At 42.6% G+C, this 118,559-nt stretch overlaps 3 protein-coding genes across 5 annotated transcripts; 2 read left to right on the forward strand and 1 right to left on the reverse strand.

Annotated features, from left to right (window-relative positions):
* Positions 1 to 2,262: 2,262 nt before the first annotated feature.
* On the reverse strand, positions 2,263 to 29,210 carry ANP32B (acidic nuclear phosphoprotein 32 family member B). Its single transcript, XM_079789984.1, has 7 exons — positions 28,933 to 29,210; positions 16,540 to 16,689; positions 13,108 to 13,230; positions 7,823 to 8,012; positions 5,949 to 6,073; positions 3,917 to 3,986; positions 2,263 to 2,720 (listed from the first exon to the last, which is right to left on the reverse strand). The coding sequence occupies exons 1-7, from the start codon at positions 28,984 to 28,986 to the stop codon at positions 2,653 to 2,655; spliced, it is 780 nt and encodes a 259-aa protein (XP_079646110.1). The 5' UTR covers positions 28,987 to 29,210; the 3' UTR covers positions 2,263 to 2,652.
* Positions 29,211 to 29,516: 306 nt separating this feature from the next.
* On the forward strand, positions 29,517 to 76,016 carry HEMGN (hemogen). Its single transcript, XM_079789983.1, has 6 exons — positions 29,517 to 29,735; positions 30,767 to 30,982; positions 66,228 to 66,350; positions 67,646 to 67,739; positions 72,382 to 73,526; positions 75,161 to 76,016. Exons 3-6 carry the CDS (start codon positions 66,275 to 66,277, stop codon positions 75,265 to 75,267), a joined length of 1,422 nt encoding a protein of 473 aa, XP_079646109.1. The 5' UTR covers positions 29,517 to 29,735; positions 30,767 to 30,982; positions 66,228 to 66,274; the 3' UTR covers positions 75,268 to 76,016.
* Positions 76,017 to 77,910: 1,894 nt separating this feature from the next.
* Positions 77,911 to 117,676, forward strand: TRMO (tRNA methyltransferase O). Of its 3 annotated transcripts, none has more exons than XM_079790559.1 (9): positions 77,911 to 78,635; positions 80,423 to 80,597; positions 82,793 to 82,950; positions 85,668 to 86,330; positions 90,083 to 90,338; positions 99,982 to 100,071; positions 113,612 to 113,708; positions 114,993 to 115,083; positions 115,712 to 117,676. In XM_079790559.1, the coding sequence occupies exons 1-9, from the start codon at positions 78,500 to 78,502 to the stop codon at positions 116,032 to 116,034; spliced, it is 1,989 nt and encodes a 662-aa protein (XP_079646685.1). In that variant the 5' UTR covers positions 77,911 to 78,499; the 3' UTR covers positions 116,035 to 117,676. The 3 variants fall into 3 exon arrangements, with proteins under 3 accessions (XP_079646685.1, XP_079646687.1, XP_079646686.1); XM_079790561.1 differs by having other exon boundaries at positions 77,912 to 78,635; positions 115,726 to 117,676; XM_079790560.1 differs by lacking the exon at positions 99,982 to 100,071 and having other exon boundaries at positions 77,912 to 78,635.
* The last annotated feature ends 883 nt before the right edge of the window (positions 117,677 to 118,559 follow it).

Here is a 118,559-nt window from a genome sequence, read left to right on the forward strand (position 1 = left end):
TGAAAGAGATGCCTCTACTTACCACAAAGGACCAAGTCAGGACTAGCCCATCCCAGCTCCTAACCTGCTCAGATATTTTATGACTCAAATATTTGCTGCAAAAGCTGGAGGCAAACTGGCTCAATGAAGGTCTCCTTCAGATGGGAGACAACTCCAGAAATACGGTCTGGTCTGTGAACTCATTACCAAAAAGCTTGCTTCTTCTTAAGAATTTAAAAATTGTCTTTAATCAAGAACAGCTGCGCCTCAAGGACCTCCCAGAGGCCAGAATGTCACAGGCTTCTGGGAAACCTAAATTTAAAAACTTGGTAAAATGAAAATTTGGCTTGATAATTCCCTAGACACACTTACTGGCCATATGTAGTAGGCCAAGTTGACATTCTACAAAGTGAATGCGTAAGAGTCCAGCTGGTGTGGCTCAGTCCAGTGGTTGAGACGTGACCTATGAACCAGGAAGTCAAAGTTCAATTCCTGGTTGGGGCACATGCCCTGGTTGTGGGCTCTATTCCCATTAGGGGGCATGCAGGAGGCAGCCAATTGATTCTCTCTCATCATTGATGTTTCCCTCTCCCTCTCTGAAATAAAATCCTATTTAAAACAAAACTAAGTGAATGCATAAAAAGGTTTGACCTTCTCTAGGATAAGGTCCCAAATTACTACTCCAGCCTCACCTGCCATTCCTCTTTTCATTCTCATTCTCCTGTCCAATTTGCATATACTCAGTAATCCCTACCTCTGCTCATCATGCTCCTCCCTCTTTTCTCTATTCCTATTTCTGAATTCTACGCGTATTTACATTTACAGCTCAAGTATTTTCCTTCCTAGGAAACTTCTGCAATCCTAGTTGGAAGCCACCTTTCCAGCCTCTGAATTATCCTAACACTTAGTGGACTCTTGTTCTGTCCTAGCAAATATCATCCTCATGTTCCTCTTCTCTGCTCTGAGCACCTAACCCAACACCCCTCCTTCTTGCCCAACCCTGGCATATCCTAGGTTCTTGGTAGATACTGAAAAGTTTTATAAACTTGAAAAAGCAGGGAAAATAATCATCCAAAGTTACGTTTTCTATGTGACATCTGCAAAACCTAAGGACACTTAGGCTACAGAAGAAAATGCTTTTTAATGAATTGAAGGTTTGCCAAATGGCAGATAAGGCCTATGGATGAGTAAAATAAAGTATCTGCTAAGCCAGAAATCAACCCAATTTTCTTCAATTTCCTTTGCAAAATGCAAACTCTAAAGACTAGTGACTTCAATTTTAAAATAGGTATTTTGGGGGTTCCAATGATACTATGTAACTTTTTCTCGATATAAATTCCAATCTTTAATACTACTTTTACACATAAAATCCCTACTCATTCTAATAGCTTATAGCTAAAACAATCCTCAAATATTCCACTTGCTATTAAATACAGACTGCAGAATACCTTACCCCTCCCCCAAATCCCTGTAAGATCTGGAAGAATAGAGAACACTTCCATCTTCTGGAAAAGCTGAGCTGACCTCAGGCAGTGCCTACCTCCTGCTCTTCCACAGGCTTTTCACATGTCATTCCTCCTTAGCACGCCTGCCTTGATAGCACACCCTCTATTCACCTGTCAGTCAAACCCTCCATTTCAGCCTTGGGGTAAAGCCCGTTGTTCCTTCAGACCTTCCTGCCGGTGAGAGCCACCGACCATCAGTGCGGCAGGACTTCAGAAGCCACTTGGTCACACCCCTCAGATTTATAGACTGGGAGGTGATCCAGGGATCAACACAGTCACCCAGGAAATCAGCAGCAGAGTCAGAACTAGAATTCAGATCTCCTGGGACTCAGGGGAAGGTCTTTTCCTTTATACTATCCTCTTTTCCTTAATTCAACTATTATGTGAGCCTAACATTATTTTGACTTGCTTTCAAGGGCTCCTGAGCACTGCACTTCAAACATTATTTTTGAAGTCTCCTTCATTTACTTCCAGTCAGCAGAAATGAGGATTAGACTTAAATGCAAAAAGATCCTACACACTTGTGCATGTCCCTCCAATAAACACTAATATAAAAATGCCAAAGAAACCAGTTCTTTAGTGTGTTTTAAACATGAACTTACAGTTAAAGTCTAATTTAAAAATGTAAGCATACAACTAGGCTTTACCAAAGAGGAACGTGTTTATTTCACTGAAATTCTTAAAAATATTTTTTGGCAGTTGTCACATAAAATGTCCTAATGTAAAAAAAAAAAAAAAAAAAAAGTCATTAAAAAGAACAGAAAGGCATGAAAAAACAGACCCAAAATGTTAAGATTTTATTTACAAAGCTTCTTTGTTGTACAGAAAGTAAAAATGCTGTTACAGTCTTGGTGTAACCGGTAGCCACAGCTGGTTGACTCACCAATCACAGCTATCCACGCTACAGCAAGAGTCTTACATGAAAACCTAACAACGCTTACAATTTTGTTGGGGTGCAGTCCCCAAGCTTGGTGGTGAATTTCCAAAAGGGACTAAATGGAGGAAGGCGGAATGTCACAGGAACTATTCTTTGGCTCTTTGGGTGGGTGGGTGTCCTGGGGTTTGTATCACAGCTACCTTTTTTTTTTAAACAGCTACCAAATCCATATGATGAGCAGTCCAACCAATACTGAACAGTTCTTTTTTTTTTTGCAGGTTATTTGGGTTCTTAATCATCTTCTCCTTCATCATCTGTTTCTCTCTTCCTCTTTTCACCTTTCCCGCTTTCTTCCTCCTCTGTACAATAACAAAAATTCACTTTGAGACAATTGGAAAGACATTTTGCCTAAGTTATTGCTAACAAAGGTAAAAACAATTTTTTGATGGTTGAGAGATGACAAAAAAAGATGCCAGCTTAATCTGATAGGTAGGTTGTTAATTAAGAGGTATTAATTTTTAGAAGCATAAATAGTGACCACAGAACCAAGAAGGCAAAATGCACAGCAGCATCTCAAATCACAACAAAGTTAAGCCAGTTTTCTCAATTTTAAGTTGCAGTCTCCCAAATGTTTCTTACACTTGTTGGTCCAATGAGAGATTTGCTTATCAGGGACTTTGGAGTTAGTTAGCCTGTTTCCTTGTTTACAAAATGGGGACAATGGTACTAACTTGGAGGGTTACTCTGATGATTAACGGAGATAACAGAGTATTTAGCCTTGAACATGGCAAGATTCAAATTGTAGCAAGTTGATATTAACTAAAAAGAGATTTCTAGATGCCTCAGGTTTTTGAGACAGAGACCTAAATATCATCGTTTTCTCAACTAGTAAAAATTCATGGCTATTTCAATCAATGAAATTAGCTAAATCTGTGTCAAAGCTCCTGGAAGGCAGAAACCAGGTCCTAAGGATTGCTCTTCTATCATTGTAAATTTCATCCAGTGCCTGGCACAGAGAACAGATGCTGAAAAATAATTTTAAACCAATGGAAAGCACAGCAAACCACCTGGTATTCTGAAACCTATATATGCATGAGAATCTGTGCTTTCAATGAGTAGTTAACAAATGGATATTTCACTGGTTTTGGTTAAGGTGGAGAGGAGTAACACTAATAAAATTGGAAAGGTGATATGTATATATTCTGCAAAAATTATGGCCCAATTACTAAGATTTTTTTAAATGAAAGAATTCAAAACACAGAAATCTTATGCCTGGCAATCATCTGAATGATGGTTCTAAAAACATGTTCAAGTGTGGGGCCTGAAAACTGGGCCTCCTTCCTCAGAGACATTCTTAATTGCCTGCTCCATAGAGCAGGTGAGCTGCACCAGTGTCCACACTCTGACGGGCTACAGAAGTGCCTGTGAAGACCACCAGGGCAAAGGGCATTGTTTTTCTTCTCAGTAGTTGTGGCAAATTCTAAGTTAATGGGACAGCCATCCCCTACCCCAGATTTTTAGCTGAGGAGGACCAAAATGCATGCATTACACCCACCTTCATCCTCATCCTCATCCTCGTCATCTTCATCTTCATCAACTTCTCCATCATGTCCAAATTCTTCTTCCTAAAGAATAGTAATGGCAATTATCATTATTAGATTAATTCTGCCAAGTTAAAAAGTATAAAAACTATAAATTTCCCAATAAATATAACAACCCATTAAGGAGAAAATTTTAGGTTATTTTTATCTACTTTGATGTACTGAGATATGCTGGTTTCTCTTAATAAGCTTAATTTAAATTTTTCTTTAAAAATTGCCCAACTGTTGTGGCTCAACCCATGAACCAAGAGGTCACTGGTTTGATTTCTGGTCAGGGCATATGCCCAGGTTTCAGGCTTGATCCCCGTAGGCAGAAGGCAGCTGATCGGTGATGTTTATCTCTCTACCCTTCTCCCTTCCTCTCTCTCTAAAAATCAGTAAAAACATACTTAAAAAAAAGTTGCTTTTCAGAAGTAAGCATTTCATTTGCCAGACATGCTTAATTAGTATACAACTTTTAAATGAATAATTCAAGAAATTATTTAAAAATCTTGAATTTAAAGCAGTTTTGGACAAAGATTTCTACATTACCATCTACCTAATAAAAGAGTAACATGCTAATTTACTGTACCTTCGCAACACCCACCAGCCAATCAGGAGTGAGTATGCAAATTAACCCAACAAAGCCGGCAGGTTGATTTGCATATGCAGGCGCCTAGCAGCCAGGAGCGGGGCAGGACACCATGGTGACAACGAAGGCGTTCTGAACCACTCTAGCTGCTCCGCCTCTGAGCAGCGTGGGAAGGTAGAAAGGCGGCTTGGCCAGAGCTAAGGCGGTGCTGGCAGCCAGGGAAACGAAGGCCCATTCTTGCACTAATCTTCGTGCATCAGGCTTCTAGTTGTTATATAAAATGTTTCCTTCAGGGCCCTAACCGGTTTGGCTCAGTAGACAGAGCATCAGCCTGTGGACTGAAGGGTCCCAGGTTCGATTCTGGTCAAGGGCATGTACGGTAGTTGCGGGCACATCCCCAGTAGTTGTGCAGGAGGCGGCTGATCGATGTTTCTCTCTCATCAATGTTTCTAACTCTCTATCCCTCTCCCTTCCTCTCTGTAAAAAATCAATAAAATATATTTAAGAAAATGTTTCCTTCAGGAACTTAACTTCATTAAACACCTATGAGATTATACAAATGCTCAGACTTATTTCTGTACAAAAAAAGAACATGTTTTTGGTGATGTCTAACTTTCCTGGCCTGTTGTTTTCACAAACCTCCTTGAGGGTCAAAGTTAAGTCACTCCTTTCTCCTGTCCTTCTATGGCATTCAATATTGTATTATGTAGGTGTTCCATTAAATTCGACTACCTGCTCTTGCAGGGTAGGACCACATTTTAAAAAAAATGTTTTTATTACTTTGGAGAGAGGGAAATATTGATGTGGGAGAGAAACATCGATCAGCTGCCTCCTTCACACCCCCAGTACTGGAGACTGAACCCGCAACCCGGGCAGGTGCCCTGACTAGGAATCGAACTGGTGTCTTTTTGGTACATGGGACGATGCTCAACCAGGTGAGCCACACATGCCAGGGCAGGACCACATCCCTATTTAACTTTGCATCCCTAGCTCTTTTAACACAGGAGGCATATATTTGCTGAATTAGGCTGAACATACAAAAACAAGTCAAGACTCGGTGAACATACCCTTCCTTTCAATACAACAAAGGAACAGACATACCTTCAGTTCTCAATGTTTCCAGTTTTTTCACCCTACTGAATGAATACTCAACTCACTGCTTCCTCCCAAAGTTAAAGGGTTAAAACTTACCTTGCAGAGCCAAGAACTGTGTCCAGTTAGCATTCAATTTAGTATTTATTAAAAGAGGGTGGCTTTATGAGAGCTAAATTAATCAGACTGATATTAGTCTATTCACACGTATATTATTTTCTTCAGAAGGCCTTTTTCTTTCTCTTCCTTTCCTTTCTTCTTAAAAAGGAATCTATACTTCTAATAAATTTAAGTAGGAAGCAGGGAAGCAGAGTTGCACTGACCTCCCCACTGACTTCATCTTCATCCTCTTCTCCTTCTACATCTTCGTCTTCATCTTCATCCTCTTCATCATCAAATTCTTCTTCCTCACCATCCTCCTCCTCCTCGTCCTCCTCATCTTCTCCTTCTGAAAACAGTCCAAAAGGAATTCATCAAATACCCTTGATGTCCCATGGGGGTACATCTGCTAGGTGTTGAGAAATTATGGGTTAGTCCACAGGACAAATGCTGGACTATAGCAACATCAGGGAAAACCACGAACCAGTCACCCTGCTTGCTCCCAAGCTCTGGTAGCTCAGTCCTTTCGTCCAACAGAATCCCATCACATCTGGAGGCCAGGACTCCTGGGAGGCTAGGTGTACACTATAACACTTATGATATAGTGTCTGGCATTTGATTCCAAGTAAGGAAGGGGGAAGAGAGTAGGGATGTGTATGTATAAAACATGATCAGTTATGAACCAGTAACTATTAAAGCTCAGTCATGGGAACATGAATGTTTTACTATTATTTCTACCTTTGTCTATGTCTAAAATTTTCCACAGTAAAAAGTTACAAAAGCCCTAACCGGTTTGGCTCAGTGAATAGAGCGTCGGCCTGCAGACTGAAGGGTCCCAGGTTCGATTCGGTCAAGGGCATGTACCTTGGTTGAGGGTACATCCCCAGTAGGGGGTGTGCAGGAGGCAGCTGATCGATGTTTCTCACTATCCCTCTCCCTTCCTCTCAAATAAATAAATTTTAAAAAATAAATAAATAAATAAATAAAATGAACCTCAATAGACAACAGGAGCACAAAAGATTTTTAGGGATAACTGAAAACCTGTGGTGAGGGGAACAAGTGACATAAATATTTGGAACAAGGTCAGATGTCCTATTTTGTGACATCTTACGAGCATCGCGGTCATGAGTTTGACACGCTTGTCTTACATCCCATCCTACCTCTTTTTGTCTTATCTCAAACCTCTTGCAAAATCAAACTGTAAAGATGTTTCCAGAGCACAGCACCAATAATGGCACCAAGTTGCCTGATGTTTTTCCTCCTTTGCTTTTCTTGACCATTTCTGTCTTTTGTATTTTATTTTAAAGAAAAGAGATATTTAAAAATAACCATGAGTCTAAAAAACCTTGATCAAATGTCAATGATAAAAACTATCTTCTATGTCCATGTTATAGCCAGAGATTATTTCCCTTATTAATGAAAAATGGAACCTAACATATAGTACTTTTAAATCATCATCTTCTTCGACCCTAATAATATATTATAGGCAGGAAACCTATTTTATTTATATTTGGGTATAACGAACATGTACCAAGTAGCTATTAAGTATTGGGTCCTTTGAATAAAGAAAAAAGCCCCGACCCAAGAAAATAATCATAGCATAGTTGGAAGGGACAAGAATAGCAGAGGCAGGTGCTATGGAAGAGGTAGCAAGGGGATGTTCTAGCATGTTCACAAATCTAATCTCTCAAGGGTATCAGGAAAGTCTTCCTGGAAGTGTTGACAAAGACGAGTTTTGTAAGGATAAGTAAGCAGTAACCAAGACAGGGGAACAGCTAGGAGGAAGACAGGAGACATGAAATGATGGTCTCTTTAGTAAACGGTAAATCACAAGTACTTCAATGGGATGGAGCAGTCTATGATCTCTAGGCTTGAAATTCAAGACATTAGCTAACAAACCATTTTATTTGGAATCATTTAAAGGCTTCAATGTCCTAAGCACTTATTAAAATTAAACAGAAGTTGTAACTCCAAATTTAATGGAATGCCTACATGCATGCATATAATAAATTATTTTTCTCAACAGCAAGAACATTCAGCAGCTTTATCAGGACCCCTGAAGGCAGAAATTAGATTCACGGATATAATGTCCAATCACCTTCATCATCCTCTTCTTCATCCACACCGTCCACCTCGGCATCTGAGTCAGAAGCTTCTCGATCCTCTCGGTCATAGCCATCCAGGTAGGTCAGCTGGGGCAAGAGCTTGAAGACACTCTCTCGGTAGTCATTCAGGTTAGTAACCTCACAGTTGAACAGATCCAGGCTTTTCAGACATTCCAACTTTTTCTGAAGGATTAAAAAACACACTTCCTAAACCAAAGGAACCTAAGCAACAAAACCCATCTCCTAAGAGGTAAAAATTCTAGGCTCATATTTAATTAGCTACTACCCACTCAACCTTGTACATAGGAAAACATTTCAACTCCTTTGGCAATGTTTATATTAGAGGCCACTAGATTTATACCTAGTCCTTTCCTTCTACATCTACCCTTCTCAAAGAACTGTCTTATTCTGGCAGCATTAGTCTTAAGATATATGAGTTTGAAAGTTATTAAAACTGGATCTTCTTACAGTACAAGACAAATCAGAGCATTTGATAAATTTGGTTCAAAACTAAGTTCAAATATTTGAGTAAGCAAATGCCCACTAAGAACTTGCTGGGTATCAAGCAGTCTTCAAAGCTCTGGGGCAGTAGTACAGAAGAAAACTCATCCAACCCATCAACTCAATCTCAAGGTGCTTGAGTTTTCTACTTGGGAACCCAGATGTGAAATACTAGAGAACACAATATAAAAAAGCACAGAGTTTAGTGTTGCAGACATTTTCTGGAAAGACAGGAATCAATACAGGCTAGGGAAAATTAGTTTAAACTTCAGAAACAAGAAACATTACACTCTTTTCTTCTTTTTGAGTTTTTGGGGAAATGATTGACACTGTTACCCGACTTTTCCATGTAAATTCTTTTGGTGTTATCATACCTTGAAACTTTGTTGAATACCTCATTTATCTGGAACTTTTAATTTCACTTATCTAAAACAGTTAAGGTGTAAAAACTTGGCCCAAGAAAAGTTTTCTAAGCAATCAAAGTGGATAGGAAAACTTCTGGGTATTTTACTCAGATCTTCATCTGTTATGACATCAATGTATTAGTACTTCAACCCCACATCTATTAAGTTTTGATTAAGGGTTAAGAGGTTGGGAGGACAGAGATATTACAGGCAAGTTAGGAGACAGCACCAGGAGTGACAGCAAACCCTCTTTGGGAAAAGAGAGGGTGCAAGCTTATAAAAAGCAAACACAAAACATGAAGCCTCGTGCCTTTTAGAATAGGGGCAATAAGCCCGGAGGGCATACGCTATATCGCTTCATAAATAACTTTTAATGGTTCTGAATCAAGAGAAAAGGCTTGAAAGAATAAGAAAAAAATATATGTATATATTTGGTTAATCCTCTCCTGAGGATATTTTTCCATTGATTTTTAAGAGAGTGGAAGGGAGGGTGAGAGACAGAAGTTGCAAAAAAATAAATGTTGATGTTTAAAGTCTTTGATGCTTTATTTGGGAAAGCTATTTCAACATTCACAAGGACCTAGAAAGAAATGCAGATTAAACAAAACCTTGTCTTCAGGACTTGAGGTATCTGTGTAATTCTAGAAAGTTACAAAATGATTAGAAAAATCTTTGCTCTAAAGCAGGGCTTGGCAAGATTGTCTGCTGGCCCATTCCAACCCACGGCCTGTTTTTGTAAAACAAGTTTTATTCAAACAGAGCCACACTCATTTGTTTATACATAATGTATGGTTTCTTTTGTGCTACAATGGGGACGCTGAGTAATTGTGACAGAGACTGTATGGCTGCACAAAGCCTAAATGATCTATTATTGGGCCCTTTAGCAAAAAGTGTTGCTGACCGCTGCCCTTACAGAAACTTCATCTTCCGGGTCAAAGATGAGGTTCCTACACTTACTTTACTTTCACTGAGCAGCCCTGGGGAACATAGAGCCAGACAGGGAACACAGAGTAGGGTTACAGCAACAGGAAACTGTACTCCTCAAAACACCAATGTATGATGATCCAAGGGTTTGTGAATCAAATAATGTGCTTATGTAAGTCAGTCCCCTGAGGTCTTAAGAAAACTGTCCCCAGCCCTTCTTAGAGCTGCTTTTATGTCATGCAGCTTTCAGATTAGGTTCCCCACTGGGCAGGCCCTGACCTCCAGAAGCCCAGGTATGAATTCTTGCCAAGGGAAAAAAAAAACGCTGAAATGCCACACCAGACAACTAGATAGCATACTGGGAACTCTTTTTTTCTTCACAAAACAGTTGACTCTATACCAGCTAGGATACAACAAGTAAATTTAGGCAGCTTTCCCAAAGAGGCTCAGTCTAAAAATTCATCAAAGGAATGAGCCACGTACTCCTCAAACATGTTCCCTAGGAAAAGATACACAAAAATGCATACAACCCCTGATCTTTAATGCTCTACAGTGCCCAAGGCTTTTCTCTAGTTTTATCAACTATCCCAGCTCTCTGTTTCTGAAACTATGAATCTGTGATATTTTTGGCTACTTCTTGAGAAAGGACCCATTATAATTCGGACATGCCAAACAGTATGCTAGAAACTAAATGAAAGAAAATAAACAACAAAATCACAAATAACCATAGTATCCTAGAAATGTTTCAAGTAGTAAAATTACACTTTAAGATCCCAAATACACTAAGACAGATTATTCAGGATCCCAATGTAATGTTTAAGTACTGCTAAAAAAGAAAAAATCACAAATTTTTATCATAGCATAAATTTGGCCTAAAACTAAAAGGCTAGCCATAATAAACATTAAACATTTTATTAACAATAATTTTGCTTGCCTTCTTAGAATTTAGAAGGGCTTTTGGGGATGGTTTGGATGGCCCAGGTCTCTTAAAAAAGGTGTCCAAGGAAGTTTGAAATGATGCCTTCTTTGTCTCTCGATTAATGTCCCTGTAGCAAGCAGAGGCATTCACAATCATTGCATTGACTGTAAGAACTGGGCTCAATGTAGACGGTGTTCAAAATGTTATGTGGTTAATGAGGATGAGGATGGTGTTTTTCCCCACTGAAGAATACTATCAGAAGTAAAAACTGATCAACATTTCCCCCTTTCACCTTCTGCCTCAGTTATATTTTATTCTAAGTTCTAACTTCAGGAGACCCACCTAGCACCCCTAGGAATCTGAGAAGCAAGTTCAGAGAAGGGCAGGAGCCCAGGCTTTTCCACAAAGTCCTGGGTGTGCAGCACTGCAGCTCTCACTGGCCAGCCAAGTGTGTGACTCTGGACAAGGGATTCAGCCTCTCCCAAGCCTCAGCTTCCTCTTGTGTAAAATGAGGGCCATGCTATTTCTATCCACTCTGTAGAAATGTTCTTTGAGGATTACTAATGAGATAACATACATAAAGCATCCACTATAGTGTATGGTACGTAGCAGATCCTCTAAAAATGATAAAACAATGATTATTTCTCATTCTTTACTGTCCCAGGGAACTGAGACTTTCAGAGCCACCAAAGGGCCCTCATACGTATCTGACCAGGTCAGGAACATCCAAGCAAACAGCTCCCACACACAATGTTTGCTTCTGCTCTGCCTCTGTATGCTAGGGCACTGACAAAGGCTTCTGATGAAACATTTAAGAGGACCCAGGTTGTTATGAGAATTAGGCAATAGCCAATAATCTAGCATGGAAAGATACTACCTGGCATTCTATTCCAGAAAAAAAAGGGGTTCCTATGTTCACAGTGACCCTGGATTGATAGGCCTGTCATTAACACAAACAATAAAGATTTAATGTAGGTGTCTGCCTGGGAGACCATTAGCAGCACTTAATTTCGTGCTCCTGTTAAATAGCTCAAGTCAACTTGGATATGAAACAAAACTGTAGGTAAAAAGAGAACAGGTCCCAAGAACAGTGCAAAGACGGTGGACTTGGATCTGAATCCCTAGTCTGCAAATTATCATGTGACTATTAACTAAGTTTTCTAAACTTGGTTTTCTCTACAGTCATTCTCTTTTGTGGCTTATGAGGCTACAGTGGGCCAAAGTTAATGTCCTTGAATTCAGCAAAACTCAATAAATGCTTGTTTAAACATTGGAAATGTGGATTGGTTTGGAGAAAAAGCTTAGAACCAGTTAAAATGAGGGAACTTAAGTGTCCAGGTGTACCTATCTACAGCAGAAAAGAGGGGCAAAATATATGGAGCAAAGATAGGAAATAGGCTCCCAACATTTATGAAAAATATGAGTTACACATAGTTCACTTAATGAAACATACACATAAAGTGACTCAGTAGAAGATGCTTAAATCTACATTGGAGCAGCACCTCTATTAATTAGTAGGGAAAGACCCTATAATTCTGACAGGAAACCCTCTTTATTGAGAGAAGTCATAATTTAACCTTATCTTCCCTTGAAATATTAATAGAACATCCTGTACAACTAATATGAAATCCAAATATTATAAATATACTGTGACATCAGAAAAGATGGATAGCAGAGGATGGCTTATCCTCTTGGGTTCTGTTCTTCTGCATCCTGAAAGACAACACCTACCTACTGTGTAACCCTCTCCCAATTAATGTTTGGAAGTTAATGGAAACACTGACTTTATGTACACCAAGTTAGCCTCATTAAAATGGAATTCTCCCTGTAGGCCAAATTTATAGAATGTCACGTTTGGGTAAAATAGTCATTCATCAATCTTGAATTCATAGAAATTTCTAGGTGCCAGCCAGAAGAGGAGCCTGGGGGTTCCCCCACACCCTGCACGAAGCCCTGCTCTGAAAGTTCTTTTACGGCCACAACTTCCACATGGGCTGGACCCCATTGGCACAGCTTTCCAACTAGCAAAGCAAAGTAGGTGCATTGTCTTATTTTATTTCCAGAACTCCTAAGTGAGGAAACTGAGGCCCAGAGAAAAGAAGCGATTTGCCCAAGGTCACACATTAAGTCTGTAACTCATGACACTTAAACTTAACTTTCCATAGCTTATCTGAAGAGGATTTGGGGGTTCCCATGAAAAACTTTGGGCAACAGTGATCCAGCTAGCGCCCAAGATCATGAATTAGGAGATCTAAAACTTATTGGAACTGTCCTTGGACTTCTGTTCCATCTGAAATTCAGATATGCCACCCAATATAAACAGCTTTTTCTAGCCAGTCTGAGGGAAAAAATAAATGTTTAATTTCATAAACACATGAAATTTTAAAAGAAAAAAGAAAAGAATTCCCCTTTGAAGAAAGCCACCATAGTATCAGGTAATCAATTATTTCCAATAATTTCCCTTACTATAAAGAAATATGAAAATGAAAATGACCAGTAAGTCTCGGTTTCCAAATTCTTAATTACTTACCAAAGGTTCCAAGGTACTGATATCTTTCAGTTTATTTCCACTTAAATTTAGATGTGTGAGATTTGGAAGTTTTTCTGCCAACATGTCCAGACATCCAGAGATTCTATTGTCACTGAGCTCAAGCTGTGAGAGAAAATGCACACAGGACAAACACAAATATACAGAGAAACACTTATCATTAAGGTATTCTAAAGAGCAAATACAGTTCTTAAATACTTACCAAGACCAAACAATCTCTGTTTTTATCAGTGCATGTACATTTTGTTTGATTAAACCCAAATAAGTAGTTTATGGATCCCAGCAACATTTTGGGGGAGGAGAGACAGGATATAAGAAGTGTTGTGTTAATTATAACAGTTTGTTCAAGAACTGGTCCCTAACAGCAGTGAATACATTTTCTAACCTAAAAAGTGGGTCAAAGCAAATTAGAATTCTTTAAGAAGTTGTAATATGCTATACTTGCCAGGAAGGGTAACTGGTCCGTGCATTTTAAGCAGTTTACTTGTGTGTGCCAAGCAAAGCTTGCTGTGCCCACTTGGAACCTAATCTGGTCCAGTACAGCGCTGACACATTGTGGAGTTCTACATCTGGAAGCCACCAGGGAATTTGCTCTGAAGGCTATAGAAGTAGTACAAGCCCCAAAACACACCCTTAAAGAAGTTCCATGACCTCTGGAAAGGGAGTGGGGCAACAGCTTCAGGGCTGATACAACCAACTCCCTGGAGGCCACTTCTTGCATAAACCTGGCCTTTACAAGAACCTACTCTAATTTCTTAGCTGCAGGTCAAGTAACACAGCAAACGGTGTGCCAATAAAGGAAATGAGCCTTCAGCAAGAAATAATAGAGTGAAAGATATTGGAGCATGGAAAAATTAGATGGTCAAGAGCATCTAACTCAAATTCTTCATTTTGCAGATGAGAAAACTTAGACCATATAGCTGGTATCAATCCTTTTTAAATGCCAACAACGGTAATTATGTCAACCCTTACTTAGTACTTAAGTGTCAGGTACTATTGAAAGTACTAGAAATGCTACATGATCACTTGATCTCACAATAAACCGATGGGGTAGGTAGAATTATTACCCCCACTGACAGACGAAGAAAATGAACTACAAAGAGACAGTGAAATATGCCAAAGAGCTCACAGCTGTTACAGTGGTAAACCTATGATTTGAAGCTGGGCAGGCTAGTTTCAGAAGAACCCATGCCCTCTGCAATATGCTGCGTACCTTGAAGAGCATGAAAACATCATGTAATTTCATCTACAGCATGCAATGAAATAATAATGAGCAGAATAGAGGAACTTTTTAATTTAAATAGTTGTTGAAAGAATGAGTTTAAAAAACAATTCAAGCCCAACTAGTGTGGCTCAGTGGTTGAGCATCAACCTATGAACCAGGAGGTCACAGTTCGATTCCCGGTCAGGGCATATGCCCAGGTTTTGGGCTCAATCCCCAGTGAGGGGCATGCAGGAGGCAGCCGATCGAGGATTCTCTCTTATCATGTTTCTATGTCTCTCTCCCTCTCCCTTCTTCTCCAAAACCAATGAAAGTGTGTGTGTGTGTGTGTGTGTGTGTGTGTGTATGGTCTGGTGCTTAGGTGTATATTTCAGGAGAATGCAACATTTCAGAAAAAAATTTTCCTTCCAATGGGATATTCCAGTCTAATATCTAATCATCTAGATTTAAAAATATAAGTCTATAATCAACAAAGCCCCAAGTGTTACCTTTATTGAGATATTAGTAAATAAAAATAAAAAGAGAACACTTATTTTTGTTGGTCAGAATATCAACACATATGTAATACATCCTTTCAACATGAATATCTTAGGGAGCAGAAATAACAAGGCAATCCCACCAGAGGACTTAATGGCTTATTTTGAAATAAAAGCAATGTGTAAATTTAGGAAACCTGTGACATTTATACACCAAATTTCTTTCAGATCCTGTTTCGTGTTATAAAACAAGCCATTCTAGGGTAGGAAGAAAACAAAGTCCACATCAACTGTAAGAACATCTACCTGCCTTTAATAGATGTCTCCATTCCTCCCTCACTAATTAACAAATTAAAATAAGACTTCAAAAAAAGGATTTGATAAAGCCTATATATAGATGGTCACTGATACATTTACTTTCTAAGTCTGACAGTATACTGATCATAATAATTCAAGAAAATGTATCAGGATGCTAGGAAAACAGAACACAAAACACATACTACTAGGATCTGCTAGCATCAAGTTTTTGTAGACAGATAAAAGCAGGGCACCCTGAAACCCATGAGGAGTACCTGAGCATTTATTACCTAAATAAAGCAAATAAGTAAAAAGCATTTCTTGTTTTAATTCATGTACTTAAGCAAAACACAATTCCCTCTCAGGACTCAAAAGCAAACTACAGGAACAGCCTACCTGCCCCTTTGTTTAACTTTGATTACAAATTTCTTTCTATGTGTATCTTTGTTTAGACAAAGTTTCAACATAAATTCCCTAATAAAGTGAATGCCTAAACATAATCACATACCTTTCTGTATGAAAAGAAAAAGAAAAAGAAAAGAAAAGGTACCGTGTTAGGAAATAGGAGATATGGATTCTAGTTTTGGCTCTAGCATGAACCACTTTTGTGGGAGGCTTTAGGCAAATTACTATATCTTTCTAAATTTACTGATGTGTCTGTAAAATAAGGGGCTAGGCTGGAAGATCGAAGTTTCTTCCAGTTTTGACATTGTGGAGCTATGTGATAGATAAATATGCAAGGACACAAGAAAACATTTCTCATGTTTTTTTAAAGTAGGGGGTGGAGTTGGAGGGCAATATTGATTTGTAATTAGACCAATGAAGAGCTAACAACAGTCCATTAGCTAGGATACAGAAATAGAGAAGCTTTGTTACAATGGATTCTTGCAGTAAGTCACAGCACATTTTAAAATTCTAGTCATTAAAATTATGTAATGGGTTTGAATTATCAAATACTATAAATCTGAAAAGTCTTTACTACTTAAACTCATCCTTAATCAACAAACATAAAACAGGAGTGATAGGCACCTGTGTTTCCTAAACCAGAGCATACTAAGAACAAAATGTATCTAAGATTAGAACAACAAATTTATAACTAATAAATTACTCACAAAATAATTATTCTTCATAACTAATATTTATTTAGCATCCAACATGTATTATTTCCAAACACCACAATAATTCTGTAAGGTCAGGTGGTATCACCAGTTTACAGGTGAGGAAATTGAGCCTTACAAGGATTAAGTAACCTGCAGATCACCCATCAAGGAAAAGATAGAACTGGAATTCAATCCCAGATATGCCTAGTTCCAAAGGCTATGTGCTTTCTGCTACATTAAATGCTTCCTTCCAGGTAAAACCATGTATTTTTCCCTTCCCAATATGGTTCCTTTTTACTGTTAAAGAAAAAGCACTCACCTTTTTCAATTTTGGTAGTTTGGGGAGATTTGAAACTGAAATCAAGCTTACATTTATTAAACTGAGGAACTCTAAGTTCACAAATTCAGCTGTTAAGCCCTCAATTTTTCCATCATCTGATTTGCAATTGTCCAGGACAAGTTCTCGAACCTGTAGATGACAAAGGAAAAAAGGAAAAGACAAGCTTTCAGAAACATACAGAAAAAAACTTCTACCATAAATACCCAGCAAAAACACCCACTTTTAGGGGCAGCCTTTAGATCACAGTTATAAATAAATGAAAAATGATTAAGCCTTTAGTAACAATATACTAATAGATACCAAGGGTGGAGTGTTACACCACGCATAAAGATGTGAACTCTTTATTTTCCAGACAGAAACTAGTTCATAAGATATATAAGTGAAGAAACTGTATCTCCCCTATTTCTTTCCCCAAGTCTGTTCCCTTAGGGTTAGCTTTAACGACAAATGCAGAGTGAAGATACCCTTCACCCTCTTTTAGGCTGAGTCTATCTCAAGGCCCAAGAGACTGGCACACAGAAAATAGGGAAGTCTTACTTTTCCTATAAAGATCACTAAGAAATGTTGGCAGTACTCTACGCATTTCCACATGTGGTATTATTAATCTTTACTGAGATTATCTTGACACTTGGAATGGGTCAAGATGCAAAAGGCCTTAATTCAAAATAAAGATCAATTTGGGTTATATGTGAGAATGACAGGCAAGAGACTTGATAGACATTAAATTAGGTTCCTTTTTCAGACATAAAATCTCCTTCTTTGGAGATCCTGAAATTCAGAACTCAAATTCATCTAAGGGTATCACATCTGAAGATTTTGAATACTGATTTAATAACAGTCTACAGTGTGAATACTATAATAATCCTTATTGCCATTCTTGCTCTGTGGTTGACTCTGAAACTTGCAATTTTTAACACGTTCTGATCAATTTACAGTGATGCAAATTAGTTTTAACTGCCAAAGGCATTCTTGCAGTGAATCTACCAAGTTTAATAACATTAATCAAGCATGTATATGAAGGGAGATGCTGATAGCTCTAAAATGAGGATAGGAGCCAGTGACATCTTTATCCTCCCGTACAGAACCCAAGGATCCTACTCTATTAATTGCTATCATTTATCGAGACTGTACTTGTTATTCCTGGCACCACCACATCCTCCCCCCATTTACAGAGAAGGAAACAGATTTATAGAGTCTGTGATACCCACACCACCACCACTTCTCACTTGCTTCTTCATTATTTCTCACTGCCCTATTTCCTCCTCAAAAGCCCTGGTTTCAGTCAGGATGCATGCAGTGCTATTATACCGTTTTCCTTCCTTCTACTTTTCTCTAGACATCTCTGCCATTCTTCCTTCTTCTGATGAAAATCAGCACATGTGAAAATCTAAGAGGTCAACTGAGGAGAGCTGGGCTATGGATACAGATGCCTGGCTCTGCCACTTATAACCTGTGTGACCTTGGGCAAGCCACTTAACCTCTCTGTGCCTCAGTTTCCTCATCTGTGAAGTGGAAAAAGATATTACCCACCTCATGGAGCTGTTGTAGAGCAGTGCTTGGGACATAGGAAATGCTGAGAAAGTAACCTCTCAGGAAAGGAACTAGGGGAATGCTGTCTACTTTATTCATTATCTAGATGAAGTTTTCTTTTTTTTACTAGCAGGTATTCCTTTTGTATTAAATACACACACAACTCCCTAGCCAGTTGCTCAGGGGTTAGAGCGCAGACCGAAGGATCACGGATTTGATTCTTGGTCAAGGGCAGGTACTTGGTTGCAGGCTTAATGGGCCCTGATTGGGGCATGTGCAGGAGGCAACCTGTTGATGTTTCTCTCTCACATCAATGTTTCTCTCTCTGTTATCTCCCTCTCTCTCCCTTCCATTCTCACTAGAAAAAAAAAAAATCAATGGAAAAAATATTCTTGGGTGAGGATTAACAAAAAGCAACAACAAAAAACCCCCAAAATATAAAAAAAGGTTGTTATTGCCACCCACCTAAGTAGCATACTACAACGCTACTAAAATGAGCCCATTTGGTTTAGGGGATTTTCTATGACTGTATCTGACAGAGAATCCAAATGATCATTTCATTATACAGAATGAAATGACCCCAATATGCCAAAAGCCAAGTGAGGAGGATTTAGCCATATTCAATCTTAAGCCATTTTGCCTCCCAGTTTACTGGGTGAAGTCACCTTTTATTTTTTTTAAATATATTTTATTGATTTTTTACAGAGAGGAAGGGAGAGGGATAGAGAATCAGCTGCCTCCTGCACACCCACTACTGGGGATGTGCCCACAACCAAGGTACATGCCCTTGACTGGAATCGAACCTAGGACCCTTCATCCCGCAGGCCAATGCTCTATCCACTGAGCCGAACTGGTTAGGGTGAAATCACCTTTTAGACAATTTCTCTCAACCAATGAAATTCCACTTTAACTAGACTTATAAAAAACTACCATAAAGCGCCCTAGCCGCTTTGGCTTGGTGGATAGGGTGTCGGCCTGCGGACTGAAGGGTCCCGGGTTCAATTCTGGTCAAGGGCACATGCCTGGGTTGCGGGCTCAATCCCCAGTGTGTGTGTGTGTGTGTGTGTGTGTGTGTGTGTGTGTGTGTGTGTGTGTGTAGGCAGCCGATTGATGATTCTCTCTCATCATTGATGTTTCTAACTCTCTTTTTCTCTCTCCTCCTCTCTGAAATCAATAAAAATACATTTTTTAAAAAACTACCATAAAGCATTTAAATGTGAGTGTACAGGTTTGCTGAACCAAATTGCAGAACAGAAATCAAAAAGAGGAACCTGGGAGGGGAAAAATGTTAAAGTGGTTCTTTTTATTAAAAATTGTTTTTTCTTTATTTTTTTTATTAAAAATTGTTTTTTCTTGATTTTTTTAGAGAGGAAGGGGGAGAGAGAAACATACATTTGTTGATCATTTATTTATGCATTCATTGGTTATGCATTCTTGTTATGTGCCCTGATGAGGATCAAACCCACAAACTCTGGTGGGTCTGGATGATGTTCTATCCAACAAAGCTCCCCATCCTAGTCTGTTAAAGTGAGTTCTAATTTGCAGGCTTAGCTATTGAGTATAGAAGATGATGGAGCAGAGGTTCTGGTTTAGAGAAATGGGAACCATGTAGCTTGATGGAAATAAGAAAGGAACAGTTTGTTGAGGGAGGTGTGTAAGGAATAACAAAAGGGATACCAAGTTTGTTTCCTATGGGATGCCCAGATGAAAGGATCCCTAGGGAACTGGACATGTGGTATAGAGTTCAGGGGAAGTCTGGGTTGTAAATTCCATATTTGTGAGTCACCAGAACAGACAGTAGTGGGGGGCTGGAACTCCTAGGAAGAGGACTGAGGATGGAACCCTGAGGAGACGGAATCTTGCAAAGGAGACTTGAGAAAAATCAGGGAATACCCAAAAATGAAACATTAGGTTGAAACACCCAGAAAGGCTTATGAAAGAAAGCACAAGAAGTGATTGAAAAAATTAGAAAACTTAAATGCCCTTAACAAGGAAATAATTTCCACGATACACTGTGGTATGAAAAATGTACAGAATGTCTTATTTATGTAATATATCACACATTCACTTTCTTTTTAAAAAAAAATATATTTTATTGATTTTTACAGAGAGGAAGGGAGAGGGATAGAGAATTAGAAACATCAATGAGAGAGAATCATTGATCAGCTGCCTCTTGCACACTCCCTATTGGGAATGTGCCCGCAACCAAGGTACATGCCCTTGACCGGAATCGAACCTGGGACCCTTCAGTCCGCAGGTTCTAACCTTCAGTCCACTTGGTCCTAACCGGTTTGGCTCAGTGGATGGAGCGTCGGCCTGCGGACTGAAGGGTCCCAGGTTCGATTCCGGTCAAGGTAGGACATCCCCTGAGGGCTCTCCCCTCCCCCAAGTGCACAAATTTTCATGCACCAGGCCTCTAGTATATACTTAAAACCTCACAGAAATAATCTCTCAGAGAAAGTGGCTGGGAGACTTTTCTCTAAAACCTTATTTTGTACTTCATTGATGAGAATGTTAACCTATTTAAAAAAAAATAAAGGTAAAAAAGTCACTGCTAGTCTTTTAAAGTACCACACAGGGGTTTGTGTAAAGATTGTAGGGGACTGAGCAGATGATGAAATGAGAGAAAACTTGTATCTAAGCATAATCAAATTTCTGACCATAAACATACATTAATGGAAAGCATATTAATGTTCATTACTATTGATATTTTGGTTTTTTTTTTGTCTTTGTGTATTTTAAATATAGGCAAGATAAAACCATGACTTAGTATACTTTAAAATAACAACTCTGCTCTGGCTAGGTAGTTCAATTGGTTAGAGTGTCATCTCAAAATGCCAAGGTTGTAGGTTCAATCCCTGGTCAGGACACATACAAGGATCAACCAATGAGTGCATAAATAAATGGAACAACAAATCAATGTTTCTCTCTAAAATCAATTAAAAAAACAACTACAACTCTGAATATCTGTTAATAGCTAAATAAATTAAAGTGTATTGATGTACCATAAACTACAATCCTTTTTGTAGAACACAGTTCCAATCTTCCCTATTATAAAAAATGCCATAATATCTTATGTAAAATCTCTTCTGTAATTAGGATTGTTTCCTTAAAAGCTATTGCGATGCAAAAGAATATAAACATTTCACTCTATCATTGAGTTATGAATTCTTTATTTAAAACTCTTCTTTTTAATGCTTTTTTTGTGACCTTTCTTGATACATGAAAATTCTAGGTATATACATTTATACTTTTCTTGAGGATATTGTTTTTACCCTGTGGGGGGTGTTTCTCTCTTTTCCGCATCCAGCACGGAAAAGGAAACAGGTCAGGTTCCTGAGTGGAGGAGCTGGGGATTAAGAAATAATAGAAAGAAAGAGACAAGAGGCAGAAACAGAAATAAGCTGGGAGCTGGGTGGGATGCTGTCACTCTGATGGAGGGACAGTCACGCCACAGCTGACACAGTGCATTTATTTATATTCCAAAATACAAAGGGGTTTCCCCGAAAAAACTTAGGATCAAAGGAGCTTGGGAGGGCCCAGGTCCTATTCATTCCCTCTTTCCCGGTGCTAGACTGGATTTACATCTCAAAGCCCGCTCCTGACACCTGGACAAAGGTAAATCAGAACTGATAACACCCGCCCCCCCCCTTCTTGGGCGGGGGTGGGGAGGGGGTGTACCCGGGATACAACTCTGCCAGTGCCTCGGGCTCAGCTGACAATTTAAAGAAAGTCCATGTGCCTTCCCAGGGGGCCCTCTACATTACCCTAGTAAGGAAAAAATAAACACCCTAAAAGAGACATTTACCAAAAAAAAGACAAGCCATAAAATACAAATCATCAATATGGTAGACACTAAAAAATAAAATGTTCAATTACAAGAAATAACATAAATACATTTTAAAAATGAGATATATCCTTCTACTCTTGTTGGAGGCAGGGCAGCTCTTCTTGTGCAGAAGACAGCTAGGATAGGCACCAATATAGGTGAATTTATAAGTGGGAGAGCAAGAAGTTCAGGGAATGTACACTGAGACCTTTAATTTTCTCCATGAGTAGAAGGCAACAGAATTTACTGGGGTGAGTAGGGCAGAGGGTTGTATGGCTCAGTAGAAAGAGCATGTCTCTTCACTTTTCTAGGAAGGATAAGGATGTAAAGAAATGTGCTACCCTCCCAGAACCGGGCTCCAGAGGCACAGTAAGAAGACAGAGCAGAGTGAGAATTACTGCAGAAAGCAGAGACCATAGGAGGGGTCCCACTCAGTGCCGAGCCAAAATATGACAGGTCTGGAAAGCCTTCCATCAAGCAGTCTTTTAGCCTGTTTAAAATTCTAAATAAAACTTTGGTGAAGCCCTACCCAGTTTGACTCAGTGGATGGAGCATCGGCCTGTGGACCGAAGGGTTCCGGGTTCTATTCCGGTCAAGGGCACATGCCTGGGTTGCAGGCTGTCCAACATGTAGGAGGCAGCCAATCAATGATTCCCTCATCATTGTTTCTATCTCTCTCTTCCTCTCTCAAATAAATAAAAATATATTTTTTTAAAAAACACCTTTGGTGAAAAGGTATCTTCTCTCTGGCACTGTGTCAGGAGCATTTGAAATAACTAAGCCTCATCTCAAAATACCAAGGTTGTAGGTTCAATCCCTGGTCAGGACACATACAAGGATCAACCAATGAGTTGTGAAGTGTGAAGTATGAAGTGTGAAGGGATCCAGATTACCTTGCAAGGGAGAGCACAACTGTCCAAGAGTTTGCATGGGGCCCAGGTGGTATGACTCAGGGGTTGAGCACTGACCTATGAACGAGCAGGTCACAGTTCAATTCCCGGTTAGGGCACATGCCTAGGCTGTGGGCTCAATACCCGGTGGGGGGCATGCAGGCAGCCAATCAATGATTCTTCTCATCATTGATGTTTCTCTCTCTCCCCCTCTCGCTTCCTCTCTGAAATCAATAAAAAAATATATTTTTTAAAGAGTGTACATGGGGCAATGTGTGTGTTTGTGGGGCGAGGGGGGAGTGATTGATAGGCATTGCCTCCCAATCTAGATCTAGAATACAGGGGAGGTTCTAATCAAGGAGAAATGACCCTAGTTGTCCCTTCTTATGCCCCAAATCTTCCATGGCTACTACCTAAGAAGGGAAGGTTGGGCAGACACTTGCACATTTGTGTATACAACTTAGAGGAGCTCTTTGGTCCAAAATAGTTAGTAGGCCTTCGGCTCAAAAATAGATGTTTTAACTTTTGGGGTCAAATTCACGCTTCTTCATACCTCATTTTCCAATTAAATATGAATTTAAGGTATAATCACTTGAGGACTAAAACAAAAAATTCATTATTTTCTGTTTAAACTTTTGGGTTTTTGTTTGTTTTTCTGTAGCTATCAGCAAAACACTGCTGTTTTCATTGAAAAATTTGAGCTATACTATATAGCCTAGTTATGGGGACTGGAGCTGGGAGCCACAAAAAACATTAAGCAATTTCCCTTCCACCCTCTCCAATTTGCTCTCATTTTCCACTCCTCTTGCTACACTAAAAAAAAAAAGAGAGATAAGTTTTACCTAACTGATTGGGGTACCTTCCCCAATTACAAGTTATCCTTGTCACAAGGGGGGGGGGGGGGTGGAACTATGGAGAAATTAAAGATCATTTTTAAGTTACCAATTACTTTAATTAGAAAATACAGCCCTAGCCGGTTTGGCTCAGTGGATAGAGTGTTGGCCCATGGACTAAAGGATCCCGGGTTAGATTCCCACAGTTCCCAGTCCTGGTCGGGATGCATGTGGGAGGCAACTAATTTATTTCTCTCTCATATTGATGTTTCTCTTTCTCCACACCCCCCCCCCCTGCCTTCCACTCTCTCTAAAAATAAATGGAAAAAATATTCTCAGGTGAGGATTAGAAAAAAATATTATATAATTATTGTACTAAGTGAAATAATCCAAAAAGGTAGAAAAAGTAACTCCTGCTACTCTTGCTAATTTCCATTCTTCTGAGTTAACCACTGTTCAAACCTTCTACCCTACTGTTATTTTAAAAGAATGTTTTCAAATTAACAATAGAACAGATTTATATTAGTGGTTCTCAAGTATGTTTGGGTGGCAGAAGTAATGGCATGAAGTAAACATCCATAGCCTACTGGTGGGTAAAGGGAACCATTCTAAAAAGCAATCTGGGCCCTAGCCAGTTTGGCTCAGTGGATAGAGCGGTGGCTTACAGACCAAAGGGTCCTGGGTTTGATTGCGGTCAAAGGCATGTACCTTGGTTGCAAGCTCCTTCCTGGCCTGTGCCCTGGTTGGGGTTCATGCAGGAGGCAACCAACGGATGTGTTTCTCTCACATAGATGTTTCTCTCTGTCTTTCCCTCTCCCACTCTCCTTAGAAATCAATGGAAAAATATCCTCGGGTGAGGATTAAATAAAAAAAAAATTAAAAAGCAATTTGGTAGAAGATATTCACTTTATGAGATGCTCATTTCAATACCATTTAAATGGCAAAAAAAAAAACAAAAACTTCTGACCATCCCATGGGGATGATTAAATTACAACCAATGCAGACATTAACAGTAAGGCTATAATAAAATAATTACATAGAAAGATAAAGATGTTTGCTGCATTTTATTTATATAACTAAATAAATGCTACACATCAGAATGTCTAAATTGTAGAATGGGTATGTATGAGATTTCTATTTTTAAATTTTTGCTTCTCAGTATCTACTTTTTTAGCTTATTTATATCAATTTTTTCTTCAATGAATATGTATTACTTATACAAGGAAAAAACCCAGTTAGCTGCTATGCACCGAAGGAGAATATCCCATTGAGCTCAAAATTACATCAAGAGAGACAAAACAATAGATGCCAAAAGTTGGGGAAAATGTGAGGAAAACCTAAATTTTTTTCCAGTAAATTGGGACTAATGAAAGACTATTCTTATTTATGGCCTATGAAATATCTCAGTCTAGCAAACAACCCAGCATGTTCCACAGGGGCATGGACTGTAACCACAGGAACTGGTTGGCTTTCTAATTTTGAAGGAAAAACTCAAGCAGAGCTATTATCAGGTTACCTGTCCCTAGATGCAGAGTTAATAAGGTGTTTGTACCAGCAATGTATGTGTTGTATATGGTATGTTTTAGGGCTGTACAATTTGTTCTCAGTGAAGTACAATACAAATATTTTACATAAAACATTTCCTATCCTTGCTTATACTTTTAAATGATTATCACCATTCTTTCTTAACCATTTTTTTCCACTATGAGAACACACCTCTGATATAAAGAGCTGTTCTGGACTTAGAAAACACTGAGTTACACATATATTTTTAGTCCTCTCCCCCTCAGAGAAATTAATGTATCTGTGTTTATAAAGAACAAGGCTATACTAATAGATGAACTGAACCTATTATCTTGACCTAAGCCTTTGGCCAAAGAACACAAGGTAAAGTGTTACCAGGGTCTTCTGCAAACCCCCAAATAAAATAAGAACAAAGAAGGCATATACCCTAACATTTATGATCAAACTTCCACTTACCCTCCTCAAACACTTAGCTCTCACTAGATGATATTAAGGTCAACCACGGAATAGAGTCTTAGAGGCATTTAAGAGCTTTCTGTTCATACATTAAATGGAGAAAGAATTCTTCCTCCTTCCCCAAATGACAAAAGTCTTCAGAATCCTGAAGGCCAAACCTACTTTCTAAGAGCAGGTCCCACACAAACCTAAGGAACCATGTGACTAGTTAAGTTTGGTTTTAAAGGAGTCATCTTGGAACTTCTCATTTGCCTTAATACTTAATAATGCTTTTGTGCAAAAACATTTTTTTGACTCCTCTTAAAAATATTTCCCTTCAAACTGCAGCATTTTTTTTTTCCTGGTAAAGCCTTCTGTTTAAGGTCAAAGCTTTCCTCTCCTAAGAACCTAACTCCTACTGGTCTCAGTCTCCCAATCAGAGTCCCTTGGGGGAACCTTCTTTATCCCCACAATCTTAACCGGCTCCTGTAACACTCAAAACCCCTAACTTGCACCAGTGAACAGGCACCACAGGCGTCTGAGGCCTCAGGGGGAAAGGGGCTGCAGCTCGGTGCCTTGTTCACACTGCTTTTCCAGGGCCTGCATACTGTTGGCACCCAAATATTTGTTTAATAAACCACTGGATTACTGTAGGCTAGTGCTGTCCAACAGAGTAGCTACTAGTCAACTGTGGCTTATGAACACTTGAAATGGGGATCGTGCAACTGTCAAATCTAATTTTAATTAAATAGCCACACGACTCTAGCCTTTGGCAAGAGGGTAAGGCCTGTTGATTACTTAAAAAATTAATACTTGCACATATATGTACACTTTAAAAAAGCAATATATTAGTTACCTCATTTACAAAAAAAAATTCAATACAGTGGGAACACCAGCCCAGTTGTATTTCCCAGAGAGAGCAACACTGCTTTTATTATTTATAAAAGCACTTTATTATTTATCTATTTATTTATCTATCTATCTATTATTTATTTATCTATTATGAGCACTTTATTATTTATCTATTTATCTATCTATCTATCTATCTATCTATTTATTTATCAAGTGCTGTAAGTCCCCCCCACTCTCTTTTTTAACTTTTTGTCGAATTTTCTTGGGTGACATTGGCTATTAAAATTATCTAGGCTTCAGGCGTAGAATTCTATAATACATCGTTTGTGTAATGTATTCTGCGTTCACCCCAAGTCAAGTCTTACTGAATACTGTATTAATAGTACTTTAGCTTAGGCACAAAGAATTCAAATTCTAGATTTGAAAAACCTTTAGATCCACGTGGGTACTTTTCTTTTGGAAATTTTGGCTAAATTTAATTAGCCCACATTCTATTGATTTACAACTACTCAGTAATAACGTAAGCTCCTGAAATTACAACTCAAAATAACACAACTCTTCGAGTTTTACAGGGTGAAGAAGCTTAACCCTTCAACATACTAGCACGTGGCCAACACAAAATGTCTGACTGACGAGCCGACGGGACAGACGTGGTCCAACCTCAACCCGAAAAGCCGGGGGGCTGGTGGTCACGATGCCCATGCCCGCAGATCCAACAGGGACGCTCGGGGTGGCCACGCGGCGGGGCGCCCCTAACGTCACTGACCTGCGGCGACTTCGTGCACGCCAGGACTCACAACCTCGTGCACGCCCGGGAAACCCTGGCTGAATTCCCACAAGTTGGCAACTTGTTACACCCACACCTCTCCGGCTGCACGAAACCGCCCACCGCCAGCCTGGGGCAGGGCTACCCGGGGCAGGGCTACCCGGGGCAGGGATACCCGCGGCCGGGACTCGCCGCTCACCCAGGAGGGGGTCTGGCAGAGGCGCGGCTTCCCCGCGTGGCGCCCGGGAACCGGGGCCCGGCGCCCGGCCGCGGGCAGCCGCTCCAGCTCGCGGGGCGGGCAGGAGAGGGGGGGTGGGGGAGAAAGGGGCGACGCTCAAAGGCCCGCCCGCCGCTCACCCGGCCGCAGCCCGCGACTGCAGGCCTCAGGCGGCCGCGCTCGGGCACTCGCGCGGGCAGAGGCCGCCTAGGCCCGCCCGCACCCCGGCGCCTGGCCCGGGCGGAGCCGGCTCCTGGCATCGCCCTTTTAAGAATGGGGGGGAGGGGGGGAGGCAGGACGGAGCGCTCCCGAGAGGAGAGGAGAGGAGCCGACGGCGGAGCGCGCGGCTCCCGCCAGTGCCAGCCGGGCCCAGCGAGGCGGCAGAAAAGCCGCGAACTCCGCCGGGGGAGCGGCGGCCGGCAGCCACCGCGGGGGGCGGGCAGGCAGGGCCGAGCCCGCAGCCGGCTCTGGCGGCGGAGGGAGACGGGTGCCCGCCAACATGGCGCTGCGTCGGCCTGTGGCGCGCCCCGGCTGGCGCTGGGAGCCGCCGCCCGCCCACACCGAGGGGCCAGCCTCCCGGACCGCGGCCCCGGAATCCGCCGCCGCGGCGAGGGAGAGCGAAGCCGCCGTTATAACGGCTGGCCCGGGCCGAGCGGGGCCCGCCCTGAGAGAGCGGGAGTGGGGAAGGCCCCGAAGGCGAACGGGAAGCGGGAGAAATGGTGGAGAAAGTTTTATTTTTAGGCTTGAAAAATGGCGGGAACCGCGTCCTTTTTTCAAACTTGGCCTCGGGAGGGGCGGCGGTTGCGCCACCTCCGCTGCCCGGGCTCGCCCCTCCCCCGCTCCGCGCGCGCCAGGCCGCGCCCGCCTGAGCCCGGGCACCCGAGGGGGCTTCCCGCCGCCCCCCCTCCTCCTCCCCTCCGCGGCAAAGGCGCCCTCCTCGCCTCCCGGCCCCGGCCCCTGCCCCCCGGGCCGGCGTCAACCGCAAGGCCTGGCTGGGAGAGCCACGTCCACCCCCGCGCTCCAGCCCCTTCCGCAGCCGGCCCGGGGCGCGCGAAGCCCGGCCTGGCCCGCAGCGGGCCCCGCCTGGGATGGCCGCGCGGCTGCTGGGCTGGCCGGGTCCCGCCGGGCCGCGCACCCCGGGAGGCTGCAAACATGGCTCCCAGCGTTACACAACCCCTCCTCCCTCCCGCGCCACCGGCCACACGCACACGCGCTCCTTCGGGAAGGACCCCGGCGGACGAGGAGCTCAAAGTTTGCTTTCCCCCCACCCCACCACCCTCCCCTGACGGCCGCGGGGGCCCGCGGGCGCCAAAGAGTTAATCCCCGCGCGCTTGCTCCCCCCTCCGCGCCCGCCCGCCCGCCTTTCCCGTCCGAGCCCGCGAGCTGCGCCCTTCCCCGCGCCGAGGCCGGAGAACCCGCGGCCGGGGCCCCGCAGGTGGCCACCATTACATGCAAGTCATTGGAGGAGAGGGCGCCCGAAGGGGGGCTCTGCTTACAGCTGCCGGGGTCCGGTTCCTCAGCTCCAGGTGGATCCTCTTCTTCATGTCCATGTTCCCCTCGTCCCCCCTCTTCAAACTTAACTTTCCGCGGCGGAGGCGGAGGGGGGAGAGGCGTCCCGGCCTGCGCGGCTAGGGCCGTCGGAAGGGGTCTGCTGTCGGCAGAGGCCGGCGGTGCGGTGCGGTGCTGGGCGGCGTGCGGCGTGCGGGCAGGCGAGTGGAGCCCCCGGAGCCAAGTTACTCACGGGAGCGGAGAGAAACCATGGAGGGAAAAGGGGGCTGGAGCGCAGCGCTGGTCTCACTACCGCCGCCCCCGGCCGCGGACCGCACTGCGCTTAAACCGGCGACGCGGCGCAGGCGGCTGCTCCGCTCACTCGGCCCCGCGCGGCGCCGCTGGGCTAGGTGGCCGCGGTTGCACCAAGGACGGGGCGGGGAGACGGAGCGGGGCGGGGGCGGGGGAAAGGCGCCACCCGGGGGACCCGAGCGACTTCCTCCCTCCGGTTGCACGTGGGGTGGCTGATGTAAGACCTTCCTCTGGGGGCTTCCCCGCCCACCGCCCAACTGAGACCCCACCCCCCCCGGGCCCACCTCGCTGCGCCCAGACGCGGGTCTCCGACCCGCACTTGGACGTTTGCCCGGAGGGCTCGTGGGGAGAGGAGGCTTTAGAGTCCGGCTTCGGGGGTCCGTAAGGCCAGGTCCGGCCGCGGAGGCTCGGCCATGCCAGCCCGACGCCCGCGAAAGTGGGACACGTGAAGGGAGCGCGGGACATGGGGCTTTCGGGTTCACCTTCTACGCCCCACAGTGTGAGTCCGCAGCCCGAACCCCGCTGTCTCCTTGGCCGGGTGGCCATGGAAGGGCTAAGAGGACCCCCGCCGGGAGCGGAATCGCGGTCACCCCGTGTTGCATCGCGTGGCACCGGGTGGAGTCGGCCTTCGCGGGGACGGGTGCTACTGCGGACGCTTGCCCCAGCCACGGAGGAGCCGAGCGTCCCCCAGTTCAGTAGAATCTCCCTGGGTTTCTAACAGTTAAATGTAGGCTAGCAGGGCAGCAATTAGCATTTCTAATGGGGCCTTGGAGTTTTACAGTGTGTCCGTAGACTTTTATCCCATTATTCCTTAGGGAACCCCTGTGAGGTGTGTGAATTCTTCATGGTCTCGGTTTTGGGTGAAGCTTGGCAGGTAGCCTTTGTAATGGTCCGGTTCAGAGAACTCCCTGAAAGCCAGGGTTAGAGCATTAAGTTTGCTTTGCAGACCTCCTAAAGTAACATACCTATATTCAGCTTCAAATAAGTAAATGCATCATATGTCTAATCAGATACCACCTTATTTCTAATATAGACAAAAGGCTCCAAAGATTGGGAACAACTTGTGAGTAGAGAAAAACAATTCTATGCATCAACCTAAGGTTTTCTTAAAGTTAAGACTTCCCCCTCCCATTCTACCTGTGGCAAACAAAACTACTTATAACAATTTTAAAAAATATGTAATCAATTAAATTTTCAAAGCAAAAGAATGTTTTTAAAAGGCTCTGGGAAAGGCAAAAACTTTCTGGTATGCCGTTTCCCAAGTCTTAAAAATGTTAGTCTTAGCAGACATCTCTGTGATGGGAAAATGGTGAGGATAAGTGCTCTTCAGGATGTCACACGAGGACTAACTATAAGGTTGTGAGAACTACAAGGCCGTGAGATGAAGGCTTTTATGAAAAAAAACTAGCAAATCAGTTCCATGAGCTCGAAAGCAATGATGGATCATCCACTTTTAGGGCTTGATGTGTTCTTTCTCATTTAATTCAAAGACACCTCTGTGAAGTAGATTTTATTTTAATCATTTTACAGATGAGGAACTGAACCTTAAGCTGCATGGCCAACAAGAGGAGGAGCTAGGGTTTAAACCCAGATGGGTCTAACTCTAAAGCCTGCCATCTTTTCTGCGATACAATCATTCTGATTGGAATGAAGTCTGAGCATGGGGGCCTGATTTGGAACATGAGGTCTGGAACATCTGTAGAGCACCTTTAATACCAAAAAGAACATGCAGGTGCCATCTTGCAGGTAAGGGGGAGGTGCTGAAGGAGACTGGGACATGGTAGCTCTGTGCTAGAGAGACTGGTAAACCGGTGGCTCATGGGAGAGGTGGTACTGATCCTTAGGGAAAAACCAGGCAAATCTTGGGACCCTATCCTCTATGACCAACTCATAGGGGTATGAAGGACTCTCCTCACAAGATAAATGTGTGTTTTATAAGGTTAAGCTACAAAGTAATTAATAAACATAACCACAATGTGCAGCAAATAGAAAGAAAGCAAAACAGCCAAAGGAGGAGAGACTACAGACCCCGTACTGTCCCTTCTGACACAGCCGGTGCTGGCATGCACCTCTATGAACAAAGAGCATGTGTTCCAGTGACATGCTTCTTTGTCAGGGGCTTCACTGCCAGAGGCATAAATAACACAGGCAGAGCAGGGTGTGTCTCACTACCCTGCCAACATCTCCCACTGGACTGTCAGTCCACGGGCCTGAAGGGGCTGTTACCGTGCCCTGGTTTTGAATATTGCTGTACTTAACGTCATTCTGAGTATGCATCTGGGTGTGAGGAAGACGTAGAATGTAGACTGTCATTGTATCTAATCCATGGTTATTATCATGTTCATGGATTTATGGATTTGAATAAGGACTGGAAGGAATAAGGAAAATGAAAACAGCTTATTAGTTTATTAGGGAGTCTGAACTATAGAGGAAATATTTTTTTTACTTCCATTGACATGTTTGTCTAATAAGTAATGCAAATGTCAAATAATGCCTGGTTTTGGTCCCTTTTGAGTCTTAAAACTGCCTGTTAATCAGAATGTGTGTGTATTCCAATAATAATTGTCTGAGGGGAACACTCTAATTTGTGACTCCTTGGACCTCTCTCCTCTCCAATGCCTCAGCACCACCAGGTCATTGGTCAAACCATCAGATGACCGAACTTTCCACAAATTTGTTGCTGGGAACAAATTTTCATAAATCTGAAGATGAGAGGAAATAGCCCAGTTCAGGCATTGATCTAACTGGCTGTGAAGTCAGTTTGGCAAAATGGCACCCTTTCTCTTTTGTAAAGACAGTATATGAAGCTGGTGTACAACATAGGAAGAAATCATTACTTTTGAAAAACTAACCGTCCTCTGCTATACACATGTGCATCCATTGCTTAATCTGCCCTCTGACATTCCATAGCATGGTGTGTGTACCTGTTATAGCAGTTAGGCAACACATGGGGTTGTTGAAGGTTCTAAAATTTCAACTGGACTGTGAGCTCATATGGATATTTCTGGATGATATAAATAGGGAGTAGGAAGCCTGGGCCATCTTTAGAACATAGGTGCTCTGCAAATATGTATTATGTTGAAAATAATGTCGCATGTACTCAAGAATACTACCTAGGCAGCTGAGATTGTTGAGACAAAGGGAGAGGGAGAGGCAAATAGATGAAAATTGGGTAAGAGTGAGAACTTAAAAGTCTCCAGATGGTAAACAGAGGAGGGCAGAGTGTCAGGTGTGTAGGCAGCTGCAGGTCCAGTAAAGGGCCTTTGACAAGGGAACCAAATTCCTTTCTGTTCTCTGAGATAGCTGTAGGTGCTAGGCCTTCCTGGGGCAGCAAGGAAGAGCTGTGACTATCAAGAGTCGGGTTTAGTATTTATTAAGCACCATCTTTATGCCAAGTACTGTGCTTGGGACTTTCATGTATATTGCATTTCAGTTAATCCTGGCAACAGCTCACTGGGACAAGACTATAATCCCTTTTATTGTTTAGGAAACAGACTTGGAGAAGCCAAGTGGAACTCACATAGCTAGTAAGAATCTGGATTTTTCTGTCATTAAGGTCTCACTGTAATTCATTCTCATTACTTTGATCCACTAGTCCTCACGACTGCTTCTGAAAAACCTTTTTTGTTTTCTTTGCTTCAAGAAGATTTACATACGCATTGCCGGGATTCAGGGGAGAAAAAAACATACAGAAAATAAAATTTAAAAGTTAAATTCCTACCATTGAGATATACCCACTATTAAGGTATATATCCTTTCAGCTTTTTTTTTCTATGTTATACACAATTTTGAAAACACATTAGGGTCAGATTAAAGATTTTTTTTGAGACTTGTTTTTCCCACCTCTTTACAAAAAACAATGAGTTAATACGATAAATATGAGTATTCATTTTGCTGAATGTTTTTTTCTTTTATTTTTTTTTATAAATATATTTTTATTGATTTCACAGAGGAAGGGAGAGGGGGAGAGAGATAGAAGCATCAGTGATGAGAGAGAACCATTGATCGGCCTCCTGCACGCCCCACACTGGGAACTGAGCCTGCAACCCCAGGCATGTGCCCTGACCGGGAATCCAGCGGTGAACTCCGGGTTCATAGGTCCACGCTCAACCACTGAGCTACCGTGGCCAGGCTATTTTTCCCTTTTAGAGAAGGATCCTAATGAGGCTTGTGAGGATTACACGTGATCGTGTGGGTGAAGCTTCTACCTGGCACAGTGCCTGGCACCCTCCTCTGTGCCCCTGCCTTAGTCACTCCCTTACCCTAAGTAGAGGCCAGAGCTTGCTGGTCTTCTCGGGATGTAGAAGTTCTGCTGTGGCCATCAGTCCTCCACCTCTGCTCTGTGTCCAGGTTTCCTGTAGTTACCCTGCTCCTTTGAGGAAAGGCATCACCCCAAACCGAGATAAGTTTTGATTCTCAAAAGGGGTGAACTAATTTTCTGTTTCATGCAATCCTTGGTTGCTCATCATGAACTGGGAATGTGCTCCTGAGCTCGACTGGAAAATATCTGAGTGGCCCCACAGTGTTGGATATGCATCTCCTCCATAATTAGCCACTATCCCCACCATCTGGACTATCTCCTCCCTCACAGGGATTTCCTTGTCCACACAGAACTATCCAAGAGTCCTGCTCCTGCTGACTGAACTTTCCCATCTGTTCTCAAGCTTGCTTTGCCAGGTCTGGCCAGGCCACAGGCCCCTTGGTGGCCATGCAAGGTAGTCCTCCCTCACTCTGGACTCTGACACTCCCGAGGTAGTTTGTGTGCTCCCTAGTTTGCTAGTCTCATTTTGGTAAAGGCCAAACGTCCCAAATACCCTCACAATCTAGTTATTCCCCCCCCCACACACACACTACTTCTTGAAAAGCAGGGCAGGAGCACATTTGTAGTTGCTAGAAGAAGTGCTGTCCAATTCATGAATCATCTATTAAAGCCAATTAGATCTTTAAAGAAAAGAAACAATAATAATAAAGGAAGGAAGGAAAGCAGGGCAGCCAGGTTTCTTTTTATGTCTATCTATGTATATACTATAGAAAACTTCAAAACTATGCTTAACAAAGAGAAGAAAATAAAAATCTCAATTCAGGGCTAAGCACACACTGATCACGTTTTGGTGTCTATTCCTCCAGTCTTTTCTCTATACACATATGGCACTTTCTCAAGTCTCAGATTGCCAGAAGCATCATCTCATTAATAACAGCTTTTCAGGGAGGCAGCAAGGGGGAAACCCACTACATTAAATATTCATAGTGATTATAAGAGACATCCTTACTTCAGAAATAGTAGATAGTAAAAAAATAAACTATCATAGTACCTAGGAAATACTGTATATATTACATTAAATTTTTAAAAAGCAGGATGGTACTGTAACTTGCTTTTTTCATTTAGTAATATATTACGAACATATTTCCATGCCATTTGAATTGTCCTGTACAATATATATTCTTTGACATGCTCCTACAAAATGAAAATAGCTTTTCTTTTTCTGAATGTAAAGACAATACATATTCATGTAGCAAATTCATGCAATGCAAAAAAAGTATAAAGAAGAAAATAAAAGTCAGCCTAAATCTCATTACCTACTGGCAACCACTGTTAATATTTTTGTGAATATTTTCTCCATGATTGTATATGCATATGTAAATATATATATATGTATATATATATGTGTGTGTGTATGTGTATATATATATATATATATATATATATATATATATATATATATATATAACCCTAATATGCAAATAGACCGAACAGCGGGACAACCGAACAACCGGTCACTATGATGTGTGCTGACCACCAGGGGGCACGTGCAGAACATGGCGCGTGTCGGCTATGGCGGGATGGTAGAGCAGGTGAGCGGGGATGCCAGACCAAGGCGAGGCACTGGTCACTGTCATCCTGGTGAGCCTCTGGTTACTGAAAATTCTTTGCTCTTGTGCACTGTAGTCCCACCCGGTGCTTGCACCTGCTGCCGGCACCAGCCCCACTTGCACCTGCTTACAGTGCGGAGTGATTGGGGTCAGCTCCAGCAGTGGGTGCGAGTGGGTGCGAGTGGGGCCAGCACCATTAGCAGGTTTGAGCACCCACTGCTGGCCCCAATCACCCCTGAGGGCTTCTTCACCTCCCCCTGCTTCTGAGGGTTAAGTGGGGCTGGTGCGGCAGCACAGGAACAGGGCTGTCGGCAGAGAGGGCACCGTGGTGGGAGGGGTCGGGCAGGGGTGCAGAGGATGGGCCAAGACCCACTCCAGTGCCCACCGCAGCCTCGCGGCCCACAGTTCTTTCCAAGGTTCATGAATTTGTGCACTGAGCCCCTAGTATATTCTATAAATGCATAAATGGTGCTTTGTAACGTGCTTTTTTTTTTTTTAGGGAGGACCTTACGTATAAAACCGGAAGACATACTAGACAAATTCAAAAAGAGCTATAAGTTGTAACATGCTTTTATTTTTTACTTCTCAGTAAATCATAGGGTTTCCTCCATGTCAGTGGTCGGCAAACTCATTAGTTGATAGAGCCAAATATCAACAGTACAACGATTGAAATTTCTTTTGAGAGCCAAATTTTTTAAACTTAAACTATATAGGTAGGTACATTGTTATTAACTTTGATTAGGGTACTCCTAAGCTGGCCTTTGCTAAAAACTCAAGGGGCCAAAGAGCCACATGTGGCTCACAAGCCGCAGTTTGCCGACCACTGCTCCAAGTCAATAGATAAAAGTCTATTTCATCATTTTTTTAAATATCTTTTTTTTATTTCATCATTTTTAAAGTCTGTGTCATATTTCACTGTATGGATATAGCATACTTTATTTACCTGGTTTACTACTGATTGACATTTAGGTTTCTTCCAGTTGTTCACCATTATACATAACATCTTTGTGCAATTAGCTCCTTGAAATAAATTCCTAGAAGTATAATTTCTCAATCGAAGCATATATATGTATTTCAGATTTTGATATGCATAGCAAATTTCACTTGAGCTGCTGTACTACTTTTGCACTCCCATGAACAGTGATTAAGACTTCCCTCACCATTGCCTAAACTAGGTATTACCTTTAACATTTTTTTTGTCAATCAGTTTTCAACTAATGACAAGGTTGAAAACCTGTGTGACAAGATAATTCAATGTGAAAAGAACAGTCTTTTTTAAACATATGGACTGGCCTATTATATATTCACATGCAAAAGAAAGAAGTTGAACCCCTACCTCATACCATATACAAAAATTAATTCAAAATGGGTCATAGATACCCTTGCCTGTGTGGCTTGGTTGGAGCGTTGTCCTATACACCAAAAGATGGAGGATTCAATGCCCCATCAGGGCACATACCCAGGTATGGGTTCAGTCTTCAGTTGGGGTGCATATAGTAGGAAACCTGTCGATGTTTCTCTCTCTTCCTCTCTCTAAAATCAATAAAAAATGGATCAAAGACTTAAATATAAGACCTAAAACTGACTTGGAAGAAAACAGGATAAATTTTCATGACCTTGGATTAGATATAACACCAAAAGCATAACATATCAGAGAAAAAAAAGAGATAAATTGGACTTAAGCAAAATTGAAAACGTTTGTGCTTCCAATGACACCATCAAGAAAGTAAAAGACAGCCCTGGCCAGGTAGTTCAGTTGTCTTGTGTGTCATCCCATACACCAAAAGACTGCAGGTTTGATTCCTGGTCAGGGCACATACTTAGGTTGCAAGTTAAATCCCTGGTCCAGGCAGGTACTAGAGAAAACCAATCAATATTTCTCTCTCACATTGATGTTTCTCCCCCTCCCTCACTCTCTAAAATCAATAAAAACATCCTCGGGTGAGGAATATATATATATATATTTTTTTTTAAGTAAAAGACCATGCATGGAATGGGAGAAAATATTTGCAAATCATGTTTTTACTACGGGACTTGTATCCTACCTAATAAAAGAGTAATATGCAAATTGACCCTAACTCCGCTACACCCACAAGCCACACCCACCAGCCAATCAGGAGCAGATATGCAAATAAACACAACCAAGATGGCTACAGCCGCAGAGAGCAAGGTTTCCCAGGCAACAGAGGAAGCCAAGCTTTCCACCTGCACTTGCAGGCCTAAGCCTCCACTCAAGCTACAAAGTTTCAATTATAGAAGGTAAACAAATCCAAACAGAAATGGCGGCAGCCACGGAGCTGGAGAGAGCAGGCCAGGGTTGCCCCCGGCAACAGAGGAAGCAAAGCTTTCCGCACACCCTGGCCGGCCCAGGCCTCTGCTTAAGGCTACAAAGTTTCAATTATAAAAGGTGAATTAACCCCAACAGAAATAGCTGCCAGCCACGGAGCGAGCAGCAGGCTTGGCTCCGCTCCAGGCTACAAAGTTTCAATTGTAGAAGGTAAATAAATTCCAGATACCAGGGCCTCTGCTTGGGTCACCAGGGGGCGTGGCTGGCCTGCACACCACCACAGGCCCCTTGCTCAGGCCGCCCCATGCCCCAAGGGAACTCCCATCCTGATCTGGGACACCCTTCAGGGCAAACCAGCTGGCCCCCACCCCTGCACCACGCCTCTATCCTACCTAATAAAAGAGTAATATGCAGATTGACCATCACTCCAACACACAATATGGCTGCCCCATGTGGTCAAAGATCCTGCCCCCATGTGGACACAAGATGGCCACCACAAGATGGCCAGCGGGGGAGGACAGTTGGGAGGCACCCAGCCTGCAAGGGAGGGCAGTTGAGAGGGACCAGGCCTGCAAGGGAGGGCAGTTGGAGGCGATCAACCCTGCAGGGGAGGGCAGTTAGGGGTGACCAGGCCAGCTGAGGAGGGAAGTTGAGGGCAAACAGGCTGGTAGGGGAGCAGTTAGGCATCAGTCAGGCTGGCAGCGGAGTGCTTAGGGGGTGATCAGGCTGGCAGGCAGAAGCGGTTAGGGGCAATCAGGAAGGCAGGCAGGCGAGCAGTTGGGAGCCAGCAATCCTGGATTGTGAGAGGGATGTCTGACTGCCCGGTGGGATCGGGCCTAAATGGGCAGTTGGACATCCCTCGAGGGGTCCGAGATTGGAGAGGGTACAGGCGGAGCTGAGGGACACCCCCCCCCTGTGCACGAATTTCGTGCACCGGGCCTCTAGTTCAGAATATAAAAGAACTATTGGAACTCAACAATAAAGAGACAACCCAATTAAAAATGGGCAAAGAATTTGAGTAGACATTTCTCCAAAGAGGATATACAAATGATCAATAAGCCCATGACAAGAAGCTAAACATTATCAGGCATTAGGGAAATACAAATCAAACCTCCATGAGATACTACTTCACACCCACTAGGATGGCTATCTTAAAAATGGACAAGTGTTGGTGAGGACGTGGAACCCTTGTGCATTGCTGGTGGGAATGTAAAATGGTGAAGCTGCTGCAGAAAACAGTTTGGCAATTCCTCAAAAAGTTAAGCATAGATCCGGCAATTTCACTCCAAAGTATAAACTCAAGAGAGTGAAAATATTTGTTCATGCAAAATTTGTTTATAGCAGCATTATTTATAATAGCCATAAGTTGGAAACAACTAAAATGTCTATAAACTGGTGAATGGATAAACAAAATGTGGTATATCCATACAATGGAATTTTTTCAACCATAAGAAGGAATGAGGTATTGATACATGCTACAGCATGGATGCACCTTAAAAATATTATGCTAGCCTTAGCCAGTTTGGCTCAGTGGATAGAGTGTCAGCCTGAGGACCAAAGGGTCCTGGGTTCGATTCCGGTCAAGGGCATGTACCTTGTTGCCCTGGCCCGAGCCCTGGTCAGGGTGTGTGCAGGAGGCAACAATCGATGTGTTTCTCTCACATTGATATTTCTGTCTTTCCCTCTCTCTTCCATTCTCTCTCTAAAAATCAATGGAAAAATATCCTCGGGTGAGGATTAAAAAAACATATATCTATATATATAAAACCCTAATATGCAAATAGACTGAATGGTGGAACAACCGAACAACCAGTCGCTATGACGTGCGCTGATCACTAGGGAGTGTGCGCAGAACATGGTGGGCATCAGCCGTGGCGGGATGGTGGAGCAGATGAGCAGGGGCGACAGACCCAGCGGGACACCAGTTGCTGTCATCGGGGCGAGCCTCTGATGGTTACTGAAAATTCTTTGCTCCCATGTGCTGCGGTCCCACCGGGTGCTCACACCTGCTTCCTGCACTGGCCTTGCTTGCACCTGCCGCCAGTGCCGGAGCCACCGCTCTCACCCACTGCAGGTGCCCAGCACTGGCCCCGATCGCTCAGCGCTGTTAGCGGGTGCAAGCAGTGGCTATGGGCCCCGATAGCCCCTCAGGGATTCTTCATCTCCCCCTGCTCCTGAGGGGCAATTGGGGCCAGCAGTCGCTGCTCACACCCAATGCCAGCAATGGCCCTGCTCACACCACAGCTGGCTTGCACCCGCTGCTGGTGCCCGGCACTGGTCCCTATCGCCCAGTGTTGTCAGCGGGTGCAAGCAGCTGCTGCCAGCCTGCCGTCCTGATCGCCCCTGAGGGCTTCTCCACCTCCCCCAGCTCCTAGGGGCGATCAGGGCAGCAGCTAGCAGCTGCCGCTCACACCCACTGACGGTGCCGGTTCCGCTCACACCTGCTGCTGGTACTGGCCCCAATTGCTCCGTGCAGTCAGAAGGTGCGAGCAGGCCGGTGCTGTCAGTGCATGGGAGCGGGGCTGCCAGCAGATGGGATGGGGGTGAGGGGGGACCTCGGCGGGATGTGCCAGGTAGTGGTACAGTGTATGGGCTGAGACCCGCCCCTGTGCCCACCTCAGCCTCGTGGCCCACAGTTCCTTTTAAGGTGCACGAATTTGTGCTCTGGGCCCCTAGTATATACATATAATGCTAGCGCAGTTGGTGTGACTCAGTTGTTTAAGCATCGTCCCATGCACCAAGAGATTGCCAATTTGTTTCCTTGTCAGGGCACATGCCCCGGTTATGGGCTTAATCCCCAGTAGGGGGCATGCAGGAGGCAGCCAATAGATTGATCTAAGTTTTTATGGCTCCCTCTCCCCTCCTCTCTCTGAAATCAATAAAAGCATATTAATAAATATTATGCTAGTCTAGCCGGTTTGGCTCAGTAGATGGAGCATCAGCCCAGAGACTGAAGGGTCCAGATTTGATTCTGGTCAAGGGTACATACCTTGGTTGCAGGTTCCAACCCGCAGGCTGACACTATCCACTGAGCAAAACTGGCTATGGCACCAAATTTGTTTCATTCCAGTTATAATAGTTTCATTTCCAAGGTCTCTTTCTTGTTCTTTTTTATTTTTATTGATCTTAGAGAGGAAAGGAGGGAGGGAGGGAGAGAGAGAGAGAAACATCAATCTGTTGCCTCTCACAGAGCCCCAACCCAGGAAGGAACCCAAAACCTGGGTCTCAAAGATCATATAGTTCAAAGTCTAACAGACTCAAACATGGACTTTGTGCCAAGGAACTCACCTTTTCCTGAAGGGCTTTGTTCCATTTCCATATTGCTCTAATCCAGTGGTCGGCAAACTCATTAGTCAACAGAGCCAAATATCAACAGTACAACGATTGAAACTTCTTTTGAGAACCAAATTTTTAAAACTTAAACTATATAGGTAGGTACATTGTTATTAACTTTGATTAGGGTACTCCTAAGTTGGCCTTTGCTAAGAACTCAAGGGGCCAAAGAGCCGCATGTGGCTCGAGAGCCGAAGTTTGCTGACCACTGCTCTAATCATTAGGAAACTGTTCCTTAGGTTGAGCTGAAATGTTGACTTCATATAACCAGAGTCCTAGCTTTGCTCTCTGGTCTACAAAACACACCTGTATTACCTCTGGCCAAGTTTGAAAACTGCTGAAATGTGGGTATTGGACCATGTCTTGTTGGCTCTTTACAGCATTTAAAAATATCTCAGTTATTTTCCAACATTAAAACACCATGAGACTTTTTACATAAACAGTTTCTGCCTTCTCTTGAAATATCAAAAGATCCAAGTAGTTGCCTCCCCAATATGATTCTTAATCCTTATAAAAAGTTTTGTACCACCCCCATCCTCCCTGACTCAGCCTATGTGCATTGGGAAAGGCTGATTACCACCCCCCCACCCCACCCACACACACACACACATACACACACACACTCTTGGTTCTAGGAAACAGAATCTGTGATGGAGAGTTGCATGCAGAAGTTTATTGAGGAATGCTCTCAGGTCATCCACCTATGGCAACGTGAAGAAGACAGGGTGAGCATGGAAGAAGCTGACCACCACAATAGTTCCTTTTAAGGTGCACGAATTTAATAGTTATAACCAAGGCCTCAGCTGATCCTACAAGAACCTTAAGAATGGGCATGCCCTTCAGAGTTGTCCCAAATTGAAATAAGGGGGCCAGGAATTTGTATTCTCACGTTAGCCAGTCACTGAATTCCTGCTTCACTCTGGGAGGGGGTGTAAACCTTGGGGGAAGTGGTTCCTGAGGCTGAGAGCAAGAATATTCCCAGCAGCTGAGTTCTACTGAATCAAACCAACCTTGAAGCTTAAGTTGCCCTGGACTTTTCGTGTGAGCTTCACTGTTAGGTCAGTTTTTCAGTTGTTGTAGTTACTTGCAAATGAACATACCTTGACACATTCGGCCAACAAGGAGCTGTATTTTCTGGCAATAACCTGCTGAGTAGCAGCTGCCTTCCTTTTATTTATTTATTTATTTTTGAATTCTTTTAAAAAAATTTTATTGTTTAAGGTATTACAAATAGTAGTACATATGTCTCTTTCCCCACCCCACCCCCACTGAACTCCCCCCGGCCTCCCCTACCCGCACTTGCCCTTGTCCCCCTGCCCCCAGTGTCTTGCATCTGTTGGTTTTGCTTATATGCATGCATACAAGTCCTTCGGTTGATTTCTTACCCCCCCCAACCCTCCCCTACCTTCCCACTGTAGTTTGACAGTCTGTTCAATGCTTCTTTGCCTCTATTTTTGTTCAACAGTTTGTAATGTTCTTTATTATACATAAATGAGTGAGATCATGTGATATTTATCTCTCACTGACTGGCTTATTTCACTTAGCATAATGCTCTCCAGATCCACCCATGCTGTTGCAAATGCTAAGAGTTCCTTCTTTTTTACAGCAGCATAGTATTCTATTGTGTAGATGTACCACAGTTATCTAATCCATTCATCTGCTGATGGACATTTAAGCTGTTTCCAAATCTTAGCTATTCTAAATTGTGCTGCTATGAACTGCCTTCCTTTTAGATGGATCACTTGGTTTCCCTTTATTAGTGCTCACTAGGCTTTTAGGAGTGGTAGCAGAGAACTAAATCCTAATCTATATAATAAAGAGGTAATATGCAAATTGACCACCACATCCTCACAAGATGGCTGTCTACAACCAGGCCGGCAGGGGGTTTAGTGAGGGACAACCAAACAACTGGACAAGCAGGCTGCATGGGGCGACTAGGCCGGCAGGGGAGTTAGTGAGGGATGACCAAATGACTGAACAGCAGGCTGTGTGGGGGGGCCGTGAGGGGCGGCCAGGCCAGCAGGGGGGCAGTTGGGGGTGACCTGGCCAGCAGGGGGGGGCAGTTGGGGCGACTAGGCTGGCAGGAGGGGGGCAGTTAGAGGTGACCAGGCCAGCAGAGGGGGGCAGTTGGGGGCGACCAGGCCAGCGGGGGGTGGGCAGTTAGGAGCAACCAGGCTGGCAACAGGGGGCAGTTAGGGGCAACCAGGTCGGCAGGAGGGGCAGTTAGGGGCGATCAGGCCTGCGTGGGGGGGCAATGAGGGGTAACCAGGCAGTCAGGAAGGTGAGCGATTAGGAGCCAGCGGTCCAGGATTGTGAGAGGGATGTCCGACTGCCGGTTTAGGCCCGATCCCTGGGAATGGACCTAAACAGGCAGTTGGACATCCCCCGAGGGGTCCTGGATTGGAGAGAGTGCAGGCTGAGCTGAGGGGACTCCCCACCCCCATGCACGAATTTCGGGTACTGGGCCTCTAGTCTTCTAATAGTAGGAGGTCAGTAGATAATGTCTAAAGTGGAAAAATCAAGAAATAGCATCAGAAGCAGGTTTTTATAAATATGCAGGTAAACATCAGAAGAAATTGCCAAAAGAGTTGGTGGTAGTTGCCTTTGGGGATATTCCTCTAGGTGGGATAGGACAAGAGACCATACCTGGTTTTTGTGGGAAGCCTCAAAGTACCCTTTGACTTGAAGCTTGGTCATACTGCCGTTGAAAATGCATGTTCCAGGGCATCTGTACTGTGCTCTGACTCTCCTAGCACCCAGGTCTCCTGCCTTCTTCTGGCCTTTCTTCTGGGTAGGGGATTCCTAAGGGCTGGTTGAACAGTCATCTTAAGCTACCCTTTCTTTCTTGATTAGCTTCTTTGCTCTTATGCATCTGGGAGACTTCTTTCCCTACTCCTGATCTCTCCCCTTAAGCTCCACTTTCATATCTCTTTCACAGGAGCACGTTAGAGTTCCCCTGCCCTATCTCTAGCTCACATGAGAGATAACCAGCTCTGACACTCTATGAGGTCTAAAAAAGAGATGGAAACATTTAACAAATCATAGGAATGTTAAGGTTATTGTTTTTCCTTTTGCCAGAAGAAACAGGCCTTTATTGACCACCAACCATGTGCCATATTTGATACCAGATGCTATCATATGGTTTTGCTGTCTTAACATCTTCTCCTGGCCTAAAGTTTTTGTTTCCTCAGTTTAAGCATCTATAAAATGTATATAAAGTTGTAAAGCCTTTTTAAAAGTACTTAACACAAAGTTATTAATTAGCACCATATTTGGATTCGTGTGTGTGTGTGTGTGTGTGTGGTATACTGGGCTTTAGGAATAATAAGAAAATACTCCTATCCTTTAGAGTCACCTCTTAGGAGAGACAGACACATGAACAAAAAGTGATATTTAACTGCAGTTACCATGTGCCAAGATCTTATATCAGGAATATGATATAAGGAATGCGACCAAAGTACTGTAAGAGATTGGGTTCCCTGGAAACAGAATCTGTGATGAAGAGTTGCATGTCACCCACCCCCCCACCCCGCATTAAACTAGAATGTTAGCAGAATAAGAAAAATGTTTCATTACTCTAAGAATGTAGCTACTGAAAGACCTGGCAAAGAGAACTTCCAGGAAAATTCCCAAGCAGCTTCAAGTCGGGATGGGAAGAGCCTCTCATACACAATGTGCAACCTTTACTTTTTAATTTTTTTGGTCTTTTTTTATTGTGGTAAAATTAATATAACATAAAATTCACCATTTAAACCATTTTAAAGTATTCAATTCAGTGGCATTTAGTACATTCACAGTGTTGTGCAACCACCACCACTACCTAGTTCTAGAACATGATAACTCCCCCTTCTGGCCTCCCCTTGTCCCTGACAACTGTGAATCTTCTTTCTGTCTCTATAGATTTGCCTGATCTGGACATTTCATGTAAATTAAATCATATAATATATTTCAATACTGTTAAAAAGTCAAATGAGCCCTAGCTGGTTTGGTTCAGTGGATAGAGCATTGACTTGTGGACCAAAGGGTCCCAGGTTCGATTCGGGGTCAAGGGCATGTACCTCGGTTGCAGGCTCCTCCCAGGCCCAGGCGCTGGTCGCTGCACTTGCAGGAGGCAACCAATCGATGTGTTCCTCTCACATTGATATTTCTCTCTGTCTTTCCTTTCTCTCCTACTCTCTCTAAATATCAATAGAAAAATATCCTTGGGTGAGGATAAAAAAAACACACACACACAAAACAAAACAAAACAAAAGCATACCCTCAAAAAAAAAAGTCAAATGACATGAAAAGAATTTTGATTTTTCTGGACCTCTGGAAAGAGTATCGGTATCCCTGAGAGGTCTCCAAACCAGACTCCAAGAACTGCTGGTCTAGGTCACCCAAGGCGTGGGGCGCCAGCCTCCCTTACAATGACGACTTCAGCACAAGGGGATTATCATGTCCCTATGTCCAACATGAGGCCTCCCCATCTCAGTGTCTCATCTCCCAGGAAAACTCTGTCAGCCATTTTCTGCAAAGTTGAGATCAGAATATAGTAATGGCTTCACATTTAGACTGCTCAAAGGAACCAAATAGCCAAATGGCCTCAAATTTTAATTTATTAATGATAAATCTGAATGTGGTTTTTAAAAAAACAACTGTACCACAAACTTATCCTAATATATAAAAACCCAGGGTCATAACATCCAAAACGACTGAAGGCTTGACCAACCGGAAGTCAGCGACCCAGCACTGACTGCCCTGCCACTGCAGGCGCCGCAACCCAGCACTTGACTGCCCGCCACTGCGGGTGCTGTGACCCACCACTGACTACTGAGGGGGCTGCAGATCAGGCCTGAAGGAAGGCCTGGGGAGAGAGAAGCAGGGTCTGATCCGTAGCCTCCATGGCAACTGTTGATTAGCCCTTGCCTCTCTCTTTCTCTCGGGGCCTGGCCAGCAGCCGAGCCGATCTTTCTTTTGGGCTTCTGCTGGGGCTGCTGATCAGCCCCACCTCTCTGATCAGGCCCATTGATAGGCCCGGAGACGCTGACTGGCATAGGAACTGACCAATCAGAACCAAATCTGGGTAGAGTGCAAGGAGCCAATGGCTGCCTAGGAGGCAGAGCTTTTGACGCTGACTGGCATAGAAACCAACCAATCAGAACCAAATCTGGGTGAACTGTGAAGGCAGGACCTAAGGTGGGGGCTGAGGAGGGGTTTTAAGGGCAACAGCTATTTGGTGTAAGGTGTAAGAAAGCAGTTCAATTTTTTAATGACCAGTTTGGCAGTATAGTGCATATGGCTGGCTAACAGTCCAGATATAGGGATTATGTTTTTTTGTCTACAAGAGCATCTCCTCCTGATGAAAAAGTGTCCCCGCTATTTAAGCAATCCTATCCTATATAATCTATACTACTAAAAGAGTAATATGCTAATTAGACCAAGTCAACTGGCCATCTTCTGGACGTCCAACTTCCTTCCAGACAAAGCCATGGTGGTGGGGGCCAAGGCAGAGGCCGTTAAGGGCGATCAGGCTGGCAGGGGAGGGCAGTTGGGGGCAACCAGGCCAGCAGGGGAGGGCAGTTGGGGGCAAGATCAGGCCAACAGGGGAGGGTAGTTAAGGATGAGATCAGGCCAGCAAGGGAGAGCAGTTAATGGTGATCAGGCAGGCAGAGGCAGTTGGGGGTGAGATCAGGCCATCAGGGGAGGGCAGTTAGGGGCGATCAGGCAAGCAGGCAGAGAGGTTAGGGACGATCAGGCAGGCAGAAGGGTTAGGGGCAATCAGGCAGGCAGAAGCAGTTAGGGGCGATCAGGCAGGTGAGTGGTTAGGAGCCAGCGGCCCCAGATTGTGAGAGGGATGACCGACAGCCAGTTTAGGTCCAATCCTGGGGATTATTAGAGAGGGTGTAGGCTGGGTTGAGGAACAACCCCCACCCCCGTGCATGAATTTCGTGCACCGGGCCACTAGTTTCCAATAAAATTCTGGTCACTTCCTGCCACTATCATTACATTTTATAATCATAGTAATTATCTTTTACCTATGATGAGAGACATCATGTACTTTTGAGCATCAAGCAGCAGCAGTGCCATAAATTGCTAGCCCCTTTCTCCTCTAATGATCCCAGCTTATTTTATTCTTCAAGTATTCTTCTCAGAGAAATTAGCACACTTATTATCCAGCATATTCAAATGTTAATGTGCACGCTGTACTGGTGCTGTTATGAAACCCATTTTGCTCAGGAGCTAAAATTATGTTGCCATTCTGCTTGGTGCTAGAGGTTCTGTGCTTGAAACCTGTTTCCCACATGCTAGGAGCCAAGGTTGCTTAATTAGAATGCTGAGCTAGAATGAGAAGAGTCTGACACTTAATATAGAACCTGTAAACTAGCTGGGGTGAGCAAGTATAAAGCCTACACATTTTGAATGAACTATCCATCACTGTGGGGACAATCAATATTTGAGCAGACTGGCTTTGGGGCATGTTTAACATTGTTCCTCCAGGGTCTCTACTAAATTCTCACTCTGTAGCTTAAACCACCCCAAATCAGAGTTCTGGCAGTTGGAAACATTTTCTTCATACTGAGCTGAAATCTGCTCAAATTTTCACTCGTTTGTTTTTGCTCTGCCCTCTGGAGATGTCTGCTCTCTGCTCTGTGACTGCCCTTCAGAGACAGGAAAGGGACTCTGTCCCCACGGTCTGCTCTCCCAAAGCTCAGTTGTCTCAGGTCTTTATAAGACCGGTCCCTTAACCCCTGTGGTCAGTCAGTTTGTCATTGTCTCTCCCCTTTTGAAAGTGAGTTGCTCAGCACCTGAAACCATGATCCAGGTGCAGTCTGATCAATGTGAAAATTAGCAGGTCTCTTTTGGATATGAACGCTCTTGTTGGATACAATTCTATTAGTGCTTTCCAAGAGTATATAACCTTGTTATCCAGCACTGATTCATAATCAGCTACACACCCAAGTCTTCTAAAGCATACATTGGTACTCAGGTAATTGGCCATTTTCACCTAAATATATGTCTTGAGATTTGTCATCATTACATTTCATCATGTTAAATTTGTCCCAATGCTTTGGCCTATTAAGAGCCTCTTTGTATCCTGAACCAATCCTTTCCATATACAAATGTATCAATTTATCAATATTGCTATCTTTATATAAATCAAAGTTTAAAACATCTGGCAGAAAAGGCCTCAGGATGGAGCCCTTTACTGACTACCAGAGACCTCAAATCAAAGTATTCATTCAACAAGTTAAAACCCTCCCTCCCCATCCCCAATACACACACCTCCACCTCAACTGTTCCTCTAACTCAAGTTGTCAGGGAGGGGAAAGGTTAATAAATATTCCAGATTACTAACTGGCTGGTTAAAATGGCCTGGAAAAAAAAAAAACAACAACGAGGAAAGGAAGGAAGTGAATAAGACTTAGTCAAGGGCCAAATGTGGCAGGACAGAATTCTGTGAAGCTACCTTATCCAAGCCCACACACCAGCAGAGGTTGGGAGGTATTAAAGTATGAGTCATTTGGAAGATAGGCCAGAGTTCTGCTGTGATGAGAGAGGAAATCAATAACTAGGAAACAGAAGCAATGTTTGGGAGCTAGCCAATTAGTACATCAAACTCAAGGCAGTAGACAGGACAGACAGGCAAGGGTCACAAGGAGACTGAAGCAAAGAATGAGCATGTGGAACAGAATCTGGGCATGCTCAGTGGGCTCCAGAGCTGTGCTATCCAATATGGTAGCCACTAGCTACAGGTAGCTAATTAAATTTAATAAAAATTAAGTAAAAACATCAGTGCCTCAGTCATATAGCCACATTTCAAGTATTTAATAGCCACACGTGACTAGGGCTACCATATTGAATAGAACAGAACATTTCTATCACTGAAGAAAGCTCTACTGGACAGTTCTGCTCTAGAGCATTCTAGATGTACTTCTAAAAAGGGACAAACCAGGCAGGATATCATTTTAGTGTACTTATTTTTCCTTGCTTTTCTTCAAGGCCCAGCTCAAACACCCAATTCTGGGAATTCGCTCCATGGTGGGTCTGTAATTATACGCTATTGGCAACAGAGCATTCCGAGCTCTGCAGTTCTTAGTGATAATGCTTGGATCTAGAGAGCACTTAGTATGGAGATTCTAGCACAGCTATTTATTAATCATTAACCACAATGTGGTCCTTTTTCTGTCTGGGGAAGGCATCCTCCTTGATACAGCAATTAACTTTGGGGCTAAGATGTAGGGCAGGAGGGAAGGATAGGGGAACACTGGCCCAGCCAGCCACATTGGCTGAATTCATCTTTGTAACTGTAGAAATAAAAGCTTTTGACCTCCTGTCCACATACATTGCATAGGCCATCTTGGCCAGGCAGTCAAGAAGTTGAAGTCAAGGTCTGATTTGCTTGATTTAAGATATCTTGTCATCTTACCTGTGGGCCCTCACTAAATTTTCAGTCTGCCTCTTTCTCTTTTAATTTCCTGTGCCAGAAGCTCTTAGAATTTCTCATAATAAGACCTATCAGTTCTACCTTCTAAATCTCTCTAGTATCTGTCCCAATAGTTAATACTTCAGCTAATTTATCTTCCCTCCTTTCCCACACAGGCCGCACACTGCCACCTAAGTGCTCTAAGAACCTTATCTAACCATGACCTTCTCCTCCCTATAAACCCTTCAGTGGCTGCCATGACATCATAAAGGCCTGCTCCTTGGGCCCCCAACTGCCTTTCTGGTTTCAGATCTTCCCACTCTGATATGTAGCACATGCTCCAGCCTCCCCATTACTCAGAACTGAGGTGCCCATTCCCATCTCTGTGCCTTTGCACTTACAGCTCCCCCTGTCTGAAATGCCACTCCCATCACATGCACACTTTATTTCCCCTGGGGAATTTCTATGCCCATTAAGGTTCCATTTAAAGCTCATCTCCTCTGAGAAGCCTATCCTGAACCCTCAAACAGACTTCAGTGATCCATCAGCTGTGCCCGAACACTGCAGACTTTGGTCATAACACATCCTGTGTATGACACACATGAGTCTGTTTCTCCCACTGAACTGTGAGGTCTCAAGGGCAGGCAGCACATCTGACTCATCTCTTACCCCAGTTGCAAGCACAGTGCCTGACTCATAACAAACACTTGCTAAAGGCCCGTTAGCATGAACAACAATCTTTGCCATTATGAGGTTCTACTGTGACCAAAAATGAAGACTATGAGGATCCTCTGTGTGGTTTGCTGCTACCATGGTCCTTGGGTCCACCCACGCTGACAGAGGCCTATGGACAAGAGGCCCTGCCTGGTATTTGAGAATGTGGGGAAAAGCAAGAGGCCTGCAGCTGTTCCCACTGAAAGCTTCACTGTACACTGGCTGCTCCCCCAGCAGACGCTGTGACCAGCACAAACCTATTCCTTGTGTGTGTGTGTGTGTGTGTGTGTGTGTGTGTGTGTGTGTGTGAGAAAAAACACAGAACTGACCGCCTTGGAGAATGCTCTTGTAGGGACCCATCTGTGGGTAGCTCTATAGAGAGAATTACAAGCAAGAAGGAGAAACCTCTTAGTAGACTGAAGTGGGATGAAACATTGCTATGCTTGTACAGCTGGCGAGTGAATGTAGAAGCTAATAGCGACATTATTTTGTGTTTTAAAAGTATGCCATGGCTATGGTAACCAAGACACTTCTATCTCTATCTTCTTTAGCCTGTTCTCCACCCTGTGGATTAGACATGGCAGAGCTGGGGTTGTTATTTATAGATAAGGAAATAAATATCTGGAGAGGTGAAATGACTTACCCAAGGTCCTATTTTGAGCACAGGCCCATAGAAATGAAGCAACTTTCCCAGGGTCATGTAGTAGTAAGACCTATAACATATGGGGGTTACTTTTTAAATCTCTGTTGGCTTTTCTTCAACAAAGTGTTTAAAATCAGAAACATTTTCCAGCAAATTGAGTCCGTAAGGGGCTTTCAGGTATCTCTTGGGAAATTTGACTAGGTGACATTAAGCTATGAAATTCTATGAAACTTAGTGTTTACTGTGTCCCAGGCTCATGTAACTCCATAAAGTATAATTATCAGCTTGCAAGTAATTTCCAAAACAAATAGCTCTTTGCCCAGCTCAGCATCTGTCTGACACCAAAAAGCCTCCATCCCATTCCTTACTTATCCCATCTCCTAGTCATCAATCTATTCTTTCCACTCCTACTCCCTATAACATGGCAGCTCTATTACTTCGTCAATTGTTCATTTCCTGTCAGAGATAACTAGGATTTAGAGCTAGAGGCATAATTTCTCTATAAGTCTAGAAAGCAGAACTGTCATGTATTTATTGAGATCTTAATTTAATTCCCACTAAAGGGGAATTAAATTGACTAGATTAGTGAAGGTTCACTCTATTTGTCCCTCCTCAGAGAAATGACTAAATCCAGTTGGGTGCCATATTTGTTAGTGGGAAATGGGAATGGAATTTTCCATAGGTCAGGGTAGGCGTGTAATTTTCTAGAAAGGAAAATGTCTACCTTGGTTGGAATGACCAAGTTATTTAAGTTTACTCTGACGAGAGTCTCCCTAGCCTCCTTGCCCATCTGAATTGGGGGAAAACAGGAGCTAATAGGTGCTCTGTGAAAATAGATACCCTACCTATCTTCTGATCCAAGAATCCAGGCTCTGTCCACTAACCACACACTCTTCAGGGTGGTAGTTGTGCTTATTAGTTAATGTTTCCTGAGAAGTGAAGTGCAGTGTCCAATTTTAATGATAAAGTCTGCATAATAATAACATATAGAATCCTATTTGGATATCCTATCAAGAAGTCCAAGGCCCTTCAGATTGAAGAATTATGGGTAGTTCTGGGTGTTGTTGGCAATCGTTGAGGATGGCTAGTCTGTCTGGGTTTGTTTTAGTTTCTCTCTTGATTACCAAGAACATGCTGATTCTTAAGTGTTAGAATAAAATGTGCTTTTGCTGGTGGGGAGGGGTCTTTTACAAAGGGCTAGACCAGGCCTGCCCCCTTCTTTTTTTCCAGTAGAGCATTAGTCTTTGCTACGTGACTCCCACAGAGGTGTCTATCATGGCTGAGCCAGGCAGGCTTCCTTGAAATGAGATGAGAGTACTAACAATAAATGGTGACAATGCAGAACATAAAAAAGCACAAAGGAAGTCTTCATCCTCACATAGAACTTGCCCAGGTTATATGCTGATAAAATCAGATCTGAGCATATCCTGAGCTCCATCTGTTAAAAGTGCTCACAGCCACTTAAGAGAATGCCAGGCAAAAAAGACCTGGCAATACATTTTCTGCCTGCTAAAGTGACTAAATTTCCTTCCCTCCCCAACCTGGCTAAAAATATAACCAGAGTGTCACACACACACACACACACACACACACACACACACACACACACACACACCAAAAAGCCTACCATTTGTTGAACAGATTGTGACAGAATGTCAATTAGCTAAGTGTTTGGTATGCAAACATCCCCAGTGCTAACTTACCCAGAGGAGGACTTGGAGGGGGAACACAATGTCAGAGAAGCTGCCTCCAGGGGTGGGGGAAGTGCTAGAGCCAAAATTCACGACCTCGTTGACAGGTGAGAATGGTGCAGTTGCCATTGACATCCACCTAGTGGCAGCAGTTCTAGCCAGAGGCACCTCTAACTTGATTGGTTCAGGCGATGACTGTATACCTTGTGCCAGGGGCTCAGGCAGGTACTGGGGTGCTGAGGTGCTGAACCCTATGGAAGGTTGCAATTCCTCAGCAGTGGTCTCTTTCAGGCAGGAAATGATCTAGGTTATTCTAACTTTAAATTCCAAGTCAAGGGGATAAAATCTGCTGGAAACAGGGAGTTGAAGTTTCCAAATGGTATTAAAGCATCATTAGGTTTTAGTACAGATTCCATGACAGAGTAGCTAGAACTCCAATGGGTGAAGAAATAGCAAAAATAGGATGGGCCAGTCTTCAACTAGAGACGACACTGAGAGTAGCTGACATGAATAACAGTGGGTCCATCACAGCTAGGTCTTTTGCTTTGTCCCTTCTGAATTATAAACCACCCACATCAAAGGGCAGTTTTGTTTTAGGATAGATTTGGACATGATCTAGAATCCACTGATTCATCATTACATAGGTCTGCATTTCCCAAAATGTGGAATGCATTCTACTTGGGGAAGTGCAGATAATTGTACATAAAAGATCTTATATTTTAACTAGAGGCCCAGTGCACAATTCATGCACTGGTGGGGTCCCTCAGCCTGGCCTATAGGGATCGGGCCAAAACCGGCTCTTTGACATCCCCCGAGGGGTCCCAGATTACGAGAGGACGGTTCTCAGGTGATGCACCCCAGAATCGGAATTGGGCTCCCTCCTCTCTGGTTCCGGGTGCGTCACCTGAGAACCGCAACTGCCAAGGCACTGTAGCTCAGCAGCTCCTGCGTCAAGCGTCTACCCCCTGGTGGTCAGTGTGCATCATAGCTACCAGTCGGAGCATCTGCCCCCTGGTGGTCATTGCGCATCATAGTTACTGGTCAGACAGTCGGACAGTTGCTTAGGCTTTTATATATATAGATAGTTCAGTATTTATTTTAATGTGCCTTAAAAGAAATTGTCTTACCACAAACCTGTCATTTCACAGGTGATATTGTTGGCTTTCCATTTGTGAAGGTAATATAAAATTTCCATTTAAAATACTTTTGGTAGCCCTAACTGGTTTGGCTTAGTGCAGTGGTCAGCAAACTCATTAGTCAACAGAGCCAAATATCAACAGTACAACGATTGAAATTTATTTTGAGAGCCAAATTTTTTAAACTTAAACTATATAGGCAGGTGCATTGTTATTAACTTAATTAGGGTACTCCTAAGCTGGCCTTTGCTAAAAACTCAAGGGGCCAAAGAGCCGCATGTGGCTTGCGAGCCACAGTTTGCCTACCACTAGCTTAGTGGATAGAGCATCGGCCTGCGAACTGAAAGGTCCCAGGTTCCATTCTGGGTTGTGGGCTCGATCCCCAGTGGGGGACTTGTAGGAGGCAGCCAATCCATGATTCTCTCTCATCATGGATGTTTCTATCTCTCTCTCCCTCTTCCTTCCTCTCTGAAATCAATAAAAATATATTTAAAAAAATTAAAAATATTCTTTTGGTAAAAATAAATTTATTTGAAAAAATGTTAAGTAAATAATAATACAGAAGGTATTATTACAAGAATATGGCAAAAATCACAAACATGGGATGCAAATAATTGGAAAGTCTTGGAAATACTTCCTTAAGCTAGGAATGAGGTAGACTGACTTGTAGACAGAAGAGTTTAGAACACCAGATAGGTGAAGGGGAAATGGTAGAACTCTGAGAAGATCTAGATTCCAGCTCCAGCTGGCACTACACTCATGTAAGAGCAGCCTCTCTTTGGATCTCCATTGTTCCATATTGATGAAATAACTCTGATGCCTGTCTAGTTTTATTATTTAGTGGTCCTATTTCACTTACTATTGTTGAGATATGAACAATCATAATAACAAGTCAGTATATTAAGGTCTGCTGTGTGCTGGATGCTTTCCATAGCCATCATTCTTTTGTTGTTGTTGAAAGTATTACATACATCCCCCTTTTACCTCCATTGGTCCCCTCCAGCCTGCCCCCGCCCCCCTCTCCAGGCCCTGACCACCCCATTGTCTGTGTCCATAGGCCATGCATATATGCATACAAGGTCCTTGGTTGATTACCTCCCACCCAGCCACCCTCCCCCGTCTTCCCTCCGAGATTCCGCACTCTTCCATGCTTCCATGTCTCTTGATCCACTTTGTTCATCAGTTTATTTTGTTACTTAGATTCCACATATGAGTGAGATCATGTGATACTTATCTTTCTCTGACTGACTTATTTCACTTACCATGCTGCTGTCTCAAAGGGTAAGAGATTCTATTTTTTACTGCTGCATAGTATTCCATGGTATAAATGTACCACAGCTCATCTACTGATGGGCACTTGGGCTGTTTCCAGAGCTTAGCTACTGTAAATTGTGCTGCTATGAGCATAAGGGTGCATACATTCTTTCTGATTGGTGTTTGATTGGGTCACTGGGTCTAATGGCAGTCCCATATTTATTTTTTTGAGGAAATTCCATAATGGCTGCACCAGTCTGCATTCTCACCAGCAATGTACTAGGGTTCCCTTTTCTCCATATCCTCACCAGCACTTGTCATTTGTTGATCTGTTGATGGTTGCCATTCTGACAGGTGTTAGGTGATAACTCATTGTCATTTTAATTTGCATCTCTCTGATGATCAGTGATTTTGAGCATTTTTTCATACATAGTCATCATTCTTAATTCACATAATAGTCATGAAAGGTAGGTGTTATGCTGTCCATTCTATGTGAGGGAAATGAGGCTGGAATTTTAAGTAACTTGCTCAAGGTCACACAGAACCTGATTTGAATGAACTTAGACTTGACTCCAGAACTTAGATGTGTTTCTTTCTTCTTAGCCTTGCTGTGTCTCAGTAGTTAATTCCTATTCACCCTTCAAAACTGCTCAAGATCATCTATTCCAGAAAGACTTCTTTGACCCCCATCTCTCCATCTTGGTTAGATGTTCCTCCTCTGTGTTCCCTTAATTTTCTCTGTATGCTGTTTGTTTGTTTGTTTTTTTAAATATATTTTATTGATTTTTTTATAGAGAGGTAGGGAGAGGGATAGAGAGTTAGAAACATCGATGAGAGAGAAACATCGATCAGCTGCCTCCTGCACATCCCCTACTGGGGATGTGCCCTCAACCAAGGTACATGCCCTTGACCGAAATTGAACCTGGGACCCTTAAGCCACACGCCGATGCTCTATCCACTGAGCCAAACCGGTTAGGGCTGTGCTGTTTTTTTTTTATATTTGTCTTTGTATCTATAGGACCCTGCATAGTTTGGAACACAGAGTAGGTAGTCAACAAATTGCAGAAAAAGGAAGAGCATGAAGGAGAGGGAAAAAAGGAAGAAAGGAGAGAGAAGGGATTGGAAAGGATAATATATTATTACCTTATTTCGTTAAATATGAAAGAAGTAGAACTAGAGGTAGGAGAGAAAGGTAGTTTGAGCATATGGCCTTCTAGATTGAAACTAACCAGCTTTGCCACTTACTAGTATGTGACTTAGTGTGTAGTTCAATGCCTGTGCTTCAGTTTCCTCATCTATAAAGCAGAGATATCAATAGTAGCCATTGTAAAGAATGTTGTAAAGACTATATGAATTATCTATATATATAAAAAGCCAGCGACCATAACGGCCATAACAACCATAACGACCAGTAGCTATGATGCCCACTGTGGCCAGTGAACCGCCTGATCAGGGGGTGGGGCCGGCCAACCTCGAGGCCCCTCCCCCCCTGCCGGCCTGTGCCTGATCAGACTCTCCCACCCCAATCAAGAGCGGGCTGCCGGCCAAACGCCCCTCCTTTCCCCCTGGCCAGCCACGCCCCAAATCAGCCCACCCCAACACGGCAGGCCCGCAGACCCTTCCCCTGGCCACCCCACCCCTGATCACACACCCCACTCCAATAGGGGGCGAGTCTGGCCAGCCAACCTTCTGCAGCCCCTCCCCCCACCCAGCCCCACCCCAAATTGGCCCCCTACCCCATCAGGGGAAGGGCTGGTGGCTAACCACCCATGGCCCCTCCTCCAGGCCGCTGGCCCCCAATCAGCACCCCTCACCCCAATCGGGGGCGGGGCCCACTGGCCAATTGCCTGCCATCTTCTCCTCCCTACAGACCCAGCCCCGATCCACCCTGATTGGGGCCAGGCCAGCCGGACCCCACCCTGCACAAATTCGTGCACTAAGCCTCTAGTTATATATAAATTGCTTAGAATAGTGCCTGGCATATGGTAAGCAGGTGCTCAATAAATATTGGCCGTTATTATTGTTACTATTACTATTGTTTCTGTGAAATTAATAAAAGAGAAGAAAACTAAACATTGTTATAAAGTGAAAAAATACACAATACTATATATGTGTGTGTGTGTGTATGTGTGTGTGTGTGTGTGTGTGTTCTAGGGGCCCAGTGCACGAATTCGAGCACCTTGAAAGGAATTGTGGGCTGAAAGGCTGTGGTGGGCACAGGGGCGGGTCTTGGCCCATCCTCCACGCCCCCACCCGGCCCCTCCTGCCGTGGCCCCCAGTCCCCTGTCTGCCGGCAGCCCCGCTCCCGGCCCCGGCCCCACTTGCACCTGCTGACAGCGTGGAGCGATTGGGGCCAGTGCCAGCAGCGGGTTTGAGTGGCAGCTGCTGCCCTGATCGCCCCTCAGGAGCATGGGGAGGTGGAGAAGCCCTCAGGGGCAATCAGGCCAGCAGCTGCTGCTCCCACCCGCTAATGGCACCAAGTGATCAGGACCAACGCTGGGTGCCAGCAGCGGGTGCAAGCGGTAGCTCCAGTGCTGGCAGTGGGTGCGAGCAGGGCCGGCACCAGCAGCAGGTGCAAGCACTGGGCAGGACTGCGGTGCACAGGAGCAAAGAGTTTTCAGTAACCACCAGAAGCTTGCCCCAATGACAGCAACCAGCACCCCACCTTGGTCTGGTGTCCTGCTTACCTGTTCCACCATCCTGCCGTGGCTGAAGCACACCATGTTCCACATGCATCCCCTATTGGTCAGTGCACGTCATAGCGACTGGTTGTTTGGTTGTTCGGGTATTCCGCCATTCGGTCTATTTGCATAATAGCCTTTTATTATATAGGATATACATATATACATGTATGTATATATGCTCTTCATTTTCCTAACTCTACTTGTTGACATTCTAAGCAGAGTAATTCTAAGGCAGTTATGAATAAAGAGAATTATAGCCCTTATCTTTCCACTTCTATGGCAGCAGAATGAAGTACTTCACCTCTACTCTCAGAACATTTGAAAATATTGATATTAAAATTATCACACTGTATTATATTCTAAATTCACATTTACTTGTTGTATATCATCCTCAATTAGACTGAGTTCCTTGAAAGAAAGGACTTCTGTTTAATTCTCCTCTGTGTCTCCAATTCTTAGCAAAGGGTATGGCAAGAAATAAATGTTCTATAAAAGTTTGCTGAATAAATATTATAGAAAAGATGTGTATGCGTGAACAATAAAATTTAAGAATGAAGTAATATTTGCCATACAAGAAGCTCAGATCAAGAATGCTCAGAAAACTATAAGGTAGGAAAAGGTAGTAGAACAGATAGTTAAATCTATGAACTTTAAAGTCAGACAGCCTTGGTTTTGAGCCCTAACTCTGGTACTTATGAGCCCATGCGACTTTGGGATGTAATCTAACTTATTTAAGCAATAATTTCCTTATCAGTAAAATAGGGATAATACTAGTTGGAAGAACTAAATGAGATGATGCGTGTAAAATGTCAGGTACCCATTATGTGTTTGTGGAGTGGCTGACATATCATTAGCATCATCATTATCATCATCAAAGGCTTTGTGATGGAGGCACTCACTCTCTGGATGGGCAGACACCAGGGGAGAGCACCAAACAGCCAGGAGGTGTGAGTAAAGAAAAAGTCAAGGCCAAGTAGGGTGGGTAAGTAACACTATTGAATTGGAATATTGGCTATTTTCAGAAAAGTAATGTCAAGAATAGTGGGAAGTTGGCTTTAAATGCCAGCCTGAGAAATTTAGTCTTTTTAAGAACTGTATATTTTTATTGATTTCAGAGAAAGAGAGGGAGAGATAGAAACATCAATGATGAGAGAGAATCATTGATCGTCTGCCTCCTGCATGCCCCACACTTGGGATCAAGCCCACAACTCAGGCATGTGCCCTGACCGGGAATAGAACTGTGATCTCCTGGTTCATAGGTCGACACTCAACCACTGAGCTCACCAGCCAGGCGAGAAATTTATTCTTTATTCTGCCAGTTACACTGAGACTTTACAGGATTCTAAATAGGGTAGTGACCAGTTCAGAGCTAGCTATGGTGGGAATGTTCTGGTTGTTTGTACATGATGGCCTAGGGAGGTGAAGGGAGATGAAAGCAGACACCCCACTTAGGAAGCTTTTCCAGTATTTCCAATAAGAAATTGAGGTCCCCTCTCAGATGACAGTATGGGACAGGAAAGAGGGATGAGCATGTAGGACACTGGGAAGAATGAACTCAAAGAACTATATCCAACTGGATGTGAGAAGTAGAGTGAGGAGGCAGAGTCAAAGACAATTCTGAAGGCTTGGAACTAGGTGACCGGGAGCATGGTGCACCTACTCTAGCACAAATAAAGCACAGAGGAGACTGGCTTTAGGGGAAGCGATATTTGCTTTTTGCTGTGCTAATTTCAAGTTGCAGTGTGATATTCAGATGATGAATGATAATCAGAGAGTCCATTTAAAATGTGATCTTAGAACTAAGATATTTATTTAGAATATATCTGCATAGAGGTGATAGTTAAAGGTGTGCCACAGTTGGATCAATGTCTAAGAAGGGTGAGAGTATAAAAAGAAAAGGATCAAGGCATCCTCCTTGGGAAATACCTCCCACATCTAGAGGAATGAGAAAGAAGCCTGTGAAGAGGGATGAGGAAGGGGGAGAGAGACAAAGAATACACTACCATAGAAGCCAACAGCTGGGAAGGTTTCAGGGAGGGTAGCCGTGGTCAGAGGAGTCAAAGAGAGAGAACTAAGGAGACACCACTGGACTTGGCCTTTAGGAAACCATTGATGACTCATGACAGAACAGTATGTGGAAGAAAAAACTAGAGTACAGATATGAAGGAATGAAGGAGGTGTGGAAAGCCCTGGCCAGGTGGCTTAGTTGGTTAGTTGGTTGGAGTGTCATCCTGTACACCAAAAAGGTTGCAGGTTTGATCCCCAATCGGGGTACGTATGGGAGGCAACTGATCTCTCTCTCTCTCTCTCTCTCTATCTCTATCTCTCTCCCCTTTCTTTCTCCCTTCCTCTCTCTAAAATCAATAAACATATCCTTGGGTGAGGATTTAAAAAAAAGAAGTAGTGTGGAAAAAAAGAGGTAGACTGAGAGTACATTGTCAGTTCAGGAAGTTCAGGAATGAAAGAATAAAGATGTGATGGAGGCTCAAGATGAGAGCAGATTGTTCTTCCCCAGAAAAAATGACCACCACTAATGTTTATCTAGAGAAGCAAATTTGTCTACACATTAAAACACATTAAGAAATAGAAAGTAGCTTCAGTGGAGGAGGCCAGAGGAAGGACTTTGGAACAAACTAGATTGGAAGTCAGGTTACAGCCATTCTGAAGTTTGAGAACATGTTATCTGTATGTGCACAGCAGCATCTGTTTTAGCAGAGACAGCCTCATTTATCATGCATCCACAGACTGAGAGGGAAACCAGAAACCCCTCTTCCCCACTTAGGAAAAACAAAGCTAGATCCACCTTTGAAAAGAATTCAAACATTTTAAAAAACTATTTTAGCAAGGAAGGAATACTAAGAAAAAGAAGTGTACAATCTCTTCCCCTTCTTGTCTTTTCCACCAGATGCACTCAAGAAAAATGCCCAGGTGCATCATTAGAACATGCTAATAATACTATTAACACCATCCAAGTTTATGGCACTTCTATCTGCACAGTGCTTTTATAAAAAAAACCTCTCATGATCTTTTTTATTCTCATAGAATCCCTGTGAGGTATTATTTTTTACAAGGGAAGAAACAGGATCTGAAAGAATTGAGCAATTTTCCCCAAGTTACACAGACCCTCTGGCTCTTTTTAGGACGTTTTCAAATACCATTCACCTGATCTTCACAGTGTAACACTCTAGGTATGACAATCCAAAGTGTCACAGAACTTTGATCTCCCTGGTTTGGGGGCGCTATAATTTGATCAGTATAGCCTAAAACTACATTAGGTCTGGGGCACTTTCATCAGGTCATGTTTGTGACTTAAATAGCGGTACCCAGTGTTCCCTTTTCAACCCCATTGTAAAGAGTCCTAGGACAGAAGTACTTAGCAATGTGCTTCCTTCCCTCCCACATCTTTCCTCCATTTCAACCAGGCCCCTGAGATGCATGAGCAAGGCCTCAATACTCCAGATGGGTCAGGAGGCAGGAAAGCAATCTCCCGCAATATCTAGTTTGGGCGGGTAGGAAGGAGGCCAGACTTGGAGGTTGATGGTTCAGGTTCCAGGCTCAAACTACCAGTCTAGCTCTGTGACCTTAGTCAAATCACTCTATACTCTAAGCACCAGTGTCTTTTCTCCTTTTTAAGAGTTTAAGGTGAACTGAAATAAATAAATAAGTACAGTTTAGGGTGAAAGTGAGTTTATTAGTGAAGCAGTGAGACAAGGAATGGGCTATTCCACAGACAAAGCAGCATGAGCACCAGGCTTGCTCTGAAAAGTGATAATAGCTATTTCCTAAGTCTACTGCAAGGATCCAGTAAAACACTTATGTAAGTAGGTCTCTCTGCTGGGCTTAATTTTCTTCTGTAGCTGTCTTGAAATTCTTAATTTTTGAAGGAGGAACTCTGCATTTTCATTTTGCACTGGCCCCTGTAGCTAGTCCTATCTATACCCTTGACCAACTAAATTAAAACCTCTCGGAGCTCTACTGTCTATAATGAATTGAATTAAATTGTTAGGACAATTCTCAATCCTTCCTCTGCCTATTAGCAAAATTTGACACAGTTGATCACTCCCTCTTCCTTGAAACATTTTCCCACTTGGCTTCCAGGGCACTGCACTTCTCTGGTTTTCCTCTGCCTCACTGGCTGCTCCTTTGCTATTTCTATTAGCACGTCCAAAGAAACTCCTGATCATCTCTTGCAAACATGCTCCTCCTAGTCTTTCTCATCTTTTCATGGTAACTCCATCCTTCCAGTTGCTCAGACCAAAAACCTTTGCCATAGTTTTTTACTGCATCTCTCACTCGATGTCCAATTTGTAAGCTGCTCCAGAATTGACCGCTTCACCACCATCATCACAGTCCAACTCTCTCCCCTGGATTACTCCAAAACCTAACTCACCTCCCTGTTTCTACCTCCTCCCCTATGCCCAGTGGTCTGTTCTCCACACAGTTGCCAGAATAATCTTTTAAAAATATAAGCCAAGTCATATCACTCCTCTGTTAAAAGCCATCCCATCACTATGCATCACAATCAGAGGAGAAATCCCCACAGGAGGTACGAGCCCAGCCACCGCTGTGAACCCACCTCCTACCACACTCTCACCATTGGTCGGTGCCCCTCTGCCTAGAATGCCTTCCCAGATATCAGTCTGGATGGCCCCTCATCTCCTTCAGTTCTACTTAACTGTCCCCCATCAGTCAATCCTTCCCTGAGTACCTGATTTGCAACCACCATCAACTTTCCTCCTCATTCCTCATCCAGTCCTTCCCTGCTCACTTTTCTCCAAAGCATTCACCATCTGATATGTATCATATTTTATTTATTTGCATATTGTTTATCTCTTCCCATTAGACTGGCTCTGTATGGACAGGACTTTGTCTCTCAACTGCTATATAACCAGCACATATGATAGTGCCAGTGAATGATGGTAGAAAGTTCTGGAATAGATGATGTTATTACTATCATTAGGTTACAGTTGCATCAGCCCCTCTGAGTGTATAAGGTACTTTCACAGTCTGTATGCCCAGGAAGCTGGTCCTGCATACAGGAGTGAGGCATTTATGGGGACGACTGTGAGCCAAGCCTCCCACCAGACTCAACTGTGGAGATAGAAAGGCAAGTCTAAGAGTTTGTGGCCTAGGGGGAGGTTTCATAAATTTATGCAAATAACTCGAGAACAAGGAAGCATTTGTTAAAAATATCCAGCCTTTAATGCCTAACATCTCACATTCTGCCAGTGATGCTGGAGTTTTCTACAGAGAGAAGGGACAATGAACCATGGCTTGTAAACTTACTGTGTGGCTATTTCTGTCCCAGGCAAGTTTCTGCTCTGGCCTGCTTATCACACCAGAGACACCTTGCCTGACTTCCAATCTAATTTGCTCCAAAGTCCCTCCTCCACTAGCCTCCTCCACCCAATACAGCCCCCTAATTAACTGTTAAATGGAAACCTCTCCCACTTACAGTCCCTCCACATTCTGCTCCTAGATACTGAGAACATGAGGCAGGGGTGGGATCAACTTTGGAGGGTTGCAATAGAGAATAAAGAATCTAAATATGTCCTTACAATGAAGATGATTATATCTCTCTATGAGCCTGCAGTTCACAGAACTCAGAGACTACATCTGTTCATCTTTGTGGCTTGACAGCCTTGCCCAGTATGTAGGACAGAGTGGGCATTCAGTTATGTTTGCTGGATCGTTGACATGGATGTTGTAAGCTCCAACTCAAGACCATCCTGTTTAAGAAGTACTTCCTCATCTTTTGTAAGGTGCCCCAGAGGTATTCTGTAAGGTTATTTTATTGAGCTGTCATAAGAAACAACCAATAAGAATTAAAACATCTTAAAAAAAGGAACAATATTTAAAATGCAAGTTTAAATTATAAAGTGACATTTTATAATTTTCAAAGTTTCTTTTAATTTGCATTTGATTTCTTTAAATACTTTATCTGAAAATCCAAAATTAATCAAGAGATAGATTACAAAGCATGCCTTCCATTCCCTACAGGATTCCTTTGAATAGGGGCTCTCTGAACTTATCTGAATTTTTAGATAGAGACTTATGAGAAAGAATGAGGAACTGAGAAACTTACAACTAAAACATTAGGATCTGCTAATTAAAAGCCATATTAAGTTTTGGCGGTGGTTACTTGTGTGCGTTATAATTTTCAATACTTTTCAGTGTGTATGTTCATATCACACATACATTTTCATACCCAGGCAAGATCAAGCATAAGAAGATAGCCCATCTTATAATCAGTAAGAGGTGCTGTCAGCAATAAGTGAGGAAATTTGGGACAGGTAAATCCTTCCTTAGTTCTCGTTTCTTTGTATATAAAGTAGGAGGAGGAACTAGATGGTTACATGGGCCCTTCCAGTTCTAATGCATTAAGAGTCTATGGAAGCAGGGGCACCTATTCACATTATAAAGGATCCCTTTCAAATTTTCTGTTTCTGAAATGCCTTTAAACTATGACTTGGTTTCCCAAAATCTGGTTACTATATTTTTATTATTAACTAGAGGCCTGGTGCACAAATTTGTGCATGGGAAGGGGCCGGCAGGGGGAAGGGGACACAGGAGGTTGGCTGGCCGGCCCCACCCCTGATCAGGGGGCAGGGGCCCCGATCGGGGCTGGGGCCAGCGGGGGCGGGGGCAGGAGGTTGGCCGGCCACAGTGTGCATCATAGCGACTGGCCATTCTGGTTGTTCTGGTCGTCTGGTCACTTGGCTTTTATATGTATATAGATAAAAGCAGCCAATGATTAAGCACATTCAACATGTCAGGCACATAAAATGACTTATATTGATTATTTGATTCAGTGGTCCCAATAACCCCATGAGGTAGATGATGAATTGTTCCCATGTGTGAGAGATAAAGTGGCTCCATGACTAAGGTCACTGAATTAGGGAATGTGACAACACTGGAATTGAAACTCTCATCAATTTAATCTATGACTCCATGACACGATATTAACCCCAAGTCTCCCAGACTGGCTGCAGGTATCAGGTGTTCAGTGTTCCTTCCTTAGATGAACAGCTGTGGTTCTCTGTGCTTTTGCCTTCACAAATGGGGTGACCAATTGGAGATGGGGTGATTCCTTCTGCTTCGGCTTTGGTCAGTGCCCCTCTGTCATGGTGATGTTTTCATTAGGAAATGCTTTTTTACTTCCCTGGATGAGTACCATTGGGTTTCACTAGTTAGCTTGAGTCACTTGTGAATGATTGGGTTAGCACAGTGGTCAGCAAACGCATTAGTCAACAGAGCCAAATATCAACAGTACAACGATTGAAATTTCTTTTGAGAGCCAAAATTTTTAAACTTAAACTATATAGGTAGGTACATTGTTATTAACTTAATTAGGGTACTCCTAAGCTGGCCTTTGCTAAAAACTCAAGGGGCCAAAGAGCCGCATGTGGCTCGCGAGCCGCAGTTTGCCGACCACTGGGTTAGCAGAAAAGGGTTCAAATTTGCTTTGAATTCCTATTTTAGGTCTTTTTTTAATTTAAATTCTTTGTTTAAAGTATTACATATGCCTCCTTTCCCCCCCCCACCCCACCCCATTTACCTCTTCCAGCCTGCTCCCAGCCCCCCAGCACATGCCCTCCCCCTCCCCTAATGTCTGTGTCCATTGGTTATGCTTATATGCATGCATACAAGTCCTTTGGTTGATCTCTTACCCACCCTTCCCCTGTCTTTCCTCTGTTTGATGGTCTGTTCGATGCTTCTCTGGATCTATTTTGGTTTATCAGCTTGTGTTGGTCATTGTATTCCACAAATGAGTGAGATCATGTAATATTTATCTTTTTCCAACTGACTTATTTCGCTTAGCATAATGCTCTCCAGTTCCATCCATGCTGTTGCAAATGGTAAGAACTCCTTCTTTTTTACAGTAGCTTAGTATTCCATTGTGTAGATGTACCACTGGTTTTTAATCCATTCATCTGCTGATGGCCACTTAGGCTGTTTCCAAATCTTAGCTATTGTAAATTGTGCTGCTATGAACATAGGGGTGCATATATCCTTTCTGATTGGTGTTTCTGATTTTTTGGGACATATTCCTAGAAGTGGGATTACTGGGTCAAATGGGAGTTCCATTTTTAATTTTTTGAGGAAACTCTATACTAGTACTGTTCTCCACAGTGGCTGCACCAGTCTTCATTCCCACCAGCAGTGCACGAGGGTTCCTTTTTTTCTGCATCCTCACTAGCACTTGTCGTTTGTTGATTTGTTGATGATAGCCATCTGACAGGTGAGAGATGGTACCTCATTGTCATTTTGACTTGCATCTCTCAGATGATTGTGTCTGCTAGTATTTAGGTCCTTTGCCCATTTTTTGATTGGATTGTTTATCCTATTTTAGGTCTATACGCCTATTAATCTAAGTCTATAACAGCACATACAGCAAGACTTTACATTAATTTGCAACAGATTAAGGTTAAAAAAATGCCACATGGGAAAAACAATGTAAGATTAATTTCACAAGTATATGGCACTCTTCATAATTTTCACATTTATTATTTTCACTTTCACAAAAACTGTGTGAGGTGCGCAAGTCAGGAATTATTTTTACCCACTTTGCAAATAAGGAAAGAGAGCTACAGAAAGGGGTGGGTGACTTGTTCTAGGACATGGATCTGGTGAGATCCTAGACTAGTGTTCTACCTATGCCACCCCCTCTGTAAAACAGAACGTGAGACTTGGGTACTTGTTGGCATACAGAACCAAGTGGCTGCTGTATCAAAGGCTGTGCCATGCCAGGCTGGGGCCGTGGGCTCCTGTATAACTAGCAGCTGTGCTAGAGGGTGGGGACAGAGCAGCAGCCATGACCCCTACTCACACCTGTGCACTGTGATAAAGAAAGTAGAAGTAGCCAGCAGCTGTGGTCCAACCAGATAAAACTTTTAGGCGGGAAGTCAAGTGACAAGTGAACTTGTGTGTGTGTTTTAGCTGTTAATTGCTTTTGAAAATTTTTTAAAAGGCACCTTGAGAAAGTCGGACCAAATAGCAGGAAGGTATTGCAGCAAGATGGATTTGGGAAAGAACCAATCTCGTTTGACACTGCATCAGACACCTGATTCTCACCAAGAAAACTACGTTCCAGGTAATGAAAGAGGTTGTAGCTGTTGGAAGAATTGGGACTATGATTATTTTCCTCTTTTTTATGGATCTGGCAGAAAGGGGCATGATTGAGTACATTCATATAACCACAGGTGGGAAGAGGGGTTGTATATCTTCATGAGGTGACTTCTAGTGCTAGGATTCTAATAAGCCAGAGAAACACAAGGAAATAATAAGTAAATTATTAATAAGGAATACATTTAAATGAAAGATAGTGAAAATACCCAATACTGGATGGTTGCGGTTAAACAAGTACACACCCATGTGTATCTATGGTATGTAAATTTGGTATAACTTTTGGGAAGTTTATAGCAATAAGTAGCAGGAACTGTAGTCCTTATTTTTTTGGTTCACTAATTTTACTCATTGGGTCTATCCTAAAGCAGCGTTTCTCAAAATGTCTTGCAGAATTTAGGCCTTGAGACAGTGTTTTTAAATGTTTTCGTGCCTTGGGCCCCTTTGACGTTTTGATGAACTCCTAGATTCCTACACTCTTTTTGGGGGTTTCCTAGTGCAAATTTGCTATAACTCCACAGGTTCTAAGAAAGTCTACATCAATGACCCATTAATGTTTCTCAAACTTGGACAGCACCAGAACCTTTTTTTGATGATACCTTTAATATTCCAAAGAACTTAGAGAAACATCATCCTACGGAAAAAATCCAAAGGAAAAAAGAGAGCTGTATGCATGAGTATGCTTATTATAGTTTTATTTACAACGGCAAAAAAATAATTGGCAACAACCTAAATGTTCAACACAAGTAGAAAGACTGGGTAAATGAGAACACATCAACCTGATTAAGTATCATGCAGTCATTAAAGTTATAATTATGAAGACCAGATCATGGAAAATGACCTGATATAATGTTTGGTTAATAAATGATAAAATTGTGGTATATTCTCATTACAATTCTGTATAACATAGGAGCTAGATGGGTATGAGGAATAAAATGAAAACAGGTTATAATGTTAAAGGTGGAAGAACATGGCTGATTTTTTCTTTTATTTTATACGTATACAATATGTGAAAAATATTTTGAAGAAATTAATAGGTTGGTAGTACAGTTATATACAAAAACTGACCTTTTCATTTTAAAAGGTTTACTGTTTGCTCCTAGGCATTCTTTGGAAGTACGAGGATAAATAAGGTAGAGTCCTTGTCCTCAAAAAGCTAGGAAAGAAGTAGACACCCAGCATAGAGTCTTTTGCCATAGAACTCTTGCTGATAAATATCAGAATTTGTTGCTATCTCCTATAACTTTCATTTTGATCTTACAGAAGTGATTGGAACTTGGAGTTTGCGAAACAGAGAGCAGCTCAGGAAAAGAAAAGCTGAAGCACAAGAAAAGCAAACTTCACAATGGCAATTTGGGTATGGTATCCTTACAAGGGAAAAAGGAACTGATTTTTTTTTTAAAAAAAAAACACACACGTTTTTATTGATTTTTAGATAGAGAGGGAAAGGGAAAGGGAGGTAGAAACATCAATGGAGAAACATCAATCAACTGCCTCCTGCATGTTCCCAACTGGGGATTGAGCTCCAAACCCGGGCATGTGCCCTGACTGGGAATCAGACCAGTGACCTCTTGGTGCATGGGACGATGCTCAATCCACCAGCTGGGCAAGGAGCTGATATTTATCCAGCAAATGCTATGTGCCAAGTACTGCTGAGCACTTTCACACACTATATTTTATCATTCCAACTATCCTGTAAATCAGGAGCTGTTATACCTATTAAAAAAAAAAAAAAAGGAAAGCAAGTGTCCAATGGGTTAAATCTCTTGTCTAAAGTCACACAGCTGATAAAGTGGTAAGAACAGAAATTTATCTCCCGTCTCCTTAAATTAAAACACCAGGCAATCGAATTACGCTGTCCAGAGGCCTGGTGTGCAACCACTCTGGTAATATAAACACAGAAGAATTTTGTTGTTGGGAGCAAGAGATACCACTGAAGAAATCTCTGAGCTTGTTCTCCAAGCTTCCTTAGTAATCCTTATCGAATGACTGTGACTAACTCTCCAGGAAGGAAACCAAAACACTGTAAATGAGTGATGTGACAAGATAGTTTGGGAGTTCTTAAATCTCCCATCTAAGTCACCTGTCTGTCATCCCAGGGAGGGAATACAAGAACATGATTATAAATTAGGCAGCATCAAACTGCATCCATTTAGAATATGATTGAAAAAGGATATTTCTTGCTTGGAGATGGAAAAGAGGAGACCAAGGAGCCAAGGAGCACAGCATCTATCGAAGCCAGGCTTTGGCACTGTTGACACTGTGGGCAGGATACTTCTTAGTGTGAGAGGTTGTCCTGTGCATTGAGGATGTTTAGAAACATCTGGCCAATAGCAATCCTCTTTTCTCCCCAGTTATGACAACCAAAAATGTCAACATGTCAAATGTCTCCTGGGGCAGGTGGAGAGGGAGCAAAATGGCCCCCAGTTGAGAAGCACTGATCTAAGCACTATTCTTAAAAAAGGGTATTTGTCTTCTGCTACAATACTGCACATACCATTGGTAAATAGGAGAATGTTGTCAGTATCATGTGCAAGTTGTGTTGATTCATGATTTTTCCTAGCCAAAGGAGCCAGAATATTGGGAATAGAAGGAAAGGAAAAAGCCTTTATCGTGGCTGCTGTTTAGGCAGGATCCTTTTCAGACTGCATTCAGGGCTGTTCCCCCAAGAGAAGGGTAGCAGGTTGCACTTCCCCCTGTGCTCAACTTAATGACAACCTCCCTGGCTCAAAGTGCCGCCCTTATTTGCATAATCTCAGCACCTGCAAACCTGCATTTACACGATTGTTTTGGGGCATTTTTATTATCCCCTGAGGCAGCCTCCAGTCATGATTACTTACCTGTCTGGACTATCCAAGTTATCTCAAGTACCAATTATTGTTTCTGCTAGTGTTGAAAAAGTTGTATAGGTTTTGAGTCATTTGCCCCAGCTCATTTTTCCCCATAACCACTGTTACTTTTAGTGCATGATTTTTCAGAAAGTGAAGTTTTTCAGGAATATGTTTATTATTTTTTAGCAGAAACATCTATACTTGGGTCCTGTGGCAGATGTTGAAGAGTATCCAGTTAGCTCTCCGAATTCTATATTTGCCCAGCAACCTTCTGATCATTAATTGGCTTCCCAAGTACTTGCTACAGAGAAAGAGTGCATTCATTTATCAGCCCAAATATTCTTTGCTGTGTGACTTTGCACTTCTCACTGTTCATTTAAAAATGGGCCTTTGACTGAAGGGTCCCAGGTTCGATTCCAGTCAAGGGCATGTGCCGGGTTGCAGGCTCGCTCCCCAGTAGGGGGTGTGCAGCAGGCAGATGATCAATGATTCTCTCTCATCATTGATGTTTCTACCTCTCTCTTCCTCTCTGAAATTAATTTTTTTAAAAATGGGCCTTTGGGCCCTACCTGGTTTGGCTTAGTGGATAGAGCGTCGGCCTGCAGCCTGAAGGGTCCCAGGTTCGATTCCGGTCAAGGGCATGTACCTTGGTTTCGGGCACATCCCCAGTAGGTGTGCAGGAGGCAGCTGATTGATGTTTCTCTCTCATCGATGTTTCTAACTCTCTATCCCTCTCCCTTCCTCTCTGTAAAAAATCAATAAAATATATATATTTTAAAAATGGGCCTTTGGGTTTACATATCAGTCTATTTGAGCTGGTTGATGAGCTCTGCCCCTGATAAAAGGAGCTAGTCTTAATATGCTGATAGAATTGGGTTTCTATGCTTGCTGGACTGGGGAGCCAAGGCTGAGGAAGTAACTGAAGTACATGACACCTTCGTGAACCTCTTAGCAGCTGGCTGTTCTTGCTCTGGTGACACATTTCTGTACTGAGTACTGTTCTCACTACAGCATACCACACAGTGAAACCTTAGTAGTTCCAGAGAGAAGCAGCAGGTGTAATGACTAAGAGCCTGGCTATTAAAGCCATGATGATTAGATTAGAAGCCTGGCTCCCCTACTTCCTAGGCATTTGATCTTGGATTATTTACTCCCTCTTTCTGGGCCTCAGTTTTGTCATCGGCAAAATGGAGATAATAGTATCCACTTCAAAAGTTGATGTGAAATCATTATTCCTTATATAAGAACTAGAGATCTGGTGCACGAAATTCGGAGGTCCCTAGGCCTGGCCAGCGATCAGGACCAATTTGGGCCTTCTAGCTGCCAGCCGGGGCCTCCCTTCCCCAGCTGCCAGCTGGGGCCTTCCTTCATTCCACGCTGCCCCCCTGGTGGTCAGCACACGTCATAGCAAGCGATAGAACGCCAGGTCTCCTGGTCGAACTCCTGCGGGAACACTTTGCATATCAGCCTTTTATGTAGATAAGGAAATTACTTAAAACAGTGCCTGGCACATGGGAAGCACTATAAGTTTCCTATAGGAATACAAGAGTGCTACTTTATATTTGGATAATTCATTCATATAAGTTATTATATGCAATTCTTATAACAATCACATGAGGTTGGGGAGATACTATATATTCCATTTAATCTATGAAGAAATCAAGGCATAGAGCAGTTAAGTGACTTGCCCACAATCACATAGTTGATAAATGACAGAATCTTTTGAAAAACTACCAGGAAGAACATGGGACATTTATATTACTCAGATTTCCTCATTTAGACATAACAAATTATTTAGGACTTAATATCTAGGAAAAAGTGTTTCCTGAATAACTTAGATAATTTGACAATAAGGATTTTATAATTTACCTTGTTACCTTGGTTACTTGGAGTTATATTTTAAAATGTTGAGGTTTCATACCACCATTTTTAGATTCCCTTTTCTTCTAATTTTAATATTTTGACTATCCTATTGCATATATACCCTTTTAATATTGACTTTAAACTGGTTTTGGTGAGGCAATCTTTAAATTTTTTTGATTATGAAAATTTTCAAACACACAAAATAGAGTATATATACATTTTTAAGGTGTACAAAGAACTATGAGCATTACAAAGTTATAAAAAGACACTGGTTTAATCACTAAAGAATATCTAGTTTATTTTTTTAAAAGGTTTCTCCAGAAATAACTATGGATTGAGGCAGCCTCTGTTCCTTGCCTTAAGCATGATCCTCCTAATAAATCACAAAGGAGTGTTAAGCAGGGAGAGCATTTCAGCCCTCTGGTTTGTAAGAGAAGGCTCTTTGGAACAGGTAGCATGGGACAGAATTTCAATAGGTTTAGAAAAATGATGAAGTGTTTATTTATAACCTTTTTCTCCTCCCTGAGCCCATCTGTATTAGCCATCTGTATTTGGTTATATTTGCAGTACCCAACAATTTGTCATTGGTTGCAATTTCCATGTACATCCTTTGATCTTTAGATCTTTAATCTAGCTATTACTTCAGAGTAAGCATGACATGGCCACTCATGCCTTTCCACCAGGCTTGTTAACCTCAAGAAATGTTTTTTGCAGCTTGTGATCCAACTTACAGTAAAACTCATTTGACTTTTTTTTTTTTTGCTAATCTTCTGTGTATCATTCCAATTTTAGTATATGTGCTGCTGAAGCGAGCGCTCAAGACGCTGTATTAGATAAGCAAGCCATATACATCATCCACCTGCAGATTGCAGAGACAAGGAGCAGTGCCTGGACTAAGGATGTAGAAACGCAAATGTATGAGTTTACCCAGGACATAGCAGGACCAACTCAAACAGACTAAACCCAAAGAGACTAGTGTATAAACCAGAATGCTAATCTATTCATTTATAGCATAATTATACATCTTCATAACCAATTAAGTATATACTCTCAAACAAACACTACACTTCCTGGTGAGCAAGGCATCAGAGACACAAAGTTCCTGAGGGACATTCATCTCCTGACAATTGAGTACATCTAGCCCTGCTCCTTCATTTGGCAAACAAGGAGGTTGAGGCCCAGAGAGATTAAGTGACTTGTTCAAAGGTTGTGAAACAAGGCAGTGGGATACCTGGACTGTTATTACCAAGCACTTACCTGAATTCTTTAGCCCTGTTGCTGATACTAATTCTGATCTCTCCACAGAGAGAAAAAATACAAGCGGCAGAGAACAGGAAAAGGAAATCAAAGAGGCAAAAAGAACCAGCAAAATACAGAACTAAAGGTAGAGCCTCAGTCACAATTAGAAAAGGAAATGATGGAGAATGCACTGGCACCTACAGATAAAGAAAACGAATCACCTAGGAGTGTAACTGAAGCTCTCCCTTCAGTATCCTCCCCAAAGAGAATTGAACCTGAGAAAAAACTTTCTGCAATAGGTCAAGAAAGCATTATATGTCAGAAAAATTCTTCTGAGTACCAAGAAACAACAGTTCAAAACCACCCTTCTGAAATAGGCCAAGATATGGCTGAACCTGAAGACCTCTCTCCTAAAATGTGCCAAGAAATCGCTGTAATTCAAGACCATTCTTCCAAAATGTGCCATGATATGGCTGAACCTGAAGACCTCTCTCCTAAATTGTGCCAAGAAATCGCTGTAATTCAAGACCATTCTTCCAAAATATGCCATGATATGGCTGAACCTGAAGACCTCTCTCCTAAAATGTGCCAAGAAACATCTGTAGTCAAAGCCCTTCCTTCTAAAACATATCCTGGCATGGAAGGATGCTCTCTTGAAGTATACCCCAAACCAGAAGTGCCTAAAGGTTACACTCTTGAAACATACCAAAAAAGAGCTGAACCCAAGGAAGACAGTACTGAACCAGGTCAAGGAATAGCTGGGACTGAAAGCTTTCCTCCTAAAATACAACAAGAAATAGCTGAGCCTAAAGACCTTTCTACAAAAGCATACCAAGAAACAGTTGAACCTGAACACATTTCTCATAAAGCATATGAAGAAATTTCTGTGCCCAAAGCCCTCTCTTATAAGACAATCCAAGAAACACCTGCTCATGAGGAATGTCCATCTGAAATATACATTTACCAAAAAACACCTGAGCCTGAAGACTGTGCACTTGATATATACCAAGAAAAACAAGGGCCTGAAGACTGTGCACCTGAAATACATCAAGAAACACCTGGGCCTGAAGACCTCTCCACTAAGACATACGAAAGTAAGAATGTGCCTATAGAATGCTTTCCTGAACCAAACCAAGAAGCAGATGGGCCCCATGGCCAGGATCCTAAAGAACACCAGGAAGATGCTAAGGATGTTTCTACTTTTTCTCGAGGTAGGGGTGGTTTATAGGGGACAAGTCAATGACCTGTTTCCATTTATAATTAGAGCACCAAATAGTTATAACTCCCTCAGAGTGGTGATTTACAGCCTTCTTTGACAATCCTTGGTTATCCCCAGTCATCTCAAGGGGTATCATTAATGTCATTGGCTAGTTTTTCATTTAACCAATGTCTGTTGGGCACATTTTCAAAGAATTAAAAGAAAATAATTGAAAATATAAGTGTGTATAGTAGTTACTTGTACATGCTATCCATTTCGGAAAGCTTTAGCCAGTGAAAGAAATGAACCCAATATAGGATAATGTGTGTGCAAAATATTTTAAAGGATAATTAAGTTCAGATTTACAAGAAAACTTGAATAAAGTTTTTCTTGAGCATTAAAATTTCCTGGCAAGCAAAAGGCAAGTAAATGCATGGCGTACAGTACTGAAGAAGATACAAAGGTGTAAAATATGATTCCTGTTACCAAGATTTATCATGTTTACCAAAAACCCTTTCTATTTTATTATTTGTCTGAAAAGCTTTCTCCTAAGTATAGAATTTTGAAAAGAATGTGACATTTCTTCAATTTGACTTGCCTCAGGGACATAACTGAGAATCTCTATTCTCTTTGTACAGTGCTGTAGATTATACTATAAGAAAATGGGCTGCCCTAGCTGGTTTGGCTCAGTGGATAGGGCATCAGCCTGCGGACTGAAGAGTCCCGGATTCGATTCCAGTCAAGGGCACATACTGGTTGCATCTTAATCCCCGGCCCTGGTCAGGGCACATGCAGGAGGCAACCAATTGAAGTGTCTCTCTACATCAATGTTTCTGTCTCTTCCCCTCCTTTCCATTCTCTCTAAAAATCAATGGAAAAATATCCTTGGGTGAGGATTAACAAAAAAGAAAAGAAAAAGAAAATGGGCTGAGACTGTCAGACCATAGTTTTCTCCAAGGAATTGTTTTCTAAAGAAATCCTTTTGATAGTTGATTTACTTTTTCTCCTTAAGAGTGCAACAAAACCATGGGGTTAGTAGGGTTCCAAGTAATGTTTTAAAAATCTTTGCCTACCTGCTAGGTTAAAAAAAACACTAGTTGTTTTAATTGCCACCTTTTTGATGACTAATGCTACTTGACATCTTTTCATAATTATTAGGAATTTGAACTTTTTCTTTTGAGAATTGCCTGTTTGAATCCTTGTTCTGTTTTAAGTTTGGGATACCTATCATTTTTTGGCTGGTTAAAAATCTCTTTAAATAATAGTTATTAAACCTTTCCCTACATATAAGTTGTATATATTTTTCCAGTTGTTGTTTGTGGTTTAACTTTGTTTATAGTGCTTTTTGTCTTGTATATGACAACATTTAAATTTTAATTTTAGTTTTTAGTTGTTCAAATGTGTCAATCTTTTCCTTTATGGTTTCTGGTATGTGTTCTGCTTAGAAAGGCCTTTATAATCCAAAAATTATAGGAACATTCTATATTTCTACAACATTTATGGTATTTTAATATTTAAATCTTTAATTCATCTGTAATTTGTTTTTGTGCAAGGTCTGAGGTAGAGTTTTGTTTTTCTTCAAATGGATAGTCAATTGTCCCAAATCCACTTATTGAACCTCTTTTTATATTTTATTTGATTTTACAGAAATGAAAGAAAAACCCAAAGCACAAGAACCAGAGACACCAGCAATTCCAAACGTTCCTCAAGAGATTCATCCAGAAAATGATGTCTATAGTTATGTTTTGTTTTAACAATGCTCAATCATAACAATTGTGCAACAAAATACACATCTTATTCCACGTGATTTTTCTCAAAATATTGTAGCAATCTCTACAATATTCATTAATATTTTAATAGTGTGTTCTTTTTCCATGTATAGACCATATCTGAAAGAGAGAACTAATGTGTTTTTCAGGCTCTACTACATAGACAATAACCTACAGTGTGTGTGTGCATGTGTGTGTGTGTGTGTATGTATATTGGGGTGAGGATAGTGGTGGGAAAAGACGAAAATGGGAAAGGGGAGGGCTGAATAATTAACTTACCCCTAATAATTATTTTTTATTAATTACTTTTTAATTTACACCTCTGGATATTTTTTCATTGATTTTCAGAGAGAGTGGAAGGGAGGGGGAGAGACAGAGGGAGAGAAACATCAATGTAAGAGGGACATATGGATTGGTTGCCTTCCGCACGCATCCTGACCAGGGCCAGGGATTGAGCCTGCAACTGAAGTATGTGCCTTTGACTGGAATTGAACCTGGGACTCTTCAGTCTATGGGCTGACGCTCTATCTACAGAGCCATACCAGCTAGGGCTTGATTAATTCTTAAGAGCAGAAAAATTAATAAATCTGAGCACTTAAAATTTGGGTGAGTATATACTTTTCTTATAAACTTTGTTCAACTAATAATGTAACAATAGCATCAAAATTTTATTGAGGTTTTAGTTGTTGTTTTTTAAGTTAATTTTATCTTTCTGGGACTCCAAAGATATTTTATAGTGCTGAATGTATTATGTATTTGAATTTGAATTTTCTGTTTTTACTTTTTATATATTGTATTTGTACATTAAATCATTATTACATGCTTAATTGTGTGGAATACATCCTGGTAAGCATTTCGAAAGTTAGAAGACTTATAACACTTTGTCCATCAGGTGTTTAATCTATAGTCTTACGGGGGAATAAAACAGGAAACAAATAATTACTAAAGAAAATAGTAAATGATAGTGCCATTTGAACAGCAGATACAATAAAGGGAATGCTCTCTTTTGTTGAAGTGACCTGAAAAATTACACATGAGTGGAGCCTTGAAAGATGGAGAGGATTTACACTATAGGTGAGGATAACAGATTATTATGGTCCGTGGAGTGAATTACAGAGAGGAGTGAATTCAAGTGTTCAGGATGTTCAGTTAATACAGGGTCCCTGTGGAACAGCAGCCTAGTACCTAAAAATCTTGTATTATTAGAGTGAACAGAATTTTGAATACTTAACTAAGAAGTTTATCCCTTACTTGTTAGGTAATGGGGAACTAAGTAAGACTTTTGAACAATGAAGTGGCAGTTTTAGTATTTTAGGAGTATTTATTTGGTGATAATGGTCAGGATTAACTGAAAATGAGGAGAGGCTGGGGGCAGGAGCAGGAACTATTCTGGGTGGAAAGAAATCTGAAAGTTTGGTTCAGCAAGGGCACAGTTGCCTAAGAAACTTCTATGTAGGTGTAGGCGACAGTAAAGAACAAGACAACCCTAGTCTCTCAAGCATTCATGGTGTAGAACAGTGGTTCTCAACCCTCTTGGTATATAAGAACCACTGGGGAAGATTTCAAAATTACAGATGCCCGGACACCTCCCCGGGGCTTCTATTCACCTGTCTAGGATGACATCCAGACATAGGTATATTTTTTATTTTGCTTTAAATGATTTTTCGAGGAATAATTTTAGAATTACATAAAAGTAAAGATAGTACAGATATTCCTGTATACCTCTCACCCAGTTGACATCTTCTATAACCATGGTCCACATACCAAAACTTAAAAAATTAAGATTGTTACATTACCTTGAAGAGGTAGCAGTCTACTTCATTAGTGTTTCCAAGTCTGCTCTGCAATTCAGTACTTGTCACACTTGGTAATGAATGTATTTTTTTGTGTGTGTGTGAATGTCATTATATATGAGTTTAAGGCAGGGAAGGCAAATAAATACCTCATTTTCTACACTAGACTGTCCACATATTAAGGAAGACTCACTTTCCACAGCACCACCATCTAGTGGCAAACACAGCTATTACCACGCCAGTTTTACAATGTATATATAGCTCAGCAATTCTCCAACTTGTTTCTTCAGCTACACAGAGCTGTTTCCAAGTGGAAACAGAATAATAGCATTCTTTTCCAAATTGTCAAGTGCCTTTCTTTTTAAACCACGTTCTCTTTAAATCCTTGGCTCTTTCTGCTGATTATTTTCTACTAATGACCTATTAGTTCATAACAAATGGACAGTTTAGAAACAGCTTTTTAAAAAATGGTTAAGCTTTTAAGTCTGTGGATTTGTATGCTTTTGAATAATTTATATTGTAGGCAATATGTCTCCATCCTACCACCACACCACGTGAACCAACTGGATAAAGTGCCCAGAAACAGAAAAATGCATACAGAGAAACTTAAAATAGATGACAGATGATGTTACAAGTGAGTAAAAGGATAGGCTATCCTACAGGGATAACTGCTCATCGAATGGGATTTAAAATAAGGATCCTCGTTGTCCCTCAACTTTTCAGAGCTGCCCAGAAACAACGACCCTAATCCCTTCAATGTAAAAGGCATGTTGACTCTCCATTTCATTCTCATTTCAGTTTCCTTGAGGTAGGGAGCACAACAGTCCCAATTCTTAACCACTAATCCGGTATGGGGTTTCCCATCCATTTTATTCGAAACAAGGTTTAGTTGGATTCCTTTCTGGTAAATCACTCCTATTACGGAAAAACGGGAGCATACATACAAGTATAAATGTATGGGTATTCCCACCACCTAAGAATTTTAAACATTTCCTAACATCCGATCATTTTGCTATTTGGTGATTGCACGTACACATTCTTTCCCCCCCGCCCCACATTCTTTTTCTTTAAATATTAGCGTCATGCGCTTGATATGTAGGTTGCTTATTTCGAGACAGACATCTTTTAAATCTTCTTGGATGTGCCCTCCCCGCCCCCCACCCTTGGGAAGGGCGGGGACTCGGAGTCGCTGGCTGCTCTGAAAGGGCTAGCAACTGCAGTGAGTCCGCACGAGACAACTAAGATACCTGTTCGGTTCCGGAGAGGAACCCCGTAACGGGAGAGGAACGGGACGACAAACACCTCTGAGTAAAGGTAACCTTTGGGCTGCCCGAGAACATCGCGCGCGCCCCAGCCCCTGCGCCTGCGCCTGCGCCGGATACTGACACCACCTGGCGGGTGCGGCCGCTGCGCAGGCGCCAGGCATGCAGACCGGAAGCGGAAGGCTAGGACGCGTCGGGTGGGCGCCTCTGTCACCAGTAGCCATGCGCGGCTTGGAGGAACCAGGGCGTCGCCCCACAGCGACCCCGTGTGGGTGCGTGAAACCGGCTCTGGAGACAGGTAACTTCTGAGAGGCTGGCGATTTCGCGCTCGGAAGAGGCCTGGGTGTGGAGAGCCCGCTTCCCTGCAGAGAGGGACGAGAAATGCAAAACCCTGTTTTGACGTGCGTCACATTTACCGCGAAGGCACGGCTCACGTGCTTCGCCTACCACGTGACGTGCCTAGGCGGGCTGGATGGCGTCATCGTGTTTCTCGGTAGCTGAGGTCCGCCCGGTCACGGCGCGGTGGTTGAACTAGCCGCGTCCAGTGTAACGGCCCTCTTAGGGAGTTTTTGTTCTTATAGGAGAGCTGGGATATGTGCCGCTGGTGGTGTGCGGGTTAGGAATTAGTGCCACCAGTGAGAGGCACCCTGTGCTGTAGGCAATGAGGAAAGCCTGGAAAGGCCAGAGGGAGGAAATAGTTTTAAACTGGGCCCGGAAAGATGGAAATGAGTTTGCTTCTCTTTACTTTCACCTCTGTATGTAGAGCAAACTATATTAACTTTAGAAACCAGAGGATGCAAGTGGAAGAAAATTAGCCATCACCCAGAGAAAACCATTGGGAATATCTTGATGTTTGTTTTACTGCACACACCCTAGAAATATGAGTTGATATATGACCCCCTAAAAACTTAAGATTCATAAAAATCTCTGGTCAGTCATTTTAATTTTAAGGGGTTAACTATTTTGTTTTATAGATGTCCTCTAACTTAAATTCCTTATTATTGGGCATTTAGGTTATTGACAGTTTTCATTGTTCTAAACTAAATGAAAGTTCTTGAAACTAAAAGTTTTGTGTATGCTCTAAATGTTTGACTTAAATTTCCTAAAAGTACTGTTACCTGGTCAAAGGTTGTGCTCATTTTTTAAAAAGTTGCACACTGCCGGATTACAAATCTAGCATTTTAGCAGGCAGGAAAGAGCCTGGCTCAGAGGTGCCTGGGATTAGGAAACTAAATCCAGAAGTATTTGATGGAACAGGGCGTTTTGGGAACCATTGATTGGATTCACATTATAGAGAACCTTGAACACCAGGCTAAGAAATGCACCATCTGTTAACAGTGGGAAACATGGAAAGTTAAAGTTAGTAGCATGACATAAGGAACCCAGAGTCTGGAGGATTTGAGTAGTGTGTATTGAGGAGGGGAGGGACTGGCAGAGGGGAGACATAACAAGAGTAATTTAATAGTTCAGGCAAGAAATGGAAAGGACCTACCATTTGAACTTTTCTGCCTGCACAAGACTTGTAAATAAACATTGTGTACAGAACCTCTACATCAGTAACTTACTGTTTTTTTTTCTTATTACACAGTTAATATAGTTGTAATATTGTTGAAGGAAAAGCCTGAGCAAGGGCTTTAAAAACCACTCGTTGCTGAGCACCTTCTGTTGTACTAGGTGCTTTACATCTTTTATAATCTTATAACTGTAATACAGTTGTTATTATCCTTGTTTTATAGCTGAGAAAACTGGGATTCAGAGACGTAAGCGATTTTGTCCAAGGTCACACAGCTAGTGTAATAGCTCTATGTTGTTTTTGTCCTTTTTCTCTTCCGATACTAGCCCTAACCCTCCCATATTACTTTAGGGAATCACTTCACCCCATTTCCCTGTGATCCCTGTGATTTTCATGCCAGTACTACTCCCATGGCATACCTGTGCTTATTCCTATCCTGCATGTAAGAATCATGTTCTGTAGTTGTATAGCAGCTGGAAGGTTTTAAAACTATGAAATCAATGCATTAGGAAAAACATGTTTTCATACATCTTTTGACTAATGATTTCTTACCTAATTTTTTTTTTCTATAGGGAATCTTTTAACTGAGCCAATTGGCTACTTGGAATCCTGTTTCTCAGCCAAGAATGGTACTCCAAGGCAGCCATCCATTTGTCGCCATTCAAGGGCTTGTTTGAGAATTAGAAAGAGCATCTTTAATAATCCTGAACATTCCTTGATGGGTTTAGAAGAGTTTTCTCATGTTTGGTAAGTTGTTTTACAGCGTTGGGCCAGAGCTTGCCCCTGAGTAAAATGTATTCCAGTTGATACGCAACCACTGATGGAGGCAGCCTTGGAGCCGGTCATCCAGACCAACCTGTCTGTTGCATGAAATTCCTCTACTGTATTTGTGCATGTGATTGTCTACATAACTTGGACACCCTGAGGGAAGCCTGGGGTACACTGAGGAGGCACAGTCCTTTTGCAGTTGGTTCTAATTGTGATCAACACCTTTCTGTTGAGCTGTAATCTGTAGACCCTCTCTATTCTGTCTATGGGTAGTCATTCTGTCCTCTGCACCAGCAGTCAGCAAGCTGTGGCCCATGGACCAAATCCATCCCACCACCTTCTGTTTTTGTAAATAAGTGTGTGGGAACAGCCGCATGCATTTGTTAATGTGCTACAGCAGCAGTGTTGAATAGTTACAGCACAGACTGGTTGGCCTACAAACCCTAAAATATTTAATATCTGACTTAAAATGGGAGTCTGCTTGTTTCTCAATAAATTTCCACCTTTTACAATAATAATAATAATACAGTATTACCTATGTTAAAGCCTGTGTTATATGTGTCATTTGGAATTCTTTCTGTCTATTCTTCCTCACCCCAACATCAGCAGTCTGAAGTGGTCTAATTTTACTGGTGAAGACCTAAAATTAAGTGTTTGTTCTGAAATAGTTACTTTTTTCATGTTAGTTTGGGGAGATTAGAAAGAACATGGGTGTTCTGATGACCTAGTGTGTATGATCTTGGTTGAATTATTTAAGTAAAAAACATTGCTGATTAAAAAAATGGACTCAGGAGAATATTTTTTTCCCTTAATTCTTCTATTTTTCTCCTCTTTCATCCCCACCCTCCAACACTCTTCAGGGATTATCGCTGTTAACAGATCGGTGTATATCCTGCCAGACCTTTTCTTTCTTTTTCTTTTTTGATACTCATAGAAGCATAAATATATACATACAGAGTGAGTTTTTTTAAAAAAAATGAAATTGTTTTCTTCACTTAGTGTATATCATGATAGTACATATAGATTTACTTTATTTTGCTTTAATGGCTGCCTGTTGTTGCAAAATATAGATATACCATGATTTGACTATTCTCTTGTTAATGGAGACTTATTTGCTATTACAGTCATGCTGTAACAAACCTTAGACACATTCTTGGGCACTTGTATATTTTTATAAATAGGATATGAGAAGTGGCTGTATTGGGTTAGAAGGTGTACACACTTACAGTTTTGGAGAGCTCCTGCCAAATTGCCCTCTGAAAAGCATAACCAATGTATACTTCAAGGGTAAAAGAAAATGACCTTTTCCATTCACTATTGATAACACTATATGTTATCAAATTTTTACATTTTTTCCTGACAGGAAAAAATAGTATTTTGGTTTTTAGTTTAAATTTTTTTATTATTAACGAGGTTTAACATCTTTTCATATGGTTGTTAGCTATTTCTCTTTTTTGTTAATTACTTTCCATGGTCTTTGTTTCGTTTCCTATATTGAGTCCTTTACTTTGTGATTTGTAGGAATAGTTTAGATACCACAGATATTAACGCATTCATTGTCTATTATACACACAGTAAATATTTTCTCCTTGGATGACATTTTGTAGCACATAAACTTTATAATTTCAAATCTGTTAACACGTTAAGCACCAAGCCTGTTTTGTCTTCCTTTCCGTTTCAGTCACTGGTGACTGACATGGCGCTTAATGTGTTAACTGCTTTGCTTCATAGATTCTTGCTTTCGATCTTGTGTAGGAAGGCCTAGTCAAGTTATTTAACATTTCTGAACGGAAATTTCCTCATCCTTAAAATGGGGAATAAGTTATACTTCTTAGGATTATTTAAGCAGATTAAATGTTGTGAGGATAAAAATGTCTAGCATACTGCCTGGCATATAACAAACACTTACCTCATAAATATTGCTTATTCAGGCACTTGACAAACATCTATTAAGTTCTGTGTACCAGTCATTGTATTAGAGACAAAGGATACAGAGATAAGACTCTTCCTTCATGAAATAGGAATGGTTTTTTTCCCCCCACAGATTACATTTTAATACCATTAAAAACATTCTTTCTGGTTTAATTTGTGGGGATTAAAATTTTCCCCTTTAACTCATTATGATAAATTAACTTGTGCTTTTTTCTTAGTGGTTTGTTTGTTTTTTTCAATAGGATTTTGTTTGTTTTTCACAAAAATGGTCATTTGAGCTGTAAGGCAAAAGTTCAGCCTCCTAGGCTGAATGGTGCGAAGACTGGAGTTTTCTCCACAAGGAGCCCACATCGTCCCAATGCAATAGGACTGACCCTGGCCAAGCTGGAAAAGGTAGAAGGTATACAGGTCATTTTTACTTTTAACCTTTTCTTCTTTTTTTTTCTTAAAAAGAAGTCTTATAAAATCAGCATAGTATTCAACACTGGCTGTTATTCAGACAAATACCGGTGATGTCAAGAAACATTTTGACATAAACTCTCTGAGGATGCTCAGAACTTATTTATATTGTTACATTTATCAAAGTTTAAATTATTTAAAAATAACTTCTAAGATTTCATAATCATTAAATTAGTAACCAAATATTCTCTGACTTGGAATGCAATAAATACAAAAGGATTAAAAAGTATTTGGATGCTTTCAAAATTTAACACACAGTAACTGGTATTACATGCATATATGGTCAGCACATAGAGTGGTGGTGTATCATTTCTTCCTTGCAGCCTTAAGAAAGTGAACTTGCATTGTGTTTGCAGTTGTGTTAGTCAACTGTGATTTGTGGCAGAGGGCCTGGGATGAATCACACTATAGGATCAAACATCTGTCAGATTGTGGAAGTCCCTGTGTAGAATACCAGATTAGTTTTAACTTCATGTTAATTTATAACCTAGTTACTGAGCCAGACGATTTGGAAAGCAGGCATCCCTTGCTTGAACTTCTGACCTAATCAGCACATTTGTTAGAGAGGCAGAAGATGAAACAGCAGGTGGACTGGAAGTCAGAAGACCACTCCAGGCTTCAGCTTATTTGTTCAGTGGGCAAAGAAGAAGGATCTGCCCTCTCTGCAACTCTGCATGATTTTTTTGAGGATCTTATAAGACAAAAGCTCTAAGAGTACTTTTCAGATTTTTGGATGCTAAAAAGATGAGAGCAATTATTTTGCTTGTTCTTTCTCAGAACTTGAACTCCTCTGCTGGATTGTATTCAACCAGGCCTTGGATAGGTTTTCTGGAAAAATTCTGTAGCTGATCCAACTTGAGTTTTATTAATTTGTGATGACTAACCAACTTGGGTAAACAGTACTAGAACATTTTATGATCATTCGTACACCCACACATATTTTCTGAGCACTGACTATGTGCCAGGCATTGTTCTAGGTGCTGGGGATAGAATGATAAACAGATCAGATAAAAATCCCTGCCCTATAGAAGAACTTAACATCCTAACAGGGGAGATCAAACCAGAAAGGTGAAAGGCAAGCACAATAACACTATAGTTACTAAATATGCATTATGGTGACTACTAGTGTTTGTGTGGTATGTACAGTTTATAAAGAGCATTCATGTGTGTTATCTCACAGTGGCTCTGTGGGTTTGATAGGGTAACAATCTCCATTTTATGGATGAGGCCACTGATGTTCTTCGATATTTGATAATTTTAATAATAGCATCTAGCCAGGGGGTTGTCTGACTCCAAATCCCATGAGCTCCTACCTATGCTACAGTGCCTTTCTTTCTTCAGTAGACATTGTTAGGAATAATCATTTAGAAAGTGCAAAAATCATCTTTCCAAAGTTCCAGGCTCACTCACAGTAAGCATAATTTTAGAAATCAAAGTCCTCTGTTAGTCATGTTTTTCTTAAATGGAGACAGAATCCAATGTGATCATATACAGTTTTTCTGGCCAATTTCCCAAGGATCAAGTTAGTAGACTTAGACTTTGCACCAGTAGTAGGATCTGGATAGCAGCTATGTAAGTGAGAAAACAAGAGACCTGTTCTTAATATTTGATAATGGTGACTTGTGTTCTGCTTAATTGTTTGATGGAGTATTAAATTTCAATTGCTGCATAACAAATTATGCACTTATCAGTTTAAATAACACACATTTATTATGTGTTTGAAACATTATGATGTTTTTGTGAGTCAGGAGCTGGGTCCTCAGCTTAAGGTCTCACCAGGCTGCAATTAAGGTGTCAGCTGGGATGAGTTCTTATCTGGAGGCTTGACTGTGGAAGAATTCACTTTCAAGCTCACTCAGGTTGTTGGCAGAATTCACTTCCTTATAGTTGTGAGACTGAAGGCCCCAGCTTCTTGCTGGTCGTTGGTTTGTGGCTGTCCTTCACTCCTAGACACCGCCTGCAGTTTCTTGCCACCTGGGCTATCCCTGCGTGGCTGCTTACTTCATCAAGTCCACATGGAGAGTCTCTTGAGTGAGTCTGCCAGCATGCACAGGCACCTGAGATAACATAATATAGTTACTGGAGTGATATCAAGTCACACTCAAGAGGATGGGATTGTACATGGCTGTGAACACCAGGAGGTGGGCATCATGGGGGCCACCTTAGAGTCTGTTTGCCACAATGGAAACCTTCTTTGGTCCCACAGAGATACATTTAAGACACCAATGTGCCTGACAGAGTTAGAAGCCCCAGTGATGCAAAAATGAGTCAGCCCCACCCAGTGCTGAAGGGCTCAACTGCTCACTGTCTAGGGAGAGAGACTCTAAGCCGGTTATTGCCAGACCACATGAAGGGGGCTCTAGGAGAAGTTTGTATACAGGTTCCTCTAGAACACAAAGAAAAGAGCGCTTATGTCTGGGAGAGCCAGGAGGGCTTTGTAGAAGAGGTGTTATGTGAGAGCCTTGGAGAGCAAGTAGGAGTCTGACAGGTAAAGAAGAGGATGGGTTTCCAGTGTATGTCAGCACCAGGTGTAAGAGAGCCTGGTACATAAGGGAATTGTGAGCAAGCTTAGGGAAGCATAGGTAGACGATGCTGGTTCTTTCAATTGTTTGCACTATTCTTCATTGTTACTTCTAAGAGGTATTTTTCACATTATAGGTGGAGCTATATACCTTTCTGGAATTGACATGATTCATGGCACACCTGTACTGGACATAAAGCCCTACATTGCTGATTATGACTCACCACAAAATTTGATTGAGCCTTTAGGGGAGTGTAATTCACAGAATAACCAATATAAACCAAAAATTGTGTCCCAGTATGATGCCAAGACTGACAGCTGTGCTCAGCAACAGCTCTCAGAGTGCGAGGAATCACAGCCCTGCAGTCGCACTAAGGAGAAGCCTAAATGTTCCGAACACAGAGCTTCAGGAGAAAATGACATGCAACACAAAGACACAGCCAAAATCCAGCAACGTTCGCCTAAGCACAGGGAGATAGCAGACATGGGTTTAGAATCCAGAAGTGGTCAGAGACTGAGTGTGGCAGAGGAGCAGATTGGCCCATGTCGCCTGGAGAAGAGCTTTTCAGAGGAGAGTGCAGATGAGTGGCCACGGAGAAGGAAAGAAGCAGTGGTCCCACAAGGAGGCAGGGTGGAGGTGCAGCCTGTGCCTCCTCACTGCCCTCCCAGGATGGCTGACGCAGCCCACCACAGTGTGGTTCCCGCCTGGGTGCGAGAGGCCCCTGCGGCCACCTTGGAAGTCCGGTTTACTCCTCACGCAGAGATGGACCTTGAGCACCTCAGTTCAGAAGGTGACCCAGGTACTTTCCATTTCTTATTTCTGAATGAGAGAGGAGCTTTTATAGGAGATTTAGCCAAATTTGATATTTCTGAAGGTAAGATCTCTTAGCACAGAAATTGTCCACATAAAGTCCTAGCACTAGAAACATGCACTTTATTGCAGAAGAGGCCAGACTTTTACTTGGAGCCTGTTTTTTTTTTAACATGTGGTTCTTTTAAAACGTCATCTGGTTTCTCCAGCCCATAGCAGATCCAAAGCAGCCATCAAGAATGAAGGACGGGCTGTGAAGAGGTAGGTGCAACGGCTCCAATAGAAAGTAGCCAGTTATGAAGGAGATGTCAGATTTCATCTGGCCCTGAAGGGTTGTGCTTCTCACTCTTCCTAAGGCTTTATGTTTAAACAAAACATTTGCTTTTTAAATTGATCTCTTTATTAAAAAGTTTTGTTTATGAAAGTTGTTTTATCACTCAATATAGTTGATGGGGAGGAGGAAGTTCAGTTTTAAAAGGATTTTTTGTGGTAGAACAAAGCAGTGCTTCCTAGAAGATACTTTATATTTACACTTACCCTTTGTCTTGTGGTTATTGTTGAATGCTTCTTACTTTGGAAAGTTTTCTCTTTTTCAAACCACAGTGTTGTACTTTCTTGATTAAAAATAGTTAAAAAGAAATTACAAAATATAACTATAAAACAGGGGTTGATTTATAACGGATAGCAGACTTAAGAGCCTGTATAGAAATAAGAAATGAGCTTAGGAAGTTCAGTCTAGAAAAGATGAAAGATACTGAATGGAGGGAGAGAGGTTGGCACTGATAGAGTGCTGTGGGAACATGAGGGAGAGAAGGATTCTGACTTGTGTGCAGCAGGGAGACAATCTGGGAAGGCTTCCTAGAGGAAAAGGTATTTGAGCTTAGCCCAGAAGGATAGGTAGGCAGGGAAGTGAGGGAAGGCACCTATGCCAAATGAACAGCCAGGCAAAGGCCTGGAGCTTCTTCTGCCAGACACACTGTTACTGAAGAATGTGATGTGTTTTTTGTTGTTGTTTTGTTTTTTGTTTTTATATTTTCTTTTTTTTCCTTTCTTTGTTGTGTGTGGATGTTTTTGGAACTCTGCTGTTTTGAGTGGTTTTAGAGTCATTTTATGAGCCGTGCAACAAGGGAATCTTAGCAGTGTGTAATTGGTCCTTGTCTTTTGATCAAAAATTGAACTTCAAGGCTTTACCTACAAATGTATTTATTGGAATAAATAAATGAATCTTGGCTGTTTTCTAAAAATTAAATTTCCTTTCAGAAGGAGAGGAACCCACAGCCACTCTAGATCGACGGTTGCCAACTGGTGGTCTACGGACCCACTGGTGTTCCATGAGGTCCAAAAGGTTGGCGACTGCTGGCTTAAGGAAACCTTTGGCGACCGCTGCTCTAGATGATATTTTGAACAGGGACAACATTGTTTAAAGCACATGCCTTTCTGGAAGGGTCCAGCCTTCATTTAGACATATGTATTATGTTATAGCAATTAAAAATTAGGTCACAGTTCATTTTTTATTTAACTACTAGTGGCCTGGTGCATGAATTCGTGCACATTGAAAGGAAATTCATTAGAAGAAGTATTTTAATATATCTATTCGCCCTTTCTGTATAATAGAAATGTCAACCAAATTCACGATCGACAATGACAGATGGAAACACACACGTACGATTGGCGGCAGCAAGAGCTTTATATGTATCAAACATGTGCAAGTCAACTTAGCCTTTTATAGATATAGAACAAACTTGCTTAATTAGACTTGCTTTCTGATTTAGCTAAACTTTTTTCAGCCCAGTGAAGCACCCCAACTTCTCTTTCAGGTTATTGTCAGCAACACAGCAGTAAATATCAACACAAAGCAGATTATTATTGTAGATCACGCATGGAGAACAAAGGGTAAAATATTTTAACTGCAACAGTGTTTGACTATATTCGGTGCAGTGAGAAAACCTAAAGTCATTTTCTAGGTCCACCATTTCTTTTCAGTCGGGTCAAGTTTCTAAGCTTTCTAAATCTCTGTTTTCTGGCTAATGAAAAGAAAATGAGATTCCACCGAGTTTCCTATCTACCTACTCCAGGACTTCTGTGAAGATCAAAGGAGATGAGGCACGGGAAAACACTTCACAGTTTTGGTTACAGTGTAAAGTGTTTCCACCTAGCTATAAAGCAAGTTGTATTCCTGGGCTGCAGAAACTGCAAGGAGGCTAGTCATTGCTAGGAAGAGGAAGCTGGGTGTTGCTATGCTATGGAATGTCATTACCCAGACGGAAGGAAGGACACTTAGCATATTAGCCTTTTATATGTATAGACTAGTGGCCTGGTGCACGAAATTCATGCACGGAAGGGGAGGTTCCCTCAGCCCAGCCTGCACCCTTTCCAATTTGGGACCCCTTGGGGGATGTCTGACTGCCGGTTTAGGCCCAGTCCCACAGGGATTGGGTCTAAACCAGCAGTCGGACATCCCTCTCACAATTTCGGACTGCTGGCTCCTAACCACTCACCTGCCTGCCTGCCTGATCGCCTCCAACTACCCTCCCCTGCCGGCCTGATCTCGCCCCCAACTGCCCTCCCCTGCTGGCCAATTTGGTTCTGATTGGTCGGTTTCTATGCCAGTCAGCGTCAAAAGCTCTGCCTCCTAGGCAGCCATTGGCTCCTCACAGTTCACCCAGATTTGGTTCTGATTGGTCGGTTTCTATGGCAGACAGTGCTCTGGGCCTATCTCCGGGCCTGATCAGAGAGGTGGGGCTGATCAGCATCCCCCATGGAGGCCCAGAGAGAAACAGAGGCACGGCTGCTGGCAAAGCCTGGAGAGAAAGAGAGAGGCAACAGCTGATCAACAGCTACCACAGAGGCTGCAGATCAGACCCTGCCTCTCTCTTCGGGCCTCTCTCCGGGCCTGATCCGCAGCCCCCTCGGCAGTCAGTGCTGGGTCGCCATGGCAACCCAGCACTGATTGCAGAATTTACTTCCGGTCTGTTGAGCCTTCAGTTGTTTTGGACGTTATGGACCCTGGGTTATATATCAGGATTTTACAATGCTGTAAATGCAGGAAGTTTTGCTATTTGGCAGGATAAACATCTTTTTACCTGACATACACACCTGGGTAGAATGGGTTGGCCTGTTCTTTAGTGATGGCTTTGAACTTTCTCAGTGTATCTGTTCCACTGTTTTCACAAGGACTCTCTCATGTTCTGTTCCTTAGAGAATGTGGCGTCACTTAACTGTGGGGCTGTGTGACACCTGCTCTCGGAGGCACCTTCCGGTGCTTATAGCTAGTGCTCTGGGCCTATGTGGGTTTAGTCCTCTTTCTTGTGGCTTTCTGAGAATGCTAGGACTGTCATGTATATCCCTGATCATGCCTCCATTTATTCTGAGAAGAAAATGACAAGGAATTGAATTAACGTCTACATTGAGCATAGAAAAGTGACATTTAGGTTGCCAGAAAATGAAAGCTCAGCTCTCCTATTAAGGGACTAAGGAAAAATATCACCATGATATTTTTTGTTTAACAAGTAGAAATTTGGGGGACCCATAAGTTTAATGACACTTGAAGGCTTCCTAGAGGAAAAGATATTACTCTAAGTACTACTTGAAGGTGACATTCTCTAATGACTGAATAGATTTCCAGACCCTCTTCATTTCAAGTGATACTCAAGAAACTAATAAAGCTCCTCATTGAAGTTTATTGTAATAAAATTTGACCTGCGTGATTTTGAGCATTAAGTTGTGTTGTTCTCGTTGCAGATGTTGGTCAGGCTTCATTTAAGTATTTTCAGTCAGCAGAGGAAGCAAGGCATGCCATCGAGGCTGTGTTGTCAGCCGACCCCCGGTCTGCATATCGACGGAAGCTCTGCCAGGACCGCCTTTTCTACTTTACTGTAGACATAGCACACGTTACTTGCTGGTTTGGTGATGGCTTTGCAGAGGTCCTAAGGATCAAGCCGGCTTCTGAGCCTGTTCAGATGACTGACCCTGTGGAGTCATTGGTGTCTCTGGGATCGTAAGTAGCTGCCATCCCATCGTTAAGACAGCCTACTTGACTTTGGTCGTGACTAGCCGATTTTTTGTACAGGCTAATGATGTGCCTTCTTTTCAGAAAGAAGCAGCACTTAGTTTGATTTGAGTTGTTCGTAATATTTATTTTATAAACATGTCTTTTAATAAATTGAGAGATAAAATTTAAAGAAATTGCCATATGCTTCTTGAGTGGTTAATATCAAAGAATGCAAAATGATGCTCTCAGTGATTTCTAAAAGAAGCTGATTATTCTTGACACTTGATAAAATTGGGCAGAGATCATTTTAGCAGGGACTTGCAAGCTGAGGGGACCTGTTCAACAGTTCATATTGGTTTTCCTGTTGGGAAAAGCCTTACCTCTCTATTTTATTCTAAATCAAGCTGAGTTACTATATCCTGGGAAATTAACAAATCAAAAACAAATGGTTATAAAGATCTTAGAGATTAAACCCCTGTGCCTCAGACAAACACATGTGCGTGCATGTGTATATATATTTAATCCTGATTCCAAAATAGAGACTTAGATTTCTTTGTATAAGAAAGTCAACCTGGCCAGTGTGGCTCAATGACTGAGCATTGACCTATGAACCAGGAGGTCATGGTTCGACCTGGTTGGGGCACATGCCTGGGTTACGGGCCTGGTCCCCAGTGTGGGACATGCAGGAGGCAGCCAATCAATGATTCTCTCTCATCATTGATATTTCTATCTTTCTCTCCCACTCCATTCCTCTCTGAAATCAATAAAAATAAAAAAATTTTAAAAAGTCACCCCCAGAAGTCTAAGAAAATAACTTAATTACTGGTTTATTTCTTTTTTTTCTTTCTTTTTTTTTAAAATTTCTTTATTGATTAAGGTGTCACATATTTGTCCTCATCCCCCCATTCCCATCCCACACCCCTCCCCATGGATGCCCCAACCCTCTGTTGAACTTAAGCATTGGTTAGGCTCATATGCATGCACACAAGACCTTTGGTTGATCTCTCCCCCCTCCCCCCACCCTCCCCTATCCTCCTTCTGAGGCCCGATAGTCCGATCGATGCCTCCTGGTTTATTTCTTATTTATTCTATGACTGTCTAGGGGGTTAGATTTTGGTGATAAAATGAGATGAATATGATCCAGTTCTTGTTGCAAATCATAGTTAGTGGAGGAAAAAGACATAAGGACCTTATTGTTTTATGTTAGATAAATATATAGTAATTAAGTCTGTATGTACCTGGTTCCTGTGTAGTACCATGTAGGAAGCAGTTGTAATAATATATTGCCTATAGGTGATTTTATTGATGTGATCTCAGATAAGATTTATAATCACTGTAACCAAATTAGATACCTGTAAACATGACATAGGCTTTCCTAATCACAATTGTAAATCTTAATAGCTGATTGATCATGGTTTTGAAATGAGCTCTGCTGCCTGCAGATTCTTGCACAGTCATTTGTGGCTGATGACACTGCACTTGTGAATCCAACGAGGTTGTCTCTGAGGTGACTTAGAACCTCTTGGGGAAGTATCTTTAATTTTATTTTTAAAAGCTTTTTATTTTGAGTTATAATAGATTTACAAGAAGTTGCAAAAATAGTGCAGAGGTTCCAAGTACCCTTCACCTAGCTTCTAGTTGTGATAACATCTTACATAGCTATAGTAAAACTTGGATGTTGATATTGGTATAATCCACTCTAAATTTTGACTTTGATGTTTTTCTCCTAAAATTATTTTGAGACTGAATAAGGGCTTGAAGCACAAAATGTTGATACTTAATATGGAAAAAATAAGTCTGAGGATGATACCAATTAGCCTTCTAGCAAGAGCGCTGTTCAGTTGTTTGGGGTTTTAATATACATTCTCAAACTTTTAGAAATAAAGTCCTAAATGTAATCAAGCTTAATTCTCAGCCAGCTCACCAGTCTCTAATATTCCTAGTGTTTGACCTTCTAGCCCCTGCTTAAAACCTTCCAGGATGATCCTTCACTCCGATCCTCATTATGTATGGACAGTGCTCATTATTAAAATTTCCTTCTTTTATATGACGTAAAATCTGTTCTCCAATAACCACCCTCTACTGGGACAATTTCACTCCCATGTTAGCCTGTCAGATAACATTCAGCTTCCCACCCTTCAGTCCTCTCATATGTCAACACCCCTATTTTCTTTAGCTGTTTGTCATATAACATGTTCGGAAGCCTCTCTCCACCCCAACCCTTGAGTTCCTGAGTCTCCTGTTGTGAAGAATTTTGGATCTCTAGGTCTTGAACTTCCATCCCTCAGAAAGAGAAGTAGTTTTGTTTTTGTTTTTAAATTCTCACCCGAGGATATTTTTTCCATTGATTTTTAGAGAGAGTGGAAGGGAGAGGGAGAGACAGAGAGAAACACTGATGTGAGAAAGACACATAGATTGTTTGCCTCTTGCACGCCCTGACCAGGGCCGGGAGCCTGCAACCGAGGTACTGCCCTTGACTGGAATCGAACCCAGGTCTCTTCAATCTGCAGACTGACGCTCTATCCACTGAGTCAAACCGGCTAGGGCTGAAAGAGAAGCAAGTCTTATATTTATTTACTCTTGGAAACTTTTTCAAAAGAAGAAGAAAGGGACACAATTCTCTGTACTATGCATAAATAACATCTACCTTAAATGTAGTCTTTCCTTCTTGGTGCCTGTAGGTGGAGCCCTTGATAGCTGATTATTTTTAGTAGCTTGGAGATAAACTCCAGGAGTTCAAGCTGTTTAGGTAATTTAGGTTTTCTGCCCTCCTGTCCCAGCTTTCCAGAACAGTAATTTCCACAAGAGATGTTGATCAATCACATATAGGAAGAGATTAGAAGGACAAGTGCCATTTATTAAATTTGTATATTGGAGCTTGGTTTAGGGCTGGGATGCATTATTCCAGCATGTAGAGCAAGCATGTCAAATTCAAAGGCTAACACGGGCCAAATAAACAAGGCTTAAGTTTATATGGGCCACAAAAAAACAAAAGCTTCAATTTTCATAGAAACATAGGTTTATTTCAATAGAGACATGCTGAATACAAAGGGCTGAAATAATGAGTAATCATTAACATAATAGAACATTTTAATAAAAGTTAATATTTTTTTCTTGAACATTAACTTGTTCAAGCATGTGTGTACCAGACACTGAATAACTGTACAAATTAATAAGCATAAAGCAAATAAGCCTATTTTTCTTGTTCTCTGAAAGTGAAATATTTCCTGTTGCACACACCAAACAAGTCAGTCCAAGGCTAATGATGTGGCAATCAGCTGCTAAAATATTCACTGCTAGCATTAGGGGAGAGAAATGGTGCGCCTGTGCATAAGGTGCATAAGGGAAATGAATGCAACATGATTGTAGTAATCAGTAGCGAACTTTGTAGTTCGTTATTAATAACTAGGGGCCCAGTGCACAAATTTGTGCACCTTGGAAGGAACTGTGGGCCTCGAGGCCGCGGTGGTCACAGGGGTGGGTCTCAGCTCATCCTCTGCGCCCCCACCCGGCCCCTCCTGCCATGACCTCCAGTCCCCTGTGTGCCAGCAGCCCCGCTCCTACCGCTGCCGCTCCCACACACTGACAGCACCGGCCCCGCTTGCACCCTCTGATGGCGCAGAGTGATTGGGGCCAGTGCCAGCATCGCGTGTGAGCGGTGGCTGCTGCCCCGATCACCCCTCAGGAGCAGGGGGAGGTGGAGAAGCCCTCAGGGGTGATCAGGGCCGGCAGCTGCTGACGGCACCGAGCTATTGGGACCAGCTACAGGCACCGGCAGTGGGTGTGAGTGGCAGTGCCGGCTGCGGGTGCGAGCAGGGCCAGTGCCAGCAGTGGGTGTGAGCGGCAGTAGGTGTGAGCACCCAGCGGGACCGCGACACATGGGAGCAAAGAATTTTCAATAACCACCAGAGGCTTGTCCTGATGACAGCGACCAGCGCCCCACTTTGGTCTGGCGCCCCTCACTTACCTGCTGCACCATCCTGCCACAGCCGATGCCCGCCATGTTCCGCACTCTGCCGCCTGCTGCTGACACCCGCCATGTTCTGTGCACACCCCTTGGTGGTCAGTGCACGTCATAGCAATTGGTTGTTTGGTTGTTCTGCTGTTTGGTCTATTTGCATATTAGGATTTTATATATATATAATGTATAACAGGATATTATAAAAATTAAGTTATGAAATTTGTATGAAAACGTTTCTTACATACCGTTATATTGGCTGGGCTGCAAAGATATTTGTTGTGTGGGCCACATGCAGCCTGTGGGCTGCAAGTTTGACATGCTTGATGTAGAGGCTGTACACAACCAGAAAGTCTCATTACCAAACCTACAAGCATGTGTGTACAAGGCATTCATTCTATTTACCTGTTTGTGACTTTTTGTTTGAAAAGAAGAAAATAAGTTGAAGTCATGAATTCACCTCTTGTGATAGTTTTCTTTTTATGATATGCTCCCAGAGAAGGCAGATGAGGACTCAATCATAATGAAATGTTTGTCAGTTAGTGAACTTTTATCATGTCCTTGGCACTCGTCTACATGCTTTTCATACATTGATCAGAGGTTAGGTCGAGCTCACATAGCTGATCAGCAAGCATTGAGGATGTCAGCCCACCCAGGCTGGCCCCAGAGTTGGCTCCCTCCCCAGCTTGGCTCCAGATGTAGATGCTCAGCAAACCATGCTGGTTTATTTGAGGGTCAGTCATTCCATATGCTTACTAAGCATGGGATGCTTACTAAGCATCATTACTAAGTGATGTTCATGGGAACCTGACCACTAACTGACGAACAGAGAGAGAAATAAAGGCAGAAACATCCATTCCCACTAGATCCGCATGGAACCTCCTGGGAAGCAGCTTGAGAGATGTGGAGAACATTGAGTTTGGCCTCAGAAACTTCAAGTGCTGTTTTCTGCTCTGTCCTGCCCTAGCTGTGTGACCTTGGGCAAGTCACTGCGGTCATCTCCATCTCCCTGACCTTACAGAGTTGTTACAAGGGTAATGCTTGGAAGAATATTTTGTAAACCCTTTAATAGTCTGTAAACTTAGGTAATATTTTATTGGGCCTATAATCATTAACACCCTTTCTCTGCACTCTGCTCCATCTTACATGGCTGGACAAGTAGACTCAGGAGAATCAAGGGGTCCCTAAAATCCAATGTATAGATGGCTCTGTTTTCTTTTTGTATTATAGAAACTGGAGGCCCGGTGCACAAAATTTGTGCACGGGAGGGGTTCCCCTCAGCCCAGCCTACACCCTCTCCAATCCGGGACCCCTCAGGGGATGTCCAACTGCCGGTTTAGGCCCGATCCCGGGGATCGGGCCTAAACCAGCAGTCGGACATTCCTCTCACAATCCGGGACCGCTGGCTCCTAACTGCTCACCTGCCTGCCTGCCTGATCGTCCCTAACTGCCCCCCCTGCCAGCCTGATCACCTCTAACCGCCTCTGCCTGCTAGCCTGGTCACCCCCAACTTTCCCCCCTGCCAGCCTGGTCACCCCTCACTGCCCCACTGCCCCCCCGCCAGCCTGGTCGCCCCATGCAGCCTGCTGTTTGGTTGTTTGGTCACCCCTCACTGCCCCCCCGCCAGCCTGCTCACCCCACACAGCCTGCTATTCGGTCGTTTGGTCGTCCCTCACTAACCCCCCTGCTGACCTGGTCGCCCTACACAGCCTGCTGTTCGGTTGTTACTGTGAGGGCGTCCTGACCAGTATAGATACTTTTTTTTTTTTAAGGGATTCCTTTTGGCAAGTTATAGGATGTTTTGTTAAGGGAGATATCACAAAATGCCCCCACCCTACGGACCTAATTGACGTTCTGCCATAGGCCCAAGGCAACTTCTTCCCATCTGGCTTTCCCTTCTGGGGTTGCCACAAACTGCCTTCACTGCCCATGCATGCAGTCACCAGCTCAGTTCCTCACGTGTGCAAGGCAACCAATTGTCATGTCTGTCTCTCCCCCTCCTTTCCACTCTGAAAAATCAATGGGAAAATATCCTTGGGTGAGGATTTAAAAAAATTTTTTGAGTCAATGTGTATTTATGTTGTGCTGATGACAAAAAGGTAGGATAGGATATAATAGTGTTATCTACCTCTTCTGCCTTGTAAATTACTTGAACATTCTCTTCAAATTCTTCACTAATTCTTTTTGCAATTCAAAATATACAAAATGTTTTTATTCAGTTTTAACAATTTTTATTTTAAAAAGTTACATGCTAAACACTGAAGAACTGTAATAAGTCTTCACACTGGTATACTATATAATAAAGAGGTAATATACAAATTGACCATCACTCCAGCACACAAGATGGCTGCCCCCATGTGGTCAAAGATGGCCACCACAAGATGGCCAGCAGGGGAGGGCAGTTGGGGGTACTCAGGCCTGCAGGGGAAAGCAGTTAGGGGTGATTGGGCTGGCAGAGGAGGGCAGTTGGGGGTGAGCAGGCCGGCAGGGGAGGGCAGTTAGGGGCGACCAGGCTGGCAAGGGAGGGCAGTTATGGGTGACCAGGCCAGCAGGGGAGGGCAGTTGGGGGCGACCAGGCAGGTAGGAGAGGGCAGTTGGGGGCAATCAGGCCAGCAGGGGAGCCTGATTAGGTGTCGATTAGGCTGGCAGGGGAGTGGTTAGGGGGTGATCGGGCTGGCAGGCAGAAGCGGTTAGGGGCAATCAGGCAGGCAGGCAGGCAGGCGAGCGGTTGGAAGCCAGCAGTCCTGGATTGTGAGAGGGATGTCCGATTGCCCGTTTAGAAACATCAATGAGAGAGAATCATTGATTGGCTGCCTCCTGCACACCCCCCACTGGGGATTTAGCCAAGGAGTGATAGCTTTATTAAGCTCCATTATGTACAACGGGCAGTTGGACATCTCTCGAAGGGTCCCAGATTGGAGAGGGTGCAGGCTGGGCTGAGGGACACCGCCCCCCCCCCCCATGCACAAATTTCATGCACTGGGCCTCTAGTAGACATTATACTTTACAAAGCAATTTTATTGTTTTTATTTTTAAATTTATCTTTATTGTTGAAAATATTACAAATGTCCCTCCTTCTCCCAAGTGTCTCCCCCCTCTCCCATCCTACCCCCTTACTAGGCTTGCACTGTACTATTATCTGTCCATGGGTTATGCATATATGCATATAAGTTCTTTGGTTAATCTCATTTTTAAATATATTATCTCATTTGGTATCTTAGCAACATATGATGGGTTAATTTTGCTTCTGGGACCCAAGCTGGAGACCTAACCACTATTTAAAACAGGGGTCAGCAAACTACTAGGTATACCAGTTAATAATGCGGATTTTTTTCAATAGATGGAGTTACACATATGTTGATATATATGTGATTTGATATGTATGCTATTTTGTTGTATTGACAGCAAGCTTCAAAACTTCTTATGTCAAACTTGCTTAAGGTGTTTAACATCATAGATATTTTTACGCTTAAAAATGTCGAATTTCGTGCCAAAAAAGCATTCATGGGAAGTTTTAATTCATTACTTTATTTTGAAGAAAAAGTTATTATATACTTTGGGAAGCTTATGGTGAACATGCTCCATCTCAAGATACTTGTGAATGCTGGTTTAAACACTTTAAAAGTGATTATTTTGATGTGAAAAACAAAGAACATCCAGGTCAACTAAAAAAGTTTGAAGACCAACAAATACAAGCATTATTGGATGAAGGTGCTTGTCAAACTAAAAAACAACTTGCAGAAAGATTAAACATTGCTCAGCAAACAATTTCCGATCGTTTACAAGGAATGGGAAAGATCTTGAAGGAAAATGGGTGCCACATCAACTGAACGAAAGACAAATGGAAAACCGAAAAGTCATCAGTAAAATGTTGCTTCAACGACACGAAAGAAAGTCTTTTTTGCATCGAATTGTGACTGGCGATGAAAAGTGGATTTATTTTGAGAATCCCAAATGCACAAAATCATGGGTTGATCCAGATCAACCATCAACATCAACTGCATGGCCAAATCGCTTCAGAAAGAAGACAATGCTCTTCGTTTGGTGAGATCAGGAAGGTGTGGTGTATTATGAGCTTCTAAAACCAGGTGAAACCATTAATACTGATCGCTACCGACAACAAATAATCAATTTGAACCACGCTTTGATCATGTGCCAGAAGATATGGCAACGTAATTTTGCTTCATAATGACGCACCATCACACACTTCAAAACCAGTTAAAGACACGTTAAAAGATCTTGCCTGGGAAGTATTAACCCACCCCGCCGTATTCACCAGACCTTGCTCCTTCAGATTACCCCTTGTTCCGATTGACGGCACACCCACTTTCTGAGCAGCCCTTCAAAATGTAGGAAGAAATGGAAAATTGGGTCTCTGAATTGTTTGCCTCTAAACAAGAAAAGTTCTGTTGGGACGGTATCCACAAATTACCTGAAAGATGGGGAAAATGTGTAGCTAGCATTGGACATTACTTTGAATAAAGCACTTTTGATGTTTCTCTTGAAATTATTATGTTTTCTTTGATTACAAAATCCGCCATTGTTAACTGGTACACACAGTATAGTCTGAAGGCCAAGTTGGGCCCATAGCCTGCTTTTGTAGAGCCTAAGAGCTAAGATTGGTCTTTACATTTACAAAAGATTATAAACAAAAACGTCCAGAGAACACATGACAGAGACTGTAGCCTGCAAAGCTGAAAATATTTTACTGTCTGGCCCTTTACAGAAAATTTGTTGACTCTGATTTAGAACATTTCTCTGAAAGGGGGTTTTGAGTTCCTTCCTGAAAAGTTATTTACAAATTAAGGTTTGGGTTTATCACATGTTTCTAAGTCAAGGACTATCTATATTTTGAAAAATTTTAATCATGTATCTATATGAGAAAACTTATAAATGCAACATAAATAGTATGTATTATAATATCCTACTCAATCTGTTTAAAACAAGGTTATACAAACCCATGTTACACACACGGAGAAAATTTCTAGAAGAGTAATAAACAAAATAGGCTAACTGGTTGCCTCTGGGAGGTGGTCTTTGGGGGCTCATTGGGGAAGGGAACTTTTCATTTTATTCTCTTAAGTATATTGTGGATTTTTTTTTTTCTAATCATGAGCATACATTATTTTTATACATGGAACATACTAGTAAGGAGAGTAAAGTGTTCTAACTTAAATAAGTTAAATTTAGATCTCTAAATACATAGCTATATATCCTCCTTCCTCCCCTGCTCCCCCCCCCCGAAAAAAAAACACCAATTTTTTAAATAAATAAATTTAAAGACATTTTTGCTTTTTCCTGGAGCATCACATGTGGATCCAAAAACCAGAAGCCACCCATTGGCTGTGGAACTAAGCCAGTTTGGGGCAGGTAAACTGGCTGGGCCTGTGCAGTTTGTCCCTAAGGATACAATGATGTTTTCTGCACTTCCAAACACAGGATTTTGGATAAAGCATTGTGTCTCTGGGCAGAAGACAGACACCCATGCGAATGGTGTTGCTGGCAGAGGTCTGAGCCTCCGAGAGCGCCTTAGTCCAGTACTCGCCAAAGCTGTGCAATTTATCCGATCTGGACTAAAGGATGGGTCTCTGCTTGCAGGATCCACTCACTCATCAGCTCCACCCACTGATTTTCTGTCTACATGCATTTAGTGAGCTCATGGGCCATGATCTCTTTTCTCTGCATCCCCAGGGCTGGCCTTCCCACTGTCAGAATGGGAACTCTGAGCTCAGTCAGCAAGAAAGAAGAGGCTTGGAGCTGGGGATCAGCTGTGCCCATTGGGTAAGGGGTCTGTGCTAAAGGATGGGGTAGACTAGGAGGAAGGACAGGCTGGCATGTTGGCAGGTGGCAGAGCGGAGCTTGTGTGTGGAGGTGGAGTAGGGCTGTCAATAGATTTGGAGACTCAGGCTTTCCTTGGGTTGGGGGAGGAGTCAAGGTCTGAGAAAATTGGCAGAGCCGAGGCAGCACTGAATCCCAGAGGGGTTAGGCGGGTTATCCAGGGGACCTCAGGGACCCCCACATATCAGAGCTGGAGATTTTTCTTTCTTAATTCTTGCCTGATACCTTATATTTTCCAAGATAAAAGGTCACATTCAAAGATATCTTCGATATTGTAGGCCAGCAGGAATAAGGAGTGCTTGCAAATGACCAAGCAAGGGGAAAATAATTGACATAAAATGGGTTGATTGGTGAAGCCACACACAAAATGTCCACTGAGTCACAAGTGGGAAGACCTTGTTCACCAGAGCTTGCCCTCTTTTCCTTCTGGAAATCCTACCACCACATGGACTAGCTTGGGTTAGCCTGCTGGATGACTGCAGATACATGGCTGAGTCTCAGCTGACATTGAACCAATCACCAGACATATAAGTAAGGCCATCCTACATTATCTAGCTCTCTCTGAGTTGGCTGAAACTGGAAAAACTGCCTCATCAACACATAGGATCATGGGAGGAAAATGTGTTATTTGTAGCCACTAATTTTGAGGTGGTTTGTTATATATAGAGCAGAAACTAGCTTATACATTTAGCTACCATACTCTTAAGCAGTGGAAAGCTGGAATTTATCTAATAGAAGACTTTATATGAAAAAAAATCCTTAAATGATGAAGAGGTCTTTAGTGCAGGATGGATTTTTGTAATGAAAGAGTAATAATAAATAATAGCTAAAATACACTGAGTGGCCAGATTATTATGATCTCTGAACGCGTAATAATCTGGCTACTCAGTGTGTGTGTGTGTGTGTGTGTGTGTGTGTGTGTGTATTAGAGGCCCAGTGCATGAATTCGTGCATGGGTGGGGTCCGGCCAGCCTGGCCAGGGGGAGGGGACATGGGCGATTGGCCGGCCTGCCTGCTGGTCGAACTCCTGGTTGAGGGGACAATTTGCATATTAGCCTTTTATTATATAGGATATACACTGAGTGGCCAGATTATTATGCGTTCAGAGATCATAATAATCTGGCCACTCGGTGTATATCAAGCACTATGGGTTAGGTATGAAGCTAAGAGTTTTACATGAATTATTTCATTATGAGGAAATGTATTCTTTTTGTTGTACAGATGAGCAAACTGAGGCTCGGGATAGTAAGTTACTTTATGAGATTATATAGTTAGGAAGGGGGAAGACGTAGTATATAAATCCTGAGTATGTCAAGCTGCAAAACCAAGGTTCTTAAACACTAACTTCATGGTCTCTAGCCTAAGATAATCTACAAATGGCAGTTTTATATGTATGAATGGAAAAGCCAGAAAACTAAAGCAGAGTTTACCACCTTGCTCCCTTAAATCACATCTCTGGTTTCTGTATAAACACAGAGTGAACCAAAGCATTTGTTTCTGCTGCATGCTAAAATTCCAATAAATGGCAGCAAAAAAGAGAGCAAATTAACCCAAAGTAAGCAGCAGAAGAAAATAATAAAGATCAAAGCATCAATCAATGAAATAGAAAACAAAAATAGAGGTAATCAATAAACCCAAAAGCTGGTTGTTTCAAATAAATAAAATTGATAAACATCTTGCCAAATGCCAGACTGATTTGAAAAAAAGAAGACAACAATTAACGATACCAGAAATGAGAGGTGACACCTTTACAGATTCCACAGATATTTAAAGGGAATGTTATGAACAAATTTATCCTAATAAATTTTAAAACTTAAATAAATAAAAATATGAAAGATACAAATTACCAAAATTCATCCAAGAAGAAATAACCTAAATAGCCCTTATATCTATTAAAAATTGAAATTGTAGTTAAAAATCCCACACGGAAAACTTAAAGTGTAGGTGACTTCATTGGTTAATTCCATCAAACATTTAAGGAAGAAAAAATCTAAACAAACTCTTCCAAAATACTGAAAAGGAGGGAATAATTTCCACCTCATTCTATGAGCCCAACATTACCTTGATACCAAATAAGACAAAATTAGTACAAGAAAGAAAACTACAGATCAATTATCTCTCATGAGTCTAGTTGCAAAAATTCTGAACAAAACTTTAGGAAATTTAACCAAACAATATATTAAGGGACAATACATCATGACCAAGTAGGATTTATCCCAGGAATGTGGGATTAGTTTAATATTAAATCAGTCAATGCAGTTCACCATATTTACACTAAAAATGAATAACCATATGATCATCTCAGTAGATGCAGAAAAAGCATTTGACCAAATATCCATTCATGGTGAAAAATCTCAGAAAACTAGGAATAGAAGGAAACTGAAGCTGATAAAGGGCATCTACAAAAAAAACCTACAGCCAACATCATATCTAATGGTAAACAACTGAATGCTTTCCACCTTAAGATCAAGACAATGTCCACACCATTTCTATTCAATATTGTACTAGAGTTACTAGCTAATGCAGTAAAGCAAGAAAAAAATAAAAGGCATACAGACTGGAAGGGAGAGATATAATTGTCCTTATTTACAGATGACATGTCTATGTAGAAAATCCTAAAGAATCAACAAAAAAGCCACTAGAATTAGTGAGTTTAACAAAGTCACAGAATATAAAGTGAAAAACATCAATTTTAGCCCTAGCAGTTTGGCTCAGTGGATAGAGCCTCAGCCTGAGAACTGAAGGGTCTCAGGTTCGATTCTGGTCAAGGGCATGTACCTTGGTTGCAGGCTTGATCCCCAGCCCTGGTTGGGGCATGTGTGGGAGGCAACCAATATATTTGCCTCTCTCACATTGATGGTTCTCTCTCTTTCTCTCCCGCTCCCTTTCACTCTTAAAAAATCAATCGAAAAATGTCCTCGGGTGAGGATTAACAACAACAAAACACACACACAAAAAAACACATCAGTTTTATCTCTGTATATTAGCATTGAACAATTGGAAATTTAAATAAGAATTCCATTTACATACAAATATGAAATTCTTGGATAAATTTTACCAAATATGTGTAATATCTATACACAAACAAAAATTATATTGCTGAGGGAAATTGAAGATCCAAATACATGAAGAGATCTATGATGTTCGTGAATTGGACAACGTGATATTATTAAGATATCAACACCTAAAATTTACAGATTAAAGGAAATGGAGTAGGCAGACTATTTGAGGCAAGGGAAAAACCCTAAGTCTGGTTCTGTAGTTCTACCCCCAGTGTGAGCCTCAATTCATCAGCAAGTCATTCTTTAAGGGAGCATTCCTTGGTCACTGGAGCCCCTTGATCACTCAGTCATTCAGTTTCTGTATATCTCCCAGCTCACTGGCTCTCATGATATCTTCCAGTTGTGGCTGAGGAGTGACAGTCTTCTTGGTCTCTGTGGCCCTTGAAGGAATCCCTAAATCCATCTCCAACATCCTATACTTAAAGTGGAAACTCCAAGAAGATGCTCTTCTCTGTGCTGATACTCTCCAGACACTCTGTTCTCTGCCTCTAGGGCATTGCTCCTCCATGGCTGGAGTCTGTTAGGATACAACTCCACTCTCATACCTTTGGTCATGTCCTGCTGTTGTTTGACTTGGAGTGACTCTGGACTGCCTTTCTTGCCCCCTCTACTATGTAGTCCCACTTTGCCATGATTTATCCATGAAGATGGGTGTGAGGAGTTCAAAGGTTTGTCTGCTCTTCTCCTTGGACTAAGGGCCTTATGACATTCCTTGCTCAAACCTGAGGAGGCAGGAAAAGGACTATCCAGGAGGGGACTGAGTTTGCTATTGGCTTGTCTCTCAACTAGCCTAGCTTAGCTAGAGTTTTTTGTGTTTTTTTTTTAAATAAATCTTTATTGTTCAGATTATTACAGATGTTCCTCTTTTTTCCCCCCATAGCTCCCCTCCTCCCCTCCACCAGACCCCCCCCATGCCCTTACCCACCGCCACTGTCCTCATCCATAGGTGTAAGATTTTTATCCAATCTCTTCCCGCACCCCTCACTCACCCTTCCCCCAAGAATTGTCAGTCCACTCCCTTTCTATGCCGATTCTATTATATTCACCAGTTTATTCTGTTCATCAGATTTTTTATTCACTTGATTTTTAGATTCACTTGTTGATAGATATGTATTTGTTGTCACTTTGTTGTTCATAATTTTTATCTTTACCTTTTTCTTCTTTTTCCTCTTCTTAAAGAATACCCTTCAGTATTTCATATAATACTGGTTTGGCGGTGATGAACTCCTTTTCTTGTCTGTGAAGCTCTTTAATTGACCTTCAATTCTTAATGATAGCTTTCCTGGGTAGAGTAATCTTGGTTGTAGGTTCTTGCTGTTCATCACTTTGAATATTTCTTGCCACTCCCATCTGGCCTGCATAGTTTCTGTTGAGAAATCAGCTGACAGTTGTATGGGTACTCCCTTGTAGGTAACTAACTGTTTTTCTCTTGCTGCTTTCAAGATTCTCTCTTTGTCTTTTGCCCTTGGCATTTTAATTATGATGTGTCTTGGTGTGGTCCTCTTTGGATTCCTTTTGTTTGGGGTTCTCTGCACTTCCTGGACTTGTAAGTCTATTTCTTTCACCAGGTAGGGGAAGTTTTCTGTCATTATTTCTTCAAATAGGTTTTCAATATCTTGCTCTCTCTCTTCTTCTGGCACCCCCATAATTCGGATGTTGGTACACTTGAAGTTGTCCCAGAGGCTCCTTACACTATCTTCATATTTTTTTATTCTAATTTCTTTTTGTTTTTCTGGTTGGGTGTTTTTTGCTTCCTCATATTTCAAATCTTTGGTTTGATTCTTGGGGTCCTCTAGTCTACTGTTGGATTTCTGTATATTATTCTTTATTTCAGACAGTGTATGCTTAATTTCTGACTGGTCCTTTTCAATTTTTTTGGCATTCTCATTAAGATCCTTGAAGGTCTCACTAAGTTCCTCAGAGGTCTCACTAAGTTTCTCGGCGGTTTCTAGAAGATTCTTGAGTAACCTTATTAGCTAGAGTTTTGTTTTTTTTTGTTTTTTGTTTTGGTAGAGCTAAACAACCTTGGATTAGCCATCCCTGAAACCTGAGTGGCTGAGAGAGAAAGATGGACTGGGGAAGGGGCCATGGTTGGGTCTCTATCCACTTACTAGTAATTTATGGATTTGAGAACCTTGAGAGGTAAGCTGTACCTTTGCTGTATCCCAAACTGTGTACTCTGGGCTCCTAGTGCCTGTGTACTGCCTGGTCAAGGAAGGAAAGCTTCCAAGAGGTATTCAGGTAGTGTGCCTGGTTTACTGAAGGTGTGGAATTTCCAGTTTCCAAGTGACTATGGAGGGGGCAGTTTATAGTTGGCAACGAGCCATGAACTATACACACCTCTACAGAGCTCCTGCTGGAGACATCTACCCAGCTTCTTGTCCAGGTAAATCTTTAGGGTGTTTTCTGGTTGCTTCTGGTCTAGGCTCTCTCTTGAATCCCTTGATAAATCATTTCTTGAGTGACATATTAAGTCTCTTTTTTTAATTCTCACACGAGGACATGTTTCCATTGATTTTATAGAAAGAGAGAAAAACACTAATGTAAAGAGGAATATCCATCGGTTGCCTCTTGTGCGTACCTCAACAGGGGATTGAACCCACACCTAGGTATGTGCCCTGAGTGGGAATCGAAGTGGCAAGTTTTTGGTACGTGGGATGACACTCAACCAATTGAGCCACTCCAGCTGGGCTCAGTGTGCTCTGAGAAGGGCATTTTAGCATTCTGTGAGGCTGGCTGCCTCCAGGTACAACATGTGATATCAAGCAGTGCATCCCATGACCATGGGTTTACTCCCTTACCTTGCTCCCTATGAAGTGAGTCCCCTGGTCATATGCTATGCTCGGTGGGATTCCATGCTTGTGGATCAGGTATCCTTGTGACCATAGGAGGTCAAAAGCACCAGAATGAAGACAATGGGAATCATATTAAGAAAATAGAGGGTGTCAATTTACAATAGTAGGCAAGGTGAGTGGTAAAGGGAAAGAAAAAGGATTCTGTAGAATCAGAAAGTTAATCTTGTTCTATCATCTTGGATAGAAAACTACCCACTTCCAAAGTCTGCAGATTCTGGAAAATTCCTAAGAATTCTCAGTCTTAGGTCTCCTAATGTAATGAATATCTTGTAGCCAAGAGAAGGTGATGTATGTCTTTTCAGTTGGCAAATGGGTATCCAAGGATTAACTCTGGAGTTTTATGCTATGTCAACTGTTAACAGTGGCAGACAAGACCCTTCCCATTAAGGCTCAAGGGCAGTTTTCCTCTCATATCTTTCAGAAACCATATTTCCATATTTCAGATCTTGCAGAGGCTGTTTAGGTGGGTATTTTGGAAACATAAAAACAGAGGAAGAAATGTTTCAGCCACTTTCCCTTCCTGCATGCCTGTTTCTTCCACCAGTCTCCCCAAGGATGGGAGCCATTTCAAAGTCCTAACTGTCTTCCTTCTTCTCCAGAGACCCACACAGGGCCCGGTGCACTTAAATATTTAGAAAAAACCACACATGTTGAACAGAATGGCATTACGCCCACCTTGCTTGCAGTGGGCTCACGCTCAGCTAGCAGCCACTCGTTCTTCCCCCGTGTCCAGCCTGATGGGTCTGTGCTGGAGCATGCATGCTCCAGTCCTGAGAGACTGGCCATGTTCCAGGGCAGTACTCACTGCTTGATGAAGCTAGAGAAATGCCTGCAGCGATGACCACATTCCCCTCCAGTGTGCGAATGGGGGTGAAATCACTGCAGCTTCCTGTGGGGAGGCAAATGCCATGACCCCAGCCCCAACGGGAAGATGCTGGCAGGTACATGAACAGAAACAGATTTTCCAGAGTTCTTGCATCTTACTCCACCCAGGGTCATTACCATTGGAGTGTAGCTTTATCTATTCCTTTGACTTCCAGCGTCCTCACTGGCTCAGTGGTGGAATAGACTGTCGTGGGAAGTTATGAGTTCCCTGCCTGGGGCGCTGGATAACTACTTGGCAGAGATGTTGTGGAGGTGGGGAGGAGAACTCCCAGGCCCAAGATGCTATAAGTCTTTGGTGCCCATTGTCCCTAGGACGCTGCAGAGGTACGCAATCTGATGCGGGTTTCGCAATGCAGCTTTGAGGCTGGTGATGCAAGTTCATTCAAGAGAAAGCTGTGGCTGGTGATTTGGACCCCAGGTTGCTGCTGGGACACAAAGGGCCTGACTCAGGCTTCACAGCTCCTGCCAGCATTTTAAAAGGGAAGCGATGTTGTCTCTTATTCTTTCTCCCCTCACCCCCTAAAGGTAGATGGCTGATCTTCAGCTCTCCTCTCTTTCATTCCACACAACCCCTGCCCCCTGGGAAATCTCAGCCACACCTCTGGCATTAACCCCTACCTCTCTGATGATAAATACTAGCTCTGTGTTTCCAGCTTTGACCTCATCCCTTAGCAACAGACCCGTATAACCAAGTTTATTAGATATCTCCATTTCATCATCCTACATCGCAAACACAGTGTGTACCAAACTAGGGTGTTTTCTTGCCTTCAAATGTGACACCCCTCACCCAGCCTTCTACCCATATGTAAACTGTCTTCCACCTCCATCTTAAGTCTATTTCTACATTGTGTGCTTGTCCTGTGTATTCCACCCCTACAGTGCCCACCCCACCCCTACTCCTGTTGTTTTTATTTAAGAAAATATTTTTATTGATTTCAGAGAGGAAGGAAGAGGGAGAGAGGGATAGAAATATCAATGATGAGAAAGAATCATTGATTAGCTGCCTTCTACATGCCCCACACTGGGGATCAAGCCCGCAACCTGGGCATATGGCCTGACTGGGAATTGAACTGTGGCCTCCTGGCCCATAGGTCGATGCTCAACCACTGAGCCCAGACTTAATTTTTTTTAAGTTTATTTTTCAATTGCAATTTGCATTCAATATTATTTTTTATTTGTTTCAGTTGTGTAGCATAGACAGTGCCCTTTAAAAAAAAATCAGCCTTTTTTATTCAAGTTGTATTGCTGTTGATTTCATTACCCCTCTCCTGGGCCTTACTGCCTGGCCTTGTTCCTGATCCCTTTGTACTAGCTCCCTTTCCTAACCCCACACTCCATGCTGCTGCCAGAGTGACTATCCTTCAACTTACGTGGGACCGTGTCACTCCCCTCCAAACAAACAAGGATAAAACATAAAGACTGCCAATACCAAGTGTTGGTGAGTATATATAGAGAGAGCAACCAGAACTCCCATGCATTCCTGGTGAGTGTATAAATGGAGAAAAACTTTGGAAACCTGGCAGTGTCTATTCAAATAGGTATGTGCATACCTGATGATCCAGCAATTTCACTCCTAGATATGTACCCAACAGATGTACACCCATAAAAGCACCAAAGGACATGTGCAAGAAGGTGTGCAGCCCCCAACTGGAAACTACACATGCTCATTAATTGTGGTACATTCATGAAATGGGATATTAGCAACGATAAAGAACAAATTCAAGTTATATATAGCAACAAGGATGAGCCTTGAAACATCATGTTGAGTGAAAGAAGCCAAATACAAAAAAAATAGGGAAAACTAATTTATGGTGTTAAATTTATTGGGCTGCTATTTACATAGGTGTAGTCAGTTTGTGAACATGTTTGCATTTTATGTATGTTATACTTCAATAGAAAGTTTACAAAAACATGCCCACCCACACATACACACTAAAACAAGTCCTTTCATGTTCCTTGTACCCAGAGGAAGCATTTCCAAACCTAGTGGAACAGCCCATTTTTCCGTGATATGACCCAGTCCAGCAGGCCACCTCCTTCCCACCTGTGCCATGTGTGCCATCCACACCGGAGCACTCCCCATTCTCCTCACACTTCGCGGTGCCCTTGCTTTTGCACTTCCTTCAGCCTGGAATTCCTCTCGCTCTCCTGAAAATGCCACATCCTATGTGAGGCTTCCTCTGATTTCTCAGACCAAACAGATCCCTCCTGCTGTTGCATTCCCGGGCATGCTGCTTTTCCCTCTCTCATGGCTCTTAGCTCTGTGCTTGCATGTGTTTCCTTGACTGGAGATAAACTTCTGAAGTTGTAGGAACAGTGTCTCATTCATCTATGTAAGATCTCTGAGGACAGTGCCCTGCCTGCTACTGTGCTTGAGCTCATGAATGTTTGACAAATGATTGAGTGTGTGCTCTGAGTTAAGCCAAGGTTGGTACTGCCAGAAAGTCAAGACACCCAGCGTGCCCGCAAGAAAGCTTTTGCCAAGAGCCAAGTCCCTTTGGAAGTAAACACATCCTGCAGTCCTTTATTGGCTGCTGACAACCCAGTAGATGTAAATGTGTTGTGCAGCATTGTGGGCGTGTCCAATTTGACTGGGTGAGACCAAGCAGCCCCACTAACATGAATAAGCCGTGCAAATATGTGGTTAATGACCATGTCGCTCCGTGTCAATTCTTAATCCCAGGTAATTAGCAGATAGATAATTGGTGGAAGAATGGGAGGTGCTGAGGGATGTGCCATCACTTGGGTGAAGCTAATGATCCTCTATGGATTAAGACCCACCCTCTGTAAGTGTTGATGGCTCCTATTTGAAATGCTCCTTTTGAAAAGGCCTCGATCCAAGTAAAGGTGTCAGGAGCAGAGTGTTGGCATCAGCACTCATTTTCTGGGCCGCTTCCATGGAAGGTGGGTGGATGGGCCCCACTGCTGCCAGCCTCGTGCAGGCAGCTCAGAGTCTGTGCTGCCCCTGACGTGGTGGGTAATCCTGAGTATGTTCTTCCTCCACTCTCGGTTTTACCATCTGTCTAATGGCAAAGGGAGGGTGGGGAAACTGATTCAAGAACCCGTTGTAGACAAGAGTTTCCCTACTCTGCTCTTTTTTTGGCTACAGAGGCATGGTTGGCTGGCCTGGATGATAGGGTGCTATGGAAAGGATATTCTGGGGATGAAAGCAGACGTCTGTTGTGTCTTTTATGACCCGAGGCAGGGCCAGCGAGATGTCCATCAAGATGGGTGCACCTGGTTGCAGAGTGTTGAGTTAAACTCCTGTATAATGATTTTGTTGGCATAGACCGTCTTTTGTCCCGAACCCAGTGGCAATTTCTCTTTTTTCAGAAGTTTTCCTCCAGGTGACAGTTGTGTGCATGGCGACCCTGGAGTTACACACTTGGCAGCCCTGGGTTCAACAACCGTCACCTGTAACATTTGACAGACCATTCATGCACGAGAGAATGGAACTCAAAGGGAGCCCTGCCAAAGAACCTGGCTTAGACGAACCAACACTGGACTAGAGGTCGAGAGGCTAGCATGTGTTTCCTCCTGTTGTTGGGTGCCACGTTCCATAAATGACCTTAGGCTTATTAATGGAGCTGTTGAAGTATTTTTTATATTTAATGATATTTTTGTTTGCTTGATTTATTTTTTAAAATTATCACACGAGGATATTTTTTCATTGATTTTTAGAGAGAGTGGAAAAGAGAGGGAAAGACAAAGAGAAATACCGATATGAGAGAAACATCGATTGGTTGCTTCCTGCACACGCTCCACCGGGGAGGAACCTGCAACTGAGGTTCATGCCCTTGACCGGAATCGGACCCAGGACCCTTTGGTCCTCAGGCCAGTGCTCTATCCACTGAGCCAAACCAGCGAGGGCTTGCTTGATTTATTATTATTAAGAGAGATGTGTTCACTGTGATTATGTATTTCTTAAAAATGTCTTTTAGTTTTGCTAACTTTTGCTCTATATTTTAAAGCTATGTTGTTAGGTGCATGCAAATTTAGAATCATTATCTTCCAGGTGAATGAAAAGTTATTATTATGAAGTAGCCCACCATATTTCTAGTGAAGGTTTTTTACCTCCATGAAATGTATTTGTCTGATATTTTTACAGCTATACAAGGCTTATTTTATTAACCTGACGTATTTTATATTAAAACTAGAGTCCCGGTGCACGAAATTCGTGCACTGCAGTGGCGGGGGGGGGGGGAGGGGAGGGGAGGGTGTTCCTCAGCCCAGCCTGCACCCTCTCCAATCTGGGACCCCTCGGGGGATGTCCGACTGCCGGTTTAGGCCCGATCTCACAATCCAGGACTGCTGGCTCCCAACCGCTCACCTGCCTGATTGCCCCTAACTGCTTCTGCCTGCCAGCCTGACCACCCCCTAACACTCCCCTGCCAGCTTGATTGACGCCTAACTGTTCCCCTACTGGCCCGATTGCCCCCAACTGCCTTCCCCTGATGGCCTGGTCGCCCATAACTGCCCTCCCCTGCCAGCCTGGTCGTCCCCAACTGCCCTCCCCTGCAGGCCTGGTCACCCCTAACTGCCCTCCCATGCCGGCCTGGCCGCCCATAATTGCCCTCCCCTGCAAGCCTGGTCACCCCTAACTGCCCTCCCCTGCAGGCCTGGTCCCCCCCAGCTGCCCTCCCCTGTAGGCCTGGTCCCCCCCAGCTGCCCTCCCCTGCCAGCCTGGTTGCCCCCAACTGCCCTCCCCTGCTGGCCTGATTACCCACAACTGCTCTCCCCTGCCATCTTGTGGCAGCCATATTGTTACCACATGTGGGCGGCCATCTTGTCCGAGGACGTGATGGTTAATTTGCATATTACCTCTTTATTATATAGGCTATAACACTTTTAGATAATTGTAGGTTCACATGCATATGTAAGAAATAATACAGAGAGCCTATGTGCCCTTTACCTAATTTCCCCATTACTAACGTCTTGTGAAACAATAATATAACCACCAAAATAGAAACATTCATATAGTCAAGATACAGAATATTTAAATCACCACAAGGATCGCTCATGCTGTGCTTTTATATATACACCCACTTCACTCCCACCTGCACACTCTCTTTAACCCTTAGCAACCAATAAGCTGTACTCCATCAATATAATTTTTTCAAGAATGTTATTTAATGGAATCACACAGCATGTAACCTATTGGATTTGCTTTTTTCACTCAGCATAATTCTCTTTAGGTTCATCCAAGTGTGTGTTTTGTTATTTTTTTAAAATCCTCACCAGAGGATATTTTTCCATTGATTTTCAGAGAGAGTGGAAGAGAGAGGTAAAGACAGCGATTGGTTGCCTCCCACAGGTGTCCTGACCAGGGACTGGGCCAGGGAGGAGCCTACAACCTAGGTACGTGCTCTTGACCGGAATTGAACCCAGGACCCTTTGGTCTGAAGGCCAATGCGCTATACACTGAGCCAAACCAGCTGGGGCCACATGTGTGTATTGATAATTCATTCTTTATTTTGCTAAGTAGTATTCCATGATATGGATGACAATCGTTAGTTCAACTATTTACCCACTGAGAGACATCTGGGTTTTATCCAGGTTTGTTTTGTTTGGCTATTACATGTATGTATACATTTTAGTGTGAACAAACGTCTTTATTTCTCTGGGATAAATGCCCAGGAGTGCAATTGCTGAGTCGTGTGGTTGTTGCATGTTTAGCTTTACAAGAAACTGCCAAATTGTTTTCTAGAGTGGCAGCATTTTACATTCCCACCAGCAATGTATGAGTGATTCAGTTTATCTGACTCCTTGCCAGCATTTGGTGTTGTCACTATTTTTTTAATTTTAGTCATTGAGATAGGTATGCAGTGATGTTTCATTGTGGTTTTAATTTGCATTTCCCTAATGGCTAATTATGTTGAGCGTCTTTTCACATGTTTATTTGCCAACTATATATCCTCTTCTGTGCAGTATATCTTTTGCCTGTTTTCTAGTTAGATTGTTTGTTTTCTTACTGTTAAGTTTTGGGAACAGATCTATAAATATTTTGTCCAATTTGTGATTTGTCTGGGGAGGAGCCTGCAACCGAGGTACATGCCCTTGACTGGGATCTAACCCGGGACTCTTCAGTCTGCAGGCTGACGCTCTATCCACTGAGCCAAACTTGCTGGGGCTGGTTTAAAAATATTTTGTCCTAGTTTGTAGCTTGTCTTTTACTCTTTTTAATAGGGTCTTTCACAGACAAATATTTTTAATTTTAATAAGTCCTATTTAGCAATTTTTACTTTTATTGATTTTTTTTTTTTTTTGGTGTCAAGTCTAAGAACTTTTTGTCTGCTTAGTCCTACATCCCAAAGATTTTCTACCATGTTTTTCTAAAAGTTTTACATTTTATGGTTAAGTCCATAATCCATTTTAAGTTATTTTTGTATAAAGTATGAGACATAGGTTGAGGTTTTTGTTATTATCTTGGGGTTCTCTATTCTTTTTCATTGGTACAGTCTTGATTACTGCAGAGTATAAGAAGTCTTAAAGTTGGGTAAGTGATTCCTTTGCAATAGGCTAAGTGTTTTTTCTTCTCAAAATTCATATGTTGAAATCCTAACCCCAATGTGAGGGTATTAGTAGGTGTGGGGTCTCTGGGAGGTAATTAGGTCATGAAGGTGGAGCTCTCATGACTGATATTAGTGACCTTATACAAGGACCCTCTTTCCACCATGTAAGGATACAACAAGAAGTTGGCAGTCTGCAGTCTGGAAATGGGCTCTCCCCAGAAACCAACCATGATGGCATCCTGATCTCAGACTCCAGCTTCCAAACTGTAAGAAATAAAGTTTTAGTGTTGCCCTGGCCCATGTGGCTCAGTTGGTTGGGCATTGTCCTGGGCTACAAAGGGTTGCCGATTCAATTCCCATTCAGGGCACATGCCTGGATTGTGGGGTCAATCCCCGGTGGGGGGCATGTTGGAGGTGGCCAGTTTTTTATTTTACATAGATGTTTCTTTCTCTCCCTCTCCCTTCATCTCTCTCTAAAAACCAATTTAAAAATCTTTAAAAATTTTTAATTCTTTATAAACCATCCAGTCTATGGTATTTTGTTATAGCAGCCCCAAATGGGTAAGGTATACTTTTTATTTTTCAAATTTGTTTCTTTTTTGAATTTTTTAACTATTCTAATTCTACTCATTGCCTTTACATAAATTTTAGAATAATCTTGTCTATATCAAGAAAAGCTCTTGCTGGGATTTTTATAGGAATTACATTAATCCCTTATGTTAATTTGGGGAGTACTGACATCTTCGTATGTTGAAATTTCCAACCATGAACATGGTATGTCTCTCCATTTATTTAGATTTTCTTTGAATTCTTTCATTGGCATTTTATAGTTTTCAGCATACAAGTTCTGTACATGTTTTGTTAATTTACATCTCAAATTCTTAAGTGATTGTAAATGGTATTGTATTTTTAATTTTGATGTCTTCATTTTTATTTCTTTTAATTTAATTTATTGGGGTGACACTGGCTAACGAAATTATACAGGTTTCAGGTGTAAAATTCTACAACACATTATCTGTACACTGTATTGTGTGTTCGCCACCCCAAGTCTAGTCTCCATCCATCACTATTTATCCCCCCTATCCACTACCTCCTCCCCCACTCCCACATGATGTACATATTTTCATTGTTAGTACATAGAAATATAATTTTGGTATGTTTATCTTATATTCTGTGACTTTGCTGGGCAAAGTCAGGCAGAACCATCACCTCCTCATTCTGAGAACTCTACTTCTTTTAATGAAGCCTCAAGTAAAATAAATTAATATGGTAGCCTCATGACACTCCTGACTCACAGTGAGCACAGCATTGTCTAAGCTGTCTTTACACATGCCAGTACCCATCCTGGTGTCCCTAGCTGGCCCCTGTGCTGTTTCTTTTTTGAACTCACAGTACTACTTACAAATATGGCAGGTCTTGCAAAATTTTTCTATGGCACAGTCAGAAAGATCTTACCATGGGCTCAGGTAGTTTCTGGATTCTTCTTGGAGCATTTGCTCTTAATATGCAGAAGAAGGGAATGTTAGGAAACATGCCTCTCTTTCAAACAGTGTCTAAACAGTGTCCAGCTTGGAGCAGACGTCATGATCATAATTCTGAGAAAACTTAAGTCCAGATGGGGGTTGGCTGAAGTCTCCAAAGGTAAGCCTCTTACTTAAGGTTGTAATGCATGTTACTCACTTCCTTTTGGGAACAGTTAATTCTAATATTAATGTCAGACATAAAGGCCAAAAGAAAGTGGATTGAATCTGCATGTATTGATACAGCACAGTCATTTTTTCAAAGGCTACAAGGTAGATTGGGATATTGTGAAGCTTGGATCCTCTCTGTGGAAATAGTGGAGTGACACTCAGTGTCACTTGGCCTGATAACTAGGGGTCCTAAAGCAAAGATCTAGGCCCCTTTGGGGTTAGCTCTCCTTGCCTGTCATCTCAGGGGAGCTCTCCAGTCTTTTTACTCTCTCTGAGTGTCAGGAGTGCACAAGGCTGGCGGGACCTCCAGGCTTCAGGGTCCCTTCACCAAGTCTCTGCTGACCTAGCAGAAGGACCCAAGTCTGCTACCACAAGGGGACAAGGCATCAGTGTGTGTGTGTGTGTGTGTGTGTGTGTGTGTGTGTGTGTGTGTGTGTGTGTGTTCTGGCTAAGGCAGGCAGCCTGGCCTGAGACTGTGTATAAGTGAGAGTGCTTTCTGTGCATCACTTGTCTACTGCTGCGTAACAAATTATCCCAAAACTTAGCAGCTTAAAGCAACAACATTTATTATCTCACAGGTCTTCTGTTTCAGGGTCTCTCACAAGCCTGCAGTCGCCTCAAGGTGTGGCCAGGAAGGATTCACTTTCCAGTTCACTCATGCAGTTGCTGGCAGTTTTTGTTCTCTGTGGCCTGTGGACTAAGGGCTCAGTTCCTCATAAGCCCCTTGGTTCCTTGCCACCAAGGCCTCTCCACACAGCATCTTACAACTTGGCAGCCTGCTTCGTTAGCGCAAATGAGAGAGAGTGCTAGTAAGGTGGAAATGACGGTCTCCTACAACCTACCGCAGAAGGGACGTGTTATCACTTTTGCCGTATCCTGTTCAGTAGAAGCAAGTCACTAGAGGTCCAACCCGTACTCCATGGGAGGGCGTTACACAGGCTGTGAATACCAGGAGGGAACCACGTCAGAAGCTGCCACCACACTGTGTGACTGTGGAGCAGGCACGAGGGACAGATGGGGTATGAGGCATGTCAGACCTGGGACAACGATCAGTGCTCCACCTGGAGGGTGAACGTAACAGGACAGAGGGCAGAGGCTTGGGGACCCAGGCTATCCCTGGCACCCTGGGTCTGAGCAGCCTATAAGATTGGCCCTGGATCTGGGTGGGCACTAGTCCTAAGTCCCCCTAGACCCAGGCTGACGAAGGTGGGTGTTGATTCTCACTCTTCTTGCTGCTAAGCCACTTTCCTATGTCTGCATGTTGTGAGCACCACTGCAAGTAAGACACCATGCCAGGCACAGCATTATACTTGGATCAGTAGTATGCTGTGGGCATCCATTCATTGTGAAAATTCATACAGTATAACAGCAAGAGCATCGTGTCAGATTCTAGCATCAAGAGTCTAGTGTGGGCTGCTTCCTAAGCTGATGGTCCCTCTTGGACTTCAATTCTCCATTTTATAAACATGAATGCAATAAAAAGAACTCGCCCATCTCATTCACTTTGGGAGAAGATCTTGGTAGTAAACTATCACACTACAATTTGCAAAAACCTTCACATTATACTATTCTATACTCCTGTTCATGTTCAGGGAGGGGCACTCAAACTCACCAAACTTTATGCTAAAGGGACAGTAGAGGCCATCTGATTGCCTCCAGTCACGTACACCTACCAAGTGTACAGATCAAACTACCACAGGCAAGGGACTCACCCAAGGTCACACACAAAGTTAGTGGCTGGGGAGGGGGGGCCTGGGTGTTTTGACTCCCAGCCTAGTGCCTCTCTGAGAACCAGGAGCCTTCTGATGCAAACTGGTGTCACCTAGAAGTTCTGATGCTCGGCTATCGGAATTCAAACTCTGCGCCCACCATTTCCTACTTCGTGGTCACTACCTCCCAGGGGAGATTTTGGAGACTGAGAGGCACTTAACTGAATGTTAGCCATTGTGATTGTTACTAGACAGGGAAGGCAGTATTGTACCTATTTTATTGCTGGGGAAGTTGAGGCTGAGACTTCCCCATGTACCAGACCCAGAATTCGAACCAGTGTTTTTCTGACAAAGGCAGGCAGCCTCTCAAAAAACAGGAAAGAATCAGACAAAGGTAAGATTTTACCTTTATTAATAATATATTATAGACTCCAGGTTCATTTCGTGCATGTGTACAATCTACTAAGGCAGTGAGGACAGCTCAGGTTTCCTGAGGATGAATTCAGGAGGAAATCTTCAATGAGACCTGAAAGCCCCTTGCAAAGAAGTGAGGTGTCTGCCAGGGCATATAACTCAGGGCGCTGGCCAACCTGGCAGCCGTGTTTCAGAAAAGCTGTGTATGTTCATTGTAGTTTGGGATTTGGGTGGAAAGACTATTTCAGTTCTGGGATTTTGCTCTCCTATCAGGCAGCTGCAGGCCCAGACGGGCCCCTGCTGGAAGGAAGTCAGACCTCCTCCCCACAAGGAGGAAGGGCCCTCCTGTCTGTGGTTGGCGGCATTGTACTTGCTGGATTCCAGGCTGTCAGTCTCACAGCAGAGCTCCCAGGACGCTTAGCATGCAGATTGTTTTGTTAGGTTTCTCCTACAATTAATTTGGAAATTACCCAGCTGCCCACAGCCTCTCCCAGGTGTTCTGTGACCTATGTGCCTGCTCCTGCGGCTTTCACATTGGTGGGACCAATGCTGGCAGAAGCTGGAAGGGTCGGGGAGGGGTGACAGGAAGCATGGTCCCATAATGGGCTTGTCTTAACAGCCAGACTCCTTCAGCTTTGGAACAAAACATTCTACTTTGTAGGATCTGAAGCAACCAGATCCACACACTTCAGAACATTATCTTTAAGCCTCACACACTTTGTGGAGGTAAATCAGGGGCGTGTGGAGGATCCACACTACTCAGAGGTCCAAAGAGAGGATTTCCAGTCAATACATAGATACAAATCTTCAATTCCCAGATCCAGGGAAGAAAAACCCTCAGATTCCTTTTGCTGTGGATTTTGTGACATTTGGGTTGAGTCTCTCCCATGCAATGGTCATGTGACCTTGAGCTTGTCCTCTCTTCTTGGCCCTCAATTTCCTCATCTGAAAAAAAATGCAGCTGAAACCTGCTGCTTCCCAGGGCAGTTGTGAGGACCCAAAGGGTAATGTATATGGAAGTGCTTGGTACACGCTGATCACAGCCACTCTTCAATAGGTCAGGATTATGATTAGTCAGCTGTGCCACTGCTGAGCCACATGAAGTTGAGGAAGAGCAATGGTGTAGTGAGAGAGCCCTGGAAGGAGGTCTAAGAGGTTAGCTCTCTGTGCAACCGTGGAAAGTTACCTTCTCTGGGCCTTGGTTTTCCTTCTATTAAATGAAAACCTGTCAGCTGCATGTTTATTTATAAGAATGGCAAAGGAAATATCAAAGGGAATAAACCAAGAATCAATTCTTTTCCTT

Source organism: Cnephaeus nilssonii, assembly GCF_951640355.1.
Source record: "Cnephaeus nilssonii genome assembly, chromosome: 14".
NCBI lineage: Eukaryota > Metazoa > Chordata > Mammalia > Chiroptera > Vespertilionidae > Cnephaeus > Cnephaeus nilssonii.

Bases quoted from the DNA above. Each gene is read 5' to 3' on its own strand.
- TRMO (XM_079790559.1), top strand. From the start codon at position 78,500: ATGCAGACCGGAAGCGGAAGGCTAGGACGCGTCGGGTGGGCGCCTCTG. The intron at 78,636-80,422 runs GTAACTTCTGAG...TTTTTTCTATAG, and splicing joins GAAACCGGCTCTGGAGACAG to GGAATCTTTTAACTGAGCCA. The intron at 80,598-82,792 runs GTAAGTTGTTTT...TTTTTTCAATAG, and splicing joins GAAGAGTTTTCTCATGTTTG to GATTTTGTTTGTTTTTCACA.
- ANP32B (XM_079789984.1), bottom strand. From the start codon at position 28,986: ATGGACATGAAGAAGAGGATCCACCTGGAGCTGAGGAACCGGACCCCG. The intron at 16,690-28,932 runs GTAAGCAGAGCC...TGTCATCTACAG, and splicing joins GGAACCGGACCCCGGCAGCT to GTTCGAGAACTTGTCCTGGA. The intron at 8,013-13,107 runs GTAAGTAATTAA...TTAATCCTTCAG, and splicing joins TCAGTACCTTGGAACCTTTG to AAAAAGTTGGAATGTCTGAA.
- HEMGN (XM_079789983.1), top strand. From the start codon at position 66,275: ATGGATTTGGGAAAGAACCAATCTCGTTTGACACTGCATCAGACACCT. The intron at 67,740-72,381 runs GTATGGTATCCT...ATCTCTCCACAG, and splicing joins ACTTCACAATGGCAATTTGG to AGAGAAAAAATACAAGCGGC. The intron at 73,527-75,160 runs GTAGGGGTGGTT...TTGATTTTACAG, and splicing joins TGTTTCTACTTTTTCTCGAG to AAATGAAAGAAAAACCCAAA.